This window comes from Neoarius graeffei, chromosome 26, assembly GCF_027579695.1.
Source record: "Neoarius graeffei isolate fNeoGra1 chromosome 26, fNeoGra1.pri, whole genome shotgun sequence".
NCBI classification, from domain to species: Eukaryota; Metazoa; Chordata; class Actinopteri; order Siluriformes; family Ariidae; genus Neoarius; species Neoarius graeffei.
Window position 1 is genome coordinate 6,634,533 of NC_083594.1, and position 144,179 is coordinate 6,778,711.

Genomic DNA, 144,179 nt, shown 5'->3' on the forward strand with positions numbered 1-144,179 from the left:
AGAAAATTATTGAAATGTTTAAAAACAATGTTCCTCAAAGAAACATAGGAAGAAATTTGGATATTTCACCCTCTGCGGTGCATAATATCATTAAATGATTCAAGGAATTTGAAGGAATTTAGGTGCATAAAGGGAAAGGGCTCAAGCCTAATCTGAACACCTGTGATCTTCAATCCCTCAGATGGCACTACATCAAGAACCATCATTCATTTATAGCTAAGATGACCACATGGACTCGGAATTACTTTGGAAAACCTTTGTCAATCTCTACAATATGGAGTTATCTTCAGAAATGCCAGTTAAAACTTTACTGTGCAGAAAGGAAGCCTTGTGTTAACTGTGTCCAGAAACACCGTCGACTTCTCTGGGCTCAGAGATACAGTGGAAATGAGTCCTGTGTTCAGACAAATCAGTATTCCAGGTCGTTTTTGGAAAAAAAACTAAAAGATATATTCACGGACCCTCTCTGATTTATTAAAAACAACAGCAACAACATAAACCAACACCCCAAATATTAGGCACATTTATTAGCATCACTGAGTTTTTTTTTTTTTACCCCTCCTAGAACTGCCACCTTATTGTGGTGGAGGGGTTTGTGTGCTTGAATGATCCTAGGAGCTATGTTGTCGGGGGCATTATGCCCCTGTTAGGGTTTCCCAAGGCAGACAGGTCCTAGGTGACAGGCCAGACCAAGAGCAGTTCACCAAAAAACCCCTATGGAGAAAAAATCCAGGACCGTGACGTCGCCCGGTAGGACGCAGCCGGGGCCCCACCCTGGAGCCAGGCCCGGGGTTGGGGCTCGTATGCGAGCGCTTGGTGGCCGGGCCTTTGCCCATGGGGCCCGGCCGGGCTCAGCCCGAAGAGGTGACGTGGGCCCGACCTCCTGTGGGTTCACCACCCACAGAGGTAGCAGTAGGGGTTTGGTGCAGTGTGGATTGGGTGGCAGTCGAAGGCAGGGGCCTCGACGACCTGATCCCCGGACACAGCGGCTGGCTGTTGGGACATGGAATGTCACTTCGCTGGGGGGGAAGGAGCCTGAGCTTGTGCGGGAGGTTGAGAGGTACCGGCTAGAGATAGTCGGACTCACCTCCACGCACAGCTTGGGCTCTGGAACCCAGCTCCTCGAGAGGGGCTGGACTTTCCACTTCTCTGGAGTCGCCCGTGGTGAGCGGCGGCGGGCTGGTGTGGGCTTCCTTATAGCTCCCCAGCTCAGCCGCCATGTGTTGGAGTTTACCCCAGTGAACGAGAGGGTCGCCTCTCTGCGCCTTCGGATTGGGGAGAGGGCTCTTGCTGTTGTTTGTGCCTACGGGCCAAATAGCAGTATAGAGTATCCGGCCTTCTTGGAGTCCCTGGGAGAGGTACTGAGGGGTGCTCAGACTGGGGACTCCATTGTGCTACTGGGGGACTTCAATGCTCATGTGGGCGATGACAGTGACACCTGGAGGGGCGTGGTTGGGAGGAACGGCCTCCCCGATCTGAACCCGAGTGGTGTTTTGTTATTGGACTTCTGTGCTAGTCACAGTTTGTCCATAACGAACACCATGTTTGAGCATAGGGGTGTCCATAAGTGCACGTGGCACCAGGACACCTTAGGTCGGAGGTCGATGATCGACTTTGTAGTCGTGTCATCTGATCTCCGACCCTATGTCTTGGACACTCGGGTGAAGAGAGGGGCTGAGTTGTCAACTGATCACCACCTGGTGGTGAGTTGGATCCGCTGGCGGAGGAGGAAGCTGGACAGACCTGGCAGGCCCAAACGTATGGTGAGGGTCTGCTGGGAACGTCTGGCCGAGCACTCTGTTGGGGAGGTCTTTAACTCCCACCTCCGGGAAAGCTTTTCCCAGCTTCCGAGGGAGGCGGGGGACATTGAGTCTGAGTGGACCATGTTCTCTACCTCCATTGTGGACGCAGCTGTTCGGAGCTGTGGCCGCAAGGTCTCCGGTGCCTGTCGTGGCGGCAATCCCCGAACCCGGTGGTGGACACCGGAAGTAAGGGATGCCGTCAAGCTGAAGAAGGAGTCCTATCGGGCCATGTTGACCTCCGGGACTCCTGAGGCAGCCGACGGGTATCGGCAGGCCAGGCGTGCTGCAGCTCGGGCAGTTGCGGAGGCAAAAACTCGGAACTGGGAGGAGTTCGGGGAGGCCATGGAGAAGGACTATCGGTCGGCCTCGAAGAAATTCTGGCAAACCGTCCGGCGCCTCAGGAGGGGGAAGCAGTACTCTGCCAACACTGTTTACAGTTGCACTGTTGACCTCGACTGGGGACATTGTCGGGCGGTGGAAGGAATACTTTGAGGATCTCCTCAATCCCACCGTCATGTCTTCCACTGAGGAGACTGAGGCTGATGACTCAGAGGTGGACTCGTCCATTACCCAAGCCGAAGTCACTGAGGTGGTTTGCAAGCTCCTCGGTGGCAAGGCACCGGGGGTGGATGAGATCCGCCCTGAGTATCTCAAGTCTCTGGATGTTGTGGGGCTGTCTTGGTTGACATGCCTCTGCAACATCGCGTGGCGGTCGGGGACAGTGCCTCTGGAGTGGCAGACTGGGGTGGTGGTCCCTCTTTTTAAGAAAGGGGACCAGAGAGTGTGCTCCAATTATAGGGGAATCACACTTCTCAGCCTCCCAGGGAAAGTTTACTCCAGGGTACTGGAGAGGAGAATTCGACCAATAGTCGAACCTCGGATCCAGGAGGAACAATGCGGTTTTCGTCCTGGTCGCGGAACACTGGACCAGCTCTATACCCTTCATAGGGTGCTCGAGGGTTCATGGGAGTTTGCCCAACCAGTTCACATGTGCTTTGTGGATCTGGAGAAGGCATTCGACCGTGTCCCCCGTGGTATTCTGTGGGGGGTGCTTCGGGAGTATGGGGTTCGGGGCTCTTTGCTAAGGGCTGTCCGGTCCCTGTATGAACGGAGCAGGAGTCTGGTTCGCATTGCCGGCAGTAAGTCAGACCTGTTCCCAGTGCATGTTGGACTCCGTCAGGGCTGCCCTTTGTCACCGGTTCTGTTCATAATTTTTATGGACAGAATTTCTAGGCGCAGCCAGGGGCCGGAAGGAATCCTGTTTGGGAACCACAGGATTTCATCTCTGCTTTTTGCAGATGATGTTGTCCTGTTGGCTTCTTCAAACCAGGACCTTCAGCATGCACTGGGGCGGTTTGCAGTCGAGTGTGAAGCGGCTGGGATGAGAATCAGCACCTCCAAGTCCGAGGCCATGGTTCTCGACCGGAAAAGGGTGGCTTGCCCTCTCCAGGTTGGTGGAGAAGTCCTGCCTCAAGTGGAGGAGTTTAAGTATCTCGGGATCTTGTTCACGAGTGAGGGAAGGATGGAGCATGAGATCGACAGGCGGATCGGTGCAGCCTCCGCAGTGATGCGGTCGCTTTACCGGTCCGTCGTGGTGAAGAGGGAGCTGAGCCAAAAGGCGAAGCTCTCAATTTACCGGTCGATCTACGTTCCGACTCTCACCTATGGTCATGAGCTTTGGGTAATGACAGAAAGAACAAGATCGCGGATACAAGCGGCTGAAATGAGTTTCCTTCGCAGGGTGGCTGGGCGCTCCCTTAGAGATAGGGTGAGAAGCACAGTCACTCGGGAGGAGCTCGGAGTAGAGCCGCTGCTCCTCCACATCGAGAGGAACCAGCTGAGGTGGCTCGGGCATCTTTTTCGGATGCCTCCTGGACGCCTCCCTGGGGAGGTGTTCCAGGCATGTCCCCCCGGGAGGAGGCCCCGGGAAAGACCCAGGACACGCTGGAGGGACTATGTCTCTCGGCTGGCCTGGGAACGCCTCGGTGTTCTTCCCGAGGAGCTGGCCAAGGTGTCTGGGGAAAGGGAAGTTTGGGCTTCCATGCTTAGACTGCTGCCTCCGCGACCCGGTCCTGGATAAGCGGAAGAAGACGAGACGAGACGAGTTTTTAATCCTGAGTTGTCCATTACAGAACTTTTTTGTAAACTAAACATTTTAATCAGGTTGAAATTATCGATATACGATTTGTTTTTGAGTTACTGAGTTTTGGACCCATTCAGTTCAAGTGAGCAGAGAAACTTGAATTAATAACTTTCATAATGGTGGGTTGTGATTTCAACCTCTCTAACTAACTAAAAACAATCATGGACCTGCTAACTATGGTTCAAGAACTGTGGTCCTGGGGAACCTGAGGATTTCCGTAGACTAGAACTCTACAACATGGTGTTTTTCTCTTTGAAGCAGTCCCAAGTAGAAGCCTTTTTTTTTTTTAAATAAGTGTATAACCCTTAAAGAACCATTGAGGAAAATTTTTCTTTTTGAGAATGTATGTATTACTTGAAGTTGTAAAAATGAAGGTGCTATGTGGAACATTATACATGTAGATGTACAGTTGTGGTCAGAAGTTTACATACAGTGACATGAATGTCATCTTGGATATGAATGTCATGGCAATATTTGGGCTTTCAGTAATTTCTTTGAACTGTTCTTTTTCTGTGGCAGAATGTACAGCATACAGCTTTAATAATTAAAAAAAACACTAGAATTTGGTGCACAAGTTTTAATTTTCTTTGGGTTTTCTGAAATCAACACAGGGTCAAAATTATACATACAGGGTCAAAAATATACACACAGCACACCTAATATTTGGGTAAAATGTCTCTTCGCAAGATTCACCTTGACCAAACATTTTTGTTTACCATCAACAAGCTTCTGGAAGAATTCTGGTTGGATATTTCACAACTCTTCATGGTAGAATTGGTAGAGTTCAATTAAATTTGTTTTTTGTTTTTTTCTTGGCATGGACTCGACTTATAAGCACGGTTCATATATTTTCAATAGGGTTGAACTCAGGACTTGTTTTAAGCTTAATGTTAGGCTGCTTTATCCTCCACAAACAGCTCTGATGTGTGTTTGGGTTCATTGTCCTGTTGTAACTCCCAAGTCCTAAGTCGTGTTCAATTTTCTGATGTTTCTGAATTCTTTATGCTGAAGAATTCTGAGGTAGCCCTCCTTCTTCATTATTCCATCCACTTTGTGCAATGAACCAGTTCCACTGGAAGTAAAACAGCCCCAGAGCATGATGATCCTACCACCACCACCAGCTGGTACAGTGTCCCTCTGTACATGGTGGTCATTGTGGCCAAACAACTCAATCTTTGTCTCATCTGACCATACAGCTATCCTCCAGAAGGCTTTTTCTTTGTCCATGTGGTCAGCTTCAAACTTTAGTTAAGCTTGAAGGTGTCAATTTTGGAGCAGGGGGTTATTTCTTGGATAGTCCATGGTGATCTGAACTGTGGACAGTGATCCATCAGCTTCCAGTTCATGGCAGGGCTGTGCCATGGTGGTTCCCAGGTTGTTCCTGACCATCCAAACCAATTTCCTTTCAGCTGAGGGTGACAGTTTGGGTTTTCTTGAAGCAAAGTGGCTTGGCAAAGTGACTACACCTCACAATAACTTACATACAATTGTTTGAACTGATCTTGGAATTTGCAGTTGTTTAGAAATGGCTCCAAGAGACATTCCAGAGTTGTGTATATCTGCGATCCTCTTTCTCAGATCTGCACTGAGCTCCTTGGACTTTCCCATTTTACTGTGTGTTGGTCAATCCGATGAGTGCTGTAAACAAACCCTTTTTATGAAAGCACAAAGAAGCTCCCAGCTGTAGTCAATCATGATCACTAACAGGAAGTTAAGAGACCTCGGCCTTGGCGAGATAAAAGACATTTTGGAAGTTTCAGCACCTCTGAATTAATAATCTAAGTGAGCATATGTTAATTTTTGACCCTGTATGTATAATTTTGACCCTCTGTTGATTTCAAAAAACTCAAAGAAAATTAAAACTTGTGCATCAAATTCTAGTGTTTTTTTTTATTAAAGATGTATGCTGTACGATCATTCTGCCACAGAAAAAGAACAGTTCAAAGAAATCATCGAAAGCCCAAATATTGCCCTGATATTCATATCCAAGATGACATTCATGTCACTGTATGTAAACTTCTGACCACAACTGTACCTTTTTTGGAGAGAGTATACTGATCAGGCTTAAGTGAATGGTGCATGACATCTTAGTCAGAGAAAATATCTTAAATATAGTGAGAATTATCTTCCAATAGAATAAGTGCCAAGCTGGAAATGAGTATTTGGATTATCACGATCATATAATGAGAACTACTAGGGGGACAAAATGAATCATATTCATGATATTTCCACTTGCAAAGATTTTTTTTTGTAGTGAACTGACAGCCAGGTTGGAAAATTGGACAATTTAACACTGAGATTGACTCAATGTCCAAAGATTAAAGTACCAAACTAAGAAATAAGTAAGGAATTAAACACTCTGGGTCAATCAGTTATAAGAAGATAATCAACAACAGGGTGGCATGATGAAGCAGAGACCACCTCTGCACGGGTGATTGCTCTAAGACAACGAGGGAGGCTCAGCCTCCTCTAAAAATGACGAACATCGTGTAGGATGAATTGCGCTAGGCTTATGTTATAGCCGACCTTATAACATTGCTATTTCAGATCCAGAATCATAGAAATATATGTGCTCAACCCACTACAGTGTGAAATCATTCCGTTATAACTTTCCCCAGTTCGCCTAATGTGCGCGTGAGTTTTTCCCCCTCGTGACAGCGCGATGCAGCCCAGCCTCAGTGGACTTCAATGGCATTTGGGAGCTATGCGCTTTTTAATCTCAAAATGCAAGACGATTATTGGACAAATACTGCGAAAACGCCCGCCCACCGGACTCCCAGCCTCAGTGGACTTCAATGGCATTTGGGAGCTATGCGCTTTTCAATCTCAAAATGCAAGACGGTTATTGGACAAATACTGCGAAAACGCCCGCCCACGGACTCCCAGCCTCACAGTGGGAGGGACATGGCAAAGCTTTCCGCAAGGAGACTGGTGATTGGTGAAAGCGGCCGGATATTTTCTTTGATTGACAGCTCGTTTCAAATATAGATAGGCAGCAGTGAATTTCAGTTCAGTCCCATGCGGATTCGCAAGTGCTGTGGTGTATTGGAAGAGATCAGCTTACATTTTGATTTCATTCATTACATACGGTTTCTACCAGCTTTTTTAGTTTGCATATATTTTCATTGTAAATAAAGTGTAAATACAGTGTTGTCAAGTTTGCTATCTTAGTTCCAGAAATTTCGTTCATTTGAGTGACTGAACTTGAACTTGAGTTGAGGGGGCTAGTCAGCTAGCAAGAAAGCTGCGCACGGATGCCGAGCATTGTTGATTTAATTTTGGCGAAGCCATTTGCCAGTCTTCCTTTTGAGGAAAAAATTAAAATTAAAGAGCAGGGTAGACCAACGCCTCAAATTGATGAAAAAGGTAGGGAATAATACTCATTCCTTTCAGCTCTCCTGGTACGAGAAAGTGAATTGGCTAACAGCAAGTGACCCACATCAACAACAGTAAATAGGCTACTTTAGTAATATGTCATGGATGGACCAAAAATATAGAATCTATTTAAAATGTTTATGCTGAGTATATTATATTGGAATATATATTTTTCTGGATATGAATTAAACACAGCTACAATTTGGAAAACATTTTTAAACAAAAACACAGCCGAGAACATTTCACACTACAGACCTGGATTAAAAGTGAAGGGTTATCAAAATTGTCAATAAAACATTTCTCAGTCAAAATAAGTAAAATATAGGGAAAGTGTGTTTGAATGAAATGTGTGGCACCCAGCTCTATGTTTGGCTCCCCAAGGTCAGTGCTTGTGCCTATTCCAGAACACTCTGCTGTTACTGCTGAGGTTCCTGACAAAGAGCTGCTTTCAATAATGATCAATTTTTAAACAACATGCCACAATTTTAAAATATAAAATGTTAAAATATACCCCCCCCCAACAATACCATCATGTATATTGGACAGTAGGCTAATGGGCCAAAAGAACCTGTTATTTCACAGTTTGTGACCCTGCCAACAATCAGCCAGATCAGAGGCAAGAGTATGGGCAAAATTGATGTGTTTTTTCTTTTTTCTTTTAAAATCTGGAAATATCGTAACCGACCAGCCTCCCCTGTTTGAAAGACTACCAGCCGCCACTGCACCTCTGACATTGATTACTTTCCAATAACAACACTAGTGAAAGTAATCCTTAATATACGTACATGTAATAGTGGTGTGGAACATCTCCAAAAACAAGTTTGTTCCTGTTATTACTTACATTCCTAGCAATTAAAACACTGCTTGTTGCTTGTTGAAGTTAAATGGAGCTTGTTGTGTTACCAAGAAATCCTGAAGCATAAACTCCTCTGTCCTAAAGACTTTCTCATATTTTCTTTCTTTCTTTTTAAAGATTAAATCACAAACATGTTCAGGCGTGGCCTTAGAAAACTGCTTCTGGTTCCAGTAGCCATTAAAAAAAAAAAAAAAGGAACCACAAGCTGCTAATTTGGAGAGATAAGCAGATTTAGGTAAAACTTTAGCATTTTTTTAAAAGCTTGTCTTCAAATAGACAAAATCAAGATTTTATACATACACTACTGTTCAAAAGTTTGGGGTGACTTTGAAATGTCCTTATTTTTGAAAGAAAAGCACTGTTCTTTTCAATGAAGATCACTTTAAACTAATCAGAAATCCACTCTATGCATTGCTAATGTGGTAAATGACTATTCTAGCTGCAAATGTCTGGTTTTTGGTGCAATATCTCCATAGGTGTATAGAGGCCCATTTCCAGCAACTATCACTCCAGTGTTCTAATGGTACAATGTGTTTGCTCATTGCCTCAGAAGGCTAATGGATGATTAGAAAACCCTTGTACAATCATGCTAGCACAGCTGAAAACAGTTGAGCTCTTTAGAGAAGCTATAAAACTGACCTTCCTTTGAGCAGATTGAGTTTCTGGAGCATCACATTTGTGGGGTCGATTAAATGCTCAAAATGGCCAGAAAAATGTCTCGACTATATTTTCTATTCATTTTACAACTTATGGTGGTAAATAAAAGTGTGACTTTTCATGGAAAACACAAAATTGTCTGGGTGACCCAAACTTTTGAACGGTAGCGTATATATAATCATAACTTTCAGGTTTCACTGGTGATCCACACAAACAAACCTGGTATATTACACTTCAAATGCCTTAATACAAATAAAATAAAATAATTAGATAAAATAATATTTTTTAAAAGCCATGTCAGCACCAAAGGCTATTTCATGAAAGAGCATGTCTAAAAGCTATTATAATTTCTTCAAAAATAAGTAATTAAAACAAATGATGTTACATAAATAATAAATAAGATAAACGCGTTTGATAAAAATGCTCAAACTTTTTGTCGTGTCACCTTGTTAAAGTACTTTGAGTATAAAATCGATCCTTTTAGGATTAAAACAGGGACAACAAAGTAAAATATGCTCGATTGTCAGAGATCCTACAGAAACAGCCTGATGGTGATTCTTCACTTTTTAATTTTTTAGGGCAGCACGGTGGCCTCACAGCAAGAAGGTTCCAGGTTTGAACTCCAGGGCCGATGGAGGTCTTTCTGTGTGGAGTTTGCATGTTCTCCCTGTGTCTGTGTGGGTTTCCTCCACAGTTCAAAGACACGCAGATTAGGTAAAATACCCAGTCACTGGGGTTGCACAGGGCAGTGTGTACTTAGCGTGGGTCTCAAGCCCAGATAGATAGAAGACCCAGTGTACGATTAGCATGAGCTAAACTGGTTATTAACCTGAAAATAAAGTCTCATCCATAAAAAAAAAAACATGGGTGAATGACCAATCAGGGCAGTATGGTGGTGTAGTGGTTAGCACTGTCGCCTCACAGCAAGAAGGTTCTGGGTTCGAACCCAGTGGCCGACAGGGGCCTTTCTCTGTTGAGTTTGCATGTTCTCCTCGTGTCTGTATGGGTTTCCTCCAAAGACATGAAGGTTTGGTTAACTGGTGGCTCTAAATTGACTGAATGTGAGTGTGAATGGTTGAGAGGAGAAAACCTCTATAATAATCCAGTAGAAGGCAACGGGAAACCACTACTGTAACGTTCCCTAAAGACTTTGATGGCTGAAGCTGTCAGAATGGCCACATCACTGTAGTGATATGCCAAAATGAATGGATGGAACGACCAATCCGACGCCTGGGATATGCCACTTTATGATGTCCGGTTTGAAATGAGAATAAAAGTGTCTTATTGACGGCAGGGTTGATTTCATATGATTTGTCCTCCAGACATTTGTCCCAGTCAGTCTGCCACTTCTTTGAAATATCAGATGCCAGCACAGGTCTAAGGTCAGGATTTTACATTCAGTGACAAAATACTAAAACAAAAACTTATACACTCACCAGTCACTTTAACAGGAACTTGTTCTTTTTTTTTTGTGATCAACTTTTTTATTGTTTTTTCTTGGGGGGGGGGGGGGGGGGCAGACAGTTACACAGTACATTCATTAAAAAGAAACCTTCTGGTACACATGGATAGATGCATACAGTCCATATACCAGGGTATGGCCCACAAGGGCATTACAAGGAAAGAGAAAAACAGATAAGTAAAAACATAAGAAGAAAAAAGCACTCAGCCAAAAACAAAACACAATAATGGTAGTAATACAAATTAAAATTATGTAGACATACTGTAGGTACACTCACTGAAGAGGGGATTTACTTAAATCTTGAATTCTACCTAGGAATGATTGCCATTTCTGTAAAGTGGAAGGCATGGCCTTGTTTAGTCTAGCTGTGTGATATTCTAAATTAACGATATTGTCCAAGTAGTTAATCCAAAGTTTACGAGGTGGAACCTGGGGGTTAATCCATAATTGCAAAATTACTTTTTTGGCAGCTGTAAAGCCTGTCATCAACATTCTCTGTTGGATAAGGGCATAGTCTAGATCAGTGATGTCATTCAGAAGACAAATGTATGGTGTTTTTGGGATATTGATGCCCAGCAGTTTTAAGAGGTCCTTTATTACACTAGACCACAGATCTGCAATTATGGGACACTCCCAGAACATATGTAAAAACGTGCCAGGTAGAGCATTACAAATGTTACAGATAGGGCATGGGGCATGGTTCATCTGTAACTTCCTGTAAGGGGTTGCATACGCTCTATGGATAGTTTTGTAATGAATTAGCTGGTGAGCTAGATTCTTTGAACTTTGAGAGAGATTGAGCCATATTTCATCCCAATCCAGTTCTTGATTGTATGTGGAGAGTTCTCTGTCCCATATTTTCTCTCTGGCTAGTTCACCAGCAGACTTGTGTAGTAAATTGTTGTAAACCAGAGAGACTCTGCCTCTTAAGTTATCAGAGGGTTGAACTCATTTTAACAGTGGATGAATTATAGGTGGACGGTCCCATGGCACGCCATATGCTCTGAGAGCAGAACGTACAGTGGTGCTTGAAAGTTTGTGAACCCTTTAGAAATTTCTATATTTCTGCATAAATATGACCTAAAACTTCATCAGATTTTCACACAAGTCTTAAAAGTAGATAAAGAGAACCCAGTTAAACAAATGAGACAAAAATATTATACTTGATCATTTATTTATTGAGGAAAGTGATCCAATATTGCATATCTGTGAGTGGCAAAAGTATGTGAACCTCTAGGATTAGCAGTTAATTTGAAGGTGAAATTAGAGTCAGGTGTTTTCAATCAATGGGATGACAATCAGGTGTGAGTGGGCACCCTGTTTTATTTAAAGAACAGGGATCTATCAAAGTCTGATCTTCACAACACATGTTTGGAAGTATATCATGGCACGAACTAAGGAGATTTCTGAGGACCTCAGAAAAAGCGTTGTTGATGCTCATCAGGCTGGAAAAGGTTACAAAACCATCTCAAAAGAGTTTGGACTCCACCAATCCACAGTCAGACAGATTGTGTACAAATGGAGGAAATTCAAGACCATTGTTCCCCTCCCCAGGAGTGGTCGACCAACAAAGATCACTCCAAGAACAAGGCGTGAAACAGTCGGCGAGGTCACAAAGGACCCCAGGTGAACTTCTAAGCAACTGAAGGCCTCTCTCACATTGGCTAATGTTAATGTTCATGAGTCCACCATCAGGAGAACACTGAACAACAATGGTGTGCATGGCAGGGTTGCAAGGAGAAAGCCACTGCTCTCCAAAAAGAACATTGCTGCTCGTCTGCACTTTGCTCAAGATCACATGGACAAGCCAGAAGGCTATTGGAAAATGTTTTGTGGATGGATGAGACCAAAATAGAACTTTTTGGTTTAAATGAGAAGCGTTATGTTTGGAGAAAGGAAAACACTGCATTCCAGCATAAGAACCTTATCCCATCTGTGAAACATGGTGGTGGTAGGATCATGGTTTGGGCCTGTTTTGCTGCATCTGGGCCAGGACGGCTTACCATCATTGATGGAACAATGAATTCTGAATTATACCAGCGAATTCTAAAGGAAAATGTCAGGACATCTGTCCATGAACTGAATCTCAAGAGAAGGTGGGTCATGTACCAAGACAGCGACCCTAAGCACACAAGTCATTGTACCAAAGAATGGTTAAAGAAGAATAAAGTTAATGTTTTGGAATGGCCAAGTCAAAGTCCTGACCTTAATCCAATGGAAATGTTGTGGAAGGACCTGAAGCGAGCAGTTCATGTGAGGAAACCTACCAACATCCCAGAGTTGAAGCTGTTCTGTACGGAGGAATGGGCTAAAATTCCTCCAAGCCGGTGTGCAGGACTGATCAACAGTTACCGCAAACTTTTAGTTGCAGTTATTGCTGCACAAGGGGGTCACACCAGATACTGAAAGCAAAGGTTCACATACTTTTGCCACTCACAGATATGTAATATTGAATCATTTTCCTCAATAAATAAATCATTAAGCATAATATTTTTGTCTCATTTGTTTAACTGGGTTCTCTTTGTCTACTTTTAGGACTTGTGTGAAAATCTGATGATGTTTTTGGTCATATTTATGCAGAAATATAGAAAATTCTAAAGGGTTCACAAACTTTCAAGCACCACTGTAGCTGGAGGTAGACAAAGTATGATGAAGCAGGTAGATTAAATGTGATTTTAAGATTCTGAAAACAGGAACTTGTTCTTGATTCTAAGATCCCTGTTCTTGGCTGCAGGAGTGGAACCCAATGTGGTGGTCTTTCTGCTGTCACATGCTGAGATGCTTTTCTGCTCACCACGGTTGTAAAGAGTGATTATATGAGTTACGATATCCTTCCTGGCAAAAAAGCTCAAACCAACCTCGCCCTTTTCCTCTGACCTTTCTTATCAACGAAGCATTTGTTTCCACCCACAGAACTGTCACTCACTGTTTTTTATTTTTTGCGCCATTCTGTGTCAACTCTCGAGACGGTCGTGTGTGTGAAAATTTCAGGAGAGCAGCAGTTTGTGAAATACACAAACCAGTCCATCTGGCTCAAACCAACACCCATGCCACAGTGAAAGAAAGTCACACTTTGAGATCACAATTTTTCCCATTCTGATGTTTGAAGTGAACATTAATTAGCTGAAGCTCTTGATTTGTATTTGCATGATTTGATGCATCGTGCTGCTGACTGATTAGAGAACTGCATAAAACAGTAAGCAGGTGGATGGGTGCTCCTAATAAAGTGGCCAGTGAGTGTATATAAAGCTTATCATATTGGGGGTTGTTGTGTAGCCTGGACTTTTCAGAATGCAGACCAGTAATTAATTTTTATTCAATTTAAAAAAATTTGCAGACTGATCAAAACGCATGACATTTGGGGGGGGGGGGGGGGACAAAAAACAAACAAAAAACCCCACACATGGTCAACAATAAATAAACAAAAACATTCTTTAATGGCACCTGATTAGAAAATGATGCATGATAATCACTTCTGAGAAACAAGTCAAAAGCCAACAAATGAACCCAAGAATATCGAAATAAACAAACAATGTTCCATCATCGCTCCATGAAATCCACACGAAGTTAATTTGAGACGCTTTGCAGCAGCGTGATGTTGTCTCCTTTCAGCATGATCCTCCCTGTTTGAGCAAAAATGGACACAAAATGAAATAAGTAATAAAACTACAAAATAAAACAAAACAACCCCCCCAAAAAAAAGGAAAAAAGAAAAACAAAAACCCCCAACACCTGTTTTTACCTAAAGGCTTCCTGTTTTTGGTCTTCATGTGCACTTCCTCTGCATCATCCAGAACCAAGTTCATGTACTCATCAAAGCCCTATAATAAAAAAAAACAGCTAAATAAACGAATAAATAAATTATTTTCTTTAAAAGGACACAAGGCGTTTGCTCTAATCCCATAGAACAATTTATGCTTTCAATGAGAAGAGCTTTCAAATGAAGCCCTTTCTCTTAAACCTGTAAAATGGGCTTCAGTCGTTGCCTTTTTTGTTTTAACGTTTCTGAAAATGTCGTTTCAAATTCTGTACAAGAAATAACCCATGGGAAATCATTTATTTCATGTCGTAATGATATAGAATCCATTAAAAACAAGAAGCACAGGAATCTCTACACCTTTACTTAGGAAAGTAATGACATATCATCCAATGAAACTGTAATACAAATTTATGACATTTTGATAAAATAAAAAATGAATCATGATAATTCTATCCACATTCACTGGATACGAGCAATCACATGCTCTGATGGGCTACTCTACTCCTAGGATATCAGCTCATGTACTATGAGTAGAGAAAAACAAAATCCAAAAAAATTACAAAAAAAAGCAACAAAACATGTAATAAAAATATGATGGTGAGAACATCTTGGTTTATTTTTCCAAGAATTATTATTACAGCAGTTTTCACAAATTGCTCCCGTCACTTCGCCATTTTGTTTATATTCTAAGCAGAAATGATTGTCAGACGTTTTGTATAAAGTTTTTATTTATCGAATTTGCGAAAAATAAAAATGCTCCATTTCTTAAAATCCAGTGAATGTGGATAGAATAAAACAGTTATTCCACTCAATCTCACCATACATGGCCGATAGACCCCTTTCACATGACGTCACCGCGCCGCGAGATTTTGTTAGGCGCCATATTGGAAGACCAAGTACATGCACTCACAATATAAAACAAAGTACGAGCGAGAGTAAAGTGACACGATGGATGATAATTCTGGTTATGTGAGTACATTACCAGCTGCAGAAAGGGCACGGTATGTGGAGAAACTGGCTGTGATTGATGGGTTTGACCCATATAAGACAAGACTCGGGGCAAGGGAGAATGGAAACATAAGGAGGACCCGACACCAATTCTGCCATCTGTTTGCTACCCAGACATTGTAAACTATTTGTTGTTTACACCCAGTGCCTACACTCAGTGTTCGAACTATGCCGATATTTTCGGGGGGTCCCTTTTTTTTCCCTTGGGGGTGTTTGTGCTTGCACTTGTCTCGGAGCGCGGATCTCCAAACACATGAGAAGCCTATCTTACGCACATATCACGCGGACTCCACACCTCCACACACGCATCGCGTCTGAAGTCATAACTCATCAGGGGAAATCGTGTCCGCATTGGCATGTTCAAAAAACAACCTCGCGTCAACAATGATACCACACGCAAGGAAAAAAAAACAAAAAACAGTCAGGCTACTCAACAACCAACCTGGCAGCAGCGAGCAAGCCCCAAACCATCCTAAATTATTATTATTAAATTGTAGAAGTCTGGGAGGCTTGCTCCTCATACAGTTATCAACTTGGGGCCAATTTAGCATGCTTTAAATCTGAATTTCTTGCGTTTGCTTACCTCAAAGTGTCCACAGATCATGCACAGACTTATCCATTATATCCACAGTTTTTTGCCAAGTCTCACACAGGTTTCTTTCAAGTCTACTGTTGGGCCAATAAATCATAAATAAAACAGCTCAGATTTGTTTGTTTAAGTCGTTTGCCACTCCACTTTATTCTCGTGGGTTCACATACCGCTGCCGTTATTATCCCCTTATCACGAGTTTGTTGGTCTTCCAAAATGGCACAGGGTCTGTTTACTTCCGGTTTCGGGTGACGTGCCATGTGCCTCGTCGGCTATCAGCTCATATACAATTCAACCTCGTGGAATAATTTAAATATCAGATTGTCTCATCTTTTTCCTAGCTGTAATTACATTGTTTAGACAGCAGAGGATGCAATAATAACCAATTATTGGACGAGGTTGAACAAACCATCATGATCCGTTAATGGAGAGCAAGCAACTAATTATTTGCCGATGCAGAAGGCAGACGATATTTTGTGAAAACTGAGTGCAATAATTGTTTTATCATTCAAATTTTTTTAAAAAGAATGATTACAAAGTTTGAGCGACAACTCAAACGATAAAGAAATTGAACCATGTTGACAAAAGTGCAAAGTAACTGCGCATGAGCAAACCATTATTTGTCAACAGTTACTTGCAGTTTGCTCAGCCAATCAAAACAGTGTAAAAAGATCATTTGAATGATAACATACAATAGTGTGGATGCACATGACTTCATAAGTAAGTCACACAGTTCTAATCCCATGGGGGAAAAAAGCTCTAAAAATGCAAGAGCTGCTGTGTGATTGTGTACAAATAGATTTAAAAAAAAAAAAAAACCAGAACTCTCTTTTTACAGACTGCTGAAAGAAAGAGAAGCAAAGGGAAAGTACAAAAGTTTATTAAGAGAAGGCCTATGTTATTAACTTTATTTTTAATAAAAGGAATATTGTAGTTAATAGGCCATTATATTTTACTCCAACCTTTACAAATGTGGGGGAATTATTGTTGGCTAATAATTTTTTTTAATTTAACAAAAGGAATATTTAAATTGATGAATAGGAAAATAAATATTGCTTTTTTTTTGGTAATAATTTTCTTCATTTAATACTTTTTCAAAAATACTGTGGCAAAATCAAATCCTGAACCCAATATTGTGTTGAATCAAATCATGAATTGAGTGAATCGTTTCATGTCTGTCTACCTTTAGCCTCATTAAAAATTCCAGGAACTCAACTTCGTCTCTCTCAGTTATTATTCACCGATATTCACTTCACCTTTGGCGAATAACTGTTAAATAGTAACAGCTCATACACAGAGACTTGTACAAATGACACTTACATAATCCAAGACTAATAATAAACCAATTAAAACATGTTCTTTAGCAAAGTAAAATGTATTAAAAAAAAAAAAAGTGTTGATATGGAGACCTTTAATTCAATGTTTTACGGACGGCGTCTCGAGCGTCAGTGCTTTGTAAAGTTTCCCAGCATTGGAAAGTCTTCAGTACAGATGGAGTTTACGCTTTCCAGTTCCTCTGTAAAATGACAAGCTGCCATAATGTACGCAAGTGACAACAGGAACCAATTTGTCTTTTTGGCTGTTCCACAACATTAAATCTAACTATAAACTGTTAAAATGTGCACCGTGTTACTTGGTAACACATTAAAAATCTTAATCGTTGGCAAATTGCTGTTCGAATCAAATTCAATGCAAACTCTACAGCAGACAATTCAGGATTAGGTCCACTTGCAAATCAGCACATGCGAATTCCACATGAACACACAGTGAGTGCTCAAGTGACGGCAGAAATCAAATCACATCAACAGTAACAAATCAGAATCAAACACCACAGCAATGAACCTTCCAGAAATGCAGATGCAATCCTTATAATGAACTTGATTGATGTGTGATAGAACGATGTTTGTTTGCTCACAATAATGCAGCCTTCTATCCGCATGTTGATCTGCTCATAAAGCCACACCTGGATACGGGATCGCTGAGAGGAAGGAAATGAGAACCATGTCATCTAACGCCAAAAATGATTCTTTTTACACCTTTATAAAAGGATAACCCCCATCAAAATAACAATCCTGCTTTTGGGAAGAGATTAATAATCTGCACAAGAGCAAAAATATTATACAGACATATCTTGACAGGATTCAAAATCGTCTTGTACAAACATTACATGCAAAAAAAAAAGAGCAATGTGAATCAGTAAATAAAAATGTAACACTTACATTCTGTAGATACCTGAAAATAAGGTTCTGGGATGATAAAGTTAAGGCCAAGCAACAAGAACTAGCTGAATATATGAGGGGAAAAAAAGACGTACTTAAAAACTATGTGCAAATACATCTTTGGTCTCAACTAGTGATGGGGAGTTTGACTCGATTCAATGAGTCGGATCATTCAGTTTGGCTCACCGATAAGACTCGCCTCTTATTCAGGTTAATCATGACTTTTTTTCTAAACCAAACAGGTTGAGGAAAATTGGGAAATGAGCAAGTACAGTTTACTTTACATGAAACACATTCATGAAATCCTTAAAAACAAACTGCTCAAATATATGCGAGTCAGTCAACGTTCATCTAAAAGAGCCGAATCAAAGAATCAAATCATTTGAGAAGAATCGAATCACACATCACTTTACTAGTTTCAACAAATGGGCCACAAACATGAGCAAGTAAGATTTAAACTCGAGATTACATACAAATTGCACAAAGGAAATTTATTTAAAATCGCGCTAAGTTAAATATTATGAATAATCATTGTTATTATTACGAAGATGTGAAAAATGCAAGAATGACAGCAACTCTCTCTCTCTCTCACACACACACACACACCAAAAGCAGCTTTGATAAGCATGCACCACATAAACGTGTAACAAAGCACGCAAATAAAGACCAAAACTCGTATTTTCGTGCTACGTCTATTAGCTAACAACACAAACGGCTAAATTAGCGAGCTGCTAAGCTAAATGAATGAGTTTGGGTGCTATGCTAACAGGCTAACAACAGGAAAGGATACAATGGGCTGCACCATAACCTTCTGGACTTTCTGTCCTTGTCCTCTGTACGCCATTATTTACAAATTATTTAGAAATAAATTCTATAGGTTCTTCTTCAAACGTTAACAACCCGAAAGAAATGTAAACTTTCGGCGCGTTAAACGAACTCTTCACGTTGGCCAAGGCAACAATGGCGGCGCACCGGAAGTAGAATTACGTTTATAGATAATCACGTGTTCTAAAATGGCGCAGCGCCGCGTGCGTCCGGGAGGCGCTCATAAGGCTGCATAACACCTACATAAGCCCTTATAACAACCAGCAGTAGCGTGGATCAGTACGGGGTGGTGGGTTATACCATGGTCTCATTGCCTCTACACTGTAAAAAAAGAATAGTTGAGAATACTTGAAATTTCAAGGCAACAGTCTGCATTAAGAATTTTATGTTTTGCCAATGATGTGCCCATGATAATCCAAACTATAATAAAACTGTTATCTTTATTAAGAATTCTTAATTAAGTCAATTTTCAATTCCTCATTCTGCCAACATAGATTTCTCTTTTTGCTGAACAGTGGCATTCACAGTAGTACAAAAAGGCAATTGAGGTTATCAGACTTTTTTGGGGGGCTTTTTTCACCTTTATTTGGATAGGACAGTGTAGAGACAGGAAATGAGCGGGAGAGAGGGGGAGGGATCGGGAAATGACCTCGGGTCGGAATCAAACCCGGGTCCCCGGATTTATGGTATGGTGCCTTATCCACCTGAGCCACACCCACGATGTAGGTTTTAAAAACTTTATTTCAATATTGAAGTTTTGTAATTGTGTAGAACAATGAAAAAAGGCATGTATAGTTTAATGATAAATTGTGATAACCTTGGGGGCGTCGTGGCTCAGGTGGATAAGGTGCCATACCATAAATCCGGGGACCCGGGTTCGGTTCCGACCCGAGGTCATTTCCTGATCCGTCTCTCTCTCCCGCTCATTTCCTGTCTCTATGCTGTCCTATCCAAATAGAGGTGAAAAAAGCCCCCCCCAAAAAATTGTGATAACCTCAATTGCCTTTTTGCACTACTGTGAATGCCACTGTTCAGCAAAAAGAGAAATCTATGTTGGCAGAATGAGGAATTGAAAATTGACTTAATTAAGAATTCTTAATAAAGATAACAGTTTTATCATAGTTTGGATTATCATGGGCACATCGTTGGCAAAACATAAAATTCTTAATGCAGACTGTTGCCTTGAAATTTCAAGTATTCTCAACTATTTTTTTTTACAGTGTACTGACTTAATCCTACTTCAATAATAATGATCGCCTGACCTGACCATCATTAAAGACAAAAATATCGTGTTGTCTGATTGGGATAAAATGTTTGTAGATGTTTGTAAGTGATGAGTAAATGTTAATTTGTTGTTTGTTACTTGTTATACTTACATAAAGCAACTTTGAGTTTGAGAAAGTCTCATTCTCATCTCATTATCTCTAGCCGCTTTATCCTGTTCTCCAGGGTCGCAGGCAAGCTGGAGCCTATCCCAGCTGACTACGGGCGAAAGGCGGGGTACACCCTGGACAAGTCGCCAGGTCATCACAGGGCTGACACATAGACACAGACAACCATTCACACTCACATTCACACCTACCGTCACCAGTTAACCTAACCTGCATGTCTTTGGACTGTGGGGGAAACCGGAGCACCCGGAGGAAACCCACGCGGACACGGGGAGAACATGCAAACTCCGCACAGAAAGGCCCTCGCCGGCCACGGGGCTCGAACCCGGACCTTCTTGCTGTGAGGCGACAGTGCTAACCACTACACCACCGTGCTGCCAGTTTGAGAAAGTGTCACTATAAATTAAACCGCTTATTATTATTATTAAGTTTGTATAGCATTATTAAAAAAATAATGTCCAAGAGTTTGTACGTCCTTTTTATATGCTTTTTTCAGATATAAGAAAGGTATATTCTTTAAAAACTGATATTTGTAATTAGACTAACTCAATAAATAAATAAATTTCAGTTGCTGGAGGTGTTAATGCAACATTGTGTGTGTGTGTGTGTGTGTGTGTGTGTGTGTGTGTGTGTGTGTGTGTGTGTGTGTGTGTGTGTGTGTGTGTGAGTGAGAGAGAGAGAGAGAGAGAGAGACTACATACATGTGTTTTGCAAATAAAAGTATATGTCTAGCTCTATCAGATTACCAACATCATACCACATTTGCAGGTTTGCATTTTTAAAGATAAATGATAATGCATACTTGAGTGTTACTAGAACCCTCATGCATGTTATCAAAACAATTTTATGCAAGTAGGAAATTTGGGGGTTTGTTATAATCCAAATCAACCCAATGCCCCATTTTTACTGACTTGATTTATTTTTTTTAATGAAACATCAATTTTCAAAGAGATAACAAATTACTAATAGTAGGGGGTAATAACTCATTTATAACTACATGATGTATGAACTGAATGAATGAATGAATGAATGAATTTATTTTTGTTTCGAACATGCATAAAAAATGTATGTAACTATTTGCACATACAAAAGAAAGAAAACGAGAAATTAAAAAAAATAAATAAAATAACAAAGAGCTAAGACAGGGGTTCTCAACCTTTTGCAACCTGGGCCCCACCAAAGCTGGTTCATTGCAGTTGGGGGCCCCTCTTCTCGCCCCGCCCCCATCCCCCCCAACACACTCACCCGCAGTGACGCCACCCGACCTACAGCACCTTATATTGACAGATAGATAGATAGATAGATAGATAGATAGATAGATAGATAGATAGATAGATAGACAGACCTGGGCTAGATTATTATTATTATTATTATTATTATCATTATTTTTATTATTATTATTAGTAGTAGTAGTAGTAGCAGTAGCAGCAGTAGTAGCATTATCCATTCCATAGAAATACATAGGCCTATTATCATTATTAGGCTATTGTTATAATTGGCAGTAGCACCACATTTCTAATCTGCTTTCGGGCATTATTATTATTATTATTATTATTATTATTATTATTATTATTGCCTATTATCATTACTAAGCTGTTGGCAGTAGTACAAGACTTATGTTCTTTCAGGCATTATTATTATTATTAGGCCTATTATTATTATTATTTATTATTATTATTATTATTATTATTATTATTATTATTGCTGTTGTTGGTTGTTGATATTATTATTATTATTATTATTATTATTATTATTAGTGTTTTTATTAGGTATTTTATTAGGCTTATCATTAGCTGGCTATTGATATCATTGGGAATTGGGACCAGGCGTGAATTTAGGTTTTACTTTTTACTGTGCCTTTGTGATCTGCATTTGCGTTAATGCGAGACCTGAGCCTGCTTTGCCTTACAAAGATCCTCGATTCTTGGCGAAATGTTTGACAAGCACAGTCTCAAGTCATCCTCAATTTGCGCACGATTGCGATATTTCGTTTTGAGCGCAGTCATTTTTGAAAATCCTGCCTCACACAAGTAGGTCGATGCGAATGGGATGAGCAGTTTCAAGGCTACGTCACACAGTTGCGGGTACTCCTGCATCAATGCTGCCCAGAATGTCGAAAGAGGGCATGAGGTGAAGACTGCCTTAAGTCTACTGTCACTCTTCAGCTCAATAAGCTGTTCCTGCATGTCAACTGGAAGTTCGTCAGCAGTACACACAAATGGATCTCGAACCCACGCAAAAGAGCGATAATCCTCTGTGAAGTATGCCGCAAACTGTTTTCTCATTACCGACAGGTGCTCTGACGCTGCTTGAAAGACAGATGAGAAATCGTGGGAAGTGCCTGCATTACTGATAAAGTCTGCAAGGCTTGGGAACATATCACAGTTCCCCCGACTGATGCGGCCACACACACAAGATTTTATGATAGATTGATGATAGATTTTATAATAGTATTGATTTGTATGTAATAGTCCAATGTCCTGCATTTTGACATGGGTAAATGTGTTGCATCTGCTTAGCTACTATAGCCTGTTAGCCCCAGATTTTTTTTTTCCTCCATACATGAAGCCTACTCGCGACCCCCCTGGAGTACCTCCGCGCCCCACCAGGGGGGCGCGCCCCCCCGGTTGAGAACCACTGAGCTAAGACATTACAAAACACCGCACATTGTTCGAAAAAGGAGTGGGAAGAAGTACAATACTTTTTTAATTTCCCACCCCTTTTTAACTACCCCGAAATCCAAACTACATTAATACACCTATAAAAATATATACCATATATACACTTCATGAATATCTATATAAATATTTAATTACAAAAAATATATATACTACATACCATATATACACTTCATAAATATCTATATAAATATATAATTACAAAAATATATATATACTATATACCATATATACACTTCATAAATATCTATATAAATATATAATTACAAAAATAAATATCTACTACATACCTATCCCTGTAAATATGAATATATAAACTATCCCCATAAATAAATATATACCATATATACCATATACTAAGTTAGTTCTAATATAACAATCAACCCTATTCTATTTATAGATTTATCCCTCATCATCCTCCGTTAACATACTTCCTCTTCTATATATTTGTTTAAAAATATTTTTTGTACCTTTTTTTTAAACAGATTTATATTTGCACTTTGTTTTATTTCTGTCTCCAGTCTGTTCCATAAAGTCACCCCACAGCTCGATACGCACATGCTTTTCATATTTGTTCGAACCTTTGGTTTTTTAAAATTTAGGTCTCCCCTTAGATTATATCCCCCCTCTCTCTCACTAAACATTCCTTGTATATTTTTTAGCAATAGATTATTTCTCACTTTGTACATTATTTGTGCTGTTCTGAATTTGACCAGATCCATAAATTTCAACATGTGTGATTTTATGAATAGTGAGTTTGTGTGATCTCTGTATCCTGTTTTGTTTATTGTCCTTATTGCTCTTTTCTGTATTGTACATATTGGCTGCAGAGTGGTTTTGTAGGTGTTTCCCCAGATTTCGACACAGTAAGTCAGATATGGCAAAAATAACAAGTAATATAGAGTATGCAAAGATTTGCAATCAAGAATATGTTTTGTTTTCCACAGAATTGCCAAGCACTTTGCCAGTTTTGCTCGTATGTATCCTACATGAGGTTTCCAGCAGACTTTATGATCCAAAATCACACCAAGAAATTTAATTTCCTGTACCATCTTAGTATTGTCTATTATCAGTTCTACATTACAATCTATTTTGTGTCTCCCAAACAACATGACCTTTGAATAAAAGAATGTATAAAAGAAAAACTTCATATAGATTATCAAGATTATCTAATATAATATAACGAACACTTTACATTATATTAGGTTTTTCAGAGTATTCACCAATCTAATGCTTATTAATGAGGCATTAGGTAAAGGTATTTAAAGGTTGACTATAAAGATCAAATTTGGGTATCACTGTGAAAAATATGTACTTGGATGTGTAATATATTAATTTAATCCTAATTTTAAATGTATATATTATATTTAAACATATATAATATAACTAATAATGTATTAGAACTTTAGTTACCAATTTAAAAGTGATGCAAATTCTCTTCGTAAATTTGGGTGGCGTTATGACATATTTACAACTGTATATAATATTTACTTAAATTAAATGATAATTCACAATGTATTCAGTATATTATATCGAATAACATCGAGAATTAAACAAAATAGGGAAAATCTAACCAACTTGTGAAGTTGCTAACAAAGAGGTACGCACATGTTGGTGACGTAGTACGTAAACACTGATGACGAAATACGCACGTTGCTGGCTGGTCAGTGTGTCAGTTCTGTTATAGACGCTCTGAGGTGAGTACAATGGGATATTTAAAATAAATACAGCGTTGAAATAAAAATAATTATATAGAAATAGATGTGGTGCGCTTCTGATATTAGTGCACAACAAAACGAAACTGGAGAAAAATAAAACAATTGACAAAAACAAATCTGCTAAGCTACTTTAGCCAGCTAGCTAATGCTAATGAGCGAGTTTTAGCTAGTTGAGTCATGGTGGTTAGCATAAGCCGGTTAAACACATTAAACATATTTAACCAACTAAAAATTGCGTGTATTTATTTCGGGTTTTATTTGTTATTTTTATTTTTTAAAGTCTGTATAGCTTAACACTGTGTAATATTTATTATGATTAGATAGCTGTGCTAAAATGGCTAATATAACCGGCTGTAGTTCATTCTCTCCATTCAGTGATGTGGAAAAAACAAACTAGTGCTCCCATTAATTCCGCCAGTAATTACAGAAATAAACTTTATTCTGATTTACATTATAATGTCTCTGTCTTATTATTTCCAGCATGTTAAATTTATTTTAAAAAAGTGCTGCATCAGTCAGTGTCTGTAGTGAACAATGACAGCAGATGCTTTTGTTCCATGAGACTCTGTGAGTTTACTCCTGTACTGATTAATTCAGTTATTTGGGTAAAAGAAAGTTAGTTTATAATCAAAACCATGAATGCCATCAAACTAGTGTTAATTCTGATTGTTATATAGGTATATCTATCGATTAGGGGTTCGATAAATAAAGAAAAAAATCACAAAACTCCATGATACAGATATTCAGCTCATTATTTACAAGTGTACAGTGATATATTTTTAATTTATTCAAGCCATGGAACTTTATATTACATCGACATGAGTGTTTTACTGGGAAATACACCACTCCTATTTTTATTTTTAAAACAAGTTACACCCAGGACATGGAGAACCAAAACCGTGACATAAATCTCTATATGTATCTTTTTATAATAAAAATAAAATCACACGTTGGCTTGAAGATATGGAGTTTAACATCTCATGCTGAAAAACTCGTTTTTCATTTTTACGAAATACATCACGGATCTGGGACGGCATGGTGGTGTAGTGGTTAGCACTGTCGCCTCACAGCAAGAAGGTCCAGGTTCGAGCCCCGTGGCCGGCGAGGGCCTTTCTGTGCGGAGTTTGCATGTTCTCCCCGTGTCCGCGTGGGTTTCCTCCGGGTGCTCCGGTTTCCCCCACAGTCCAAAGACATGCAGGTTAGGTTAACTGGAGGCTCTAAATTGAGCGTAGGTGTGAATGTGAGTGTGAATGGTTGTCTGTGTCTATGTGTCAGCCCTGTGATGACCTGGCGACTTGTCCAGGGTGTACCCCGCCTTTCGCCCGTAGTCAGCTGGGATAGGCTCCAGCTTGCCTGCGACCCTGTAGAACAGGATAAAGCGGCTACAGATAATGAGATGAGATGAGACATCACGGATCTGAGTGACATATTTAAATAATAATATTGGCTGTTTTTTTTTTCATGGTATATCAGATATATTCCATTCAGCTAGCATGATACTGAATGAGTCAAAGGCGAGTAGCTGAATGGAATATAGACCACGAAATAAAGACAGCCAATATTATTATTATTATCATACGCTTCTTTCGGATGTTCAACGCATCTTTCTCTTTCAAAATTCTCTCAGAATCTTCCGTATTTATTTCATGAAGGCCATGTTCGTTTACAAATCGTCACAGTCGTTCACTTGCTAGCGCGGAAGTTTTACGTCTCCGACGTGTGACGTTGTCTTGACAACCATGCAATATCGTAAACCATATTCAACGCTCATTGAGTAGAGTGACGTAATACACATAGGATAAGCGATATGCTGATAATATTGCATGCTATCAAACCAAATGAATGAAACCCGCTAGAAGGGAATAGAACACGTTTTTATTCCATTGAAAAAGTGTCCTGCATGGATAATAATCACCGATATTTCACTTCGATGATGTCACTCCCATGTCCCAACAGCTAGCCGCTGTGTCCGGGGATCATGACCTATGGTCATGAGCTTTGGGTAATGACCGAAAGAACAAGATCGCGGATACAAGCGGCCGAAATGAGTTTCCTTCGCAGGGTGGCTGGGCGCTCCCTTAGAGATAGGGTGAGAAGCACAGTCACTCGGGAGGAGCTCGGAGTAGAGCCACTGCTCCTCCACATCGAGAGGAATCAGCTGAGGTGGCTCGGGCATCTTTTTTGGATGCCTCCTGGACGCCTCCTTGGGGAGGTGTTCCAGGCATGTCCCCCCGGAGGAGGCCCCGGGGAAGATCCAGGACACGCTGGAGGGACTATGTCTCTTGGCTGGCCTGGGAATGCCTCGGTGTTCTTCCCGAGGAGCTGGCCGAGGTGTCTGGGGGAAAGGGAAGTTTGGGCTTCCATGCTGACTGCTGCCTCCGCGACCCGGTCCCGGATAAAGTAGAAGAAGACAATGTCACTCCCAGTATTTTCCCACTGACTTGTCAAAGTGGCAAACCGGTTCAAAATTAAAGTTCTTTTGATTAACTTGCTTTTTTTTGTCGATGTGTCCATATAATATAACGAACGCTACATGGTGGTGCAAAGATATGAAGTTTATCTTCTGTACATCTTCAGTACACAAAGGATGAGATGGGAATACATCCTGGATCGGATTTTGCATATACACGTTGACACCTAGGGACAATTTAATACGGCTAATCCACCTACCGTGATGTTTTTGAGAGGTGGGAGGAAACCCACGTGGATATTGGAGAACGTGAGATTTCATAGAGATAGTAACTTGAGCTCTGGATCAAACCTGGAAACACCAAGGAGGCAATACTAATGACTAATAACAATAGGAACACATTCATAAATATAATCCTTTGTGATGATGTTGGGTTGTGATTTTCATCACTGTAAGAAATTTAAAAAAATAAAAAAAATCACCCCCCTCTCTGACTTTCCATTTTGTGGCCCAAGTATAGTATAACCTGAGCTGCGGGTGTTGAACATGTTGAAGCTTTTCACTGGTGTTGTATTTCTTTTTCTCATCAGGGACTCAGGATGCTGCGATTACGGTGCAAGGCCAAGAATGGGACTCATCTCATGCAAGGCCTGACGCACCAATCCTGTGTTCAGGAGCTGAAAGACAAGGTGGAAGAGCTGACAGGAATCCCGTGCGACGTGCAAAAGATTATGGTGGGCTACCCACCATCGAGCTTGGATCTCCGTGACGGAGACGCCCATCTGAAAGATTACCCTATAAAATCAGGTGAGGGGGAAAAAAATCCCCACATACATAGCCTGTTTCTAATCAGGCTCATCAAATGAAATGAGAATATTGTGTTCAGGATTAAAATAGTTTTGTGAACCTTAATTGAAAAAAGAAGAGCTAGTCTCTGGTTTTCCACTAGAGGGCAGTATAGGAATGTAATATTCAGTATGAACTGTATGTATATTCTGTGTTTGCAATAGACATCACTTCCGGAAGTGATCCGCCTCATTGTGTATTCACGTTTCCAGCTGACGGGCAGGCATCGTATTTGTTTACAGTTGTTGTTTCGCCTCCAGATATGCCCGATTATTGCTCTGTATTTGGATGTTCAAATTGATCAAATCGAAAAAAAAAAAGACAAGAGGTATTATAGGATACTAAAAGAAATCGTGCACAAGGGTGAAAGAGCGAAAACATCTTAAAGACGTCGTGAAAAATGGCTCGCAAACCTTTCACTGTGTCCGAAAGGAATCGAGAGGCCACGTTGGCAGCGATCGTTTTGTTAAAGTTAAAGGCACGGCAGACACATCAACTTTACGTTAACTTAAAAGGATCTCATCTCATCTCATTATCTCTAGCCGCTTTATCCTTCTACAGGGTCGCAGGCAAGCTGGAGCCTATCCCAGCTGACTACGGGCGAAAGGCGGGGTACACCCTGGACAAGTCGCCAGGTCATCACAGGGCTGACACATAGACACAGACAACCATTCACACTCACATTCACACCTACGCTCAATTTAGAGTCACCAGTCAACCTAACCTGCATGTCTTTGGACTGTGGGGGAAACCGGAGCACCCGGAGGAAACCCACGCGGACACGGGGAGAACATGCAAACTCCACACAGAAAGGCCCTCGCCGGCCCCGGGGCTCGAACCCAGGACCTTCTTGCTGTGAGGCGACAGCGCTAACCACTACACCACCGTGCCGCCAACTTAAAAGGATAGTTCGGGATTTTTGACATGAATCTGTATGGCATCCCCATCAATAGTGTCGTGCAAACACACTGACTTACCCCTGACAGCATCCTGGGAGTCCAGTTTTGGTCCAGACGAAAGTAGTCCGGCAAGTTTGTTGGGGTCACGAAAGTAAAACGTTTTTCGTCTCAAAACAGTATGTGTTCAAAAGAGTGATATATTTGCATCACAAAACCGTTGCCAAATAAAAAGTCAGACCTCGAAATCGCTTGGCACTATTTTCTCTCCCTTCTTATCACTGCGCGCTGCCGCCAGGTGACAGCCACGGCTGTTTCATTCATTGTTTTAGTGATGGGAATTTCGGCTCTTTTTCGGGAGCCGGCTCTTTTGGCTCTTCTTACTATAAGGAGCCGGCTCTTTCGGCTCCCAAACGGCTCCTGAGATTTTATTTTTGATTTAAAGGAATACGCCACCCCCAGATGAAATTGAGTCAGTCCCTGCAGTCCCTAGAGTTGGATGAGTGAGCCAAAGCGTTTTGTAGCCGACCCAGCCATTGTCCTGATCTATAAACGCCCAGGTTAGCTTAGCTTAGCGTAGTCGCTGTAATCCGGCGTGTCCAGCTAGCATTGTCGTTGCAAAAGTGAATTAAATAACTCAAGATTTTTTATAATTATTTCTCATGACTTGTACATTCACATCGAGTACACATATCAATGCAAATTAACACGAAGGGATTTACTAGACCAATTTATATCTGGAACTATTTTCAGCCACAGCACAGGCAAAGCACCGCTGCAGGCGCAAAGACACCGCGCAGCGCCTGAAAACCCGTTTTCAGGCGCTGCGCGGTGTCTTTGCGCCTTCCTTTTCCTACCTATTCCTTTAATTGCTGCAATTAACTAGTTAATTCTGATTCTATTTCTCCTCTCAGTTATAATCTGTCCTGCTTTTGAAAAGATCCTCTCTGAGGGGACAGATGCTGCCACTATACACATCCTCCGTGCCATCACGTGTGTAAGCCGTGGATAGAGTGCAGCCTTGGTCTCCCACCAGCTTAGTGGGTCTGTGTTTCGCTGTCACCTGGCGGCAGCGCGCAGTAATAAGAAGGGAGAGAAAATAGTGCCAAGCGATTTCGAGGTCTGACTCTTTATTTGCCAACGGTTTTGTGATGCAAATATATCACTCTTTTGAACACATACTGTTTTGAGACGAAAAACGTTTTACTTTCGTGACCCCAACAAACTTGCCGGACTACTTTCGTCTGGACCAAAACTGGACAAGAACTGGACTCGCAGGATGCTGTCAAGGGTAAGTCAGTGTGTTTGCACGACACTATTGATGGGGATGCCATACAGATTCATGTCAAAAATCCCGAACTATCCCTTTAACGTTAAATGAGTTTTATTACGTTTCGGATGTCGTAAAATCAAACAAACTGTTGATGAAACTAGTTTGTAGGTCGGCCTCGATTGAAACTCGATCGTTGACGTATTTTTTCAGGTTGTCCAATGATGTCGATTGCAAAAATGCCTACAGCAGCTCCGACTTGAATCACGTCCTACACTTCGGCTTACGTTACTCACCCTCGCAAAAATAAGGCGATTATTGTCCTTTAGAAGTCTTATTCCAGCGCCGTGAACCCAACCACAAACGGAAAAAGTTATCAGTTTTCAGACATTTGAAAGCTTTCATTTGATTCTTCGTGTAAAAACGATGTTTGGGAAGTTGTTGAAATCGCTTGAAAAGTCCGTCTTTTTTAAGCCGTAGGGGTCCAGTGCATCGCATCAATATATTTTTTCTTGATAATCTCAATTTTGCTTTTGGTTCTAGTCCGTTAACAGTCAGATGGAGAATGTTTTCCACAAGATGACGATGGATGCGTGCTTGGCTTCGACGCCGTCTTTGATTGTTGCCCGTCACTTGGAAACCAGAAGTGAACCAAGAGGCAAAAAGTCACGTGATTGCAAACAAAGAATTGATTTGACTGATCATCTGTAGAAGCGTAACACTGCAGAGATCGCATCCCCGGGAGGTACAGATGCACATCAGTCGTGTCTTTCGTGTCCTTTTCCTGTCTGTGTTCTCACGGTTCCTGAATTCTCTTCCAGGAGACACGCTGATTGTAGAGGAGGAAAAAAACAAGCCGAAAGTCACAACCCCGAAAACCCTGCTCCTGGACTGTACTCCTGTCCTGGAGCGTCGCACGGTTCCCGCCGACAACTCGTGTCTGTTCACCAGTGTTAATTACGTGGTCGAAGGAGGTGTGTATAACGCGGCCTGCGCACCCGACATGCGCCAGCTCATCGCCCACATCGTAGCCAGCGACCCCGCTGCGTACTCCGAGGCCGTGCTGGGGAAAAGCAACGAGGACTACTGTGCTTGGATCCGCCGCAGCGACACGTGGGGCGGCGCCATCGAGCTCTCCATCCTGTCCAAGTTCTACCAGTGCGAGATCTGCGTGGTCGACACGCAGACGGTTCGCGTGGACCGCTTCGGAGAGGACGCCGGCTACGGCAAGCGCGTACTACTCATCTACGACGGCATCCACTACGACCCGCTGCAGATGCTCGTGCCTGGGACGGACTGCCCGCCTCAGACCATCTTCTCTACTTCTGACGATGTCATCCTGGCGCAGGCGCTCGAGCTGGCCGACGAGGCGCGCCGCAAACGCCAGTACACGGACGTGAACCGATTCACGCTGCGCTGCATGACGTGTCAGACTGGTCTGGTGGGACAAAAAGAAGCAAGGGAACACGCCAAGGAGACGGGCCACACCAATTTCGGCGAGGTTTAAAACCTCACAAATGTGTCTGTTACCATGACGTTACATGTTCTCACAGCTGTGTCTCAGTGCCGTTCTCTACCTCATGTTGTTCTGATCCCCCTCCCTTTCAGTATTGCAGCTATGGGTATGGATATACTTTGGGTATTGACGTTCTTAAGTTTGAAGCGTTAATTTGGTGCGTGTGTGTGTTCACAGTATTCTAATAACATTTCAAAAAAATTCTTAGTAGCAGTTGAGTCTAATGAATCGACTGAGCCTCGATCCAAACCAAAACTTAAGGGTGCTTTCACACACGCAGTCCGTTTGAATCGAACCCTGGTGTGATTTCCTCTTTGGTGCAGTTCGTTTGCGCAGGCGAGGACCAGAACAACGGTCCGAGGGCGTCTGAGTGAGGTGGACTCGCCGTGGTTCCGGTCAAACTCTAGCGGGATTCGATCCTGAAACAGGCTGTGCGTTTTGACATAGAGATGACATTTTTTCTGCCTGCGAGCGGCGAAAATGAACCGAGAGGAGCAAACTGAGCCAAAGGACAGCGCTGTGGTGCTGCAGAAAATGTGATGTGTTCTGGAGACGGATTGAAAGCGCCTCGGTGTTCTCTGTGCTCGGGAGATTATTTATATATATATATATTTTTTACGCAGACTTAGCAAAGGGCTTGCTTAATTTATTCCATTACACATGACGTTTTAGCCCTAAAACCTCCCTCCGCCAATTCCCAGGTATCCATTTCACTCTGATTCGGACTCGGACCAGATGACCGCCAGCGATCCCATCACTCTCGTCATCTCGTAAACGTCCGACTAGTCAAGCCAAGTCTCTGCTCTAAGAACAGTTCAGTCTGCATTGTATTCTGGGATTTTTGCACCAACAAATTACCACCAGAATCACGAAACTCTTCCCAAGTATGTCACGTTTGCTGTGTTTCAGGGTGAAACGGTGCAGACGGTGTTTAATATGATGCTCTCAAGCCACAGCGTTTTTAAGAAACTCAGCTCCGAGCACTTCAGTCCAGTTTTGATTTCAGATCAGTACTTCCCGAACATTTTCAGAACAATCGATGGCACTACATGGGTCTTAAATATTATGCTGAATATCAATATTAATATTCACTGTTACTTGAATCGCTTGTTGCAGAGGTGTACGGCGGCGAACACAGTTCTGTATTTGCTCTTATCTGAGCTTCTCATCTGAAGTATTTCTTAAACTTCAGTTGTAACGAGAGTTCAGGTCTTCATGCTTGTTTGTAGAGATAACGGTGCTGATGGTGAACACGTTAAATTGCGTAGTGGTGTGCATTTCTGTTCACGGCGTACGCAAAACACTTTGCAAAATAACTAAGAAGTGCATGTTTTGTTTTTAAGCGAATGCAGTGGCAAGAGTTTGTGTGTGTGTGTGTGTGTGTGTGTGTGTGTGTGTGTGTGTGTGGTTTTTTTTTTTTTTTCTTCTTCAGTGGAGACTTTTATCATATCAGATTTTACTGAAACACTGGGACAAACATCACTCGATAACTTACCCGAGTCGTACACTAAGTAGTACGAGTTGATAAACTGTATATGGAATGTATTCCAGTTATTAAAAACTCAGTAAGTACACTTACAGTCAGGTACTGTCCACACACTACAAAGCTTTAAGTTATTTTACAGTTTTAATTTTACAAAAATTTGTTCCACTGTGAGGCCAAAGGAAATCTGTTTCTCATTAAACTTTGCGTTTTCATTTCTTTCTTTCTTTTTTTGCCAGATTGGGGGAAATAATATGATCCAAGTAATGTTTGTGTTATTAATGTGAGATTAAAACGTCATTACTAAGTAAGATGTGATGTGAGTGGGCAAGAAACTGCATGATTAAAAAGGTGAAACCAGAAATAAAGGTTACATTAAGGCATTACATTGTTCGATTGAAGACGCAAGAAAATTTCCGTGACATTTATTACTTCTGGTGGTGTGTTGTTGTTGTTTCCTCCCTCTCATGCACTAACACATTTCTGCTTTAACAGCTGTTCACAATTCAAAAGAATTCAGGTGATTTTTATTTGTACAGCACTGAAATTTTGATTCTGATTAGTCGGAAGGTGTTGAGTCTTCATTTTCTATACCAGCTGTAAATCTCAGGTTTATGTGAACGCACTCGTTCTAATACGTTATCGTTAAGAAATGGGTGGAGTTGTTGATATGGTGGAAGTTTTTATTTAACGTTAATGGAAGGAGTCTCCAGCGTCAGTGTTTTGTAACAGTTAGTACGTTTTCCACTGAGGGAAGTTTATGGTTTGCGATTTCTTGGTAATATGTCACGCTGAGTTTTCTTCGAGAGAGAAAGAAGACAGGCTGGTGAGGAAACGAAATGAAACGACTGTTTGTCTGTCGCTGCTGTAATGTACAGTGGATATAAAAAGTGTACACACCCCGTTAAAATGATCGGTTTTTCTGATGTAAAAAAATTGAGACCACGATAAATAATTTCAAAACTTTTCCCACGTTTAATGTGACCTGTACAATTCAATTGAAAAACAAACAAATCTGTTAAGGGGGGGGAGAATAAAAAAATGTACAATAAGCTGGTTGCATAAGTGTGCACACCCTTAAACTAATACTTTGTTGAAGTACCTTTTGATTTAATTACAGCGTTCAGCCTTTTTGGGTCGGAGTCGATCAGCCTGCCACATCTAGACTTGGCAATATTTGCCCACTCTTCCTTGCAAAAGCGTTCCAAATCTGTCAGATTGTGAGGGCATCTCTTGTGCACAGCCCTCTTCAGGCCACCACAGATTTTCAATTGGATTTAGGTCTGGGCTCTGGCTGGGCCGTTCCAAAATGTTTTTGGGGTCACTGTCATGCTGAAATTCCTGCTGAAGAAAAACAACCCCAAAACATGATGCTGCCGCCACCACCATGCTTCACCGTGGGTATAGTGTTTTTTTGGTGATGCACAGTGTTGTTTTTGCACCAAACATACTTTTTGGAATTGTGGCCAAAAAGTTCAACCTTGGTTTCATCAGACCATAACACATTTTCCTACATGCTTTTGGGAGAGTTGATTTTTTTTTTTTTTTCAAAATTTAGCCGGGCCTGGATGTTTTCCTTTGACCCTACCTCATAGTCCAGACATATGGAGAATACGGGAGATTGTCATATGTAGTGCACAACCAGTACTTGCCAGAAATTCCTGCAGCTCCTTCAGTGTTGCTGTAGGCCTCTCAGCAGCCTCCCTTACCAGTTTTCATCTTGTCTTTTCATCAGTTTTGGAGGGACGTCCAGTTCTCAGTAAAGTCACTGTTGTTCCATATTTTCTCCACTTCTTGATGACGGTCTTCACTGTGCTCCATGGTATATCTAACGCCGTGGAAATGTTTTTGTACCCTTCTCCTGACTTATACCTTTCAACAATGAGATCCCTTTGATGCTTTGTAAGCTCTCAGTGAACCCTGGCTTTTGCTGGAGGATGCGAGGAAATGTCTGAACTTTATGTGGGGTTAATCAGAGTCATTTTAATTGATGGTAGGTGTGAACCCCAAAAAACTGAATACTGTAATTAAATCAAAAGGTGCTGTGCACACTTATGCAACCAGCTTATTGTATGCTTATTTTTTTTTAAATGTTTTTCTACCCTAACAGATTTGTTTGTTTTTCAATTGAATTGTACAGGTTATAGGGCACATTAAAGGTAGGAAAAGTTTTGAAATTATTTATCATGGTCTCATTTTTTTTAAATCAGAAAAAAACCTATAATTTTATCGAGGTGTGTACACTTTTTAATATCCACTGTAAGTGATAACTGGGGCTAACTTCATTCACAGATATTCCACAACATGAAATGTAACTATAAAGAGAATAATAATAATAAAAACTATTAGTGTTGGCACATTGGTGTAGTATAAGAGGAATAAACCATTTCCGGATGTGGTGTTGTAGGAAAGTAATCCACCTTGTTTCTGTCTCCAACACTCCATCCTTGTTGCTGATTATTTTCGAATAACAGCACAACCATTAAAGTTTTATTACTTATCACAAAGCAGCTATGCAAACAGTCCAGGTCTATTATCTTTGTACCGAATGAGCCAGAGGCAACACTGAAAAGGAAAAACTTCCCTCGAGGGCATGAAGAGGAATCGATTCAAAAAGGAATCGACTCAACAGGGAATCGAACCTCTTCTGCTTAAAAACATGCTGGATTCCTAAAACTCTCCATGCCTATTAACCATCAGACCTTATATGGAACTTATTCTAAAAAAGAGAGAGAGAGAGATGTTTACAAAAAAGTTTCAGTTTCAAGAAGTAAAAAGTGAGGAATAACACATAATGGCGCTGATTCGTTCACGAACAATTCAACTCCTTTGATTCGGCTCTTAGAGGAGGGTATTTTAACATGAACACTGGGAGTCGACACGCATTTCTAAAGATAAGTTTTTATTCTGTAATTGATATATTAGCCTACAGGTTGTTAAGTAGTTGCACGCTTACTAAAACGTATTATTTTTGAAAAATGGCAGGGCTGGAGAAAGAGTCGTTTGGGAGACTAAAGAGTCGACTCCGTACTTCCCTCAATAAAATGAGTAGTGATTCGATTCATTAGTAGTGATTTGTTTCATTCGTAGTGGACTCGAGGGCGCTGTTTCCTAAACGCTGATTGGTTGTTGTTACCTGGGGGCTGCATTTTGATTGGTTACCGGAACTCCCACCTGTTGCAGGGCGATTTATGTTGGTTTATGGGTTGACATAGAGTTAGTGGCTGAGACAGAATTACCTGTGGTGTTCTTCAGGACAGGTAAATTACTTACACACACACACACATACCTAAATCTCTCTCTCTCTCTAAAAAAAAAAAAAGCATGATCGTAAAATGGCAAAGTATGTTTTATTAGTTCTATTTTCTATATGCGTTTGCGAACGAATTGATTCTTTGATTCGACTCTTTTCAATTAAACTCGGGAGTCGATTCGCAATATACCTGAATAGCAGTTGTCCCCTTATAAATTAAAAATGTTAGCATACAAACCACCATATAGCCTAACTACACTTTCACGCCTTACACATTAATCATTCATTAAAAAAACCCGTATTTAATCTTAAATTGGCAGTGCTGGAGAAAGAGCCATTTAGGAGCCGAGTCTTCTTGTTGAGTTAAACAGGTGAATTTGACTCACTGAAAGGAGTCACTAATAAGTATTTAGCTCATTATAATAAAACAGACCTTACACTGTAATAGTTATTATAGCCTAACTATTGTAAATGTAAATATTATTTCAAAACAAACAAATTATAATATTAATTTAGCAAAATAAGTGATCTTTACCAATATTCAGTGTAGAAATAGCCGAGGGTACAGAGGACAGTTTTAGTTTCATCATGAGTCTTATTTAAAAAAAAAAAAAAAAGGTCACATGTTAAGTTATTCATCTGAAGATTTGGTAGACTTGCAGTTTAGGAAAGCAAGTAGAAAAAAGGATGTATCTCATTGAAAATAATAATAATGATGAAATAGTTATTTGGTAAATCAGAATAGATTGGATTAGATCAGCTCCCTGGTGTAACCCAATACACTGGTGTGGCTTGTTTAATGATTGGACTTTTTTATAGAGTCATAAATGTTTCACTGGAATGACTGTAAAGCCCTCGCCACACACACACATTGTGTTTGGACTATTTGTGTATTGAACTCAATTGCAAAATCAACACAAGTCTTTATAATGTGTGATGTTGCATCAAAAAGCTATACGTTCTCCTTTACACGTGATGCCGTGAATATTTTTTCCATCCGTGGACAGAACATCCTTTGAGCATCCCGCAATCACACTGATGGCTAAATTTGGCATCAGATCAATGAATTGTGTGAAAGTGAATAGAAATGCAAGCATTTTTATTTATTTATTTTAAACATGGATATGATCTATTATTTGGTCTTCTCATACCAGAGAGCACAAACTCTCAGCCATGATTTAAATTTGCATGACACCAAATTGTGAAAATATCTTCAAGCATGTCACATTCAAATAGAAGGAAATGGAGTTTCACTTGCAGATCACATGGATGTGCAAATGCATGAAAGGCAGGAGGATTTATTTATTTATTTATTTATTTATTTGGGGGGGGGGGGGAGTGAGTGAGTGAGTAAATAAATATATATATATATATATATATATATATATACACACACACACACACACGTATATACATATATATTTCTAACACACACATATACATACATATATATATCTATATACACACACACACGTATATACATATATATTTATACACACACACACACGTATATACATATATATTTATACACACACACACACGTATATACATATATATTTATACACACACACACACATATATATATATATATATATATATATATATATATATATATATATATATATACACACACACACACACGTACATATATACATCATACACACACACACTATATATATATATATATATATATATATATATATATATATATATATATATATATACACACACATACACACTACATATATATACATACACACATTTTATATATATATATATATATATATATATATATATATATATATATATATATATACACACTAGTGCATCTCACAAAATTAGAATACCATGAAAAAGTTCCTTTTTATCATAACTTAATTCAAAAAGGTAAACTTTCATATATTCTATGTTCATTACATGTAAAGTGAAATATTTAAAGCCTTTTTTGTTTTAATTTTGATGATTATGGCTTATAGCTCATGAAAATCAGAAATCCAGTATCTCAAATTATTAGAATATTCCCTAAGATCAATCAAAAAAAGGATTTACAATACAGAAATGTCCAACTTCTGAAAAGTATATTCATTTATACACTCAATACTTGGTTGGGGCGCCTTTACCATGAATTACTGTATCAATGCGGTGTGGCATGGAGGTGATCAGTCTGTGGCACTGCTGAGGTGTTATTGAAGCCCAGGTTGCTTTGATAGTGGCCTTCAGCGTATCTGTATTTTTGGGTCGGGTGTTTCTCATCTTCCTCTTGACAATACCCCATAGATTCTCTATGGAGTTCAGGTCAGGCAAGTTGGCTGGCCAATCAAACACAGTAATATCATGGTCAGCAAACCATTAGGTAGTAGTTTTGGCACTGTGGGTAGGTGCTAAGTCCTGCTGGAAAAGGAAATCAGCATCTCCAAAAAGCTTGTCAGCAGATGGAAGCATGCGCTCTAAAATCTCCTGGTAGATGGCTGTGTTGACTTTGGACTTGATAAAATACAGTGGACCAACACCAGCAGATGACATGGCACCCCAAATCATCACAGACTGTGGAAACTTCACACTGGGCTTCAAACACCTTGGATTCTGTGCCTCTCCACTCTTCCTCCAGACTCTAGAACCATGATTTCCAAATTAAATGCAAAATGTACTTTCATCTGAAAAGAGGACTTTGGACCACTGAGCAACAGTCCATTTCTTTCTCTCCTTAGCCCAGATAAGACACTTCTGACATTGTCTCTGGCTCAGGAGTAGCTTGATATTAGGAATGCGAAAGTTGTATCCCCTTTCTTGAAGATGTCTGTTCGTGATGGGTCTTGATACACTGACACCAGCCTCAGTCCACTCCTTGTGAAGCTCTCCCAAGTTCTTGAATCAACTTTTCTTGACAATCCTCTCAAGACTGCGGCCATCCCTGTTGCTTGTGCACCTTTTCCAGCCACCCTTTTCAGCAATGACCTTTTGTGGCTTACCCTCCTTGTGGAGGGCATCAGTGATCATCTTCTGGACAACAGTCAAGTCAGCAGTCTTCCCCATGATTGTGGTTGTGTGTACTGAACTAGACCGAGAGATACACTGTGTTCATACTGTTTTACTCAAACTCGAAATGAAATATTCTAATATTTTGAGATGGGTTTTTTTATGTTTTTGTACTGTATGCCATACTGATTAAAATTAAAATAGAAAAATGCTTGAAACATTTTAGTTTATGTGTAATGAGTCTATAATATATAACATTTTCACTTTCTTAAATAACTGATGGAAAATATAGAACTTTTTCACAATATTCTAATTTTTTTTAGATGCACTAGTATTCTAACCCTGCTGAAAACTAATCCACTCACATGAGCACCACACACACACACACACTACCATTTCAGTGTCATGGTGCTCCTATAGTGAACAAACTCACATATGATCCATTTCCTCTACCATTTATACCCAACATGGTCCCACATGCTGCTTTACTATATGTTAAGATGTGATTTAATAATTAAAAAAATTCCAATTCATATTTTATATACACTATACAGTGCATGTGATGCAAGTCTACATATCTGAAGAACAATCTGACATTGTAATAGTTTCTGCTTCTGTATTTATAATTATAAGGTATACGGTTCAACAATCGGCACAACTTCATGATAAGGCCAAAACAGTATTTACGCCGCTGTACCAAACGGCAACATGAAGAGACGGGTGGAAGGATACACAGACAGCACCAACAGCTGTGACAGAATCATCAACTTCAACTCTCAAGCTGTGAGTCCAGCTTCTCTTCCTGAATTCAATTCAGTCCAATTTCATTTGAGTTGATTTTGCACGAATGTATTTTATTTTAGCCAGAATTGATGATTAAATATTGCAAGTGTGTGTGTTTGTACACACTCCATACATGTCAACCTATACGGAATGTCCGTATTTTATACGGATTTGATTCAATAAACGTAGTATACGGGCGTATAAATAAAGTTATACGGATTCTTTAAAAAAACGTCAATATTTATTTAGAGCTATAATCAATTCCCACGATGATAAACGTATTGTACAGCACAGACAGCCAGTAAAGAGTCTTATGAAATCGCGCGTCATCTTGTGGTAGCGAGGCTTCGTTCCACTTTTGATCATGCGCACACCGCATTGCGAGAATCCCGCCAACCGTGAAGTCATAGACATATAAACATAGACGCCGCCTTCTGCGTAGAATCATACGTCATCCATATTGGATGTGGCAAAGTGGAGATTCTTCAACCGTCTCTGGTATAGCGTCTAGACAGTAGCCGAGAATAAAGATGCCTCATTCATGTGCTGCGTTTAACTGTACCAACAGGTTTACCGTCCAAACGAGATCACATGGGATTACCTTTCACAGGTGAGACTGGAAAGATACTTTGTATTCATTCTGAAGGTTTATTGTTATTAATATTGAATAAAAAGTAACTGGGATATATCATTGTAACCAGTTCGAACGTGTGGGTGGAGCACAGAGGACGGCAGGACAGAGATCAGGTGTAACACAAAGCTTTATTGCCACACTTTTCAGTCTAACAATATTTCGGCACATACAGAGAGACACACACACACTAGCGTCTCGTCCAGGGAAGCTCCCCTCTGCTCTCGCTCTCCCTCCTTAAATAGGACACAAACACAGGTTAATTGCCGTCAGGTGTAGTGATTCTGCCACTTACCTTCCCTGACTCCACCCTCCTGTCACAGACCGGCGCTTGACCACGCCCCCGCTGCCACAATCTCATCTCATCTCATTATCTCTAGCCGCTTTATCCTTCTACAGGGTCGCAGGCAAGCTGGAGCCTATCCCAGCTGACTACGGGTGAAAGGCGGGGTACACCCTGGACAAGTCACCAGGTCATCACAGGGCTGACACATAGACACAGACAACCATTCACACTCACATTCACACCTACGGTCAATTTAGAGTCACCAGTTAACCTAACCTGCATGTCTTTGGACTGTGGGGGAAACTGGAGCACCCGGAGGAAACCCACGCGGACACGGGGAGAACATGCAAACTCCACACAGAAAGGCCCTCGCCGGCCCCAGGGCTCGAACCCAGGACCTTCTTGCTGTGAGGCGACAGCGCTAACCACTACACCACCGTGCTGCCGGTGCCACAATCATTGTTAATTATCATTCAAATTTTAGGTAAATTATTTTAATTTGCATCTTATACGGATTTTATAAGGGAAATACGGATTTTGGAGGTTGGTTATACAGGTTTGATTGACCAAAGGTTGACATGTATGACACACTCTCATACACACACACACACACACACACACACACTGATGATAAAATGATAGTGATATACAAGTGTAATTTCTGCGATCTCTGAACCTCCCATGACAGCAATAAATCCCCAGTTCCTGTTGCACTTTAAAGCCATAAACTGACCTGTAAATAAAAGACGAGCAAAGTGCGTTGTTAATGATTCCTAAAAATATCACATGATAATCATATGGACAAAATTTGTGTTACAAGTCAGGGCAAAAATTTACGAAATCCAAACTTGGACTACAGCTGCAGAATCATCATCATTCAAGAGACTTCTCAAAAGCTACTGTAGAAAAAAATGATAAATAAAGCAAAATAATAAATAATATATAATAAAGTAATAATAAATAACAAAAATCCTTCTCATTACACCTTTTTTTTTTAATTTATTTAAAGTATTTTAAAAAATATAGCCACCCCTGAAGTACTGTCCATACAGTGGTGCTTGAAAGTTTGTGAACCCTTTCGAATTTTCTATATTTCTGCATAAATATGACCTAAAACATCATCAGATTTTCACACAAGTCCTAAAAGTAGATAAAACAAATGAGACAAAAATATTATACTTGGTCATTTATTTATCGAGGAAAATGATCCAATGTTACATATCTGTGAGTGGCAAAAGTATGTGAACCTCTAGGATTAGCAGTTAATTTGAAGGTGAAATTAGAGTCGGGTGTTTTCAATCAATGGGATGACAATCAGGTGTGAGTGGGCACCCTGTTTTATTTACAGAACAGGGATCTATCAAAGTCTGATCTTCACAGCACATGTTTGTGGAAGTGTATCATGGCACAAACAAAGGAGATTTCTGAGGACCTCAGAAAAAGCGTTGTTGATGCTCATCAGGCTGGAAAAGGTTACAAAACCATCTCTAAAGAGTTTGGACTCCACCAATCCACAGTCAGACAGATTGTGTACAAATGGAGGAAATTCAAGACCATTGTTACCCTCCACAGGAGTGGTCAACCAACAAAGATCACTCCAAGAGCAAGGTGTGCAATAGTCGGCGAAGTCACAAAGGACCCCAGGGTAACTTCTAAGCAACTGAAGGCCTCTCTCACATTGGCTAATGTTAATGTTCATGAGTCCACCATCAGGAGAACACTGAACAACAATGGTGTGCATGGCAGGGTTGCAAGGAGAAAGCCACTGCTCTCCAAAAAGAACATTGCTGCTCGTCTGCAGTTTGCTAAAGATCACGTGGACAAGCCAGAAGGCTATTGGAAAAATGTTTTGTGGATGGATGAGACCAAAATAGAACTTTTTGGTTTAAATGAGAAGCATTATGTTTGGAGAAAGGAAAACACTGCATTACAGCATAAGAACCTTATCCCATCTGTGAAACATGGTGGTGGTAGTATCATGGTTTGGGCCTGTTTTGCTGCATCTGGGCCAGGACGGCTTGCCATCGTTGATGGAACAATGAATTCTGAATTATACCAGCAAATTCTAAAGGAAAATGTCAGGACATCTGTCTTTAAACTGAATCTCAAGAGAAGGTGAGTCATGCAGCAAGACACCGACCCTAAGCACACAAGTCGTTCTACCAAAGAATGGTTAAAGAAGAATAAAGTGAATGTTTTGGAATGGCCAAGTCAAAGTTCTGACCTTAATCCAATCGAAATGTTGTGGAAGGACCTGAAGCGAGCAGTTCATGTGAGGAAACCCACCAACATCCCAGAGTTGAAGCTGCTCTGTATGGAGGAATGGGCTAAAATTCCTCCAAGCCGGTGTGCAGGACTGATCAACAGTTACCGCAAATGTTTAGTTGCAGTTATTGCTGCACAAGGGGGTCACACCAGATACTGAAAGCAAAGGTTCACATACTTTTGCCACTCACAGATATGAATATTGGATCAGTTTCCTCAATAAATAAATGACCAAGTATAATATTTTTGTCTCATTTGTTTAACTGGGTTCTCTTTATCTACTTTTAGGACTTGTGTGAAAATCTGATAATGTTTTTGATCATATTTACAACCCCGATTCCAAAAAAGTTGGGACAAAGTACAAATTGTAAATAAAAACGGAATGCAATGATGTGGAAGTTTCAAAATTCCATATTTTATTCAGAATAGAACATAGATGACATATCAAATGTTTAAACTGAGAAAATGTATCATTTAAAGAGAAAAATTAGGTGATTTTAAATTTCATGACAACACATCTCAAAAAAAGTTGGTACAAGGCCATGTTTCCCACTGTGAGACATCCCCTTTTCTCTTTACAACAGTCTGTAAACGTCTGGGGACTGAGGAGACAAGTTGCTCAAGTTTAGGGATAGGAATGTTAACCCATTCTTGTCTAATGTAGGATTCTAGTTGCTCAACTGTCTTAGGTCTTTTTTGTCGTATCTTCCGTTTTATGATGCGCCAAATGTTTCCTATGGGTGAAAGATCTGGACTGCAGGCTGGCCAGTTCAGTACCCGGACCCTTCTTCTACGCAGCCATGATGCTGTAATTGATGCAGTATGTGGTTTGGCATTGTCATGTTGGAAAATGCAAGGTCTTCCCTGAAAGAGACGTCGTCTGGATGGGAGCATATGTTGCTCTAGAACCTGGATATACCTTTCAGCATTGATGGTGTCTTTCCAGATGTGTAAGCTGCCCATGCCACACGCACTAATGCAACCCCATACCATCAGAGATGCAGGCTTCTGAACTGAGCGCTGATAACAACTTGGGTCGTCCTTCTCCTCTTTACTCCGAATGACACGGCGTCCCTGATTTCCATAAAGAACTTCAAATTTTGATTCGTCTGACCACAGAACAGTTTTCCACTTTGCCACAGTCCATTTTAAATGAGCCTTGGCCCAGAGAAGACGTCTGCGCTTCTGGATCACGTTTAGATACGGCTTCTTCTTTGAACTATAGAGTTTTAGCTGGCAACGGCGGATGGCACGGTGAATTGTGTTCACAGATAATGTTCTCTGGAAATATTCCTGAGCCCATTTTGTGATTTCCAATACAGAAGCATGCCTGTATGTGATGCAGTGCCGTCTAAGGGCCTGAAGATCACGGGCACCCAGTATGGTTTTCCGGCCTTGACCCTTACGCACAGAGATTCTTCCAGATTCTCTGAATCTTTTGATGATATTATGCACTGTAGATGATGATATGTTCAAACTCTTTGCAATTTTACACTGTCGAACTCCTTTCTGATATTGCTCCACTATTTGTCGGCGCAGAATTAGGGGGATTGGTGATCCTCTTCCCATCTTTACTTCTGAGAGCCGCTGCCACTCCAAGATGCTCTTTTTATACCCAGTCATGTTAATGACCTATTGCCAATTGACCTAATGAGTTGCAATTTGGTCCTCCAGCTGTTCCTTTTTTGTACCTTTAACTTTTCAGCCTCTTATTGCCCCCGTCCCAACTTTTTTGAGATGTGTTGCTGTCATGAAATTTCAAATGAGCCAATATTTGGCATGAAATTTCAAAATGTCTCACTTTCGACATTTGATATGTTGTCTATGTTCTATTGTGAATACAATATCAGTTTTTGAGATTTGTAAATTATTGCATTCCATTTTTATTTACAATTTGTACTTTGTCCCAACTTTTTTTGGAATCGGGGTTGTATGCAGAAATATAGAAAATTCACAAGGATTCACAAACTTTCAAGCTCCACTGTAACTGGCCATTATCAAACATTAATTGTGCAAGGTGCCAATAATTTTGAAGCCAGGGTTTTAAAAAATGCACTTAAAAACCCCTTTATTGTCTGAACATGTATTACAAACAAAGATGTATACCATTCCTGTACATGATTAATCATTTTCTTAAAGCGTCTAAACCACACTTTTTTCCTTGCACAAAGCAACAATCATTATGTTGATTGATCATGTGTTTTCGAACCATAGCTGATTCAAAAGGCCATAAATTAACAGAAAATCAATCAAATCTGAACCGGAAGATCCCGAAGGGGTGCATGACGTCACACGTGTAACAATCCAGGTATCAATTTCGGTTATGTGCGCAGCAGTCTCAATATGGAATCATGTTCTGGAGAGTATTCTAATAGTGATTGGGATTCTTATATGTTGGATGAAGGGGCAGATGATTATCAAGGATATTCCGGAGTAAATGATTATCTTTTCGAGCCGCTAAGACGAGAACCTGCCAGTTCACGACAGTCTTCCTCTATAGCACGTGTGAGATGGAGAGATAGAGAGAGATGTGCAGAACGCAATTCATCATGTTTTCTTGAACAAAACTAAACACAAATCGAGTCTTGCAACATAGCAGTCTGAGAGCATTTAACACGTTTCAGTTAATAACGAATGATGATTGCACGCACGCATTTTTCTTCCTGTTAAAGTGCATCAGATATGATAAGATCGGATGTCACAAGCATGTAAATGTTGCTCAAAATACTGTGTGTGTGAGATGATAGTGGAATCGACGAACTGTTCAAATGTCTCATCTCATCTCATTATCTCTAGCCGCTTTATCCTTCTACAGGGTCGCAGGCAGGCTGGAGCCTATCCCAGCTGACTACGGGCGAAAGGCGGGGTACACCCTGGACAAGTCGCCAGGTCATCACAGGGCTGACACATAGACACAGACAACCATTCACACTCACATTCACACCTACGGTCAATTTAGAGTCACCAGTTAACCTAACCTGCATGTCTTTGGACTGTGGGGGAAACCGGAGCACCCGGAGGAAACCCACACGGACACGGGGAGAACATGCAAACTCCACACAGAAAGGCCCTCGCCGGCCACGGGGCTCGAACCCGGACCTTCTTGCTGTGAGGCAACAGCGCTAACCACTACACCACCGTGCCGCCCTGTCCAAATGTCATTTATTAAATAATTGGGTTTCTTTTTGCTCCAATAATTCCCATGTGGTCGTTCTGGTGGTGGTGATGAGCACTTGATAAATCAGATTTATTATTAGAAGGCGACACAAAATCTGCCCCACTTCGTTTGCACAAACTTCATCCACTGTCGCTTTAGATTTGCATTTTTTTTTTTCTTGGAAATTCGTGAACCGAATGTCCTGTTTTATCAGAATTTGAACATCCAAACACAACTCGGCACTTTCGCGTTGTTATTTTTGTAAGATTCCAACAACGTCATCCAGTTTCAGAGAGTAAACAAGGACAGAGTCAGATGACCCAGATAACCGGGGTTCCACATGTGACGTCATGCGAGATTTGCCCTATTTTTCAGGATCCGGAAGCCACGATTTATCGATTAGTTTTGTGCTTGATGATAAAATAACAAATAATTTTATATTATTTTCCCCCCTTGCTTTATTAATTCATTTTAAAGCATTACATCCACTTTAAGGGTGCCAATATTTTTGGAGTAGGACTTTATTGTCTTGTACCTCACTGAGTTTGCATTTTGTCTCCTGTCTTGTACTGTGCTCATATATTATTTTGTGGAGAAATTAATCTCACCAACACGATATGCGTGTATCTGAAAAGGACGATAATAAAAGTATGCCCCTTGCCCTGTGCCTCAGCTGTGGTGCTCATCTTTCACTGTGTGTGGTTTTTTTTTTGCAGAGTGATGTTAGCTTACAGCATCTCTCTGCAGAAGAGAAGGCTTTAATGTTTTTGGAGGAGACCATCAAGTCCATAGTTACAGAGGATGACATTCAATCTTCTGGAAACACGATTAGCAAAAGCCATCACGTCACACGTGGCGTTCATCAGGACAGGTACGCTTCTGTTAGGGTTTACTGCGCGTTCAGTCACTAGTACTAGCAAAGCTGTACCGTAAGTTGTGAGCAGTTACTGCTTCAAGACGTCTAAGGTAAGAAGTAAATCGCTTTTTCGTTTTAAGGTGACGGATGATACACGGGGCGACCTTTTGGGCAGTGTTGCCGGGCAATTGCACTTCGACACTTTCCCATTGAGATCGGCCAACGTAATTTCTATCTGAACGATTTTGGACGACTTTTTAAGATCATCCAATCAGAATGCTAGCAGCGAATCACATGACCACCTGAGAGCTTGTGAAATTTTCAACAAAGATGGTTGCGTCTCCAGCAGTGGAGTGGAAAAAAAACAGAGACGACGTGTATCTTTTTATGCTGTGTGTGTCAACCAAAGTGGTGAATTTACTTCATCAAATGTTTAGAAAACCAACAGACATCTATTTTTATGTTCTCAGGTTGTAATTAAGACATCAATTAATTTTTTTTAAATAAAACTAAGCATAAACTGCCGTTAGCTAACCACCGCTCCATAGAGACTGAATGGGATTTTGGTAACTAGCGGTGGTTTTTGCTAACATGGTGCTAGCTACGTAGGGATAACGTTAGCTCCCTTGCGTCAAATTAAGTGATGGGCAGCTCATGATTTTTGTGAGTTGCTCTTATCTGATTGGTTGTTGCCAATTGTCTGTTGCCCTATGTCTCACCTGGTTGCCCGTTGCTGGCAACATTACCCAAAAATTTGCCCCGTGTATCATCACCTGAAGGAAATCATCTTTGATTCCACAAGGTTATGAGATTCCCTCTAATGGAATCACACTTTCAAAATCCTCTGTAAATTTTTGCCAGATTCGAGTCAGGAGATTGGCTCGGCCATGCAAGGCCTTCTCGAGTTATCTTGGCTGTACCGTATGTTTGGGGTTGTTGTCTTGTTGAAACCTCCATTTTCCCTCTAGATTAATTTCTTCATCGATAAGATTAAATTCTCCTTTCATACTATATCCTGTAATGGTACATCTCTCCATTCACGCTTCTTTCGATGATGCTCCCACCACCATTCTTAACTGTCAGTATAGTGATCTCGGGATCATATGAATGAACAACGCTTCTTTCTCCAAATGTTTTTGCCGAAGAGTAAAAAGACCAGACTATATTGTTCCAAAGGATTGGTGATTTGATTGTAGATATAGTTCATCACTTATTGTCTGCATAATTGTTGTTCCTGCTGCTTTCAGGTCTTCCTGCAACTCTTTTCCAGTGCCTGGTAGCTTGGACAATCTCTCTGCAGAAGAGAAAGCTTGTCTCAAGTTTTTAGATGAAACTATCGATTCCATAGAAGATGGTGGTCTGTCCACTGATGACACTGAAAGTCTTCCGGAGTCAAGGAACACTATTGTCCAAAAACATAACATTCATCAAAAGAAGTACCTGGTTCCTACACCTTTTGTCCAGGCAACCGGTAATGGCAATGTCCCTCTTAAACAAGGAATGGCATCTCCAAAGGTAAAACCACCACCTAATAAGGACAATAGCCCTGAGAATGATCAACCATCATCTGACCATGCATCCTACTTGCAGTCTTTGTCCTCTGACCATCTGGTGGAGCTATGCAAGAACATCTCCATGATAAAAACCTCAACTGAGAATCAACCTTCTACACAGATACAGTTCAATCAACCCCAGAACATTCCAGAAAGCGGTTGCAGAAAGCCCAGTCCTCCAGCCATAGCCCCCAAGCCCAAGATCCCTTCCCATATAGCCATTGACGCAACTAAAGAAACCACCACCATCCCCAATCCATCTGCAGATCTGCAATGGTTACCTCCTGAAAATTGTGGTGGTTTGATTCCACCAGACAAGGCCAAGCTGGAGGCTTTATCTAAACTCGGTCTACTAAAGGAGGATGGAATACCAGAAAACAAACAAGGTTTGGATGCTCCATTGTCAAGCTCATTTCCAGCCTGGTCTCAGAAGAACCAAGAGAAATCTGGATTGAATTTGGAGAGCAGTTTGTCCAACGATGAGCAACTAGCACTCCAAAAGCTATCACAGGCCATCAGCTTAAGCCTACCGATGGCTGCTGATGTAGGTGAGGACCGCCGATGGGCTCTAAGAAAACTAGGATTGCTTAAAGACTAAATTCTGACCAAAAGACCAAAGAGTCAGAATTATTGGCACCCTTTGTAGATGATACAAGATATTTAACACAGACAATTAGACATATGTAGATGCTGTATAGCTTTGTTTTAATAATGATTTGCAACCCACAATTGACTTCAGGTCATCCCGCAACTCTTTTCCAGTGCCTGGTAGCTTGGACGATCTTTCTGCAGAAGAGGAAGCTTGTGTCAAGTTTTTAGAGGAAGCTACCGATTCCAAAGAAGATGGTGATCTGTTCACTGATGACACTGAAAGTCTTCCAGAGTCAAGGAACACTATTATCCAAAAACATCACATTCATCAAATAAAGAAATACTTGGTTCCTACAACTTTTGTACAGGCAATGGTAATGCCCCTCTTAAACAAGGAATGGCATCTCCCAATGAGAACCCCCTCCCCCCACACCTAATAAGGACAATAGCCCTGAGAATGATCAACCATCATCTGACTCCAATTGACTTTTGGTGGTGCCTTTTGCCAAGAGACACTTGAAGAGCTTGGACACTTGTTGAGGATCTTGGAGCCTTGTAGAACACCGTAGATATCCCTTCAATTCAGACCACAGGTTTTCCACATGGTTCGAGTCTAGAGACTAAGATGGTTATTACAAAACTGATTTTATGCTCATGCAACCCATTCTGTGTTGACTTACTGTCTAGGATCAATCTTATTAGAAGGTCAATAGAAGATCTATCTATCTATCTATCTATCTATCTATCTGTCTGTCTGTCTGTCTGTCTGTCTGTCTGTCTGTCTGTCGGTCTGTCTGTCGGTCTGTCTGTCGGTCTGTCTGTCTGTCTATGGACAAGGCTTAACCTCCTGGAAAAGGCAACCATAGTTTGGACTAAACCATCTTGGTACTTACAATATATAATGCCCTCATTCTGTACGAGTCCCTGAAATAAAACTGATACACCACCATTTTGAGATGTTGGCTGTTTTTGCATGAATGCACAATGGAGCTACATGCTTCATCAAACATTTATGCCGTGAAGTTCGATGTTAATGTCATGTGACCTCAATGATTCCAGTTGTAGCTTCAATGGGTCTGAGAAAGGGCTTCTTCTGTCCAACCTTTCCAAACAGCTTGGTGTATGATCTACTCTTGATCGACAATACCAAGAATCAAACCATCTGATAGTAGTATTTTGGGAAAATTTGTGTATTTCGTACAATCTTTTGAAAGGTACCAATAATTCTAGTGCTGACTTTATGGATTTGAGAGACCAACAGGTGGTGAAAATATATTAATTATATTGTAATGTCAACCGTTTGCCTTTGATACAATAACAACGACTTCTTCAACAACATATTTTTCTCTTGAGGTCCAGAATCAAGGCTCAGATTTGTTAGTATTTTCCCACAGGAACAAATCTATTCTTCATGTGCTTTGGGAGAAAGAAAAAAAAAAAAAAAAGATGGCCTTCTTTCGAACTGAATACTGGGAAAGTGTTATATAACGATGAGTTTGTAACCTACATTTTAAACTGCACTTTCCCCAGTTTGTACTTTTAATAATACATTTGATTTTGATATGATAAATATATTCACTTGTTTATGGATAACAAAATACATGAAAATCAGTAGCTCATATTAGAAACTAATATCTAACTTTTCGCATATATGAAAATGACAATTTCATCAAAGTAGACAAGAGGACTGAGATCACAGTCTATAACAACAGCCGGCAAAAATACGTTAGTTTTTTTAAAAATTCTCAAATCTGATTTGCCAGAAGGTGATTCATTTTCTATAAACGCATGGCTATGAATTACTTTTAAGCCAAATCACAAGTTTATACTATATCAGTACAAATACAGAGGTAATTATGGGAAATCACGTGCGCTGATTGATCGAGAAATTTGGATTATTTCTCGATAATCACCTCGAGCGACTCGGCAAAAGAACGGCCAATCGCTTCATCAGCGTAAGTGAAGAAGAATTACAAATGATGGAAGAAAATGCTGTTCCTAAAAGCACTAAAGATGCTACGAAGTTTGGTCTAAAACTATTCAAAGGTAAAGTGGAATTGTGATTTATTTTATCGATTTCAAAACAAAGGATTTTATGTGACTCGGCGTAGATAAGTGACAAGTCTGTGCCGCACCATTATTACATTTACAAGCCAATCGTATTTTTAAATATGATTTTTAAAAATAATCACCTGTGTATTTATACTAAAGCAATTATCCACCTCAGCTTCATCTCAGTTATTATTCACTGAATATTCACTTCACCTTTTGGTGAATAATTATGAGCTCATCCGGCCGACAGGTGATGAGTTTACGCCATCGTGTGTTGTCCGTCCGGCGTCGTCCACATTTCACGAAAATCACTTCTCTCTCAATTCTTCACTGATTTTTATTATTTTTGGCAGGAAGGTCGGTCTGCCTGGGGTGCATATAGCTTCTACCCAAATTTGCCCAGTTGCAAATAATAATGAAGATATGGAGTAATTAATCAATCCCTAATGAGCAGTTTCCACACAAATCGCTTCTTCTCCCTCAATTCTTCACTGATTTTGACTCTTTCTGGCACAAAGGTAGGGGTACCTAGGGTGCATATAACTTTGACCCTAATTTGCTTCATTACAATTATTAATGAAATTATGGACTAATTAAGCCTTAATGTCTCGCAGTTCAACAAAAATCGCTTCTTCTCGGTCAATTCCTCGCCATTTTGGATCCTTTCTGGCAAATAGGTCGGTATTCCTAGGGTGGATATCGCTTGTATATAGCTTGCAACATTTATTGTACAAGGAAGGTGGCCCACTTTAGATCGTTCTTTCTGGACTAGACGGGGCCGGAGTGAGCTATGCCGTCATCGATGGTCTCATTAATTAATGCTCTCAATCTAATATTCTTTTTGTTTCTATAGAAAGTGCTTACACAGGGAGTTCTATGGCCTGCATTATTCAAGTCCAAAAATAACTTATGATTATTATTAAAAATTGAAAAATGTTCTGGTGAAGTTTTCTGAAATGAGACGTTAATTTAACATTTATGGAAGAGTCTTCAGTATCAGCTCTTTGTAACAGTCAGAGGTAAAGCTGTAACTTTAAGCTTCCCACCATGGGAAAGTGTTCAGGATAGATGAGTTTTACCCTTTGTGCTTTCCTAGGTAACATGACAAGCTGCATATTTTTGTTTTATTAGCTTCAGGAGCGAGAGAAACAAAAGAAAGGTGTGCGATGAAACTACTGCTGTAATGTAAGTGATAACAGGAATTATTCTCTCCACATTCACTGGATATGAGTGTGGCAGCGGGGGCGTGGTCAAGTGGCGGTCTGTGACCGGAGGGCGGAGTCAGGGAAGGTAAGTGGTAGAATCACTGCACCTGATGTCAGTTAACTTGTGTTTGTGTGTCTTCCCCAGTGACCGCGCCCTATATAAGGAGAGAGAGAGCAGAGGAAGGGAGCTCTCTCCCCAACCAGACGACTGATGTGTGTGCACGTGTCTGTGTGGCTGGGAGTGTGTGATAGCACTGAAAAGTGTAAAAATAAAGAGTTTTGGAAACTGAGTTCTGACCTGCCGTACTTCTGTGCTCCACCCACCCGCTCGAGGTTTTACAATGAGCAATCGCATGCTCTGATTGGCTACTCTACTACTAGGATATCAGGTCATATACCGTGAGGACAGATAAAACAGAAAAAGTACTCATGTAATTGTTGACATGGTAAAGTTTTCACTGAGATGTTTGTTTAACGTTTTAGGAAGGAGTCTCCAGCGTCAGCGCTCTGGCACTATTGAGCTTTATTCCTTATTTATTTAATTATAAAAAATTATTACTACAGTACTCACTCAGATGACTGGATAACACTTTTTATTCTATCCATATTCACTGGATATGAGCAACTGCAGGCTCTGATTGGCTACTCTACTACAAGGCTATCAGCTCATATACCGGAGTAGAGAAAAACAAAATGGCGGAGCGTGTTGCTGAACCAACCGAGGACGAAATAAAGACTCTACTTGAAAACAAAACCCCAAAAATCGTTCTCAGGTATTTAAAAGAAACAGAAATAGCTGAAAGAATATAACCCCCCTCCCCAATATCTCCTATTCCACACTCCAGCCCAGTCGGTGGCGGTAATGCACCTTTAAGTTGGTTTGATAACCGCCAAAAAAACCCTAAAGAAGGACCCCCCCCCCCCCAAAAAAAAAAAAAAACCCCAAAAACAAACTAGATAGAACTCGACGCCAACGGCGTCGATGGGGATGCCTCCGCCCGGTAGACTACACGCCTTATTAAGTTGTGATTTGGGGATGGACATTTGACCTCACAGTAATCTTGACCTGGTGAAATTACTTGTATTAGCCCTGGAGATATTGTGTTCACAAGGTTTTCGGACAGACATTTGACCTCACAGTGACTTTGACCTTAGACCTTTTGATCTCAAAATCTATCTAATCAGTTTATCTTTGTCCCAAAGTGCACAAATGGTGAAAGTTTGGTGAAATTCCTTTCATTCGCCTTGGAGATATTGTGTTCACAAGGTTTGCGGACAGACATTTGACCTCACAGCGACCTTGACCTTAGACCTTTTGATCTCAAAATCTAATCAGTTCATGTTTGTCCCAAAGCGCACGAATGGTGAAAGTTTGGTGAAATTCCTTTCATTAGCCTTTGAGATATCGCGTTCACAAGGTTTTGGGACGGACGCACGGACGGACAACCCGAAAACATAATGCCTCCTGCACCTTAGGCAGAGGCATAATAAAACAGTTATTCCACTCAATCTCGTTGTGCATGGCTTATAGACAATTCGGTGCTACGCGCCTCGTCAGCTATCCGCTTGTGTACGACTCGATTTCGTGGAATAACTGTTAAATAACTTATTTCGTGGACATTTAATATAGAGGAAAAAAAAATCTAAAATGTAACATTGAAATGTAGAAATTGCAAATTGCTGTGAGATAAGAAGAGTAACACATTTTTATGCCTCCGCCACCGTAAGGTGCAGGAGGCATTATGTTTTCCGGTTGTCCGTCTGTCCATACATCCATCTGTGCGTCCCGAAACCTTGTGAACGCGATATCTCAAAGACTAATGAAAGGAATTTCACCAAACTTTCACCATTTGTGCACTTTGGGACAAACATGAACTGATTAGATTTTGAGATCAAAAGGTCTAAGGTCAAGGTCACTGTGAGGTCAAATGTCTGTCCGAAAACCTTGTGAACACAATATCTCCAAGGCTAATACAAGTAATTTCACCAGGTCAAGATTACTGTGAGGTCAAATGTCCATCCCCAAATCACAACTTACTAAGGCGTGTAGTCTACCGGGCGGAGGCATCCCCATCGACGCCGTTGGCGTCGAGTTCTATCTAGTTGGATATTGTTATTGGAAAATAATCAACTTCACACCACAATGTCACTGTTATTTCCCCATAACAGTGTTTTATTCCTTATTTAACAAGTAATCAAGTGACCTTCATACATCATTAGTGATATTAACAAATGATTATTGCTTGTATTAATTGATGTATTTTTGAACGATGAATTAATAAACGCACAATGAACACCTGCGTTAATATTTTTTCTATCCACTCGATAATGACCAACAGGACTTGATGTCCTAATTAATACCTGTGACGGTTAATTGGCAAAAACGATAAAGGAAACCTCTAACATTCTCACACACATTGACCTGAGATCAATTATGCTATAATAAATTACTTTAGGCATTAAATGGACTTAGTCATGGATGGAATAACCATTAATTAGCAAAGGCATATTTTTACATATAAATGTACATTAATATTCATATGCAGTAAATAAATGTTAATAAAGAGAGCAGTAATGTAACCTTATGTTACTTTGATCCAGTAACATTAAACTTACAGCACAAAAGCAGCGAGCTGCACAAGTAAGTCATATTGTTCACTCCTGAAGACAGGAAAATGGAGAATCAGGTGCCATCACAGGACACAGACATCTTGCTCTTCTTCCTTTTGGCTTTGCTGTTGGTGGGCACGATACCCAGAGACTCCAGGCGAAACGGGCGAGGAAGGAGGGCCTCTCCAGAGGAGTTTGATCCGCAGGAGTTTAGATGCGACGGGCTGTTTCCTGGAACGGCAGAGTGACTGGCTGTACAAGCAGATGTGTAATGTTAGAGCTTGAAATTATATATACAGCTTTCCATTTCATCATGAGGTCTGTACGTGTATTAAATACAGCTCCAAGTTTTGAAATCTTCCTTCAATAGTTCCATTTCAGAGCTAAGAAATCGAAATGTTACTATTTAACAATTATTCACTGAAGGCGAAGTGAATATCGGTGATTGTTAAACATACAGGACACTTTTTCGATGGAATAAAAACATGCTCTATTCCCTTCTAGCGGGTTTCATTCATTTGATTTGATAGCATGCAATATTGTTAGCATATCGCTTATCCTACGTGTATTACGTCACTCTACCCAGTGGAGAATGAGCGTTGGATATGATTTACAACAATATTGCACGGTTGTCAAGACAACATGACGTCACACGTCGGAGCTGATGTGAATATCCAAATGAGAACGTTTCCTGCTGCGCGTGCACACAAGCATTTCTTTGTTTGCCAGGAAAGAGAAAAACCCATTGAACACCCGAAAGGCTCCCAAAACTTCAATAGGTTTTCTTCATGCATATTTACAAGCAGTTGCGAACTGTTACTATTAGAACTGGGACTTGAGCTCAGCCAAACCTTAGCCAGACAGCAAAAAAAACAACAGGGCAAAGGATTTTGCAAGGGATTAGCGGCAGGCTGCCAGGTCGCTCCGTTGTGTGTAGCTGTTGATGTTGATTTTAAAAGTAACTCAGTAAATTACACAGGGAAATGAACACTTAAGTCTGAGTGAAAAATACTGTAACGAGTGTGCAGCGTAGAAGAAGAGTCTGGAGACAGAAATCTTAGGCCCTGTCCACACGGCAACGGATTCAGGTGAATCTGATAAAATAGTTTATCGTTTCGGCCTGGCGTCCACACGGCACCGGCGTTTTGGGTGCCCCAAAACGAAATCTTTTGAGAACGGGTTCCAGAGTGGAAAAATCTGTCAACGGCGCTGTTGCGAAGTCGTCTGGATGAGCAGAACGGATTTGTTTACGATGACGTCACAACCACATGACAATCCCGCCAGCAAAAATAGGGAAAAAAAAGGAGCGATCTCACCTCTTCAGATGTTGGTTTAAGTCTGACAATACATTCCTCAAAAAGGGCGTAGAAGAACAAAGTAATCCATCAACGTGTAGCATTCAATTTATTCCAGACCATTAAAGAATTCTGGAGGATCTCAGAATGTTGGCGTACCGGCTACCCGCGTTCATTCCTCTCTCTCTCCATCTATCCCTGTTCATTCCTCTTTCTGCGTCTCCATTCAAAAAATGAGCACGTGATTTAAAGGGACTATAGCCATAGGACAGAGAGTGAGAAGGTGTGCGTGTGTGACAGTGACAGGGAAGAACCTAGGCTCATGCTCGCCCTGAATTTCTCTTAAAGTGAAGGCAGAAGAACGTTCAGCGCCTGGCCAGGCTTTCTATGTATTAATTTACATAGACGTTTTAATATGAAATATAAATAAGTGTCTTAGACACTAGATACTATTTTACGCTACTGACTAATCAAAACTTTATGTGGCTAATGCTACAGAAGAAGGGGTTTATGTGCATGCGTCTACTTCTATTGTTCTGGTGTCTCCGATGGGACCGTCTTACAGCGCACGTAGAGGTGTGGCATGTGTATTGCATCGTTTTCAGCAAGCATTGCGTTGCCATATGAACCTGATATTTTACTGATCCGTTGCCCATGTGGACGCGATATTTAAAAAAAAAAAATCTCGTTGCCGTTGTCGTGTGGATGTAGCCTTAGTTTTGCAGTTGTTAGCCTGTGCTACTTGCTCTCGATAGCACTGGCTTGACTGCTTTATTAACATTCGCTAACACTACTGATGAAAGCTACACTGGCTGGAAGGTGACTTCACTGCTGCGCTGACTGCGCCGATTCATGGGTAAGCTAGCGTTGGCTTAGCTTCGACTTGTCTTCAACTCATTCAATATCATGCTAGCTGCCTGGAACATACAGTGCCTTGAAAAAGTATTCATACCCCTTGAACTTTTTCACATTTTTCCACCTTACAACCACGAACTTAAAAGTTTTTTATTGAGATTTTATGTGATAGACCGACACAGAGTAGCACATAATTGTGAAGTGAAACAAATGATAAATGGTGTTCAAAATTTTAAACAAATAAAAATCTGAAAAATGTGGTGTGCATTAGTATTCAGCCCCCCTGCGTCAATACTTTGTAGAGCCACCTTTTGCTGCAATTACAGCTGCAAGTCTTTTGTGGTATGTTTCTACCAGCTTTGCACATCTAGACACTGAAATATTTGCCCATTCTTCTTTGCAAAATAGCTCAAGCTCAGCCAGATTGGATGGAGAGCGTCTGTGAACAGCAATTTTCAAGTCCAGATTGGATGGAGAGCGTCTGTGAACAGCAATTTTCAAGTCTTGCCACAGATGCTCAATGGGATTCAGGTCTGGACTTTGACTGGGCCATTCTAACACATGAATATTCTTTGATCTAAACCATTCCATTGTAGCTCTGGCTGTATGTTTAGGGTCATTGTCTTGCTGGAAGGTGAATCTCCTTCCCAGTCTCAAGTCTTTTGCAGCCTCCAACAGGTTTTCTTCCAGGATTGCCCTGTATTTAGCTCCATCCATCTTCCCATCAACTCTGACCAGCTTCCCTGTCCCTGCTGAAGAAAAGCATCCCCATAGCATGATGCTGCCACCACCATGTTTCACAGTGGGGATGGTGTGTGCAGGGTGATGAGCAGTGTTAGTTTTCGGCTACACATACACATAGCGCTTTGCATTTAGACCAAAAAGTTCAACTTTGGTCTCATCTGACCAAAGCACCTTCTTCCACATGTTTGCTGTGTCCCCTACATGGCTTCTTATGCCTGTCTTTCAACAATGGCTTTCTTCTTGCCACTCTTCCAAAAAGGCCAGATTTGTGGAGTGTATGACTTACAGTTGTCCTGTGCACAGATTCTCCCACCTGAGCTGTGGATTTCTGCAGCTCCTCCAGAATGATCATGGGCCTCTTGGCTGCTTCTCTGACCAGTGCTCTCCTTGCTCGCTCTGTCAGTTTAGGTGGACGGCCATGTCTTGGTAGGTTTGCAGTTGTGCCATACTTTTTCCATTTTTGAATGATGGATTGAACAGTGCTTCTTGAGATGTTCAGAGCTTGGGATATTTGTTTATAACCTAACCCTGCTTTAAACTTCTCCAGAACTTTATCCCTGACCTGTCTGGTGAGTTCTTTGGTCTTCATGATGCTGTTTGTTCTTCAGTGCTCTCTAACAAACCACTGAGGCCGTCACAGAACAAGCGTATTTATGCTGAGAGTAAATTACACACAGTAGGACTCTCTTAACTAATTAGATGACTTCTGAAGGCAACTGATTGCACTGGATTGTATTTAGAGGTATCAGAGGACAGGGGGCTGAATACTAATGCACACCATATTTTTCAGATTTTTATTTGTTTCAAATTTTGAAGACCATTTATCATTTTCATTTCACTTCACAATTATGTGCTACTCTGTGTTGGTCTATCACATAAAATCTCAATTAAAAAACTTTTAAGTTCATGGTTGTAAGGTGGAAAAATGTGAAAAAGTTCAAGAGGTATGAATACTTTTTCAAGGCAATATATCTGATTTACCACTCAATGCCAGCCAATATTATTTAAATAATAACCGAGATGAAGTCGAGGTTATTAATCACCGATATTCAGTGAGCCTGGATAATTATTTTAGTATAAATACTGTACGCAGGTGACTATATGAAAAAAATTTATTTCAAACTTCAAAAGCAGCATGCAAATGTAATAAAGGCGCGGTGCAGACTTGTGTCACTTATCTATGCCGAATCGCATAAAATCCTTTATTTTGAAATCAATAAAATAAAAAATCACAATCCCACCTTACCTTTGAATAGTTTTAGACCAAACTTTGTAGCATCTTTAGTGCTTTTAGGAACAGCATTTTCTTTCATAATTTGTAATTCTTCCTCACTTACAGTGACGAAGCGATCGGCTACCATTTTGCCGAGTCGCTCGAGATGATGATTGAGAAATAGTCTGAATTTCTTGACCAATCAGCATACGAGATTTTCTATAATCATCTGCGTATTTATACTAATTAACAGTTATTCCACGAAATCGAGTCGTATATAAGCTGATAGCCGATGAGGCGCGTAGCACCGAATTGTCTATAAGCCATGTACGACTCAATTTCATGGAATAACTCTTTTATTCTATCCACATTCACTGGATTTTGAGAAACAGAGCATTTTCATTTTTTGCAAATTCGATAAATAAAAACTTTATACAAAACGTCAGACAAAATCATTTCCGCTTAGACTGTAAACCAGACCTGGGCATTTTACGGCCCGCGGGCCGCATCCGGCCCTTTGGTTCATTCTGACCGGCCCGCGTAAGGTTAATGAGAAATTATAAAATAAACGTATTCTCTAATTTTACCTCATGCATGGGCTGAATGCGCATTGCTTTTATTTTGAAGTTGTGTTCAACAAAAACGCAACGCGCGCGACATGAACATGACATGAAATCCCACGAAACCTAATCCCGCGATAACTACTTCTGTAATTTGTCCAGACCAACCACAAACTTGTACGTCATCCTTCAAACGGTCCAGCCAATCACATAGTGTGACGTCACCAGCAGGCGCCCGAGCCGATCTCCGGCGAAAAGCACCAAATGAGGTGATTAAACTACAAATGTGGGCATCATTATTATAATATGATGTATCTTGCTTGATATTTGGAGTAGAAAGACAATATTGTGATGTCTTTATTGTGTTTTGGGGTGAATGTGACTGAAAAAAAAAATGGTACAAACGTTCACATTTTGTTAACCATTGTTTTGGGAAATTTGATTGAATAAATGACATTTTTTGTAAGGCAACCTCGTTTTTTCCATACTCTTACCAGTCTTAGCAGCTTGTAAAAACAATGTTATTTACTGCTTTATATAAAGAAATACAATTAATATTATGCAGAATTTAGTTCAGCCTTTTGGTCCGGCCCTCCACAAAATTTTCTGTTTCTCATGTGGCCCCATGGAAAAAATAATTGCCCACCCCTGCTGTAAACAAACCGGCGAAATGACAGGAGCAATTTGAGAAAAATGTGATAATAATAATTCTTGGAAAAAAAAGATACATTCTTATTATCATATACTTTCATTCCATATTTTGTTGCTTTTTTAAAATATTTTTTTGGGTTTTGTTTTCGAGTGGAGTTTTTATTTCGTCCTCGGTTGGTTCAGCAACACGTTCCGCCATTTTGTTCTCTACTCATAGTATATGAGCTGATATCCTAGTAGTAGAGTAGCCAATCAGAGCGCGCGATTGCTCATATCCAGTGAATGTGGAAAGAATAATAATGTTTATACGCTTAGCTGAGTGGATTTGATATTTACTCCCCAGTGAAACAGGAAGTCATGGACTATTTGCAGTGGTGCTTGAAAGTTTGTGAACCTTTTAGAATTTTCTATATTTCTGCATAAATATGACCTAAAACATCATCAGATTTTTACACAAGTCATAAAAGTAGATAAAGAGAACCCAGTTAAACAAATGAGACAAAAAATATTATACTTGGTCATTTATTTATTGAGGAAAAGGATCCAATATTACATATCTGTGAGTGGCAAAAGTATGTGAACCTCTAGGATTAGCAGTTAATTTTAAGGTGAAATTAGAGTCAGGTGTTTTCAATCAATGGTATGACAAGCAGGTGTGAGTGGGCACCCTGTTTTATTTAAAGAACAGGGATCTATCAAAGTCTGATCTTCACAACACATGTTTGTGGAAGTGTATCATGGCACGAACAAAGGAGATTTCTGAGGACCTCAGAAAAAGCGTCACTGATGCTCATCAGGCTGGAAAAGGTTAGAAAACCATCTCTAAAGAGTTTGGACTCCACCAATCCACAGTCAGACAGATTGTGTACAAATGGAGGAAATTCAAGACCATTGTTACCTTACCCAGGAGTGGTCGACCAACAAAGATCACTCCAAGAGCAAGGCGTGTAATAGTCGGCAAGGTCACAAAGGTCCCCAGGGTAACTTCTAAGCAACTGAAGGCCTCTCTCACATTAGCTAATGTTAATGTTTATGAGTCCACCATCAGGAGAACACTGAACAACAATGGTGTGCTTGGCAGGTTTGCAAGGAGAAAGCCACTGCGCTCCAAAAAGAACATTGTTGCTCGTTTGCAGTTTGCTAAAGATCACGTGGACAAGCCAGAAGGCTATTGGAAAAATGTTTTGTGGACGGATGAGACCAAAATAGAACTTTTTGGTTTAAATGAGAAGTGTTATGTTTGGAGAAAGGAAAACACTGTATTCCAGCATAAGAACCTTATCCCATCTGTGAAACATAGTGGTGGTAGTATCATGGTTTGGGCCTGTTTTGCTGCATCTGGGCCAGGACAGTTTGCCATCATTGATGGAACAATGAATTCTGAATTATACCAGCGAATTCTAAAGGAAAATGTCAGGACATCTGTCCATGAACTGAATCTCAAGAGAAGGTGGGTCATGCAGCAAGACAACGACCCGAAGCACACAAGTCATTCTACCAAAGAATGGTTAAAGAAGAATAAAGTTAATGTTTTGGAATGGCCAAGTCAAAGTCCTGACCTTAATCCAATCGAAATGTTGTGGAAGGACCTGAAGCGAGCAGTTCATGTGAGGAAACCCACCAACATCCCAGAGTTGAAGCTGTTCTGTACGGAGGAACGGGCTAAAATTCCTCCAAGCCGGTGTGCAGGACTGATCAACAGTTACCGCAAACATTTAGTTGCAGTTATTGCTGCACAAGGGGGTCACACCAGATACTGAAAGCAAAGGTTCACATACTTTTGCCACTCACAGATATGTAATATTGGATCATTTTCCTCAATAAATAAATGACCAAGTATAATATTTTTGTCTCATTTGTTTAACTGGGTTCTCTTTATCTACTTTTAAGACTTGTGTGAAAATCTGATGATGTTTTAGGTCGTATTTATGCAGAAATATAGAAAATTCTAAAGGGTTCACAAACTTTCAAGCACCACTGTAAGAGTTCCTAAACACTCAGGTAAACCTAAAAAACGTAAATGTCGAATATAAATGGAAACATGCATCATCTCCATTAGGTTACATTTAGACTGGAATATCTAATTATCGAATAAACCACAGACATTTTTTCCATAGCTTTTTTGCTCAACTTGACCAAGCGTGCCAATAATTCCGAAGCATTATATACCTTAAAAATTTATTCCTCAATTACTTTTTAGAACTTTTTTTTACAATTACTTATCATGGTCCTTATCCGTAGACTTATTTACACGACTCGAACCACTTGTATGCAAATGATGTCACTGAAATCTCACACACTGTATATTCATGAACAAAAGGACATCACAGATTAGAGGAGCGCTCGAGGAAGCTTGTGTTCTTACCAACGTTCTTCATGGACTCTCCTGATAAAATCTGATTGGCCCTCTTCATCTTGAAGTAGTTACTTGCGATGTTTTCACTGTCACTGCGGTTTAGCATCTCCTTATAACGGTCCTCCTCCTCCTACAGAAACATCACAGCCATCGTATATTATAGTATCTCCTACGGGTTTGGCCTTTCAGCTCAACAGTTACAACATGTTCAGCTCATTAAAGGTGCAGTCTGTAATTTTAAAAAAGTGTTTACAAACAGGTAATGATCATATAATTTCAGAAAGCCCATAGAAAAATCTGTGGTTCGTAATGTTGTCATGCAAGGGAGGTGTATCCAGTGGGTTTGACCATCAAGCTCAACATTTATAATATGTACAGGGAATTAAAGGTGCAGTCTGTATTTTTATAATAGTGTTTTGACACATGCAATAATTAAAAGCTTTCAAATAATAATAATAATAATAACAGTGCTCAGCGTAAATGAGTACACCCCCTTTGAAAAGTAACATTTTAAACAATATCTCAATGAACACAATTTCCAAAATGTTGAAAAGACAAAGAGGCTGTCCACACGGCAACGGATTCAGGTGAATCTGATAAAATTGTTTATCGTTTCGGCCTGGCGTCCACACGGCACCGGCGTTTTGGGTGCCTCAGAATGATATTTTTTGAGAACGGGTTCCGGAGTGGAAAAATCTGGCAACGGCGCCGTTGCGAAGTCGTCTGGATGAGTAGAACGGATTTGTTTACGATGATGTCACAACCACATGACTAGAACAAGCAGCACTCTCGCTGTTTTGTATGAACCACTGCATTGCATTCACTTTTGTATACAGCTTTTCTTTTAAATAAACAAGTAACTGAACCATTTCTTGAATTTCTTTTTTATTGGATCAGACTGCTTTTCAAAATGTTCACACACAATATCTCATCTCATTATCTCTACCCGCTTTATCCTTCTACAGGGTCGCAGGCAAGCTGGAGCCTATCCCAGCTGACTACGGGTGAAAGGCGGGGTACACCCTGGACAAGTCTCCAGGTCATCACAGGGCTGACACATAGACACAGACAACCATTCACACTCACATTCACACCTACGGTCAATTTAGAGTCACCAGTTAACCTAACCTGCATGTCTTTGGACTGTGGGGGAAACCGGAGCACCCGGAGGAAACCCACGCGGACACGGGGAGAACATGCAAACTCCACACAGAAAGGCCCTCGCCGGCCCCGGGGCTCGAACCCAGGACCTTCTTGCTGTGAGGCGACAGCGCTAACCACTACACCACCGTGCCGCCCCACACACAATATAAAAAGTTATATAAATTATATAAAAATGCTTTTCAAAATGTTCACACACAATAAGAAAATTAATTTATATAAAACTATGCACACTAATAAAACTAATTTGTACACACAGAAGGCACGATTTCCTCGCGTAGTCGCAGCCATCTTCTTCTTGTTGTTGTGTGTTCCTGTGAGTGCTTCACGCCGGGTAGAGGAAGGGGTTTATGCGCATGCGTCCTACTTCTTCTATTGTTCTGGTGTCTCCGATGGGACCGTCTTACAGCGCACGTAGAGGTGTGGCATGTGTATTGCATCGTTTTCAGCAAGCGTTGTGTTGCCATATGGACCTGATATTTTACTGATCCGTTGCCCATGTGGACGCAATATTTTTTTTAATAAAGTCTCGTTGCCGTTGTCGTGTGGATGTAGCCAAAGTTTAGTATAACATCTGTTTGACTTATAACGTGAAAGTAAGGTTAATAATATAACTTAGATTACACATTTTTCAGTTTTACTCAAATTAGGGTGGTGCAAAAATGAGTGCACCCCACAACAACAACTACTACATCTAGTATTTTGTATGGCCTCCATGATTTTTAATGACAGCACCAAGTCTTCTAGGCATGGAATGAACAAGTTGGCGACATTTTGCAACATCAATCTTTTTCCATTCTTCAACAACGACCTCTTTTAGTGACTGGATGCTGGATGGAGAGTGATGCTCAACTGGTCTCTTCAGAATTCCCCAAAGAAAATAATTTCTTTCCACCACAAAGGTGAAGGCTACAAGAAGATCAGCAAAGCTTTACTTATCAGTCAGAATACTGTAGCAAAAGTGGTACAAAAATTTAAGAAACATGGAACTGCAACCATCTCACAGAGACGTCCAGGTCGTCCAGGGAAGTTAACACCTCGACAGGAGCGTCTTCTGATGAGAAGGGTTGAAGAAAATCGGCATGCAAGTTCACTGCAGTTATCTAAAGAAGTAGAAAGCCAAACTGGGGTGACTATTTCCTGTGACGCAATACGGCGTACACTGCAGAGGAATGGCATGCATGGATGCCGTCCACGAAAGAAGCCTCTCCTAAAGCCCAGGCACAAAAAAGCCCGCCTAGTGTTTGCCAGGGCCCATGCTGACAAAGATGAAGACTACTGGGACTCTATACTCTGGAGTGATGAGACCAAGATAAATGTTTTTGGAACTGATGGCTTCAAAACTGTATGGCGTCGCAAAGGTGAGGAATACAAAGAAAAATGCCTGGTGCCTACAGTGAAACATGATGGTGGCAGTGTCCTTATGTGGGGCTGCATGAGCGCTGCTGGTGTCGGGGAGCTGCATTTCATTGATGGCATCATGAATTCACAGATGTATTGCTCTATACTGAAAGAGAAGATGCTACCATCACTCCGTGCCCTTGGTCGTCGTGCACTTTTCCAACATGACAATGATCCTAAACACACATCTAAGGCCACTGTTGGATTTCTGAAGAAGAACAGGGTGAAAGTGATTCAGTGGCCAAGTACGTCTCCTGATCTGAACCCAATCGAACACCTATGGGGAATTCTGAAGAGACAAGTTGAGCATCACTCTCCATCCAGCATCCAGTCACTAAAAGAGGTCGTTGTTGAAGAATGGAAAAAGATTGATGTTGCAAAATGTCGCCAACTTGTTCATTCCATGCCTAGAAGACTTGGTGCTGTCATTAAAAATCATGGAGGCCATACAAAGTACTAGATGTAGTAGTTTTTGTTGTGGGGTGTACTCATTTTTGCACCACCCTAATTTGAGTAAAACTGAAAAAATGTGTAATCTAAGTTATATTATTAACCTTACTTTCATGTTCTAAGTTAAACAGATGTTATATTAAACTTTGTCTTGTCAACATTTTGGAAATTGTGTTCATTGAAATATTGTTTAAAAAATTTTACTTTTCAAAGGGGGTGCACTCATTTACGCTCAGCACTGTAGTAATAATAATAATAATAATAATAATAATAAAACCCTATGATTTGTGATATAATCTTACAGTGGTACCTCCAGTGGGCTTGGCTTTGTTGCTCAATATTTGCAATATTACAGCACATTCAAGGTGCAGTCTGTAATTTTTAAAAAAGTGTTTCCATTTCAGAGAGACCATAGAAAAATCTGTGGTTCATGTTGTCATGCAAGAGTGTGTCTCCAATGGGTTTGACCATGAAGCTCAAAGTTTATAATATGTACAGGGAATTAAAGGTGCAGTCTGTATTTTTAAAATAGTGTTTCTACACACATAATAATTAAAGACTTTCAAATAATAATTAAAAAAAAAAACCTGTGATTTGTGATATAGTCTTACAGTGGTACCTCCAGTGGGTTTGGCCTTTTAGCTCAACAGTTACAACATGTTCAACTCATTAAAGGTGCAGTCTGCAATTTTAGAAAAAGTGTTTCTAAACAGGTAACGATCACACAATTTCAGAGAGACCACAGAAAAATCTGTGGTTCATAATGTCATGCAAGGGAGGTGTATCCAGTGGGTTTGATCATCAAGCTCAACATTTATGATATGTAGAGGGAATTAAAGGTGCAGTCTGTATTTTTAAAATGGTGTTTCTACACATGTAATAATTAAAGACTTTCAAATAATAATAATAATAGTAATAATAATAATAATAATAATAATAATAATTTTTTAAAAACCTACAACCCCGATTCCAAAAAAGTTGGGACAAAGTGCAAATTGTAAATAAAAACGGAATGCAATAATTTACAAATCTCAAAAACTGATATTGTATTCACAATAGAACATAGACAACATATCAAATGTCGAAAGTGAGACATTTTGAAATTTCATGCCAAATATTGGCTCATTTGAAATTTCATGACAGCAACACATCTCAAAAAAGTTGGGACAGGGGCAATAAGAGGCTGGAAAAGTTAAAGGTACAAAAAAGGAACAGCTGGAGGACCAAATTGCAACTCATTAGGTCAATTGGCAATAGGTCATTAACATGACTGGGTATAAAAAGAGCATCTTGGAGTGGCAGCGGCTCTTAGAAGTAAAGATGGGAAGAGGATCACCAATCCCCCTAATTCTGCGTCGACAAATAGTGGAGCAATATCAGAAAGGAGTTCGACAGTGTAAAATTGCAAAGAGTTTGAACATATCATCATCTACAGTGCATAATATCATCAAAAGATTCAGAGAATCTGGAAGAATCTCTGTGCGTAAGGGTCAAGGCCGGAAAACCATACTGGGTGCCCGTGATCTTCGGGCCCTTAGACGGCACTGCATCACATACAGGCATGCTTCTGTATTGGAAATCACAAAATGGGCTCAGGAATATTTCCAGAGAACATTACCTGTGAACACAATTCACCGTGCCATCCGCCGCTGCCAGCTAAAACTCTATAGTTCAAAGAAGAAGCCGCATCTAAACATGATCCAGAAGCGCAGACGTCTTCTCTGGGCCAAGGCTCATTTAAAATGGACTGTGGCAAAGTGGAAAACTGTTCTGTGGTCAGACGAATCAAAATTTGAAGTTCTTTATGGAAATCAGGGACGCCGTGTCATTCGGACTAAAGAGGAGAAGGACGACCCAAGTTGTTTTAGCGCTCAGTTCAGAAGCCTGCATCTCTGATGGTATGGGGTTGCATTAGTGCGTGTGGCATGGGCAGCTTACACATCTGGAAAGACACCATCAATGCTGAAAGGTATATCCAGGTTCTAGAGCAACATATGCTCCCATCCAGACGACGTCTCTTTCAGGGAAGACCTTGCATTTTCCAACATGACAATGCCAAACCACATACTGCATCAATTACAGCATCATGGCTGCGTAGAAGAAGGGTCCGGGTACTGAACTGGCCAGCCTGCAGTCCAGATCTTTCACCCATAGAAAACATTTGGCGCATCATTAAATGGAAGATACGACAAAAAAGACCTAAGACAGTTGAGCAACTAGAATCCTACATTAGACAAGAATGGGTTAACATTCCTATCCCTAAACTTGAGCAACTTGTCTCCTCAGTCCCCAGACGTTTACAGACTGTTGTAAAGAGAAAAGGGGATGTCTCACAGTGGGAAACATGGCCTTGTCCCAACTTTTTTGAGATGTGTTGTTGTCATGAAATTTAAAATCGCCTAATTTTTCTCTTTAAATGATACATTTTCTCAGTTTAAACATTTGATATGTCATCTATGTTCTATTCTGAATAAAATATGGAATTTTGAAACTTCCACATCATTGCATTCCGTTTTTATTTACAATTTGTACTTTGTCCCAACTTTTTTGGAATCGGGGTTGTATGATTTGTGATATAATCTTGCAGTGGTACCTCCAGTGGGTTTGGCTTTGTAGCTCAATATTTACAATATTAGAGCACATTAAAGATACAGTATGTAATATTAAAAAGTGTTTCCAAACCCACAATTATCAGACAGTTTTAAAGATACCATAGAAAAGCTGTGATTTGTGATATTGTCTTGCAGTTGTGCCTTCAGTGTTTTTGGCTTGCAGGTCAATATTTACAATATATACAGCCCATTAACGGTGCGCTCTGTTATTCAGAAAAGTGTTTCCATACCCGTAATAATTAAAGATACCACAGTATTATGGAATCAGTTTTGTGCCAAAATGTTCATACAATACTTTTGAAATATCAAACAAAAACGACAAATCAAAATACAAAAAAAAAAAGGCAATTTTTTTACGTAGTGGATGTTCATTATGTCTAACTCTTACCGATATTTTAAGTTCGTTTCTTAGACAAGGATATTTTTTAAGCTTGTTACCTCGTTAACAGTTTCGGCGTGAATCTCCCGCCATCACATAATGAATTGGGAAGAGGCCAGAGTCATTCGCGCTGAAGAAAATAGATTCCAGCGTTGGATTTTGGAGGCAGTGGAGATACGTAAGCGGGCGCAGAGGACGATGAACCGGGATGAGGGAGCGTACGCGCTGTCGCACACCTGGAGTGCCGTCCTGGAGGAGCGACCTGACAGCAGGAGGCGTGAACTACCTGTCAAATTGGGCGGGACGTTCACGCCTCCGTAACGCAACATCAGCTGATAAGGCACGTCACCACTCGACATCTGGTGACTGTTTCTGAAGAAGGCGGGAGATTCACGCCGAAACTGTTAACGAGGTAACAAGCTTAAAAAATATCCTTGTCTAAGAAACGAACTTAAAATATCGGCAATTTTTTTAGACTGGCAAACAAATTATTCGTGTAATCGTGCAAAATATCAGTCTATTACTCTTCAGAAACCTTTTATTTTTGTTCCGCGTCTTTCCAGGTAACTTGTGTTTGACTGACAGCTACGCTCAGCGATTGCCCCAGAGGCTATTGCGGCCATTTCCTACTCGGATTTTGGCGGACTGTTTGACGAGTGACTGATCCATTGACGGTAAACAAGGATCGAGTGGACTTCAGTGGCGACTATGATATTGAATTAATTCAACAAAGTGTAAGTGCGGGACAAATATGTTGTATGTGTTGCAGTAGTGCACATTATGCAGGTGTGTTTAACGTTAGCAAGACAGCTATTATACTGGGTAGTGGAGCTAAGTCTAACATTTGACTTGCCACGAAACACCTGCATAATGTGTACTACTGCAACACATACAACACATTTGTCCCGTACTTACACTTTGTTGAATTAATTCAATATCATAGTCGCCACTGAAGTCCACTCGATCCTTGTTTACCGTCAATGGATCGGTCACTCGTCAAACAGTCCGCCAGAATCCGAGTAGGAAATGGCCGCAACAGCCTCCGGGGAATCGCTGAGCGTAGCTGTCAGTCAAACACAAGTTAGCCAATGGGAATGCATTCCTGGACAGCCCACCCACATGTGAAGTTTGTGCCAAAACTGCAAGCAAAAAGTCAGGGAGCGCAAACAAGAAAGCTGGAATCGCAACCAAAATAAATTACGTCAAACAAAACTGAGAAAGACGCGGAACAAAAATAAAAGGTTTCTGAAGAGTAATAGACTGATATTTTGCACGATTACACGAATAATTTGTTTGCCAGTCTAAAAAAATTGCCTTTTTTTTTGTATTTTGATTTGTCGTTTTTGTTTGATATTTCAAAAGTATTGTATGAACATTTTGGCACAAAATTGATTCCGTACAGTATAGACAGTTTCAAAGATACCACAGACAAACTGCGATTTGTAATATTGTGGTAATACTAATTACATTTTTTCTGACCCAGAAATGGCAGACATTCCTCTTGCAGACAAATTACATTTCAGGCTTACAGTATCTGAGTAACTGAGTACCAGGAAAGTCTCTGCTGCTGGGTCCGAGGCCGAGTTCCTGCGTCCTGGGAGTCTGGAAGAGCTGCTGGCTGCTGATGAAGGCACTGCTGAAAGTCAGACACATCCTGTCCATCAGTGACTAGCATCATCTCAGAGCTAATAATCCCCAGCCCATCACTAACAAACGTATCACACATATGCCTCGGTCTTGCAGCAGCACCGAATTCACCTGCAGGTAGCGCTGTTTTCTGCACCAGCACCTCGGGCAGCCTCCACACGCCGCTCTCTTCATCCCACACTGCCTCCTTCCTCAGGCGCTCCAGGTTGCTGTAGTTGCAGTCCCTGCGCACCAGCGTCACCGTGCGCTCCAGGAGGCCCTGCAGAAGCTGCGTTTCACGTTCCAGACGTCTGATGGAGGCCAGGTAGTCATCACGCTCAGCCGCAAACTCCACCTGTAGATCTCGGATCTCCAACTTGGCAGCTTTTAACTTGGGAAGAAAAGAAATGACGAGTTGGAGGCTGACATTAATGCACTCGTTCAATACGTTATCGTTTCCGGAGTAACAGCTTACACAAGGATTTATACAAAGTAAACAGAAAACAGAAAACGTACTCGTGTAATTGTTGACATGGTGAAGTTTTCACTGAGGAGATGTTTAACATTTTAGGAAGGAGTCTCCAGTGTCAGTGCTCTGTCACAACTGAGTTTTATTCCTTATTTATTTAATTATAAAAAAATAATTAAAGGAGAACTAAAGTCATTTTTAAACTTGCTTTATTTCTTAATTAACGTGTTATTCAATTACGTTTTTGGTTTTAGTAAACTTATATCGTGACTCGTATTGGCAACTAATTGCAATTAAATATTATACGTATCGGCCTGTTCGGTTTTTAGCCGTGTTGAACTTAGTTTGTTTGGTCCACGGTAGGCGTCGCTTCTCCGCGCGATCTTCACAAGACTTGTGCGAGACTTCGAAAAGTCAAGTGTCAGCCAGGTGTCTGCGCCGCCATTTTGAAAACTATTTTCCAAATGAAATATTGCACGAGTTTAAATGATGATTACTGCCGACTTTTTTCAAACTTTCCTGATTGCTATCAAAACAAACAAACAAAACTTCCGGCTTGATTACGTCAGCATTCGAAAGAGGGCGTGTGCATCTTTTGACAGCGTTGGCAGATGTTGGTCACTTTGATTTCCGCTGTACGTTTTACTTCCGTCCTACGATGTCTCGCACAGGTCTCAACGAATCTCGTTTACGGCCATTGCTTTGACATATGGACTGATATTACAGAACATATTTCTCACACTCATAACTTGCTATAGCAGCGACAAAATAGCAATCAACAATGCATTCCTGTATTTAATAAAATGAGATAAACAGAATTTTGATAATAAAAAAAATTTGCCTTCAGTTCTCCTTTAATACAGTACTCACTCAGATGACTAGATAATACTTTTTATTCTATCCACATTCACTGGATATGAGCAATCATGCGCTCTGATTGGCTACTCTACTACGAGGATATCAGCTCATATACCATGAGTAGAGAAAAACAAAATGGTGGAGCGTGTTGCTGAAGCATCCGAGGATGAAATAAAAACTACTCAAAAACAAAACCCCAAAAAATACAAAAAAAAAATATGGACTGAAAATATTTGATGGTAAGAATGCATCTTTTTTTATTTTTCAAGAATTATTACTATCGCATTTTTCAAAAATTACTCCTGTCATTTCGTCGCTTTGTTTACATTCCAAGCGGAAATGATTTTGTCGGATGTTTTGTATAAAGTTTTGCAAAAAAATAAAAATAAAAATGCTCCGTTTCTCAAAATCCAGTGAATGTGGATAGAATAAAACAGTTATTGCACTCAATCTCGTCGTACACGGCTTATAGCTGATTTGGTGTTACGTGCCTCGTGTACGTAGCTCATGTATGACTCGATTTCGGGGAATAACTGTTAAAGGGCTGACGTCACGAACATGACTCTATGCAATTTCTTAAATAAACTATACAAGATGGCAAACATGTTAGATTTCTGTTATAATTACGTGAAAAAAAGCTGTTGTTACGCAAATATCCAACTTTTAATTGCACAGCGCAAGAAAACTGGGTCCGTGGCTCGCGGCCATGTTGTGACGTCAGCGGGAGAACACGCTGCGGTTCACTGGCTGTTCTACTCTGGTTCTACTCAATGGAAATGGCGCATGAAAACGCCGGTGAACTCTCTAGTGCTAGCTCTTCCTCTTCTGGGAGCCTAGAATTGTGTTGATCTCTTCCGAATAGAATCTATGATAGCCTACCCTCTTTACCCTTTGCCTCTTGTTGCTAGGCGGCAGTTACATGAAAGCCGCAAGCTTTCACAAGCAAATACATGACTGATATCACGCCGACTTTATGATTACATTTATGATTATCATGTAGAATCTATAGCTCTACGTACCTTTATCTTATGTCGTTTCACAACACATGCTCTGACAGGAGGACTGTCTTTGGATCCGGCATAGCTACTAGTAGACCCCCTCCGGAATACTGGCACTGTTGCCAGATTGGGATTTTTCCCGCCCAGTTGAGCGGTTTCAAGTGCATTTTGGTGGGTTTTGAACATATTTTGGGCCGGAAAACGTCAGCAGTATCTGGCAACAGATACTGCTGACGTTTTCCGGCCCAAAATATGTTCAAAACCCACCAAAATGCACTTGAAACCGCTCAACTGGGCAGGAAAAATCCCAATCTGGCAACACTGTGTAGGCACTGCTGATGGTAGTAACACACGTTTGTGCTGAACTGAACACCCAAGAGATTCTTTTAAGCTGGGAAGGGTGTCAAAACAATCCAAATCGAAGTGTTCAGAGCACAGGACGGATGTTGGTGAGGGCTCCCACTTGTCACGAGTGCGCCTGACTTGCTTCACCCACTTCGCATGCAGCTCGGGATCTCTGGGAAACTTGAATAAACTTACCCCATCCTTTATGATTACATTTATGTAAGTACAACGCGAAGGCATAATAACTAATATATATATATATATATATATATATATATATATATATATATATATATATATATATAATAATGTATAATAATAATACTAATAATGACAAACTGAACACCTGTCGCATCAACAATAAACTGGTAAGTTAGGAGGAAGGTTCTTTCGCTGACGTCATATAGCTCCTCCTCCTCCTCCGTCTCCTGGGTGCTGCAGCCCTGTCAAATTTGCCCAAATAGCCGCGTTTTTTAATCATAACTTGTAAAATAGGCGCATTCGTGAATTAATATATGGATCATCGGGAATGACTTTTTATGTTATAAAACATCGCCAAAGATGTCAAAAACGTGTCATCAGCACTTTAAATATTCCATTATACAGAAGTAATTTTGTAAATGTAGCATTTTTTTAAAGTAAACTTTTATTTTCGGCTGAACTGTGGCTACGCTGATCTAGATTATCGATTTTAAAAATGCTTCTCCATGAATATTTTATCCTTAAATTCAAATATTAATTAATTAATTCTTATCTTTTTTTTAAGAATATAGGATATGATCACTTTAGAGGCATCCTCAGTGCCTTAACCATCAGTAAGCAAATTGAGGATGATGATAATGAATAAAATCTTTATATTTATCTCAGATATCAGATTATACTTGAATTACACACACAGAGTAGCCCTGAAATCCCACCTTGCTCTGCGTGTTCTCCAGCAGTCTGTTCTTGGCGTGTACCTCCTCCTGGATGGAGTCGTAGACATTCAGCAGCACGATGTCGCTGTCCTCGCTGTACTGACTCAGAGCCTCGATCAGCTGCTTCTTCCTCTGGTTAGCCAGACTCTTCCTCTGCCTCCTCCTCTGCCTCAGCTCCTCGTTTTTCGCCTGCTCGCCCCCGACAAACTCCTGCTCTAGCTGATGAAGCCTGAAGGTCAAAAAACAGCCTGTCGTCTGCATACTCACACTCTTCATCATCATCATCATCGTCACTCACAAATACAGCAATAAAGCAATTTTAGCCAAAAAAAAAACCACACCATAAAATTCCATTATACAGAATTAACTAATATTCAATATATGAATAAAATTTTTGCTTAATCTACAGAGTTGGAAAAAAAAAACCCACAGAATCATTTCCAGTTCATAAAACCTTTGATATAGCCTTCACCTTAAGTTGATGTGTTCATGTTTGTACTTTTTTCTGTCTCTTGGGTCACTGTTGTGATCTTTATACCTGCTATAACATGAGCGATAACAGGAACTAACATGTTCAAGTAGCTAGAAATGGATAAGAAGTACATATGGTGTTCTTTAAGAAATAATAGACTATATAACACCATATAACACACACGTTTTTGAGAAACAAGGCCCAGATTTGTGTTCGGATTTCCAATGTGACCTTGCCTTATTTACGTTATTGTTGTGAAAAAAAAATTCCCTCGCCGAATCACCTTTCCAAAACATGTTTCCGATCCAGTGGGCCTGGCGTAGCAACAACTGCTGAGTCTGGAACTCCGGGCTCTCCCCCCGGACCTGCCGTAATACCTCCCTTGTTTGGTTCACTCTCCTGTGAGAAACGTGCGTGTGTGTGTGATTCTGTAACACTGAGGAATTTTCCTGAAATGTCCTCATATGAATAATTTGACAAATTAAATGGATAAATCAGAAATAAAATGGAAAGACGCTGACCGGTAACATGTCCTGGGACGTTTCTGAGGGCTCTGGGGTGGCTCCGTTGACAGGACTGACCTCTGTGGTGGAGTCACCTGCGACAGAAAAGACCAGAGCTCATGTGCTGCTGCTGCTGAGGGGAAAAGTTCGTATCCCTCATGACTTTTGGGTAAGAATGGCGAACGTAACCTTATATTATAATTTATCTACGAAAAAATGGAAACAAGACAACAATTCAAACCATAGAAAGCAAAAATCATGTTTTGCCATGACGCTCTCAGTCTTAAGACAGAATTTGAGGGCAGAATAATATTAATTATTCTATCCACATTCACAGGATATGAGCAATCGTGCATGCTGATTGGCTACTCTACTACTAGGATATCAGCTCATATACCATGAGTAGAGAAAAACAAAATGGCAGAGCGTGTTGCTGAACCGAGGATGAAATAAAAACTCTCCTCGAAAACAAAACCCCAAGAATTATCATCAAGTATTTAAAAGAAACAGAAATAGCTAAAAGAATATGTCCTTCCCCCCCAAAAAAAAATTTCTCCCGTTCCACACTCCAGCCCAGTTGGAGGTGGTAATGCACCTTTATGTTGGTTTGCCAACCACCAAAAAACCCTAAAGAAGAAAACCACAAAAAATACAAAAAAAGAGCAACAAAATATGGAATAAAAGTATTTGATGGTAAGAACATATCTTTTTTATTTTTCAAGAATTATCATCATCGCATTTTTCACAAATTGCTCCTGTCATTTCGCCGGTTTGTTTACATTCTAAGCGGAAATTATTTTGTCGGACGTTTTGTATGACGTCTTTATTTATCTCATCTCATCTCATCATCTGTAGCCGCTTTATCCTGTTCTACAGGGTCGCAGGCAAGCTGGAGCCTATCCCAGCTGACTACGGGTGAAAGGCAGGGTACACCCTGGACAAGTCGCCAGGTCATCACAGGGCTGACACATAGACACAGACAACCATTCACACTCACATTCACACCTACGCTCAATTTAGGTGGTGTTTACATTAGACCGTATCCGTATCGTTTTCGTTGCAGATGCACTGTCCGTGCACATTAAAATGCCGGAAAACGACTCCACAGGTGAAACAGTTTGAATCCGCCAGGGCCCACGTATTCAACCCAGTACGTATCTGATCCGGTGCTGTGTAAACATTGAGGAACGAGGAAACGCAGTGCTGAGCTCTAGCTGACGTCGTCATTGGACAACGTCACTGTGACATCCACCTTCCTGATTCGCTGGCATTGGTCATGCCACGTTGGTCATGTGAATGACAGGGATGTGATTTGGGGCTGGTGAAATTATCTGAAAATTTTAGCTGGGGGTCTGGGGGCCACAGGCCCCCAGCTGGTCCAGGGCAGCGGCCTGGTGGGGGGACAAGGGGGGAAGCCCCCCGAAGCTCCTGGGTTCTGGGGTTTTCTGACTTAAAAATTGTACTAAAATGGCAAGCAAACACACAAGAAAAAACTTGTCATGATTAACAAATTCAAGCCAATTTAATGGTCAACATGCAACTCTCACACACACACACACACACACACACACACACACACACACACACACACACACACACACTCTCGCTCACACACTCTCACTCACTCTCTCACACACACACACACACTCTCTCTCTCACCCCCCCCCCCCCCAAAGAACCAGCGCGAGCAGGGCCCGCTAGCCCTGCGCCTTGTGACGTAATTCGCCCCGAGGCGAGCCGCAGTTTTTCTCCAACCATTCCCAGCGGAACTTTTTTTTCACTATTCTGTCAGTTTCTTTAACTCGATTTGCATCTTTACGCCTCGATCACGGAGGCTGCCATCTTTCAACTCTTTGTTTGAAGCGAGCTTACGTACAGCTATCTAACAAGCGCGTTCATTGGTTGTTACAGAGCGATGAGCCAATCACGTACCTCGTTTCATCTCATTGACGTAATTACGTCATTTACGCAATTACGTCAATGAGATGACGTCATTTACGCAATTACGTCAATGAGATGAAACGAGGTACGTGATTGGCTCATCGCTCTGTAACAACCAATGAACGCGCTTGTTAGATAGCTGTACGTAAGCTTGCTTCAAACAAAGAGTTGAAAGATGGCAGCCTCCATGATCGAGGCGTAAAGATGCAAATCCGAGGCTGCCATCTTTCAAACAAAGTCGGAACGAATAGGATACGAATGTGGATGAGGGAAAAATCGGAAAAAAATTTTTCTTCAAGTTTTGAGGTGAAAAAAGCGGAATTCCGCGAATTCGCGGAAAAATCACATTCCTGGAATGAGCAATACAGGAAGTGTGTTGAGGAAGTCATTAAGTGAATGAGCAATACAGGAAGTGTGTTGGTTACCGTAGCACTAAATAGTCTTGTTGTAATCGCAAAAAACGGCTGTTCTGCGAGGTGAAGAGTGTACCGAACACTGTTAGATCCTTCTAGCATAAACACAAAGGCCATACACGGTGTAAAAAAGGCGTCATTGTAGTACCAGTACCGCCGATAACAGACTGGCATACTTCATTTTTTACAACGACATCCTTCCACTTGCAAGTGGTGAGTGACTTGCGCATGCCCGATATGCACTGGGATCATGTGACGTGCCGTCTAATTAGTCATGTGATTAGCGTATCCGTGTATTGGCGTTGCTGTGTGCACGGGGAACGGTTTTGTTGCGGGCACAGAAATTTTGTGTGTGTACGCGAATCATTTTAAAAACGTTAATCTGATGATCCGCTGATTCGAAATAATGTAAACAGGGCCTTAGAGTCACCAGTTAACCTAACCTGCATGTCTTTGGACTGTGGGGGAAACCGGAGCACCCAGAGGAAACCCACGCCGACACGGGGAGAACATGCAAACTCCGCACAGAAAGGCCCTCGCCGGCCACGGGGCTCGAACCCGGACCTTCTTGCTGTGAGGCGACAGCGCGAACCACTACACCACCGTGCCGCCCGTCTTTATTTATCGAATTTGCAAAAAAATTAAAATGCTCCGTTTCTCAAAATCCAGTGAATGTGGATAGAATAAAAGTTATTCCACTCAATCTCGTCGTACATGGCTTACAGCCGACTTGGTGTGATTCGATTTTGTGGAATAACTGTTAATGATCTTATACATACAGCACACAGCTTACTGTAGTGATTTTCACTATTAAAGGAAAACTCCACCCTGAAACACAGGAAATATTTTTAGAATTAAAAAATTTTGTGATGTTGGTGTTGTATTTACGTTTTTTCCATAGGAAGCCAGCTGATGTCTAGTGTAGCTAGAAGCCATGGCCTAATGGTTAGAGAAGCAACTTTGGGACCAAAAGGTTGCTGGTTCGATTCGCTAGACCTGTAAGAATGGCTGAAATGCCCTTGAGCAAGGCACCTAACCCCCAACTGCTCCCCAGGCTGCTCTGGGTATGTTGTACGTCACTCTGGATAAAAGTGTCTGCTAAATGCCTGTAATGTAATATAATACTGTACAGTGTGGTTTAATACGAGAAACTGACTCAACAACATAGAGATATTGGTTAGGTTTCACTTTTAGCTCCAAAAAGTGCTTCTTTTCTCACACACCATTTCTGCAGTGATGTTCCAAACTAGTAGCCTGGGCCCGCCCATCCTAAGTGTGACGCAACACGGGGGCCTGTTGCGAACTTAGTCTGGCAAAGCAAGCTATCTCCAGCTCTTCCAAGCTCCCGAAAAATCGAGAGCCAATCAACTTTGAGCATCTCCAACGGCCCTGGGTAGAGGCGTGTTCAAGGCAGTGATGTAGTAGAACTGCGACCGGAAGCCATAGATTGTTTACAGAATCTATGCCGGAAGCGCTTCATTCACTAGAAACATTACGAACATGGAGCAGCGGCAAGCCTTTGACACAGCAGTAGATGCTGTATTGAAAGCATTCAACGGGAAGTTCTCATTGAAAACGGAGCAAAGAGCAGCCCTGGAGGTATTTATCTTCTTCCTGTTACTCAAGCAGTTTCCATCGCGTCACATACGTCAGAGGAAAGAGTGATGTGATTGGTTTGAGCTTCGTCACAGCCTTTTCTGGCTTTGACCAGTAGCAAACTGAGGCATTTCAGGGAGGCGGGTCAACCACGCGCTTTGGGAAACGGTTGGGCTTAATATCTTTGCCAGACCAATGCTCGCAGAGCTTTGAAGTTGCGTTAGCCAGACTACCAAACTAGAGCCCTGCACTCCCGCGGGAGTCCCGCGGGACCCGACGCAAAGCAGTGCGGCGCGGGACAAATTTTGAAAGCTCATTGCGGGCGCGGGCGGGAGGGGGAGTGCACAATGCGGGCGTGGGCGGGAGAGGTGATAAGCTGCAGTCCCGCTAACTAAAAACGTGTTTAAAATAAAATGTATAAATTATCATATATAATTTGTGCTGGATATTTTATTTGGCATCAATAAAAACATTTTAAGATGCCTAAATTTGCGGATGTGGTCTAATCTCGCGTACGTTTCCGATTCCTTTCCGCTCTTCCGTGTTTGAGATCTCCGATCATGGCAGAAGAGCAGAGCTCCTCTAGTGAAGCTCACAGTGCTTCAGAAGTAAGTGATGCTTTAAAAAGAGGTACATTTACCGTTAAAAAGTCAACAGTCCTGAAATCAGACATTTGGAAGTCGTTCTCACTCGTGTACGACGCACCCCTGAACGTGAGCTGTAGATATTTATGCTCAAATCCACTCAAAGTAGGGGGCGGGGCACCATCACACTGTGCCTTTAAATTATATTAATTTCTTATAGGCCTACTTGTATTTCCTAGAATGTAAATGTGAGGAGTGACATATAAGCTATGTGCAATGTACAATATTCTTAATATCCACTGTAGATTTTGGTAGGTGTGTTGGGAACCTCTATAAAGCCTCAGCTGTGCATGCCGCCTGGCAATGCGCACCCTCGCTACGTGCGCTAGGTGAAGGATCGGTCAGTGGAGAGCTCAGCTAAGCTCAGCATGTTTAATTCCCCAAGCCAATGACAAGAACTTTCATGAGAAATAACGCGAACGTCTGCATCATGCGGGATTTGCGGGCGGGAGCGGGACAAAATATGGCAGGCGCGGGCGGGAGCAGGACTGAAAATCATAATTCTTTGCGGGAGCGGGAGGGAGCGGGACTGCACAATGCGGGAGCGGGACTGAAAATTCTGTCCCGCGCAGACCTCTATTCCAAACCATATGAGAAATCAAGTGTAGAATTAGAGATAATGTGGAGCAAACACTGGACCCAAAGCTCCACAATGCAATGCAGCATGACGTGAAAGACTTGGCTTGGCTAGTTAATGGTCTACAAGATGAGTGTGACGGCACTGATGGTGGTTTTAGCATCAAATATGAAGCTTTGGAAGCTGATCTGTGAGCACAGTGTCCAGATGAGGTGGTGTGAGAGCTGGACGGATTAAAGTACTAAAGCGCCGCTGCATTATTTTATTTATTTATGAAGCAAGGAAGGATGAACCAAAGTGGAAGACTGATAACCGAAGTGAAAATAGAGCAATGAATGAAGTTTAAACTAACGACTCTGCCTTGGCTGCCATTATAGATTAAATTGGATTTCTCCTCTAATATCCTGTCATAGACTCTCTGAACATCTTTGGTGCGTAATCATTTTGTGTCTTAGTGCTCTTCATTTTGTCCGAAGCGCACAGAAACTATTTCTGTATGATCTTACATGCTTGGGGAGCTTTTGCTCTCTCCAGGTTAGACAGCTTGGTCTCATAAGACATTCTCAAGGCTGCGATGTCCTCCTGGAGCTTAGCTTTGGATTCCTGTTCCGCATTGTAGTCCGCCTGCAGTCTGGCAAGCTTCTCCTCATAATCCTGAATTCACACACACACAATCACTTTGCAAATTTTTACATTCATAGCATCTGTAACATGAATGTCTCTGTAGAGACTGTAGTGATAAACTATTTAGAACTCAACAGAAAAACCACCGCATTAGTGAAATGGTGAAGAAGGCTTAAGCTCCGCCTACTTGCCATATATCACATTGCTGGGTTTCAAGTGACGTCACATCCGCCTCATTAGTTATTCAAAACTTTAGCTGGTGGTCTACCAAAGCTCAGTTGACAAAGTGTTTGTACGGAGAAGGTGCATTACTCGCATGAAAAATGCCTTACACTTGCATTGTTTTAGGTTGTTCGAATCGATCAAACCGTGAAACTGATAAAAGTTTCTTCAGGGTTCCTTGTGAACTAATAAAAAAGGGTGAACGAACACAGGATTTCACAAAAAGACGTGGAGAACGGTGGCTTTTGAACCTCTCAGTGGACGAGTTTGCAGTGATCACTTGGTGAAAGGTTTGTATTTCCCTCTCAACTCTGGCCTTAGTGTTTTCCAAGTACTTTTCTTGCTATGTGTCGTTATTTTACGGTACTTTTTTTAGTCACGAAGCGCTAAAGTCCCCAGCTGTTTCTTTGTTTACTCCTCACAAAGTCCATATGCATGAAGGTCGCGACAAAATTCATCCCCAGCCGTACAGTTACAATGCGCCGTGATCACTTCTCCGTCTTGTTTAACTAAGATCCAGGTCTTTAAAGGGGTTTCTGATGATCTTTGTGAATGATTTAGCTGAGAGATAAGAGCCAATACAAGTGAGAATCAAGCCAACTGTTGTTTGTTTACACTTCAACTTTCAGCGCTTCATTGTAAAGACGCGAACAAAAAACTTAAAAAATAAAACCATACTTACACGGGCAAAAACAATACAGGATTCGTTCAGCAGCAACTTGATAGCGAGGTCCATTACCCAGCCACATACAACCCCGATTCCAAAAAAGTTGGGACAAAGTACAAATTGTAAATAAAAACGGAATGCAATAATTTACAAATCTCAAAAACTGATATTGTATTCACAATAGAACATAGACAACATATCAAATGTCGAAAGTGAGACATTTTGAAATTTCATGCCAAATATTGGCTCATTTGAAATTTCATGACAGCAACACATCTCAAAAAAGTTGGGACAGGGGCAATAAGAGGCTGGAAAAGTTAAAGGTACAAAAAAGGAACAGCTGGAGGACCAAATTGCAACTCATTAGGTCAATTGGCAATAGGTCATTAACATGACTGGGTATAAAAAGAGCATCTTGGAGTGGCAGCGGCTCTCAGAAGTAAAGATGGGAAGAGGATCACCAATCCCCCTAATTCTGCGCCGACAAATAGTGGAGCAATATCAGAAAGGAGTTCGACAGTGTAAAATTGCAAAGAGTTTGAACATATCATCATCTACAGGGCATAACATCATCAAAAGATTCAGAGAATCTGGAAGAATCTCTGTGCGTAAGGGTCAAGGCCGGAAAACTGTACCGGGTGCCCGTGATCTTCGGGCCCTTAGACGGCACTGCATCACATACAGGCATGCTTCTGTATTGGAAATCACAAAATGGGCTCAGGAATATTTCCAGAGAACATTATCTGTGAACACAATTCACCGTGCCATCCGCCGTTGCCAGCTAAAACTCTATAGTTCAAAGAAGAAGCCGTATCTAAACATGATCCAAAAGCGCAGACGTCTTCTCTGGGCCAAGGCTCATTTAAAATGGACTGTGGCAAAGTGGAAAACTGTTCTGTGGTCAGACGAATCAAAATTTGAAGTTCTTTATGGAAATCAGGGACGCCGTGTCATTCGGACTAAAGAGGAGAAGGACGACCCAAGTTGTTATCAGCACTCAGTTCAGAATCCTGCATCTCTGATGGTATGGGGTTGCATTAGTGCGTGTGGCATGGGCAGCTTACATATCTGGAAAGACACCATCAATGCTGAAAGGTATATCCAGGTTCTAGAGCAACATATGCTCCCATCCAGACGACGTCTCTTTCAGGGAAGACCTTGCATTGTCCAACATGACAATGCCAAACCACATACTGCATCAATTACAGCATCATGGCTGTGTAGAAGAAGGGTCCGGGTACTGAACTGGCCAGCCTGCAGTCCAGATCTTTCACCCATTTGGCGCATCATAAAACGGAAGATACGACAAAAAAGACCTAAGACAGTTGAACAACTAGAATCCTACATTAGACAAGAATGGGTTAACATTCCTATCCCTAAACTTGAGCAACTTGTCTCCTCAGTCCCCAGACGTTTACAGACTGTTGTAAAGAGAAAAGGGGATGTCTCACAGTGGTAAACATGGCCTTGTCCCAACTTTTTTGAGATGTGTTGTTGTCATGAAATTTAAAATCACCTAATTTTTATCTTTAAATGATACATTTTCTCAGTTTAAACATTTGATATGTCATCTACAGTGGTGCTTGAAAGTTTGTGAACCCTTTAGAATTTTCTATATTTCTGCATAAATATGATCAAAAACATCATCAGATTTTCACACAAGTCCTAAAAGTAGATAAAGAGAACCCAGTTAAACAAATGAGACAAAAATATTATACTTGGTCATTTATTTATTGAGAAAAATGATCCAATATTACATATCTGTGAGTGGCAAAAGTATGTGAACCTTTGCTTTCAGTGTCTGGTGTGACCCCCTTGTGCAGCAATAACTGCAACTCAACGTTTGCGGTAACTGTCGATCAGTCCTGCACACAGGCTTGGAGGAATTTTAGCCCGTTCCTCCGTACAGAACAGCTTCAACTCTGGGATGTTGGTGGGTTTCCTCACATGAACTGCTCGCTTCAGGTCCTTCCACAACATTTCAATTGGATTAAGGTCAGGACTTTGACTTGGCCATTCCAAAACATTAACTTTATTCTTCTTTAATCATTCTTTGGTAGAATGACTTGTGTGTTTAGGGTCGGTGTCTTGCTGCATGACCCACCTTCTCTTGAGATTCAGTTCATGGACAGATGTCCTGACATTTTCCTTTAGAATTCCCTGGTATAATTCAGAATTCATTGTTCCATCAATGATGGCAAGCCATCCTGGCCCAGATGCAGCAAAACAGGCCCAAACCATGATACTACCACCACCATGTTTCACAGATGGGATAAGGTTCTTATGCTGGAATGCAGTGTTTTCCTTTCTCCAAATATAATGCTTCTCATTTAAACCAAAAATTTCTATTTTGATCTCATCCATCCACAAAACATTTTTCTAATAGCCTTCTGGCTTGTCCACATGATCTTTAGCAAACTGCAGATGAGCAGCAATGTTCTTTTGGAGAGCAGTGGCTTTCTCCTTGCAACCCTGCCATGCACACCATTGTTGTTCAGTGTTCTCCTGATGATGGACTCATGAACATTAACATTAGCCAATGTGGGAGAGGCCTTCAGTTTCTTAGAAGTTACCCTGGGGTCCTTTGTGACCTCGCCGACTATTACACACCTTGTTCTTGGAGTGATCTTTGTTGGTTGACCACTCCTGGGGAGGGTAACAGTGGTCTTTAATCTCCTCCATTTGTACACAATCTGTCTGACTGTGGATTGGTGGAGTCCAAACTCTTTAGAGATGGTTTTGTAACCTTTTCCAGCCTGATGAGCATCAACAACGCTTTTTCTGAGGTCCTCAGAAATCTCCTTTGTTCATGCCATGATACACTTCCACAAACGTGTTGTGAAGATCAGACTTTGATAGATCCCTGTTCTTTAAATAAAACAGGGTGCCCACTCACACCTGATTGTCATCCCATTGATTGAAAACACCGGACTCTAATTTCACCTTCAAATTAACTGCTAATCCTAGAGGTTCACATACTTTTGCCACTCACATATGTAATATTGGATCCTTTTCCTCAATAAATAAATGACCAAGTATAATATTTTTGTCTCATTTGTTTAACTGGGTTCTCTTTATCTACTTTTAGGACTTGTGTGAAAATCTGATGATGTTTTGGGTCATATTTATGCAGAAATATAGAAAATTCTAAAGGGTTCACAAACTTTCAAGCACCACTGTATGTTCTATTCTGAATAAAATTTTGAAACTTCCACATCATTGCATTCTGTTTTTATTTATAATTTGTACTTTGTCCCAACTTTTTTGGAATCAGGGTTGTACAAAAAAGTTGTAAGCCTCCACACTCTTCCACGCTTTCATCTGTTTTGCGGTGTAGAAGGACGTCTGCAACACCAGATAGTTCCAGATGTCTGAAGGGTAGTTTTTGAGATCGTATGACAAATCCTTCTTTGCCAGACTGTAGGGGTCGATTCCATTGCACGTAGCAATCTTCTGAACATATCTAAAGCCAGCAGTGGTTTCTAGATCACGAGCGTACTCTGATAAGTTATCGCGAGTTGTTTGCGCTACGGCAGCCATTTAGACCACCAGCTATTTCATTTCCTGTAAAACCACTAAGAAAAGTCACATGACTGAAACCCAGCAATATTGTTTTCTGATATCCACATCAGTCTTTAAAACAAACAAAAACCTTCATTCAGAACAAAAAAAATAACACTTTCTAGATGGCGTCCATTCATATAAAATGCCATTCGTATCTTCAATTACATGAATCCTATATTACAGAGGAATTTCACCAAATGTTCATTATTATTTGGAATTACGTTTGATTTTATCCTGAACAACTGACGTAAAATTATTTTGGTATTTATATGGATAAAAATACACAGGATTTTCTTGATTACACAAATAAAAAAATGATTTTTCAACAAACTGTTCTGTAAAAGTCTTCATCTTGAGAGCATCTTCAGCGTGAAAGAAACATTTTAATTCTAATAGCGTAAAAAGACAAGACTCCATGCTTTGGCTTTCTTCTTCTTCTTCATCCCATTGCTGGCAAGGGCTGTAAGGGCACCACTGATGACATTTTAACAGTCCATCACTGGTGTGTCTCGGGCATTTTAAACTTGGCAGAGCCCATCCCTCTCCAAGCCTGATCAATGGACAATTTAGAGCCACCAATTAACTTAATCTGCATGTCTTTGGACTGTGGGGAAAACTGGAGGAAACCCACACAGACATGGGGAGAACATGCAAACTCCACACAGAAAGGCCCCCGTCAGCCACTGGGTTCAAACCCAGAACCTTCTTGCTGTGAGGTGACAGTGCTAACCACTACACCACCGTGCCGCCTTTTGGCGTTTTTCAGTATGCATATTTAATGAGACAAAACCTAAAAAAATGAACCTTAATCTTTGGCTGTGAATATTCCAACACCCACCTGTTTTATATTCTCCTTCTCGCTGCTCTGTGGTCTGGACTGGATGCCTGCGCACCCCTGTGACCTCTGACCTGCTAGCAAAGCTGACAGTGAACAAAGGAGACACAGTATATTGCATGTAAAACTTATAATCTTCTACAATACCAGAAGTATTTTTAAAAGAGTTCTTATTCAGAAAGGAAAGTCTAGGAGGTGCTAATCTAAAATCTGATTTCAAGACTATAACTTTTTCGCTTTTTCACAAAAATTATAGATAACTGAAAGGGCGCAGAAACCCGTGAACACTTTTATCATCCTCAATAGGGTGCATCAGTTGCCCCCTAAAAATGAAAAGTTCCTCCGATCATGATGCATTTTTGTTTTTATGTTCCTTTTGGTAAGAAAACACACTGGGTAAAATATTTTGACAAAATTCAAAAGTTTAATGGTGGCACCAGGAGCTCGAAGTTATGGAAAAAGCTGCTATTTTATGACTCTTATGACACAATTTCGATCGCTTTTCATGAAACATTATGGCACCTTATAGAGTATACCAAATATCTTAGATCCACATTTTTAGTACATATTCTAAATATATTATCAAGCACAGTTTGAGTTTTAGCTGTTCATTGAATCATTGTTCAACTACTTTTAACAATACAAATGTATTATGAATCACATTAATGCTTCTCAATCCCTTGCAAAGGTTCTTAACATGATCTCTGGGTCACAAGAAACCAATAAATGGAGTCCAACATTGTGATTCAAACCTTACGCGAAAACATAAGCGGTTTTTTTGGCAAAAAATGAACCTCATGGTGCCACCATTAGACTTTTGAATATGGTCAAAACATTTTACAGGATGTCTTTATTGGTGAAAAGGAACACCCAAACAAAAATGCATCAGATTTTATGAAAGTGAGGGCAACTGATGCACCCTAATCCTCAAGAAATATAGATTCTATCAGAATAAACCTGTCAACCAGCTCTGCATTCGGTTTTGAGCTTCTAAAAGCCTGTAGCAAAACCATTGCAAAGGCAGGCTCTTAAAGGAGAACTGAAGGCAAATTTTTAATGATCAAAATTCTATTTCTCTCATTTTATTAAATACAGGAATGCATTTTTGATCGCTATTTTGTCGCTGCTATAGCAAGTTATGCGTGTGTGAAACATGCTCTGTAATATATCAGTCCATATGTCAAAGCAATGGCTGTAAACGAGATTCGCTGAGACCTGTGCGAGACATCGTAGGACGGAAGTAAAACGTACAGCAGAAATCAAAGTGACCGACATCTGCCAACGTTGCCAAAAGACGCGCGCGCCCTCTTTCGAATGCTGATGTAATCAATCCGGAAGTTTTGTTTGTTTTGATAGCAATCAGGAAAGTTTGAAAAAAGTAGGCAGTAATCGTCATTTAAACTCGTTTTTGTGCGATATTTCATTTGGAAAATAGTTTTCAAAATGGCGGCACTGACACCTGGCTGACACTTCACATTTCGAAGTCTCGCACAAGTCTCGTGAAGATCGTGTGGAGAAGCGACGCCTGCCGTGGACCAAACGAACTAAATTCAACACGGCTAAAACCCGAATAGGCCGATAAGTATAATATTTAATTGCAATTAGTTGCCAATACGAGTCACGATATAAGGTTACTAAAACCGAAAACGTAATTGAATAACATGCTAATTAAGAAATAAAGCAAGTTTAACAATGACTTCAGTTCCCCTTTAAACTGGAAGTCATGGTAGCTTCCGTATCTCCACATACTTATCATAAGACAAGGTCCGAGTCTGTGAAGTGAAAGTAATAGAAGTGATAGAAGAGAGGCTAATGAAGAAAACTCTGAAATAATATGCTAATCTGCTGGCTAATATGCACTGTCTGCAGTTTGAGGTTTCCCCAGGGGGCGCCACAACACTTAACAAAGCAGGCCTTAGACTTAGGTGGGGTTTACATTAGACCGTATCAGCGGATCATCAGATTAACGTTTTTAAAACGATTAGTGTGCACACAGCAACACCAATACACGATTCGCGTGCACATAGCAACGCCAATACACGGATACGCTCGGCTCCGCAGGCATCCTGCGCTCCAAATCACTCCGCCCTGAACAGCGAGTGCCCTCTGGAGGGTGCGCACTCCGGCCCTGCGCAGCTCACAGAGCGCGCGAGTGAAGCGCACGAGCAGTGATTCGGGACTGAGCCGCTGTGTGTGTGATCTCAGTGCATGTCGGGCATGCGCGTCACTTACCACTTGCAAGTGGAAGGATGGCAAGCCTAAAGACAATCATAACTACACAATGGGCAGTATTTGCATCAGTATTTGCAGTATTTTCATACTTTTATACTCTTTAATGAAAGGTGATACAAGGCGGAAGTCCGCGCCGTTTTTCAGCAGTCGCGTCACATGAACAACGCCAGCGAATCAGGAAGGTGGATGTCACAGTGACGTTGTCCAATGACGACGCCAGCTAGAGCTCAGCACAGCGTATCCGCGTATTCTCAATGTTTACACAGCACCGGACCAGACACGATCTAGATTGAATACGTGGACCCCGGCGGATTCCCATTTCCCGGCGTTTCCAGGTGTTTTAATGTAAACGGACAGTGCATCCGTGAAGAAAACGAGACAGATACGGTCTAATGTAAACTTGGCCTTAAAAGGTTTAAAGTGCATATCACAGGTAAATTCAGGAGCAAGATCAATGTAATTCTCCTATTTTATATTAAACTTTGGTCAAATATCTGTAACATTCTGCATTTTGTGCAATAGCATGGATTAAAGCAAAAAAAAAAGATTTGACTGAAAATTTACGGGGGGGGTGTTATGGGTGGATTTCGATGAAATTCTACGGGGGGGGGTTATGGGTGGATTTCGATGAAATTCTGAGAATGGTTAACTTAGAACTGATAACTTTATTATCAATTAATTAATGGATTAATATATTCAATTTATTGCACTTTCTTTCCATTGCTTCCGTATATTATTTTTTTGTGGCAAACCACACAAATGCAAGCGCCTGGAATGTTTAGTTTTTTGCACCATGAACTAAATGGCTTTCCGTTTTCACCTATTTCGTACAGCCAAGCCCACCTCCACTTGTTTTTTACACCTTTATCGATGGCAGACACATCAGTGCCTTCTTTCATGTAAAGCGCATCCATGCTGCCGAAACCAAAAGCAGAATGACATGCTCCTCTGTGCTCGACGTCAATATAGAAAAAAGTTTGGATCTTTGCTTAAATTAAAATTAAAATTATAATTTGACCTTACTTTGTGTTGAATACGACTTCAAAAACAATTCAAGATTTTATTAAGAGAAATATTGTGGCCAACACGAGTGTTAAGTTACCTAAAAGATCGCGTGAAGTTGGCTGCTATCTACTTTGCGTTCGTTCTCATTTTCCTCCATCATTTCATAGGCCAGAAACAGATGCTTTGACGTAATTTAACTTAGTAGGCTATGATTATTATTTAACCGTAGTCTTCTAGACATTTTGACTGTTTGGGGCATTGAACGCTGGTGTATGATTTTCAGGGAATAAAGTTTAGCGCATGTCGGAACATCATTGTGTTCGCAGCCTCCAACTCCTCAAACGTCCTTTAAATTGTGATATAACGTAGGCTATAAGGCACGGTTCTAACATACCTTACACATTGGCCTAACGAAAATAATAATTGTTGGGGCGTCTGCTGATTTGTTAGTTATAAATTTAGGTCTAATTACTTCTAACAGTCTGCAAGCATTGCACTGTCAGGTCTTCAAGTCTGGCTGAAGCAGAGGAGCGGGCTTTCCGGGGTTTATTTTTTCGTTTTTTTTTTTTTAACATGCTCTATTTCTATATGTCCAAGTTTGAACTAAGTCATTTTGGCAAGATTTAATTTAATACAAAACAGAAATGGTCAGACACAAGCACGCCAAGCACATGGGAATGTATTTTGCCAATTTTGACAGTGCATGTTTTTTTAATGCCGCACCGTAGACAGCGAACGTTTAAACATGATCAAACGTAGGAAATGAACGACACAAAGCATGGCTCAAAAACAAAAAAGTTAAATAAACCCTGCTGATAGTTGATGGTGTTGCAACACATCAGTGTTATAACCCAATCTCTACCCAACCACCCGTCATTTTAATTCTCCTCGGATCAGCACTGACCTCACATTTGGCCTTGGGAGAGTTCTGTTGACGGAAATCCATCACACGACGGAAAACTTTAATCCATGCAATTGTTTTACCTTGCGCAATACCAGAAAAATTCAGTTGAAATCGAGCCATTTGAGGCGAATTGGTCCGCCTCTGAAAAAACTTGCCATTTGGATTTCCCGGGAAGCATTGATTTTTGTGACATCGTGTGCGGGACGCCTCCTTCTGAATCCTACGTCAGCGCTGGTTTGTTTATGAGAAAACGACCTGGTGGTTTTCTGCAAATTTCTTCACCGTTATCGCATAATTATTAAAATGGTTAACAGCTGTATCGTCGGAGGGTGTAGCAACACCAATCATGATGGGATTAGTACTCATCGTTTCCCAAAAGACCGGACAATGAGAGAGAAATGGGAGCGCTTGGTCTACACAGGCTGTGCACTGAAACCGTGCAAAGCTCGCGCAGCCTGCTGGCACTTCCGCACGTGACGTCACGAATCTGGCTCCAGACTCCTTTTGGGATTTTTCCAGACACGTTTTGTTATTTTATTTTTTTCTGCTGTAGACAGATGGCCTTGTGCAAAATTACCCTTCTGGATGAGTGTGTAAAGGGACATACTTTCATATAAAAAAAAAAACAAAACACAAAATTGGTCCAGAATATGCACTTTAAAAGGTTTAAGTGATGAAAAATGGTGGGCAATGTTGCCAGGGTCATGGTTTTCATGATAACATAAGCTTCCATCAAAGTGTACAGCCACCAATATCTTGTTTTAAAGCAAACAAGTGGAATGAAATCTAATCAGGTTTTGCAAAGACTGGTGATAGCAAACAAAGGGAAAGTGAGTACAATACAGTTTCAGTTGTAGTATACTATATTGTAAAGATTGAGAGACGGAAAGAGGGATTATGGTGTGGATTATGTCTGTAATGGAAAAAATATATATTACGTGCGCACCACAGTGATTTTATTTCCCATGCAAAGATGGAAAATTTTGTCTGAGCTACTTTATATGCAATTTTTTGAGATGTAGTTGAGCGAGAAATTTCGCTGAGACCTGGCAACCCCGATTGTGGGTATTATAGTACTGTATTATCTGACAGATTTTGACTGATGTTAAGTAAATCACTGAGAAAATGACAATGCAGCTGGAGAGTTACATCCCAAAATCCCACTTTTAACAACCTGAAACAAATGTGAGCTAATTTACTAACAGCTGTTTCAGAGACACCTAGCCTTAATGCGGAGTTTACTTCCGGTGAATGAAATGGTAGTCAGGTAAACCAATCTTATTGCCGTTACGCAAAGACCTAGTGAAACTGTCTCGACTGTTTTCGCAGTCTAGAGTCCAATGTATGGTCAAGATACCTTCAGAAACTTGCTCTTTGCGATGGGATAGATCCTTACCATAGGTGATAAAGAAGGCAACTGGACTTGCTTGTTTGGAATCCTTGAAGATGTTTCACCTCTCATCCGAAAGGTTTCTTCAGTTCTGTCTGACTAGTGGGGCGTTCCAGGCATTTATCCTCTAGTGGACCAAAAGCAAACCTAAAGGGAATCGTTGAGGTCACATGGGTCATTGACAATCTCAGTCATCCTGGAGGTGTTAGGGTCACTGGATGCCGGGTATGAACGGTGTTAGCAGCCTAGAGGGTCGTTAGGGTGATCTGTGGGTTGCTGGCTCTCTCTCTCTCTGCCATCATGTGAGGCCCTGTCTACACGGCAACGGATTCAGGTGAATCTGATAAAATTTTTTATCGTTTCGGCCTGGTGTCCACACGGCACCAGCGTTTTGGGTGCCCCAAAACGAAATCCTTTGAGAACGGGTTCCAGAGTGGAAAAATCTGGCAACGGAGCCGTTGCGAAGTCGTCTGGATGAGTAGAACGGATATGTTTACAATGACGTCACAACCACATGTGCTTCACGCCGGGTAGAAGTGTAACGAACTCGATGCGAGTTGTCAACAAATCCTATAACTTGGTTCATGAAACGCACTTACAAAATATTTTCACTGTGAATATTTATTGTGTAATGGTGCAAAGTGAGAGAGAGAGAGAGAATAGCCCTTAGGGCAGAGTCAATCCCGCCAGCAAAAATAGGGAAAAAAAAGGAGCGATCTCACCTCTTCAGATGTTGGTTTAAGTCCGACAATACATTGCTCAAAAAGGGCGTAGAAGAATAAAGTAATCCATCAGCATGTATCATTCAATTTATTCCGGACCATTAAAGAATTCTGGAGGATATCAGAATGTTGGCGTACCGGCTTCCATCTACCCCCATTCATTCCTCTTTCCGCGTCTCCATTCAAAAAACGAGCACGTGATTTAAAGGGACTATATCCATAGGATACGGAGTGAGAAAGTGTGTGCGTGCGACAGTGACAGGGATAGTCACTGTGCGCATGCGCAATTATGCGCATGCGTCTACTTCTATTGTTCTGGTGTCTCCGATGGGACCGTCTTACAGCGCACCTAGAGGTGTGGCATGTGTATTGCATCGTTTTCAGCAAGCGTTGCGTTGCCATATGGACCTGAAATTTAACTGATCCGTTGCCCATGTGGACGCGATATTAAAAAAAAAAAACTCGTTGCCGTTGTCGTGTGGATGTAGCCTGAGTCATTGGAGTCAGCCGAGTCTTGGTGTGGATGTGTATTCAGTTTTCTGAATATACTGAATATATTCAACTGAATATACATGAAAAAGATGAAACATCTTCAAGAATTTCAAGCAAGTCCAGTTGCCTTCTTTAGCACCTACAGTTTACAATGACCTGGACGACTGAGAATCTTCACACACGATATATCCTTACATGCTAGCAAAGAAGGATTTTTTCCTATGAGGAGGAAAATTATCCATCCATTAAGTTCCCTGACACCTCAAACTACCTGGTGCTGCAGACATCGTTCTACACGGACAAACAGATGAAAACCTGGAAGAGCATGGAGGCGTACAACTTTTTATATGTGGCTGGGTTAAAGATCCGGAGCCCAAGACACTACAAGATAAATCCTCTATCCTGGCTTTTTTTAAACGTGTCTTTGCGATGATTGCTAGGATGCTACAAGTTTTTGTATCAGGTGTAAACAAACTACAGCTTCTCCATTCTCAATCCTCCCTGCTCTTCTCTTCTGGGTAAATCATTCACAAAGATCTACAGAGACCCCTTTAAAGACCTGGGGATTGGTGAAACAAGATGGAGAAGTTATCACAGCTCACTGTAACTGCATGGCCGGGGAACTGTTTTGTGCTGTTAACTCATGCTTTTGTGTTTACGTGGATCGTCTCGATTATCTTATCTCTCTAGTTCAGTGTAGGAGCCCAATCTACATCATCATCATCATCGTCCTTGCAAAGATTGCTAGGACATCCTGATAAATCAATGAAAACATATGCGTTAGTTTACAATATGGCGACCACGATCAAACAGTAAACAAAAACACATCTGAGGACTTAAGCGTCTCCTGAACTTCCTTCAAAACACCACGAAATAATGGAAAATGGCGAGAAAAGTAAATGATTTGTGAATCGAAACGAAAAATCAGAGGAATTTACAAACCTTTCACGAAGCGATCACTGCAAACTCGAGCGTTCTTCCATCGCAGCGAAAGGTTGAAGAGCCACCTTTATTGTCGTCTTTTGGTAAAATCCTTTGCTCTTTCACCCTTTATCACTTCACGGGGAACCCGGAAGAAACTTGTATCAGTTTCATGGTTTGTTTGATTCGAACAGTGCAAAACAACGCAAGCATAAAGCATTTTAAGGACTAGCAAAGGTGCCCTGTGATAGTAATACTTTGTGAACAGTGAGCTCAGCTGACCACCACTTCATGTCTTGCATATCTAATGAGGCGGATGTGACGTCGGATGCAACCCACCTATAAGCCTACGTGGGACAGCAGGAGGACAGAGAGGCATTTGAAAATTGGACATCAATGTTCATTTTTATTCCTGTAGTTTGTCATTTGACGGAGCTAAAAGGTGTAAAGATGTTTGGAGATTTTGACGTAATATACTTTTCTACATTAACTATTGGAACAGTGGAATGTTCAGGACACATGAAGTAAAGGTTGATGGTGAGATTACTGAGAAGATCAAGAACTACGGGGATCTTACAGTTGAGGTTTGCAGTCCCGAGCTGACCGGAGACAAGCGCCTTCAGCTGTTTGATCTCCTCCTGGTACTGGCGCAGTAGTGCATCCTTGGGGTCCTCGTTGATGCGTGGACGGTTCTGGATGCTCTTGGCACGGTTGGCGTAGCGCAGTGTGCTCAGGCTCTCTTCATAGTTGTTGTCAGCGGGGCTGAGGCAGGCTACCATAAGGGTGCGTGTGTTGCCACCTAACGAGTCCTGAAGGAGGCGAGTAAGCTTGGAGTCACGGTAAGGAATGTGCTTGGAGCGTCCATCCACCAGTGCTGAGATGACATTGCCCAGTGCTGACAGGGACAGGTTGATCTTGGTGGCTTCCTGAAGACGGTCTCCTGTAGCACCGGTCTTGGATTGGCGTTCACTGCCAGCCAGGTCCACCAAGTTGAGCTTTCCAGCACGTAAGTGGTCTTCACCAGCAGCATCTTAGATTATATGAGGAAGATGTGAAATAATTTATTTCGTATTGATAGCTTAATGGCAAGATAAATGCAAATGATTTGAATAATATAAAATCAATAATATTCTGGAGCTTATCCTGGGAACACTGAGTGAGAGGCAGGAATATGCTCTGGATGGAACGCCAGTCAATCATAGGGCACCATACACATATACACACCTGGGGCAATTTAGAGTCACCAATTCACCTACTGCCATGTTTTTGGGAGATGGAAGAAAACTGGAGAACCCAGAAAAGACCCACACCGACACAAGGAGAACAAAAGAAACTCCAGATAGAAAGGAGGATCACTTCAGGGACCCTGCAGCTGTGAAGCATCAACGCTACATGCTGCCCCACCATGCCACTTAATACGATCATGTTTAAATGTCCACATCAAGGTGATTTAGATGTCTAGTAACAGAAATTTAAAACAACTTAAACACTTAATCAGAAGAAACATTTGTCAAACATCTGAAGAACATTAGAAGAACCTTCTAGATTGTTATATGGTCATGTGTGTGTATATGTGAGACCCCGCACCTGTGTTGCAGATCTCCAGGTGGATGGTGAATATGGAATGTGAGCGGGAAGAGTCTTTGTTCATGAGTGTGTACCCCACTGAGCGATTTTTCCAGCCCAGGTCCATGATCCGCTCACACTCCCCCACACTGTGCACCGTGTGCATGGAGAGGTCTCGCACATATACTCCTTGCTCTGGATGCTCCTTCAGCTGCTCAACACACCCACAAACACAATATACATCTCAACCTGCAAAGGCAAATTTATATCTTACATATCCTGTAAATAAAAGAGTGACACACCTCCAGCTTCTGTTTAGTGTCTTTTCCCAGAAGGTCCCTGATTTCCTCTTTGTAGATCTCAAGGTAGGAGGCTCGCACAAGGAACTTTGTGTTTTCTGCACACTTTAACATACATTACGGTATTTCAACGTCCACACCATAATTATTGGCACTCCTAAGTAATATTACTCACTGCATTCGAGTTATTTAGTGTCAATCATTTTCATGAAGGGTGCCAATAATTAAGTTTACTGTACATCCAGCTGGAGATAGGGACTGGACAGTACATGGACTGGACAAAGAATCTTAAATACAATTTAGCTAATTTTGTCTCTATGAACAGTCACCTCCACAATTATTGGCACCCTTTTAGCCAAAAGTCAAATAAAAACACATGCAATGTGCAATGTTATGTATGCATGCCATTGGATATTTTCTGTATATACAGATAGCAGGATGAAACTTTAAGAAACCTACTGTACATCTGATTTGTTTATAGAGATAATCAGCTCCATAAATATTGCCCCCCCACCAAAAAAAATGGGTGCAAAAACAATAAACGTGCAATGAGTGATGTTACTTGGGGTGCCAATAATTATAATAACTATTATAATTGACTGTAGACAGATAGTGGGATGCATCCTTCTTCATCCATCCATAGCTTCTGTACCAAATGGCAGGATAATGCTATCTCTATGCAAGTAGTCATCTCCATAATTATTGGCACCCTTCATTTTTAAGAACTGGTCAAACACGAAAAGGAACACTACATGCAGTGAGTGATACTGTTCAGGGGTGCCAATTATTTTGCCACATACATCTTTCAGAGAAAATACTATGATTAAAAAAAAAGCCTTGACTTTTTTTTTTTTAAGTACTGTTAAAGAAAATATATATATATTTCTCCAATTGTTTGAGTGGAAAATGCAAATCATTGTGCGTGATCTTTATTTAATACAAGATTCTCTTTAAAGGCGCCAATATTTCTTCATATGACTGTAAGGGGAAAAAAAACCCCAGGTAGGTTATCAAACCTGGATGGTCTCAAAGATGTGCTCGAAAGCTCTTGGTATGACCCCTCTCTGAGCTGGGGGGTCTGACACACCCTGCATGGTGAAGGATTTTCCACTTCCTGTTTGTCCGTAAGCGAAAATGGTGCCGTTGTATCCTTCAGTGACACCCTGTCACGAAAACAGATCAGAATTAAAGATTAAACTGTCACCATGCTTACTTGTGCGCTATGGAGTCCTTCAGGACCTGTTCATTTTCAGGGGTCATCTTTTGTGTCATTGTGTCATTTGATCTTGACTGCAGTAGACCGAGGCTGTTATCCGATTTACTATCTGTGACACTGTATTCTGTTTCGTGCATGGTGGAAAAGGACTCAAATAAATTTACACCTTATTGTTAACTTTTTCATGTACGGTGCCCAAACTCATAAACCGTTTAATTTAAGTCACTTTTTAGAACTGGATCAGATGGAAATCACCTTCAAATCACTCCAATGTTGTATACACCATGAATATATCCACATTCACTGGATATGAGCAATTGTGCGCTCTGATTGGCTACTCTGCTATTCGGATATCAGCTCATATACCGTGAGTATAGAAAAACAAAATCGCGGCGCGTGTTGCTGAACCAACCAAGGACAAAATAAAAACTCTACGTGAAAACAAAACCCCAAAAAGACAAAAAAAGCAACAAAATATGGAATGAAAGTATTTCACAGTAAAAACGTATCTTTTTTTCAAGAATTATCGCATTTTTCACAAATTGCTCCTGACATTTCGATGGTATGCTTACTTTCTTCATCTTTAAGCATTAAAATTTGTTGAATTTTTTTTAGACTGGTTCAAAAGCTCAAAGAAGTTTGAAAATTACAGAACTAAAATGTCCAAGGAAGAATTAAATAAATGTCTAAAGCTATTCTATAGAGGATTTCGACGTGACGTCACAGGTGACGTGACGCCCCGGTGTCCGCCATTTTGAAGGTCAAGCTAGCTAATGTCAACAACAGTAGCTAGTATGTTACTGTAGCAATGTTTACATTCAGTCATTTGGATGACTGTTAAAACCTTTCAGTCTCAAGTTTTTCCTTTACTGTATTTACTAGTTTACTGAGCTAGCGCGCTCGGGCAGGCTGGGAGCTAGCGCGCTCGCTCCCAGCCTGCCCGAGCGTGCTAGCTCAGTAAACTAGTAAATACAGTAAAGGAAAAACTTATAACGGGCCATGTCTCAACAGACTAAGAAGTTATTTCAGTGACATTTAATAACATTTTGTTTATCCTGAGGACCGAAAGTAAATGAAAATGTGAACAAACCTTAGCTGTCAGTGAACAATTCTGGTGGAAGCAGGTAAACGTCGTTCTCTAAACCTGCTAACCTCAATTTTTGCAAATACCTCTCCCTCTGCTCGCCCTGTAAATGCCCTACGTCGCTGGATAGTGAAGGTGTTTTCTGCATCTCGCTCCTTTTTCTTTTGTTTTTTCCCTGGTATTTCCCACACGCCTGACTGCAGGTCAGGAAGATCACCCGCGCTGCAAAGCCAGAAAAAGATAGCCTGGTAACGTGTACGGATCACGTACACCAGCATCATTGATTTTCTGGTGATATCGCTTCTTACTCGCGTCATCTAGGCCGGATAAAATACTCGACAATGAGACTTCGTCATGATCAACAATGTATCGCTACCGGTAGTCGCCATATTTGTGACCGTCAAAATGGCGCCGGCTACTTGTTGACATGGCAACGGTCACATGGGTCGAAAATCTCTATACCTTGGCACGACAGCAAGACAGCACTTTCTACAAAAAACAAACAAACAAACAAACACTAAAGTCAATTTGTGCAGCCATTGACAGGTTTTTAAGAAGTCTGCCAAAGAGGAAATGATTTTGTCAGACGTTTTGTATAAAGTTTTTATTTATCGAATTTGCAAAAAATAAAAATGCTCTGTTTCTCAAAATCCAGTGAATGTGGATAGAATAAAAGAGTTATTCCACTCAATCTCGTCATACAATAGCTTATAGCCAACTCGGTGCTATGTGCCTCGTCGGCTATCAGCTCATGTACGACTCGATTTCGTGGCATACAGTGGTATGCAAAAGTTTGGGCACCCCTGGTCCAAATTGCTGTTCCTGTGAACAGTTAAGCAAGTTGAAGATGAAATGATCTCCAAAAGGCATAAAGTTAAAGACGACTCATTCCCTTTATATTTTAAGCAAAAACAATTTTTTTTATTTTCATCTTTTACATTTTCAAAATTACAAAAAAATGAAAAGGGCCCAAAGCAAAAGTTTTGGCACCCTGCATGGTTAGTACCTAATAACACCCCCTTTGGCAAGTATCACAGCTTGTAAACACTTTTTGTAGCCAGCTAATAATCTTTCAGTTCTTACCTGGGGGATTTTCACACATTCGTCCTTGCTAAAGGCTTCCAGTTCTACAAGTTTCTTGGGCTGTCTTGCATGCACTGCTTGTTTGAGATCTATCCACAGATTTTCACTGAAGTTTAGGTCAGGGGACTGTGAGGGCCCGGCAAAACCTTCAGCTTGTGCCTCTTGAGGTATTCCATTGTAGATTTTGAGGTGTGTTTTGGATCATCGTCTTATTGTAGGACCCGTCCTCTTTTTAACTCCAACTTTTTTACAGATGGTGTGATGTTTGCTTCCAGAATTTGCTGGTATTTATTCGAATCCATGCTTCCCTCAACCAATGAAATGTGCCCTGTGCCACTGGCTGCAACACAACCCCAAAGCATGATGGATCCACACCCATGCTTCAGAGTTGGAGAGGTGTTCTTTTCCTGGAATTTGGCACCCTTTTTTCTCCAAACATACCTTTGCACATTGTGGCCAAAAAGTTCTATTTTGATTTCATCAGTCCACAGGACTTGTTTCCAAAATGCATCAGGCTTATTTAGATGTTCATTTGCAAACTTCAGATGCTGAATTTTGTGGCTAGGACGCAGGAACGGTTTTCTTCTGATGACTCTTCCATGAAGGTCATATTTGTTCAGGTGTCGCTGCATAGTAGAACAGTGCACCACCACTCCAGGGTCTGCTAAATCTTTCTGAAGGTCTTTTGCAGTCAAACGGGTTTTTATTTGCCTTTCTAGCAATCCAACGAGCAGTTCTTTCAGAAAGTTTTCTTCATCTTCCAGACCTCACCTTGATCTCCACTGTTTCTGTTAACTGCCATTTCTTAATAACATTACGATCTGAGGAAACAGCTACCTGAAAACACTTTGCTATGTTCTTGTAGCCTTCTCCTGCTTTGTGAGCATCAGTTATTTTATTATTCAGAATGCGAGGGAGTTGCTTAGAGGAGCCCATGGCTGTTGATTTTAGGGACAAGTTTGAGGAGTCAGAGAATTTATACAGCTTTGAAATCTGCATCATCTGACCTTTCCTAATGAAAAATTTGAACAAGCCACAGCTCAATAAGCTAATTAAGGTCTGGAACCCTGGTATTAGGGAGCCCAAACTTTTGCATGGTGTTCCTTTTCTGTTTTCACTCTCCAATTGTACAAAACCAAAATAATACACAAATCTTGTAGAAAACGCTGAAAAGAAATGTGTCGTCTTTACCTTTATGCCTTTTGGTGATCAGTTCATCTTCTGCTCACTTAACTATTCACAGTAACAGACATTTTCAGTAAGGGTGCCCAAACTTTTGCATGCCACTGTAACTGTTAACTATCCTAGTGCGTGTTATGCCATTAAGTGTTGCGGTTTCCAATCCAACATGACTAATGGTGACACATGCAGCACGTCATGACCATTTATATCTAAACTTTCTAATCAAGCAAGTTTTCAGTCAAATTAAGTAAAAAACAAACTCCAACAAACATTAGGCTATAAACATGATCCCTTTGACCATGAATGAACCATAATTGGGGGGGGGGGGGTACCTCCACCAGAGGATATGCAATCTCGTTGTACATCTGCTCAGTGGTCTGATCGATGAAGTACGTCCCGTCAAACGTAAACTGCTTGGGCGGCTCCTCGGCGGCTCCGGGCTTCTCGATGAAACATTGGCAGCGGCTGCAATCAACAGACACAACCATCTTACAGTTGAGTGTCTTCTCTCGGTTGTTCAGAGGCCGGCATCGAACCACCACCTTCACCGACTCAGACGCCATCGTGGAGCGCAGGACAGATCAGCTCACACTATCTTTTTCTGTAACAACATAAAATAGATACCTTTAAATCCAAAGATTATATAATGTCTTGAAAGTAATAGACAGGGCTTCACCAATAAAGATTAAACTTCAATCTGGATTAGAGCAATTCCAGCGTTATGGACGTGACACTTGAACTCAAAATGGCAACAAATGACCCAGTGCATGTTTTATTGTCTCCCAGTATTTAAACAGGTGTTGCATATTTTAAGGCTGTACCATACTGGAGAAGTGATAGAACAAGAACAATTCCCATAGTACATCTAGGGCATGCCAGAAAACGCCAATAAAAGATGCGTTATGGACGTGACAGAAAAAGTATCACTTTTCTTGGGTGACTGTACATTTTTATCAAACTCTGTGAAATTGTAAACCTAATGTCGAAATGGAGATATCCATTTGATAGAGGGGTCCAAGGTGAATATTAAAAAATCTTTGTTTAAAATATTTTGTATTTCATGCAGAGTTTCGGAAGGAAAAGTCAGCGTTATGGATGTGACGAAATTCCGTTATGGATGTGACGCGTCTGAAATAGACATGGCATATGTTTAGAAAATCAGCAATTTAACCACCATAACCCTTTGAAAAACTCTCTAAATATCAGCTAAAACTATCAAAGTTCTTAAATAATATTTAGGATGGCTATTGTTTTGCTGTTTTGTGGATTTTTGCATACATTTCTGTGGCTTGTGGCAATAATATAGAATTGTACATGATCAAAGTTGATTTTAGCTTGGGTTTTACATTATAAGAAAGAAAGACTGACAGTGACATATTAGGTTGGTTACAAATTGGTTCAACTTATTCACATCTGTAAAATACAGGCCTAGGTGATATCTCTGGGAGTGGTTTTGATGTATTACATGTTGCTTTATTTTTGCATGGTGAGGTTGACATTTACATGGAATTGCCCATTAACAATTTAAAAACCAAACAAACCACTCAACGTCAATCTAAGTTTACGGTCAAACTAAAATCAGCATCAAAAACAACTCTGACTATTTCAAGTCTGCTGCAAATCAGTTAATATAAAAACCTTTTTTTAATCCAGAGATTAAACAAATGTCTTTAAAGTAACAAGCTTTGTTTCACCCAAAATTAGTCTTAAACCTGGATTAAAAAAAAAAACTGTTGATAGTGATCACTTTTCCAAACTTTACACTGTTAAATAATCAGACTATCAAATCTGATTTTAGTTTTACAGTGAACTTGAATCCTGCTGCTCCATTACTTTAAACACGTTTCAGGAATGGATTCATTTTCATCTCGCAACTGAGCTAGTTTCAATTTCCAAAATACTGTAACAGCAGAACAGAAAACTGGGTTTTTGTGCTCGTTTTTAGTCTAAAGTACAGTACAGGTCTAGAACTAATCCCGGGTTGAGATTATAATCAGAATGGTTCATTTGTTAAGCCATGGTTAAAACAAATTGGCCCTACATGACTTGAATGAATATAAAATATAAAAATATGTAACAAAACTAAAATGATAAGCTCCAAACTCATTAATAATTTTATTTATAAGCGCCTTTCAAGAACACCTTACAACACACAATAAAAATCAACCCAACAGTATTAACAACGCAACACGACATCAACAAGGTAAAAAAAACAAAACAATAAAATTGCAAAAATCATGAGCGCTGAAGTCAGACAGAACAGGCAAATCTGAAAAAGGTGTGTTTTAAGGTGGGATTTGAAGGTTGGAAAAGAGTCAGTATTATGAATGTCATAATAGAAGTGACAGGTGACGCGACTGAAGGTTCTGAACCCTGTGGTCATCAAACGAGCTGGAGGTGCAACAAGATTGATGGAAGAAGTTTAGAGTTACAGCCTAAATGAAGCCAAATTCATAAACATTACCACCAAAAGTAACCGAACATCATGTCGTAACAAATCCATAATCCTAAAAGGGATAAAATCCTCCCCCCACTTTATTTCTTCTTGAAATCAAGATGTCAGTAATTTTGGTCACCAATGTTGGAATGAAACATCTCATCTCTCATCTCATTATCTCTAGCCGCTTTATCCTTCTACAGGGTCGCAGGCAAGCTGGAGCCTATCCCAGCTGACTACGGGCGAAAGGCGGGGTACACCCTGGACAAGTCGCCAGGTCATCACAGGGCCGACACATAGACACAACCATTCACACTCACATTCACACCTACGCTCAATTTAGAGTCACCAGTTACCCTAACCTGCATGTCTTTGGACTGTGGGGGAAACCGGAGCACCCGGAGGAAACCCACGCGGACACGGGGAGAACATGCAAACTCCGCACAGAAAGGCCCTCGCCGGCCACGGGGCTCGAACCCGGACTTTCTTGCTGTGAGGCGACAGCGCTAACCACTACACCACCATGCCGCCGGAATGAAACATTTTGTAAAATTAATTTTTCTAGCTATATGTACATATTTCCTCCCTCCCCTTTTCATAAGGCAAAGTATAAATGATCTCTACAACCGTGCAAAAGTCTTGGCACCCCATTTTTTTCACCCCAAAGGGGATTCCCCCAGTAGATTATTCTCCCCCCTCCAGTACTAAATATTCATTAGTTATATTTATTTTACCATTTTTAAACCCTTTAACTTTTCTAGAAAATGAAATGGAGTCTGAATTGTTTACATTAAATATTAAATGGATAAATATGCATTTGATCTACATGTCAATTAAAAACAATGAGAATTAATGTGAAATAGTGAAAGGTATGAAGAGAATTAAGACATGAGCATTAAAAAAACCCACAGTATACAACTTTATTAGCATTATTTTCAGAAGGGACTTTAGCTGAAGGATCTAGCACTCTAAGAAAAGGCAGCTCGCTATTCTGCCTGCTCGAATGTTACTTAAGATAATAATTTAATAAATATTTACTTACACTACTCGTTGTCACCATTCCGGCGTTAAAAATAGAGTCAAACTCACAACGCGGTTATCAGCAACATCAGAGCTGTACGCCCTGCCATGGCGTGCTGCGTTGCCTAGCAACTTGAAACTCAGCTCGCGCAGGTTTTCCAGTTTTTTCACGACAGTATGCACGTAAATACGTCACCAGCACCGCCATTTTGGTTGGAGGAGTTTTGATTGAACACAAATCTGTTTTGTTAGCAGTTAGTGAAGCAGTGTGTAAAATGTCTCATGATAAATGTACAAGTTAATGAAAAAGAGTGAAAAATTCCTGTTTAAGACTAAAATTAATATTTTCACATAAAGAGATGTCTCTAAAAACGCTAACACACCCTCTAGCATAACTTGGAGACTATTAAACACCTCAACAACAAAACAAGGAATAGTTTGTTCTTCACAGTATACTAGTGCATCTCAAAAAATTAGAATACCATGAAAAAGTTCCTTTTTTCATAATTTAATTCAAAAAGGGGGGCGGCACGGTGGTGTAGTGGTTAGCGCTGTCGCCTCACAGCAAGAAGGTCCTGGGTTCGAGCCCCGGGGCCGGCGAGGGCCTTTCTGTGTGAAGTTTGCATGTTCTCCCCGTGTCCGTGTGGGTTTCCTCCGGGTGCTCCGGTTTCCCCCACAGTCCAAAGACATGCAGGTTAGGTTAACTGGTGACTCTAAATTGACCGTAGGTGTGAATGTGAGTGTGAATGGTTGTCTGTGTCTATGTGTCAGCCCTGTGATGACCTGGTGACTTGTCCAGGGTGTACCCCGCCTTTCGCCCGTAGTCAGCTGGGATAGGCTCCAGCTTGCCTGCGACCCTGTAGAAGGATAAAGCGGCTAGAGAGATAATGATAATTCAAAAAGGTCAACTTTCATATATTCTATATTCATTACATGTAAAGTGAAATATTTAAAGCCTTTTTTGTTTTAATTTTGATGATTATGGCTTAGGGGCGGCACGGTGGTGTAGTGGTTAGCGCTGTCGCCTCACAGCAAGAAGGTCCTGGGTTCGAGCCCCATGGCCGGCGAGGGCCTTTCTGTGCGGAGTTTGCATGTTCTCCCCGTGTCCGCGTGGGTTTCCTCCGGGTGCTCCGGTTTCCCCCACAGTCCAAAGACATGCAGGTTAGGTTAACTGGTGACTCTAAATTGACCGTAGGTGTGAATGGTTGTCTGTGTCTATGTGTCAGCCCTGTGATGACCTGGCGACTTGTCCAGGGTGTACCCCGCCTTTCGCCCGTAGTCAGCTGGGATAGGCTCCAGCTTGCCTGCGACCCTGTAGAAGGATAAAGCGGCTAGAGATAATGAGATGAGATGAGATTATGGCTTATAGCTCATGAAAATCAGAAATCCAGTATCTCAAATTATTAGAATATTCCCTAAGATCAATCAAAAAAAGGATTTACAATACAGAAATGTCCAACTTCTGAAAAGTATATTCATTTATACACTCAGTACTTGGTTGGGGCTCCTTTACCATGAATTACTGTATCAATGTGGTGTGGCATGGAGGTGATCAGTCTGTGGCACTGCTGAGGTGTTATTGAAGCCCAGGTTGCTTTGATAGTGGCCTTCAGCGTATCTGTATTTTTGGGTCGGGTGTTTCTCATCTTCCTCTTGACAATACACCATAGATTCTCTATGGGGTTCAGGTTAGGCAAGTTGGCTGGCCAATCAAACACAGTAATATCATGGTCAGCAAACCATTTGGTAGTACAACCCCTGGCAAAAAGTATGGAATCACCAGTCTTGAATGAGCACTCATTCACACGTTTTATTCTGTAGAACAAACTCAGATCGCAAACATGATACAATAATAAAGTAATTACAAAGTGCACCTTCTTGGCCTTCAGAAACACTAAAAGAAATGAAGAAAAAGCATTGTGGAAGTCAGTAAATGTTACTTTTATAGACCAAGCACAGGGGAAAAAATATGGAATCATTCAATTCTGAGGAAAAAAATATGGAATCATGAAAAACAGACAAACAAAAGAATATTCAAAACATCACTAGTACTTAGTTGCACCACCTCTGGCTTTTAGAATGGCTTGCAGTCTCTTAGGCATGGACTTGAGTGACAAACAGTATTCTTCATCAATCTGGTGCCAACTCTCTTTGATTGCAGTTGCCAGATCAGCTTTGCAGGCCGGAGACTTGTCGTGGACCATTTTTTTCAATTTCCACCACAAGTTTTCTATTGGGTTGAGATCTGGACTATTTGCAGGCCATGACATTGACTGGATGTGTCTTTCACCAAGGAATGCTTTCACAGTTTTTGCTCTATGGCATGATGCATTGTCATCTTGGAAAATTATTTCATCATCCCCAAACATCTTTTCAATTGAAGGGATAAGAAAACTGTCCAAAATGTCAGTGTAAACCTGTGCATTTATTGAAGAAGTAACCACAGCCATCTCCCCAGTGCCTTTGCCCGACATGTAGCCCCATATCATCAAGGATTGTGGAAATTTGGATGTTTTCTTCAGGCAGTCCTCTTCATAAATCTCACTGGAACGGCACCAAACAAAAGTTCCAGCATCATCACCTTGTCCAATGCAGATTCGTGATTCATCACTGAAGATAACTTTCATCCAGTCATCCACAGTCCATGATTGCTTCTCCTTTGCCCATTGTAGTCTTGTTCTTTTCTGTTTAGGTGTCAATGATGGTTTTCTTTTAGCTTTCCTATATGAAAATCCCATTTCCTTTAGGCGATTTCTCACGGTTCGGTCACATACATTGACTCCAGCTTCCTCCCATTTATGCTTCATTTGTTTTGTTGTACTTTTTTGGTTTTCAAGACATATGGCCTTAAGTTTTTTGTCTTGATGCTTTGATGTCTTCCTTGGTCTACCAGTACGCTTGGCTTTAAAAACCTTCCCATGCTGTTTGTACTTGGTCCGTATCTTAGATACAGCTGACTGTGAACAGCCCACATCTTTGGCAACCATGCGTGAAGAGTTACCTTCTTTAAGAAGTTTGACAATCCTCTCTTTTGTTTCAAGAGACATCTCTCTTGTTGGAGCCATGATTCTTGCCAATCCACTTGGTCCAGCAGCCCTCCAAGGTGTGATAACTGTGCTGTTTCTAACTGCAGACTAACGAGCAGATCTAATCTGAGGCAGGAGTCAATTTAGGGAAAGGAAATTGACTGGGTGAGTCCTTATTTTCTACCTGAAAATTGAGTTATTCCATATTTTTTCCCTGTGCTTTGTCTATAAAAGTAACATTTGCTGACTATCACAATGTATTTTCTTCATTTATTTTAGTGTTTCTGAAGGCCAAGAAGTTGCACTTTGGAATGACTATTATTGTATCATGTTTGTGATCTCAGTTTGTTCTACAGAATAAAACGTCTGAATGAGTGCTCATCCAAGACTGGTGATTCCATACTTTTTGCCAGGGGTTGTAGTTTTGGCACTGTGGGTAGGTGCCAAGTCCTGCTGGAAAAGGAAATCAGCATCTCCAAAAAGCTCGTCAGCAGATGGAAGCATGAAGTGCTCTAAAATCTCCTGGTAGATGGCTGTGTTGACTTTGGACTTGATAAAATACAGTGGACCAACACCAGCAGATGACGTGGCACCCCAAATCATCACAGACTGTAGAAACTTCACACTGGGCTTCAAACACCTTGGATTCTCTTCCTCCAGACTCTAGAACCGTGATTTCCAAATTAAATGCAAAATGTACTTTCATCTGAAAAGAGGACTTTGGACCACTGAGCAACAGTCCATTTCTTTCTCTCCTTAGCCCAGATAAGACACTTCTGACATTGTCTCTGGCTCAGGAGTAGCTTGATATTAGGAATGCAAAAGTTGTATCCCCTTTCTTGAAGATGTCTGTTCGTGATGGGTCTTGATACACTGACACCAGCCTCAGTCCACTCCTTGTGAAGCTCTCCCAAGTTCTTGAATCAACTTTTGACAATCCTCTCAAGACTGCAGCCATCCCTGTTGCTTGTGCACCTTTTCCAGCCACCCTTTTCAGCAATGACCTTTTGTGGCTTACCCTCCTTGTGGAGGGCATCAGTGATCATCTTCTGGACAACAGTCAAGTCAGCAGTCTTTCCCATGATTGTGGTTGTGTGTACTGAACTAGACCGAGAGATACACTGTGTTCATACTGTTTTACTCAAACTCGAAATGAAATATTCTAATATTTTGAGATGTTTTTTTTTAATGTTTTTGTACTGTATGCCATACTGATTAAAATAGAAAAATGCTTGAAACATTTTAGTTTATGTGTAATGAGTCTATAATATATAACATTTTCACTTTCTTAAATGACTGATGGAAAAATATTGAACTTTCACAATATTCTAATTTTTTGAGATGCACTAGTAATATTCAACGATTACAAAAACTCCCCACAAAAACTACTGTGCTTTAATTTTATGAAAGATTTTAAGTTATGGTTAGCAACTTGCAAAATACATTTCCAGTTTGGCTATAATTTGCCTCCAATTTATGACTGCTCCAAAAAGATCAAATTTGGCTAAAGGTTTATTCGATCAAATGAAAGGGTTTTTTTTTAAACAATGAAATGTATTATGATTAATATTAACCGTGCATATACTGTATTCACTTTGCAAAACCAAGATTAGAAATAAAACACTAGGGAGCATGCTGTTATTGGAAAATAACTAACAGAAGAATGGTGTCTTGTGACACAAGGTACATCAGAGCTACTATTCCCAACCTGTAGTCGACTTCCACCCACCAATAACACGTCCCAACGTGTTTTATTCCTCTTATACCATGAAAATTTGCCAGCTTTGAATAAAATCAACTATTCATAAGTACATTGTGTTGTAGAACCACCATGAAACACACACCTTATCATTCATGTTACAGCAGCTATAAACAGTAGTTTCTTCACAAAAAGTGTCTGTTCTGTAAACTCGACATAAAGCTGACTATCAAAATTGCGTTACATGAAAAGAATCTCAGAACTGACCCAAGACCAATGAGGGGAAAAATTTATAGCTATAAATAATGAAACCAGACAAGGAATTGCTGTTAAAAAATAATAAATTTATATATAAAATTCCAAGAGATACAAGATTTTTAGGAAAGTGCTTCACTAGTAAACCGGATACAAAAAAGCCTGATTAAAAAGTAGGTCAGGTTGTATTAGAAAAGAAAATGGAATTACTGGAAGTTCAGTGCCCTTATGTCAAGCTACAACTTTGACTAGAGCTGATTATATTTAAAAAAAAAAAAAAAGTTGCAAATACTAAATCAAGAAAACAGATGCTTGCACAGACTCCCACATCATTCACAAGATATTTAGCCAAAATTTCAACTCCTTAATTGTCCCACTATCTATAGTTTACTGCATAATACATTTTTAAAAATAGTTGAAAGACATTTACGACATGCATACAACACAAATTACAGGGCTGTTACAAGGGGGGAGTCAGCATTGTTAGGTGTCAAAAAAAAAGCCCCCATTCCTGAGAACAAAAAAAAAGAAATCTAAAACAAAAATCACCTCGTGTTTTGTGTATCAAGTGCAAAATGTTAGAAATTAAGTGTCATTAAGTGTCCAAGTTGAACAGCTTCCTGTTTAAGAGTCAAGAGTCTAAAGCCATATACATTTACACAGATTTAAAACCCAAACCCTGAACCAGACTTAAACCCAGGCCTGATTTTTGGTGTTTTTCCGTTGCGGTAAGCGTTTAACCTGGACTTTGCTCTCTTCCCATTCATAACAGTGGTTAACCCGAGTGCAACTCAGTGGCACCTCCAGCTCTTCTCTGGTCAAAGTGTAGTGTTCAATCAGTGCAGCGAGACCCTCGAACCGTACCCGACAATTCTATGAAAACAAAGGAGAGAAAGTCCTTAGTAAGCACACAGCAGACTGCAAAATGTAAATACTCCTCGGACCTGCTTGATCCATCCTGGTGCCCTGTGTCTGGTCGGAGTTTTATCGCACCGCTCCTGTGAAGGACGGCCCCATGAGGACAGTTGAGGGTTATACCTGTTAAAACTGTTAATATTATAGTCAGGCTGTCTGTTGTTGCCCAAATGAGGATGGGTTCCCTTTTGAGTCTGGTTCCTCTCGAGGTTTCTTCCTCATGTCGTCTGAGGGAGTTTTTCCTTGCCACCATCGCCACAGGCTTGCTCATTGGGGATAGATTAGGGATAAAATTAGCTCATGTTTTAAGTCGTTCAAATTCTGTAAAGCTGCTTTGCGACAATGTTTATTGTTAAAAGCGCTATACAAATAAACTTGATTTGATTTGATAAATACTGATATTTCACAAGCAGTTTTCCTGCAGGCAACTTCAAGCTAGAGCACATAACACTCAGTCATCACTCCAGATGAGGACCTGAACTGTTTGTTCAACTGGGCAAAGCTTTACTTCCTGCCCTGAGGCTGACTCACAGTTCTGCAATGTGTTTCATCTGAACTAGTGCTGGGAATTCCACCTCTCTCACAAATTTGACAATTAGAAACATCTCAAACAGCTTTTCGGCTTTGTTTATTTGGTCAAAAAATTGCAAAAAAGTTGGTGCTCTGTGCCTACACATTGCTTAAATTATGCATAATCTTACTCTAATTTGATTAAATAGATTTGCAAAGCATGTTATTTGTTAAATATAGTGTAAAAAAGTGCAAATTTGTACACATTTGCAGAGACTGTGTACTCCAGACAATATTACACTGCTGCATCGTTAAAAACAACTCTGAGGTCACTGATGTTCACCTCAATGCACTTTGGTCACTGTTGCACTGTGTGATTAACAGCATTCGAAAGAATAAGAACGCAAAAGCACTGACTTTAAACCAAAGCATATTGTGGCTTGAGTTCCACTGCAAGGCTCATTCACAAACATACATCACTGCTGTAATCCAGAATTAAACTGGAGTGGAAATCCACAGAAATATCTTCGATTTATAAGACAAGTGCAGCAGACACGGAATATAGAGAAAACCATGATTGACCACCTGTTCACGTCAACCTACGAGTTGGAATTAAGACTAGAAAATTTAGGGAAATTCTTAGTCTAGATTTCACTGAACAAACTCGAGCGAGGCAGCTGCTTGGATAAACATGCCACGTATCCAAGGAAATATAGACTTAAAATCAGAATCGTTCAATTTTAATTTCAGTAGCACGAAGAGAGACTGAAAAAGATGTTCACTTTTTTTTTTTTTTTATTATATACATCTCCATTTTGGGGCGGCACGGTGGTGTAGTGGTTAGCGCTGTCGCCTCACAGCAAGAAGGTCCGGGTTCGAGCCCCGTGGCCGGCGAGGGCCTTTCTGTGTGGAGTTTGCATGTTCTCCCCGTGTCCGCGTGGGTTTCCTCTGGGTGCTCCGGTTTCCCCCACAGTCCAAAGACATGCAGGTTAGGTTAACTGGTGACTCTAAATTGACCGTAGGTGTGAATGGTTGTCTGTGTCTATGTGTCAGCCCTGTGATGACCTGGCGACTTGTCCAGGGTGTACCCCGCCTTTCGCCCGTAGTCAGCTGGGATAGGCTCCAGCTTGCCTGCGACCTTGTAGAAGGATAAAGCGGCTAGAGATAATGAGATGAGACATGTCCATTTTTTAAAATAAAGGAAATCTAGAATTCCACTGTAGATCACAATTATAAATATTGATCTGAAAGTCATTCAGGGCGGAATTTCCTAAAGTTTTCCCTAAATTTAATTAGCACAGAAATATCAGGAACTTGTTTTAACCCCCATCTCCATGATACAGATAACTAAAGCTACGCTAACAGTCCTGTTGGTAGCCATGAAATAAGTAGCGCTCTGTCACAACCTTTTATAACGATTTTTCATTCTTGAGATCCATTAGTGTGGCTTTATGAGTATAATTAGACTTCAAGGTCAAAACCACACGCTCTCATCTTTACAACTTGCTACAGGAATTTCCAGTCTTCTCCACAAAGGGCAGGTGTGGCTACAGACGTGTTTCTCAATCATGCAGGAGCCATTTAATTTCATTCACTTTTTAGTTTGGCTCCTGCTCAGCTGGAATGAAATCCTGCAGCCACACCGGCTCTTTATGGCGGGGAAGATTGGACACGCCTGACTTCCTACTACGACATAAATCTAACACGTACACAAAGCATGGATTGTATTTATTTATTTAACTCTCACCTCAAGGTACAATCTTCCATTGCTGGAGGTCTTAATTGCCAAATTGACCAGACCTGAAGGGAAGCGTATGAGCAGAGATTGGACGCTGGGGTCTTTGGGGTGGGGACACAGCAAGTAGGAACCAAGGACATCTTCAGCAAGCAGAGATGAACTGTTGTCACTGGAAGACCAAAACACAATTCCTTACTTATTTGCTCATCTTAATAAAAGCTAAAACTTCTAGCCCAATGTCCGACATGATGGCTCCAGGGTTCTGTGGAGATCGTAAGGGTAGAACCGACATGAACCTTTGAATTTTCACCATTGGTCTTTACACGTTGCTTTGTCGTGGTTTTTAATAGAACATCACTTTCATTCAGTTTTTGTTGAGCTTTATTTTTTTCCTTAACTTTGAGATCCCTGGTATAAGTGGAAGCACTGTGAATAACATTTTCACAATTATACATCCTGATAGTCCTGCCTTGAGAATTATTTAAATTACAGCTAGAACAGGGCAAAAATAAATTAAAAACACACTTCACCTCGAGATGCCAGCCCAGCTCCATACAGCATGAGCCAGCGCTTCTTCGGTTTCGGCCAAGCTTGGAGCGCGCGCGCTGGATACCGGTCCACTGTCCTGTCCCTTGTCTGTCTCACACACACGTATGTCATGTTACAACTATACACAAATACACAAGCTCACAAAAACAGCACATGCACCACACACAGGTTAGTTTACCCATTTTAGCAACACTATACTCATCGATTGTGGCTGATTAAAAAGGAAAAAGCTATTTATCACAGCCAGAAACAGCCAAGTTGTGTGTTTAAGTGAAATTAAGTCATTGTAGACACCGGTGTGAGAAGATGCCCAGTGACACACCTCATCCTACCCCACCCAGTGAGGTCGAGCAGATATTAAAAAGGTCTGCATTACCTAAGGAACTCTTTCACTTTTGACAGTGTTTTCTGAACACTCGTCCCACCTTGTAGAGCGTTCAGGCGTTCCTGTAGGTGCCGCTGTTTTACAGGAGTGTAGGTGAAGGAACGGTAAGCCCCCGAGCGCAGCACTTTGTCCCTTATGGCCTGCTTACGTACAAGCGTAGGGGAAGTCACGATGGCATCCTCTGCACTGCTAGCAGACTCTTTTCTGGGCTTCAAGGAGACCTGATGACATCAAACAGGAATCAAGACAAGTGGAGGAAAAAAAATTAAATAAATAAAAAGCTGAAATGTTAGAGTGCATCTTTTGGTCATGAATAAAATATGTCTTCTTCCACCCCTCCATCTCACCTCAGATGTCTTGACCGGCAGCAGACCCTGAGTCGGCGCCCTGCGAAAGGACACCAGGGCGCTGACACTGAGCGGGAAGCCGTGGTTCAGCAGGGACGGGGTACGAGCTGGCTTCTTCCCAGATGATTTGTCAGCCTCAGCCTCATCTGGATGTTTCTCCAGATAACACAGCTGGAAGGAGCGGCACAGCAGCAGGTTCAGGAACTGGGCCTTAAACACAATCACACACAAAGTACCATGAGCTCATATGATAAACAGGAGAAGGTGTGGACATGGCAGCCTGGTCATGTGAAGACGTACAGCTCTGGCGTGTCTGGCCTTGAAAACGTGACAGTAGAGCTGTGTGTCAGAGCTGCCGGGATTGTGGGCGACGAAAGCAAACTGAGCGTCAGAGGGCCTGGCGATGGACAGCGAAACCCGCTGCAGAGCGTGGGCCATCAGAAGAGTCTGAGTGGATAAACGTGTTAACATTTTTGTCAGAAAAGTCCATTTCTATACGAAATCAACCAAGGCTAGATCTTACCGTCTCATCCTCGTTATAAACCTTCACTCCTTTAATAGAGAATTTCAGGGAGACGTAGCGCCGACGCTTGTAGCGCTATAGAGATGAATTCAACCACATGAGCGTACGATAAGTATAAGTATTGATATTTTTAAAAAATAAAATGAATACCTTGAGGGACTTCAGCTGCAAATACAGCTTTTGAACTTGTTCATCCAAACAGCAGTCATCAACAGGAAATGAGCCGATGTACTAAACAAAAAGGAAGAATTATGTGACAATGTATGCCAAATATTTTAGAGGAGACTAACAAAAACCACCCTCATCAAGTTTGAGAAATAGATGTGTATGAACTTGTCATTAGGACTGGGCAATATGACAAAATAAGATCAAGATCACAGTGTTTTTCTTGGATACAAGAAAGAAAAATTGGGATGGACGATATGACAAAAATACCACGATATTTATTAACATTTCTACGATACAGGACGCATCACGATGCAAACTGCCAGCAAAACAGTTAAAAAAAAAAAAAAGTACTGAAATACTGAACAGGAAGCGGGGGGGGGGGGGGGGGGGGGATTGTCAAGATTCAACCATTTTACAGATGAGCAAATTCTAATCAGCTGTTTCCCATGTAATAAATACTTACATTTAAATATATATTTAATAGATAAGCCTTTGTCACGGGGTGGCACGGTGGTGTAGTGGTTAGCGCTGTCGCCTCACAGCAAGAAGGTCCGGGTTCGAGCCCCGTGGCCGGCGAGGGCCTTTCTGTGCAGAGTTTGCATGTTCTCCCCGTGTCCGTGTGGGTTTCCTCCGGGTGCTCCGGTTTCCCCCACAGTCCAAAGACATGCAGGTTAGGTTAACTGGTGACTCTAAATTGACCGTAGGTGTGAATGTGAGTGTGAATGGTTGTCTGTGTCTATGTGTCAGCCCTGTGATGACCTGGCGACTTGTCCAGGGTGTACCCCGCCTTTCGCCCGTAGTCAGCTGGGATAGGCTCCAGCTTGCCTGCGACCCTGTAGAACAGGATAAAGCGGCTAGAGATAATGAGATGAGCCTTTGTCGCAGGTACACTCAGCACAGACTTGAGCACAGTGAAATTTAACCTCTGCATTTAACCCATCTGAAGCAGTGAACACACAAGTGAGCAACGAGCACACAGACGCACCCAGAGCAGTGGGCCACTATGCTACAGTGCCCGGGGAGCAGTTGGGAGTTAGGTGCCTTGCTCAAGGGCACTTCAGCCCAACCTCAAGCCATAGCTGCCCCATGTTACCCTAATCACATGCCTTTGGACTGTGGGGGAAACCCACGCAGGCACAGGGAGAACATGCAAACTCCACACAGAAAGGCCCCTAGCGGCCAGTGGGCTCAAACCCAGAACCTTCTTGCTGTGAGGTGACCGTGCTAACCACTACACCACCCTGTGCGGCAATTATTGTAACTGCTGACAAACTGATATAGTATAAAAGGAATGAACATCAAAATGAGCTGCTGCTGTAAAATAAACCACTTCAGGATGCCGACAGTAACTCTGCTGTGTGCCAAAACCACTTTTCCTGGCAAGTGTTTTCTACGAGCTCGGTTTCCAAATCGAATCATGAAATGAACCCTTGCTAAACTGTGTTCTGGGGAAACCAGAGTGAAATCAGCTAGACATTTCCTAAAAGATACAAGGAAGATAGAGAAAGCGCTATTTTTAAAGCATTAAGAACAAAGAATATGAACAAACACATGAACACAATATATTCACCAAAAAAAGTTCTATGCAAACAGAACATGAATAATAAGTGACAAATTAGTTTTTTTTTTTTTTGGAACTCGTTCCTCACCTCAGCAGACCTGGTCACGGTCCCGTTCGCACCGTCCACTGTCTCTCCCATGCTCTTAGAGGATGTGCTTTGCCTTTAAACCTGATGACTATGGATAAAAGAAATATAGAATGACTAAAAACGCTGAGATTGTGTTTTAGTTCTATAAAGACACTCGTTTCAACTTAAATCTTCTGGGGTCACTTCATAACTCAGATTTAAGAAGGAATGTTGACTGACTGCCTTTTCTGAGATCATCCATCCATCCATCCATTATCTGTAGCCGCTTATCCTGTTCTACAGGGTCGCAGGCAAGCTGACCCTGGACAAGTCGCCAGGTTATCGCAGGGCTGACACAGACAACCATTCACACTCACATTCACACCTACGGTCAATTTAGAGCCACCAATTAGCCTAACCTGCATGTCTTTGGACTGTGGGGGAAACCCACACAGACATGGGGAGAACATGCAAACTCCACACAGAAAGGCCCTCGCTGGCTGCTGGGCTCGAACCCAGGCTGTGAGGCAACAGTGCAACCACTACACCACTGTGCCGCCTTTCTGAGATCATTGAAAGGCTTAATAATTAAGCCAGGATGTCTCATCTTCATACTGTACAAACACAGGATCTACAGGAAGATTTCAAGTCAAGTCATTTATTTGTATAGCACATTTAAAACAGAAGTTGACCCAAAGTGCTTTCCAGAATGAGGCAGATGAAAAATTACCTTACAGGTGTACAGTGCTCAGCGTAAATGAGTACACCGCCTTTGAAAAGTAACATTTTAAACAATCTCAGTGAACACAATTTCCAAAATGTTGAAAAGACAAAGTTTAATATAACATCTGTTTAACTTATAACCCAATCGAACACCTATGAGGAATTCTGAAGAGACAAGTTGAGCATGACTCTCCATCCAGGCACTAAAAGAGGTCATTGTTGAAGAATGGAAAAAGATTGATGTTGCAAAATGTCACCAACTTGTTCATTCCATGCCTAGAAGACTTGGTGCTGTCATTAAAAATCATGGAGGCCATACAAAGTACTAGATGTAGTAGTTTTTGTTGTGGGGTGTACTCATTTTTGCACCACCCTAATTTGAGTAAAACTGAAAAATGTGTAATCCAAGTTATATTATTAACCTTACTTTCACATTATAAGTTAAACAGATGTTATATTAAACTTTGTCTTGTCAACATTTTGGAAATTGTTTGTGTTCATTGAGAGATTGTTTAAAAGGTTACTTTTCAAAGGGGGTGCACTCATTTATGCTCAGCACTGTATATGGATAAAGGAAAACAAGTTAAGCAGATCCCCGTGGGGAAAAACAAAAAATAAATAAATGAAATAAAATAAAGTAAAATAAATAAAATCCAATTAAACTCATCTCATTATCTCTAGCCGCTTTATCCTGTTCTACAGGGTCGCAGGCAAGCTGGAGCCTATCCCAGCTGACTACGGGCGAAAGGCGGGATACACCCTGGACAAGTCGCCAGGTCATCACAGGGCTGACACATAGACACAGACAACCATTCACACTCACATTCACACCTACGCTCAATTTAGAGTCACCAGTTAACCTAACCTGCATGTCTTTGGATTGTGGGGGAAACCGGAGCACCCGGAGGAAACCCACGCCGACACGGGGAGAACATGCAAACTCCGCACAGAAAGGCCCTCGCCGGCCCGGGGGCTCGAACCCGGACCTTCTTGCTGTGAGGCGACAGCGCTAACCACTACACCACCCTGCCACCTAGTAAAATCATGATTATTAAAAAAAAATAAATTAAGAGTGGACTTGACAAAAACCATGGGGCCAACCTCAAACTGAACTAAAAGCAAGAGAAAAAAAAATGTTTTTAAATGTGATTTAATAGGGTCAACGGTGGAACAGGACTTCATATGGGATGCTAATTAATAAATAAATAATGTTAAAGATGTATTATTTTGAACACACCATTAATAAAGAAAAAAAAAAGCACTTTAGTTTCAACTTGAGACATTTATTTAGACAAGCTTAGACAGGTCACATCATGAAATTCCTTTAAGCAGACATTTAGACCGCTCCTTTACAAATATTATTAAAAGATGTCTCATTCATATTACACAAGCAGGCAATACAATGCACACTCATTCTCACACTCATGGATTTGTCTAGACAGTATATGAAGCACCTCTAAAAGGCTCCACATGATCATTTTCTCCAAGTAAAGAAAGTTAAACATTTAAAAAAAAAAATCACTATTGCATCTGTATACTTTTTCAAACACCCAGTCACGTGACTGCTCTTATTACCCTGATTTAATTTGAGCTCCAGATGAAGAGTTCACCTCCACTGCCCAGGGTTCCTCAACTCACCATGCACAAGAAAACATTCCCAAATAAACCGAAAAACAGCTCCTAGTTACAGAATTACACAGTCGAAGGACCGAACTAGCTTCAAATCCACAAGTTCAAACCCGAACACCTTAAAAACCTGCCGCACCTGGAACACCTGAACATGTTCCTGAACCTCGCCCTCTCACTGCCACTCTGTTTCACTTTCAAGTGCACAATAATACAAATAAAGTGCTATAACTACGTCTTATTATCATTAAGCCATGAATACACAAACTTACACACAGCCCAAGGTTCCCAGCTGAGTCCACAGTCCACCGTTCCCAATCTGACTCACCTTATCGATTTGGCCCCGCCCATCACATTCCTTTGGCTGTAAGACACGCCTACTCTATATTATTCCCCCCTGTTCTTTCTGTTTAAACGGTTTATGATGCCTTCAAGTGCTCCCGGAATTGTTATAAAGACAGATTCACTACTATAAAAACACATTCTCCGAATGTCTTCCCCCCCCCCCCCGCCATTTGATTTTCATTACTGTAAGATAGTTATGAGCTTTCAGACAATACTTCTGATCAGAATATACAACCCCGATTCCAAAAAAGTTGGGACAAAGTACAAATTGTAAATAAAAACGGAATGCAATGATGTGGAAGTTTCAAAATTCCATAGTATTTTATTCAGAATAGAACATAGATGACATATCAAATGTTTAAACTGAGAAAATGTATCATTTAAAGAGAAAAATTAGGTGATTTTAAATTTCATGACAACACCACATCTCAAAAAAGTTGGGACAAGGCCATGTTTACCACTGTGAGACATCCCCTTTTCTCTTTACAACAGTCTGTAAACGTCTGGGGACTGAGGAGACAAGTCGCTCAAGTTTAGGGATAGGAATGTTAACCCATTCTTGTCTAATGTAGGATTCTAGTTGCTCAACTGTCTTAGGTCTTTTTTGTCGTATCTTCCATTTTATGATGCGCCAAATGTTTTCTATGGGTGAAAGATCTGGACTGCAGGCTGGCCAGTTCAGTACCCGGACCCTTCTTCTACGCAGCCATGATGCTGTAATTGATGCAGTATGTGGTTTGGCATTGTCATGTTGGAAAATGCAAGGTCTTCCCTGAAAGAGACGTCGTCTGGATGGGAGCATATGTTGCTCTAGAACCTGGATATACCTTTCAGCATTGATGGTGTCTTTCCAGATGTGTAAGCTGCCCATGCCACACGCACTAATTCAACCCCATACCATCAGAGATGCAGGATTCTGAACTGAGTGCTAATAACAACTTGGGTCATCCTTCTCCTCTTTAGTCCGAATGACACGGCGTCCCTGATTTCCATAAAGAACTTCAAATTTTGATTCGTCTGACCACAGAACAGTTTTCCACTTTGCCACTGTCCATTTTAAATGAGCCTTGGCCCAGAGAAGACGCCTGCACTTCTGGATCGTGTTTAGATACGGCTTCTTCTTTGAACTATAGAGTTTTAGCTGGCAACGGCGGATGACACGGTGAATTGTGTTCACAGATAATGTTCTCTGGAAATATTCCTGAGCCCATTATGTGATTTCCAATACAGAAGCATGCCTGTATGTGATGCAGTGCCGTCTAAGGGCCCGAAGATCACGGGCACCCAGTATGGTTTTCCGGCCTTGACCCTTACGCACAGAGATTCTTCCAGATTCTCTGAATCTTTCGATGATATTATGCACTGTAGATGGTGATATGTTCAAACTCTTTGCAATTTTACACTGTCGAACTCCTTTCTGATATGGCTCCACTATTTGTCGGCGCAGAATTAGGGGGATTGGTGATCCTCTTCCCCTCTTTACTTCTGAGAGCCGCTGCCACTCCAAGATGCTCTTTTTATACCCAGTCATGTTAATGACCTATTGCCAATTGACCTAATGAGTTGCAATTTGGTCCTCCAGCTGTTCCTTTTTTGTACCTTTAACTTTTCCAGCCTCTTATTGCCCCTGTCCCAACTTTTTTGAGATGTGTTGCTGTCATGAAATTTCAAATGAGCCAATATTTGGCATGAAATTTCAAAATGTCTCACTTTCGACATTTGATATGTTGTCTATGTTCAATTGTGAATACAATATCAGTTTTTGAGATTTGTAAATTATTGCATTCTGTTTTTATTGACAATTTGTACTTTGTCCCAACTTTTTTGGAATCGGAGTTGTACTTCTTATAAATTAGCCTGGAGTTTACTTTTAGTAATCACTCTGACTCACTGAAGGAAAGCACTAACAGGAAACACATCATGTATATTGACATTGAAATATTTCATGATTTTTTAATTTGGTGCTGTATTTTTGTTGCTCCTGTGAGAAGTTAGTGGCTGTGTGTGTGTTGATGACGTCATAGAGGGATATTTGTGATTGCCAGCACAATGCTATTGAACACACTTTTTGTTTATCACATAATTCCATGTGTTCTATATGTTGTTTTATTCTGCAGTGGAGAAAATGGTCAAAATACAGAAAAACCTATGAATGAGTAGGAGTGTACAAACTTTTGATTAGTATGTGTGTAAATTACTTAAGGATTCAATTTACATTTTAAAAATCGACCTCTTCCCTTTGTTCATGACACATCTTGTATTCACTGTCTGTGCACTTTTGTTTTGTTTTATTGTACAGCCTTTGTGTTGGTAGAATAAAAAAAATGAATAGGAGGAAAGAACAAACAAATTGGGGCGGCATGGTGGTGTAGTGGTGAGCGCTGTCGCCTCACAGCAAGAAGGTCCGGGTTCGAGCCCCGTGGCCGGCGAGGGCCTTTCTGTGTGGAGTTTGCATGTTCTCCCCATGTCCGCGTGGGTTTCCTCCGGGTGCTCCGGTTTCCCCCACAGTCCAAAGACATGCAGGTTAGGTTAACTGGTGACTCTAAATTGACCGTAGGTGTGAATGTGAGTGTGAATGGTTGTCTGTGTCTATGTGTCAGCCCTGTGATGACCTGGCGACTTGTCCAGGGTGTATCCCGCCTTTCGCCCTTAGTCAGCTGGGATAGGCTCCAGCTTGCCTGCGACCCTGTAGAACAGGATAAAGCAGCTAGAGATAATGAAATGAAAACAAACAAATCTTAAACAACCTCAAACATAAATGACAACAATCAGGTTTTGCTATTAGCTCCTAAAAGGTAAAAATTAATAATTAAATGTTCATGTTTTTAAGTCATTAGCATGCACATTAGTTAAGAAGAAGAAACCTTTGTTTGTCACATGCACACTTCAAGCACAGTGAAATTCATCCTCTGCATTTAACCCATCTGAAACCGTGAACACACAAACACACACACACACCCAGAGCAGTGGGCAGCAGTCAGGTACCTTGCTCAAGGGCACTTCAGCCCAAGGCCGCCCCACGTTAACCTAACTGCATGTCTTTGGACTGTGGGGGAAACCAGAGCACCTGGAGGAAACCCACGCAGACACAGGGAGAACATGCAAACTCCACACAGAAAGGCCCTCACCAGCCTCTGGGCTCAAACCCAGAACCTTCTTGCTGTGAGGCGACAGCGCTAACTACTACACCACCGTGCCGCCGAGTTAACCATGATAGTTTTATGTACTTGATCGTGGGTGGTAAAAGAGAGCAACTGGACTTGCTTGAAGATTCTTGAAGACGTTTCACCTCTCATCCGAAAGGCTTCTTCAGTTCTGTCTGACTAGTAGGGAGTATCAGGTATTTATCCTCTCATGGATGAAAAGCTCATCTACGGTGTTGTTAAGTCATCCTGTTGGTGTGGGTCACTGGGGGCTGGATGTGAACGGCCTCGAGAGTTGCTTTCAGGAGTTGCTCCCAGCCACTGGTTCAGATATATGGATGACACCTGGGTTAAAATCAAAACCCATGAAGTGGAAGCCTTCTCTAAGCACATCAATGCAGTGGATATCAACATCAATTTCACTCGGGAGGACGTCAGTGGGAATAATCTAGCCTTCTTGGATTGTGATGTACACATTAGACAAGACTTAGCATCGAAGTCTACCGGAAACCCACACACACAGACCAGTACCTACTCTTCGACTCTCACCACCCACTGGAACACAAATTGGGGGTCATTAGGACCTTGCAACACAGGGCTCAGAGCATCCCTACAACGGTAGAGGGAAAAGAGAAGGAGCAGAATCACATCAAGAAAGCACTTCAGAACTGCGGGTATCCTAACTGGTCTTTCTTCAAGAGCAGAAAAAGGAACATAACGAACAAGGAGGATAGCAAGAACAAATGCAAGAACATTGTCATTCCCTACATTTCTGGTCTATCTGAGAAACTCTGGAGGATCTTCTACAAACACAACATTCTGGTACATTTCAGACCCAGTAACACCCTGAAGCAGAAACTGGTCCACCCTAAGGACAGAATACCCAGACACAAACAGGACAACGTAGTGTATGCAATTCAGTGCAGTGAGGAATGCACGGACTCATATATTGGAGAAACCAAACAACCGCTCCACAGGCGTATGGCTCAACACAGGAGAGCCAGTTCCTCAGGCCAGGACTCTGCTCTCTACCTTCATCTTAACAACAAAGGACACTCATTTCAGGATTGCAACGTATGCATTTTAGTCAGAGAGGATCATTGGTATGAGCGAGGAGTTAAAGAAGCCATTTTTGTCAACCTGGAATGGCCATCACTGAACAGAGGTGGGGGTCTAAGACATCATTTATCAGCCACCTACAATGCAGTCCTTGGCACACTTCCCAGACAACTGAATGCACACCAAAACCCAGCTGTTTTCAGTGACTCACAGGAGGACAGAGAGAATCAGCAATCCATTGATCACCTTAACGGGCAATCCATTGATCACTCTAACGACTCTCGAGGCCGTTCACATCCAGCCCCCAGTGACCCACACCAACAGGATGACTTAACAACACCGTAGATGAGCTTTTCATCCATGAGAGGATAAATACCTGATACTCCCTACTAGTCAGACAGAACTGAAGAAGCCTTTCGGATGAGAGGTGAAACGTCTTCAAGAATCTTCAAGCAAGTCCAGTTGCTCTCTTTTACCACCCACAGTTACTATGACCTGGATGACTGAGAATCTTCACAGATATGTACTTGATCACTCTTTGCTGTCATTCAGAACAAAAATAGCAGGAAAGAAATGACATTGTTGTCTGAGATGGGTTAATATGTTTATGAGCGGTGAAATTTTTCTGAGCAGTTATGTTACAGGTGGATTGCACCAAAAAGATCAAATCATCAAGGTAATAATAGCTCATTAAAAAAAGAATGCTTGCATTTATCATTCAGTTATTGTTTTTAAAATCCAGTTTTACTATCACTCACTGCTAACCGTGGAAGCCCATTTACACCACCTGAGGGGAGGGGAGGGGGGGGATGGTGATATAGTAGGTCATAATTATGGCTTACACTCACTGGCCACTTTATTAGGAATACCCATCCACCTGCTGTTTGATGCCGTTCTCTAATCAGCAGCACAACGCATCAAATCATGCAGATACAAATCAAGACCTTCAGCTAATTAATGTTCACAATGTTCAAACATCAGAATGGGAAAAATTGTGATTTCAAAGTGTGACTTTCTTGGTGCCAGATGGAGTGGTTTGAGTATTTCAGAGCCTGCTCCTGATCTCCTGGGGTTTACACAGAATGGTGCAAAAAAACAAAAAACATCATGTGAGTGGGTGACAGTTCTTTGGGTGGAAAAAAACAAACGCCTTGCTGATAAGAGAGGTCAGAGGAATATGGCCAGACTGGTTCGAGCTTTTTTGCCAGGAAGGATATAGCAACTCGTATAATCACTCTTTACAACCGTGGTGAGCAGAAAAGCATCTCAGCATCAAAGCAACACTAGAAGACCACGTTGGGTTCCGCTCCTGCAGCCAAGAACAGGAATCTGAGAATCAAGAACAAGTTCCTGTTAAAGTGGCCACTCATTATGATGAGCGAGCAAGTCATGATCGTGAGAGCTTGAGTCATCCATCCATCCATTATCTGTAGCCAATTATCCTGTCCTACAGGGTCGCAGGCAAGCTGGAGCCTATCCCAGCTGACTACGGGCGAAAGGCGGGGTACACCCTGGACAAGTCACCAGGTCATCACAGGGCTGACACATAGACACAGACAACCATTCACACTCACATTCACACCTACGGTCAATTTAGAGTCACCAGTTAACCTAACCTGCATGTCTTTGGACTGTGGGGGAAACCGGAGCACCCGGAGGAAACCCACGCGGACACGGGGAGAACATGCAAACTCCGCACAGAAAGGCCCTCGCCGGCCACGGGGCTCGAACCCGGACCTTCTTGCTGTGAGGCGACAGTGCTAACCACTACACCACCGTTCCGCCCGTCATTATTATGAGATTATTGTGACAGAATCTCATTATTATGAGACAAGATCTCAGTAATGATTTATCTTGTATAAAATAGGAAATTATTTATGTAGCTTCATGTAATAATGAGAAACTTTATGTTGATTGCAATCCACATGAAAAGAAGCCAAATCCAGACACGTTCACAGCAATCATGAACCAGAAATATGTTTCAGACACTGTGGAGAACTGTATTGACTTTTTAGTTTGTTTTTAGGGTGGGAAAGGGGATGCTTTTAAAAAATTAAGTAAAATTATGCACTGCAAAAAATGTTTTAGCAAGTGCAAATACCTTAAAAATAGTTGAAACGATCTCGCATTTCCTGTTAGAAGAATACAAGACACTAATTCTGAGATTATTAAACCTACTTCTAGATTACTTTCAGATGTCTTATCAAGTAAAAATATCTGTCCATGCAGCAAGATAATTTCACTAGTATTAAGTCATTTTCTCCTCAAATTCTGTTTTAATTTTTTTGTAGTGACTAAAATATAGTCCCCCAACATGTTGAACCGGTTTAAAAATAAATAAATAAAATCAGCTCTAGATGTCATCAGAAGCCATGAAATGAACCCTTATATTTAAAAATTTTCCAGGGGGACATAACCCAGATGCCCCCAGTTTGCACACCACCTTGCATGCGTCGCTCTGCTCGTAGGCACCACTACGCTTTTCTTTTTTTCCTAGGGGAAACCCTGTATATGGGATTTGTACAATTGTACAATCTGTACGAGACGCAAACTTTAAAAAGTCATTTGGAGGAGTACAAATATAGTCACTTTATTAAGGACTACATAAAAGCATAATCAGTTACATGCATGCAGGCCATAATTAATGCTCAATTTAAACCAAATATTCTAAATCCGAATACCACTGGGTTAATTTACTGGGTGTATCATATAGTGTTTGACTTATTTTAACTCACGGAAGTGCTAACGTTTTTCCTTATTACACAGAAAAAAAAAATATAAATATTCACCTTTATATTACAGTTTTAAAAAAATCCCACATGGCCCCAATTGAGTGTCAACTGAAAACTAGGCACAAGTCGTGTGTAACTTTATCTCTTTAATTTAAACAAAAGGCTTGCTAATTCCCTACGTTACTGTAAATCCACAAAAACGACGACAAAAAGAGCCTTGTTTAAAAAGGGAGAGAAATGAATACTTCTGTGGAGGATTCTCAAACACTGCTGGAACGTGAACGAAAAGGTTACGATGAAACTGGGGATGAAATTAACTGCCCTACGTCAGGGCAAATGAGTTGAAAAATCACCTTTATGTGCACAGTCAAGACAACATGGCAGCACCTACATCAGATGTCACAGCAGTGTGAACAAACTCTGAACAACAACTCGTCATTTGAAAAAAAAAAAAAACAACCCAAAAACACAATAATAATAAACCAAATAAGAGAGAAACCGAACTGAAAAGCTTTTATGTAGCACTACGGTACATAGATTGCAGAAAGAAAAACAAAAGAAGAAGAAGAAGTCTTTCTAACAGGAGGCTTTGAAAACACTGAGGCTACTAAAATGATTTTTAAAAAGAAAGAATTAGCAGAAGCACTGCAGTGACAGGAGCTACAGATGACCGTGGGATCATGAGGAGATCATTTCCTGGCCCTGAGAGACTTTCGAGCAGCAGATTTCGACTCCGCTGCAGATGACGTTTCCTGCTTCTTGGCCGGCGTCTTCTTGGGCGCCGGTCGCTTGGACACTCGGCTCGTCATCTTCTTGGCGATGGGCGTTTTGGGCTTTCGGGCTGGAGCGGCTTTCTTGACCGGCGTGGCTTTAGCAGGTGGAGGTATCTTCTTGGAAGCCGCTTTGTTATCGGAGGATGAGGTTTTCTTGGCTGAAGCTGCAGGTCTCTTCGCGGGCGCAGGCTTTCTGCTGGTAGTCTTGGGTTTTTTTCTGGGCGGAGGCTGACGCTTTCTGGGCGCGGGCCTCTTCTGACTCCTGCGGAAAATGATTTATTTTCAGTTATTTCAAAAGACGTCGTACGCACACTTCGTTTTTGCCAAAATATAAACTCCTAGTGTAAAAAGTTCTACATGTGTCTCCACCTACTCCTACAATGAAACTTGGTTGATTTTCTAACCTCTTCCGAGGAGCTGGTTCCTCATCCTCCGACTCTTCCTCTTCTTCCTCCTCCTCCTCCTCGTCGTCTTCGTCTTCTTCTTCAGACTCCTCTTCTTCTCTCCTCCTCTTTTGCTGTTTGAGCTTCTCTTTCTCCTTCTGTTTGATTTTTTCCATCATTTCTGGAAACAGCATGTCTGGACTGCGAAGGGAATACATGTCACGCAGATCACAATACTACAGCAACCTGTCAACAAGTCATACTTTTTACACGTTTGTAGTTACAACTGATGCTTTGGAGCTTGTGTGTAACAGGTTAGTTCTTGTTATCATGTAAACTACAGCAGGTATAAACAATCACTGAAATCACAGCTTGTCATGTTACTGAGAAACTGTCCACAAAAAAACTCCTAACCACAAAAACTCCTGTCCACAAAAAAAAAAAAATTTAAATTACAGCTTTTACCAACACTGAAGACCCCTTCGGGAAACAAACATCTCCTTTACCACACCAACAATCACACACACAGCCTCACTTAGCAACCTTTTAGTGCAAATGTTTGCAAAAAACCAGCCAAACCAAAATTTCTGTTCACGACCTGTAAAGTGCATGCCAGACGGAGCTCATTTGCGTTTAGCGACGCCCACAAAACTCCATAAAAGGTGAAATGCTCACAGCTGGGAACACATAAACAAATCAGGGTAAAGGCTGAAAACCAGAAGTGGCGGTTATTTTGACTCACTTCTGTACCAATTAAATATACGTTATTTCCCAGCTGGGAGGTCCGTATGGTGAAATGCCGTGACCGAGGGCTTGAAAGTACTGAGCGAGGCCCTCTGGGCCGAGGTCAGTATTCAAGGCCGAGGTCACGGTATTTCACCATACGGACCGAGCTTAAGCTGGTAAATAATATATTTATTTTTTTCTTTACCAAATTCTAACAGAAAACGAGAGCGCCCGAAAGGGAAAACCGAGCCGAGCCGCCATTTTGAATCCTCATTCACGGCTGTAATGCAAATTGCTTCCTCCTCGGTATACAAGTGCACTTCCATGACAGGCAAAAAACTACATTTTGCCGCCTATGTAGTCCCCTATTTATACAAAATTGAGTCATTCAGGATTCAGCCATGTTTTTGCTCGGCGTTAGCAACAGTTAGAGGTTTTTAGCTTTCTCCTGAAATGTTTTCTTTTATTTCGTCTTCCTCAGGGTAGTAAAACTCGCTTTCGCTGTGAAGACTGTCGTTATAGCTATCCATGCTGTAAAATTAATGCTATTCTCCTGAGAAATGCTGGCAAAAATGTATAAAATTTTTGATAATCTTATAAATAAATCTTATTAAAAAAATGTTGACAAAAAATGCTACTATGTTTGTTGTTGTTGTGTCCGTAACCGGGGTCCGTATCGTAGGATACGGACCCGCTCGCCAGCCAATCAGAGCGCAGGATTTGATGGAAACCGGACTGCGAAAAAATAATTAACAGTTATTCCATGAAATCGAGTTGTACATGAGCTGATCGTCGGCTATAATCCATGTACGACGAGATTGAGTGAAATAACTGTTTTATTCCATCCATGTTCAATGGATTTTGAGAAACGGAGCATTTTTATGTTTTGCAAATCCGATAAATAAAAACTTCATTCAAAATGTCCGACAAAATCATTTCCGCTTAGAATGTAAACAAACTGGCGAAATGACAGGAGCAATTTGTGAAAAATGCGATAATTCTAGAAAAAGAGGAGAGATATGTTCTGACCATCAAATACTTTTATTCCATTTTTTTTGCTGTGGCTTTGTTTTCAAGTCGAGTTTTTATTTCATCCTCGGTTGGTTCGGCAGCACACGCTGGCATTTTGTTTTTCTCTACTCACGGTATATAAGCGGATATCCTTGTAGTAGAGTAGCCAATCGGTGTGTGACTGCTCATATCCAATGAATGCAGATAGAATAATTAATATTTAGTAGTGCTGTCAAAGTTAACGCGATAATAACGCGTTAACGCAATCTCAATTTAACGCGATTAAAAAAAAAAAAAAAAAATAGTGCCGTTAACGCAAATTCTAATTTGGCCCTGCGAGTCACCCGTACTTCCTGCTGAGGCTTGTCGCGCGCTGCGTTTAACTGTACCAACAGGTTTACCGTCCAAACGAGATCACATGGGATTACCTTTCACAGGTGAGACTGGAAAAATACTTTTCAATACTGTTCCTTCAGTCTTCAGTTTCCCAGCTCATCTCCACCGGGGGGGTGTAGAGTTATAAGCAGTGAGAATTAGATAATACAGTGCCACACTATGATGAACGTTTTTGAACGCATGATGAATGTTTTTATTTTTGTTATCTGTTTTTTTCTTTTATGGCAAAATACTTTTCTTCAAAAGAAACTAATGAAGAGTAAAATAAAACTTTTTTTATTTTCACAGTGATATGCACTTTATTTTTCCATCCCTTGGTTTTCTCATCTAATATGGAAGTTATGGATGTCAGTGGCTGTGACAAGACGTGTTATGCTCTGCAATAAAAAAAAAAAAAAAACACCTTGGTACAAAGCAAGCCCATTCACTTTTTTATGCTGATAAGAGAATTACAATGGTTTTTCATGTGACAAAAATGTGCGATTAAATTGCGATTAATCGCGAGTTAACTATGACAGTTGCGACATTAATCGCGATTAAATATTTTAATCGCTTGACAGCACTAATATTTAATATAAATACGGATGTGATTATAGGAAATCGCGTGCGTAGATTATCGAGAAACGGTCTGAATTTCTTGACCAATCACCTCGAGCGACTGGACAAAATGCCAGTCAATCACTTGGTCACCGTAAGTGAGGAAGAATTACAAACAATGAAAGAAAATGCTGTTCTTAAATGCACGAGGTAAGGGAAGGTGGAATTGTGATTTATTTTATCGATTTCAAAACAAAGTATTTTATGTGACTCGGTGTAGATTTACATGCTGCTTTTGAAGCTTGAAGTTGAAATAAATTATTTTTTAATATGATTTTTTGTACATAAATCACCTGTGTGTTTATACTAATACAGTTAGCCATCTCAGGCTCAGTGAATATCAGCGATTAATAACCTCAGCTTCGTCTCAGTTAATATTCACGTCACCTTCAGTGAATAATTGTTAATTCAAATTAAGGATTAGAAACTAAATTCTCACCTTAAATAATATTTCTGTGCATGCATATAAACACTTGAACAAAAAAAAAAAAAAAAAAAATCACATATATTAAAAAGTGACAGTAGCTGTAGGAGTGAGACTCGAGTGTACCTCGGGTAGAACGGGTAGCTGAGCTGGTATGACCCGCTGAGTCCGTGACCGGTGATCTGCTCCATCCAGCCCATCATCTTACACCTCTGCAATGTTCTTTTCAGGTTTGCCACTACAGAGAGTCAGCAAATAAAAAAACAAACAACTCGTAACACAACCAGAAATCTAACCAGGAGAGGCAAGAGTTTGAGCCGAGGTCGTTACCGATGAAATAAGCCGTCTTGTCTTGGTGGTTCTCGACCAGGAACTTGCGCAGCACGGTTATGCTGCAGCACTTGGGCTCGTTCATAGCGGTGATCGCAGCGACGATCGCATCTTCCAGGAGCCCCCCGCCCAGGAGGACCTTATTCCCAGATTTCTTCAGCTAGTAAAACCGACAGAACAGAGATTTTTCTTCAGAATCTTCAAAAATGCCTTGGAAATAATTCCACGGGATTGTTCGAATGCTGCATTTTCACTTGAAAAATTAAGCATGTTAGCAGAAGCGTTCGAACCTGGAAGGTCCCTGAAGCACCTTTCCCGGTGATCTGCTCCAAGTATCCCTTTTCCACGGACCTCTGCAGGCAGTTCTTCAGCACATCAGGCCTGAGAGACACACAAACAATCATCTGGCACATCAGGTTTCATGTATACGCATGATGAGCATGTATAGTACAGATAAAGGTTCGTCTTCTGGGTCACTATATTACACTGGGAGTATTTAGGTCCTGACCTGCTCTCGACGTTGAGCTGGGGGAAGTGTTGCTCCAGGTATTTCTTGATGAGGATGTACGAAGCCTCCTTGGGCTCGCAGAGCCGAGTCATGATCAGCGGCAGAGCCTCACCCAGCGTCCCGCCTTTTGCTCCTGAGAAGCCTGAGGTCGAGTGCTTCTAATGAACAACAAGAACCAAAATGTAGGAGATGACGTATCCCCCTGGCCCCCACTCCAAATTTTCCCAAGTTGAACTGGTTGCCATGGCAACACGGAAAAAAAAATTAAAAATGACAGAAATCTCAAAATGTCAAAAGGCACATTATATGCCGGGGGAATAAAAAGAAAGGTGTAGAACAAAAGCACTTCCATTTTTCAACACCTCAGTTTGTTCCTAGTGTTAGAACCCTCTACGCACCGAGTACAGCGTTTAAGATCATGGACTTTTCACCGTATCATACCTTCTTGGAGTTGGACTCGGTAGGGAGCTTCCCGATGGTGAAACTTCCTGAGAATCCTTTTCCTTTCAGCTGCAAAGAGAAATGAAAGAAAACTCTAATGATGCTTCTTGGATTTCTATAGCAGACTTTATTTAAAAAAAAAAAAAAACCTGCTCGACATCTCCACTTGCTGCTTTTCAAACAAATTTCCATCCAATCAGGAACAAGGCTCAAGATTTTCCCACTAGGTCCTGATTGACATTTAAGGCCAAAAAGAAAAAAAAAAAATCTGAATTCAAAAGTTTGTGAACCCTTTCTAATTTCTACATAGTTAATCAGTCAATTTTTCTATGCTTATTTTTTTAAGGGTCAAAAGTTACCCCCTACAGTACAAAATTTTTATTTAATATAATTATCTTGAGTACAACTCAAAAAAGTTACCACATTTTGATATGAATGTAATTCTGTTACTGAAGAACTGCCTGTAAGTAAAATGATGCTATTGAATGATGGTCTATTGCGAGATCATTAAAGCTAGACTCCCTTTCAGATTTTTCAAGTATACGTAATAAAAAGAAATTTTCCTCGACACCCAATTATGTTTGTCGAGTGGACCGAAAGCTACTGAATTCGAATCGCAGACTTCCAATTTTATTAGTTTTTTTTTTTTTTTAAATAGAACAATTAATGAATATAGGGCCACATGGCCTTAAATTCTCTGTTATTTTTTCCTGCTTCACCGTGACACAATACAAGATACTACATCATACATCACGTGGTGTGCTTTCCCAGTTCGCGCAAGGCATTGTGGGATACAAATTTGAAACTGGAGAGAAAAATGGAAGACGTGAGTGTGCGAATGAAACGTGAAAGAGCGACTACAGTAACGGAAAGCGAGAAGAAAAGACGTTATGTTCTATACGAAGGAAAGGAAACGCAGGACCAAACTAATAAATATCGAGGTGCTTGCTGAGCACCGGTGTGATCAGCTGTTCGTTTAGCGACAGAATGATGGAACTGTCAGCGCACGCTCAAAGGTAAACCTGCGCATGCGCACACACACGGACTTCCTCTGTCTGCTTGACTGCACGAAGCGAGCGATTTCATGCACATTATTTGCTTTAATCCCAGGGTTTTTTCTAGAAAAATTTAGTATGAGGGCGCTCACCATGGCGAGGGGGGTGCCGGTTGTCCCCCCCTGCCGTGCAAAGCCTTTGAAAAATGCTCCAATGGGACATTCTGAGGCTATCTGAGAGGGAAATTGTAACAAATTGTCTGTCAACATTGAAAAAGAAAGAAGGCCCAAAAAAAAAAAAAAAAAAAGTGTGTTTCCGGTAACATGAAATACTAAAATAAGGTCGGTAGGTAGGAAAGTTTTTTTTTTTTTTTTTTAAATTTTGTTCGAAAAAATTAACACAAGTAAACATCTTACAAAATAGTATTTTGGCACAGAATCCTTTATACCACACATCATAATAAAATAAGTGTTTTAAATCTTTAAATGAATAAAAAAAATATATCGCGAGAGTTCGAGTTATGATCTACGGAAGCGATATTTCATGATATTTTCATGTAATAATGTGAAAACACCTTATCAAGAAATAACGTGAAAATAACGTCCTAGGCTAGGCTACTTCCATTAAAAGCAGACGGCCTCGCCTAGCCTACTGTAGAACTTGGGTCGAGCAAAAACACGGCTGAATCCTGAATGACTCCTATTTGTATAAATAGGGGACTACATAGGTGGCAAAATGTAGTGTTTTTCCCTGCCATGGAAGTGCACTTGTATACTGAAAAGGAAGCAATTTGCATTACAGCCTTGAATGAGGATTCAAAATGGCGGCTCGGCTCAGTTTATGGAGGAGGGCTGATAGAAGTGGCGAAACATTTTACTTTTTATCGTTTCTTTCACAACTTGAATGCGTTGAAACAAAAAATTATGACAAACTAACGCCGCTTACACTAAAATATCGAGGGAAATTTGTAATAACTTTACGGTCGGCAATTTCGACACGGAAATTCTCGATCGGTCGGGTTACCGGAAACACACTATTTTTTTTTTTTTTAATTTGGCCTAATCTTCTTCTGCCCCGGACAGTCTTTGGCTTTCTTCCGCTTCGTGCCGCGGGATGACATCTTTAAATGCCCAAGTGTCAACAAAAACATCTCGCAAACTACTTCTGTCAAAAGCTCCCGCGCCGGTGGGTGAAAGGTCATTCAGTCTTGAGAAATCTCGCGCTACAAGTCAGCTGACCTTGTATGTAACCCATGTCAAATCTCGCGAGAGCAGCCGCGACAAGTAAACAACTAAACATGGCGCCTCAGTCTGGAAAACGCCAATTCGGATTGTTTTTGCACCGTCTGGCGGTGTATCTACTATGATTGGAATATTTTTGGAGCAATTATAACATATTTGATGATCAGACACATTGTCACGTAGTGTTGCTGGGATGTTTTCACGGAGTCGGTAAGGGGCTGCACGCCGAGTGTAAGAGGGCGCAGCGCCCCTGTTCCCCCGTTTAGACGAAAGCCTGAATCCCCTCAAATTAAATAACTTCCCAGCCACAGAATGGCCTGATACTTTGTGAAATATTACAGAAATAAACATATATCACAATGACCACACTTCAGAAGGAACTAAATTTCACCGGTTTTATGAAATTGAAAGGCCGTCCAATTTTAACATGCAAAATTAATTCAAGTCCTGAAAATGAAGTAATTCACATTCCAGTGCAACTTCGAAAAGGAATATAACAGCACTGACTTGTAACAGCAATTCATCGCTATACGACACAAAAATCTACGTGCGCGATTCTTCTCGGCTCACCTGCTTGACTGCTCCTTTTTCCACCAGCTTCTTCATCGCCCTCTTATACTGGCTTTTCGTCCGTTTGTCCATTTCCATGGAGGAATATTTCCTCGTTACGTATTTCATAATGGTGAAGATAGAAGCGCCGGATCGCTCCTTACAGTTCTGAAAAATAAACATTAAAACAAGTTTAATTTCTATAGCACTTTTCACCACAGCAAGGATGCTTTACAGAGTAATAGCAGAGCACTAAAAGCACTCCCCCCCATGATGAGTTACAAACTGCACAAAAGAGGAAATCCTTACAGGTTGGATTTTTCCTCATAATTCATACATAAGCGTTGGTTTATACTATTTGGTTATTATTGCGAATGGAAAGAGACCTGGATGGCATCAAGGAGGATTTCTTCCACTTTGGGCTGCGACACGGAGACACTTTTTGGGGCGCAGGCAAGTTTGCTGGCGGACATAGTGGCCCAAGCCGGGATTTTCCTTTTCACCTTTTTAGTCTTCTCATCGCCTCCTTCCTTCTCCCTGTGACCAGAAAGACATTAAGATACAACGTTAAATTAATAAATTATTCTAGTTACTTTCTTAGCTAACATTATACTACACTATAACAGTGCAATAATTGCAACGCATTAACGTTAGCACTTCATCACAAAGCTACGCGACAATAGTGTAGTGCATTAAGAAAACATTCGCGTGCACGTTTGGACTCCGTGACTCACTCGGCTTTTTTCGCACCATCCTTCTTTTTCTTCTTTTTCCCTTGCTCATCTGCGCCACTCTTCTCCGATTTCTCTCCCTCCGCAGTTTCTCCGTCCTCTCCTGTTTTTCCGTCCTCTGGAGCGTTTTCGGCGGACTTGTCTTCCGCGTCTCCGGTCTCCTCTCCCAGTGGAGCTGCTGCGGGTGCTTTCTGCTCCTCCTCCGCAGACGCAGACTCACCAGAGTTGGTTTTGGCCTCTGGAAGATGCAAGTTTCAGATAAATCATATGACGACACCTCTGGAATTTTGTAACATAATACAAAACAAAACAATGACGCTATTACTGCCATTTTGTACGTTTAAACCAGGGTGTTTATAATTTCATCCGTGTTCACTGCAGCAAACAAACATCGAAGCAACAGGCGTATGCAACATGGAGCTGCGACAAACAATAAACATTTGTTTGTGATTATATGCAAAGTGACTGTGTGGTAAAGCACGAAACGGAAACGACTCGAGGTGAACAGTGGCTTCATCGAATGTGTATATAAAGAAATAGGGTGGCACGGTGGTGTAGTGGTTAGCGCTGTCGCCTCACAGCAAGAAGGTCCGGGTTCGAGCCCTGTGGCCGGCGAGGGCCTTTCTGTGTGGAGTTTGCATGTTCTCCCCGTGTCCGCGTGGGTTTCCTCCGGGTGCTCCGGTTTCCCCCACAGTCCAAAGACATGCAGGTTAGGTTAACTGGTGACTCTAAATTGAGCGTAGGTGTGAATGGTTGTCTATGTGTCAGCCCTGTGATGACCTGGCGACTTGTCCAGGGTGTACCCCGCCTTTCGCCCGTAGTCAGCTGGGATAGGCTCCAGCTTGCCTGCGACCCTGTAGAACAGGATAAAGCGGCTAGAGATAATGAGATGAATGAGAGTGGCACGGTGGTGTAGTGGTTAGCGCTGTCACCTCACAGCAAGAAGGTCCAGGTTCGAACCCCGTGTCCGGCAAGGGCCTTTCTGTATGGAGTCTGCATGTTCTCCCTGTGGGTTTCCTCCGGTTTCCCCCACAGTCCAAAAACATGCAGGTTAGGTTAACTGATGACTCTAAATTGAGCGTAGGTGTGAATGTGAGTGTGAACGGTTGTCTGTGTCTATGCGTCAGCCCGTGATGACCTGGCGACTTGTCCAGGGTGTACCCCGCCTTTCACCCATAGTCAGCTGGAAAATGAACAGTCGTCTGTTGCTTACGAGTGAATGCAGTTTGTACCTGACTCAGGTGCTGGTGCCGGGGGCGTGTCCTCCTTGGGCGGGGCCGCAGCTGAACGGCGAATAGGCATGATGAAGCTGCAAAGGGAACTATGCATAAAGATTAATAATTTATAATTAAATGATGTAGTGTGTAAGTTCTTAATTGCACAACGTATTCAGGTAATAGACTCCACCCCTTGCAAAAAAAAAAAAATCCATGCATAATGATTGAGAAAATCCCAGACTTTCCCAATCTCAAGCATAAGATTTTTTTTTGCAGTGTGAAGAAGAAGTGAACAGTAATATGATCTAGTTCTTGTGCAAAAATAAAAAAAATTAAAAAATAGTGCAAGCTGAGTTTAAGGTGAACAGGATGGTGGTGCATGAGCCCGAGAGGAAGGAGAAGCAAGCTCGTGAAGACAACAGCATTTCGTGACAATGAGAAAGAGGGTCATGATTCAATCCGAGCTAATTATCAGCGTGTTGTAAACATAAAACAAGAAGGCAGTGGATCATTTCCTGGTGCAAAGCGCCGAAAAGCAACTTGCAGCTGCATGCATGGCGCAAACGCACGACGTGTGCAAGAGAACAGCGTGGACACAAATCACAAAATGGCCATTTTGTCCATTTTACCCTACACAGTAATGGCGCTTGCATTGCACTGATGGTAAATATATGGAGTTGAAACAGCAGTGTCGGAGTGCTAGAAAAGCAGAAGAAGAAGAAACCGAAAACGCGCGTGCATAGTTTGCATATTCGATGACGCAATAATTTTAAAAAATGTGAGTTTTATTTCGTACCTTAATGCACTCGATTAATCGCTTGGAGTAATTTCTGCTTCTTCTTTGTTCGGGATTCTCTCTGTTTACACGCCCCTCCCACTTTCTACGTCCACGTAGAGACGTAATGGACGCGCCTGGGCGTGGCCTAGATTAAAACTCGCTCGCGCCCAAAAAGAAAGAAGGCTCGACCAATCACAAACGGCCACGTCAAAGCGTCGCCCCTGTGCGACGTTTGAAACCGCACACTAACCGCTCTTACTAAATAATCTCGAGGAATAGTGAGAGCTGCGCCATGTTAGACTCCTGGAGGAGCCGTTAGGATTTCAGCGTACTATTTAGTACGGATAGTATAGTATAGTGTGCGATATTAACAAAAATACTGTAGTTCTCATTTTACAATTTTGAAAAAAAAAAGTCTAATAAAGTAATTTATTTGCTGTTTTTGCTTTAATAATAATAATACAGCAACATATTAATATATTATTTATACTATAAGTAATACTGTTATAAAATTTGTTTAAAAAAAAAAAAACCGCCACATTTCTTCAAGAAAATGCTGTTGTGATTGCTCCGCCCAGCACAGGTGTTGTGGTTGCTAAGGTGTTGCTGGGCGGTCCTAGGATTTTAGCATACTGTACAGTTAGTAATGAGCAATTTTAAAGTGCCATTCCACCATTGGATGTATTTTTTTGGCATAAAATACAATATATTTTATGACAACATGACTAGACAGAGAAATCTTTTAGCTTCAAAATGATATATCAAACATAATTTTTTGACAACGACAAGTATATTAATTTTGCGACCAAAGTCACCTACCCTTTTAATTTCCGTGCGGTAGTGAAACGTGATGTCATCGGCAGGTTCCCCTTCTTGTGTACCACGTGGCACAGATTATCAGCAATGGCGGATAGAACGCGATTGTCAGCTTCGGAAAAGAAGCGAAGGAAAATAGCAAGTGATGCCCAAAGGAGACGGTCGATGGTGAATATCGGCACAGCAATCGACAAGTGGAAATCGCGTTCTATCCGCCATTGCTGATAACCTGTGCACAAGAAGGGGAACCTGCCGATGACATCACGTTTCACTACCGCGCGGAAATTAAAAGGGTAGGTGACTTTGGTCGCAAAATTAATATACTTGTCGTTGTCAAAAAATTATGTTTGATATATCATTTTGAAGCTAAAAGATTTCTCTGTCTAGTCATGTTGTCATAAAATATATTGTATTTTATGCCAAAGAATACATCCAATGGTGGAATGGCACTTTAAATCTTAACTCGCCATCAAGACAAAAATTGCTCTCATTTTACAATTTGAAGAAAAAAACCCAACGACCACGAAAAATAGCAACATATTTAAGAAAAAGTTTTTCCCTTACAAAGCTTTTGTGCAAATCTGAGCTACAGATAAAAAAAAAAGTCTAACAAGTAACCCTGTTCAAAATTTGTATGAAAAAACTAATAACTAAAAAACTAGAGATGCATTTCCTCAAGAAAAGTGAATTGATTGTTCCGCAACACAAAAGTACAGTATTGTGGTGGCTAGGCTAGGCTAGGCTAGAGTGTTGCTAAAGCCCAGCGCACGCTGGCGACTTTTCGTCGCAAGCGTATTACGATTTTCAGACGCAAGTTTCCCCTCGTGTGCGTGTTATCTGCGACCAGTGGGCGATTTGGGGAGGGGAATGCAAGTCACGTGGAAATCATGTGACTACTTCGCGGGCAGGGATTGGCTTAGTCTTTGGCGGTATCACAAAGACACGCACACGTGGCGATATCTCTGCAACAAGTCAGCGACTGGAAATTTTTTGTCGCAGAATATCAAGCATGTTTGATACCTGCGATCTGTCACAAGCAAAAAAAATCGCTGTCGCAATTATCCGCACACTAAGCAATTTTTCACTTGCGTCAAAAAGTTGCACGACCAAACGATGGAAAATCGCCTGTGTGTGCCGGGCTGAAGGTGTTGTGAAGAGGTTGCTAGGTAGTTGATAGGGTATTGCTAGGAAGGCTAGACTAGAGTGTTGCTAAGGTGTTGTGAAGTGGTTGATAGGGTGTTACTAGGGTAGGCAGGACGAGAGTGTTGCTAAGGTGTTGTGAAGTGGTTGATAGGGTGTTGCTAGGCTAGACTAAAGTGTTGCTAAGGTGTTGTGAAGTGGTTGATAAGGTGTTGCTAAGCTAGGTTAGACTAGAGTGTTGCTAAGGTGTTGTGAAATGGTTGATAGGGTGTTGCTAGGCTAGACTAGAGTGTTGCTAAGGTGTTGTGAAGTGTTTGATTAGGTATTGCTAGGCTAGTGTTGCTAAGATGTTGTGAAGTGGTTGCTAGGTGGTTGCTAGGGTGTTGCTAGACTAGAGTGTTGCTAAGGTGTTGCTAGGTGGTTGATAGGGTGTTGCTAAGCTGCTGTTAAGTGATTGCTAGGTGGTTGCTAAGGTGTTGCTAAGCGTTTCTAATAAAGTGGTTGGTGAGTGCAGGCTACTGTAGTAACCCTAAGTATGTTAGCATACTATTTAATACGGTTAGTGTGCAATTTTAAACGTTAACTCAAAAATCATTCAAGACTACTCTGGCCGAATAAAGTACAACCCTGATTCCAAAAAAGTTGGGACAAAGTACAAATTGTAAATAAAAACGGAATGCAATGATGTTGTGGGTGGTAGAAATGGGCAACTGGACTTGCTTGAAAATTCTTGAAAACGTTTCACCTCTCGTCCAAAAGGCTTCCTCAGTTCTGTCTGACTAATAGGGAGTATCAGATATTTATCTTCTCCTGGATCAGAATCAGAATTCTGATGACCAGCTCATCTAAGGCCAAGTTTACATTAGACCGTATTTGTCTCGTTTTCTTCGCAGATGCACTGTCCGTTTACATTAAAACGCCTGGAAACGCCGGGAAACGGGAATCCGCCAGGGTCCACGTATTCAATCCAGATCGTGTCTGGTCCAGTGCTGTGTAAACATTGAGAATACGCGGATACGCTGTGCTGAGCTCTAGCTGGCGTCGTCATTGGACAACGTCACTGTGACATCCACCTTCCTGATTCGCTGGCGTTGGTCATGTGACGCGACTGCTGAAAAACGGCGCGGACTTCCGCCTTGTATCACCTTTCATTAAAGAGTATAAAAGTATGAAAATATGGCAAATACTGATGCAAATACTGCCCATTGTGTAGTTATGATTGTCTTTAGGCTTGCCATCCTTCCACTTGCAAGTGGTAAGTGACGCGCATGCCTGATATGCACTGGGATCACACACACAGTGGCTCAGTCCCGAATCACTGCTCGTGCGCTTCACTCGCACGCTCTGTGAACTGCGCAGGGCCGGAGTGCGCACCCTCCAGAGGGCACTCGCTGTTCAGGGCGGAGTGATTTGGAGCGCAGGATGCCTGCGGAGCCGAGCGTATCCGTGTATTGGCGTTGCTGTGTGCACGCGAATCGTGTATTGGCGTTGCTGTGTGCACACTAATCGTTTTAAAAACGTTAATCTGATGATCCGCTGATACGGTCTAATGTAAACCCCACCTAAGGTGTCATTGAGGCATCATGTTGGTGTGGGTCACTGGAGGCTGGGTGTGAACGGCGAGTCATTAGGGTGATCAAAGGATTGCCCGTTAGGGTGTTCAATGGCAATCTGACTCTCTCTGTCCTCCTGTGAGTCACCGAAAACAGCTGGGTCCTGGCATACACCCAGCCGTCTGGGAAGAGTGTCCAAGACCGCCTTGTAGATGTTTGACAAATGATGTCTTAGACCCCCACCTCTGTTCAGTGATGGCCGTTCCACGTTGACAAAAATGGCTTCTTTAACTCCTCGCTCATACCAACGATCCTCTCTGGCTAAAATGCGTACGTTACAATCCTGAAATGAGTGTCCTTTGTTGTTAAGATGAATGTAGAAAGCCGAGTCCTGGCCTGAGGAGCTGGCTCTCCTGTGTTGGGCCAAGCGCCTGTATAGACCCTTTTCACGTGACGTCACGACAAACGCGGCCGCCATTTTGGACATGTACTACCAGTAGTTTACCACAGCCAACATTGAGGAACGGCAGCAAAGAAAGTTTTTACTTTCAGCAAGACTTCCATCATGCCACTATATTGTTGTGCACCTGGATGTGGTAACCATCAACAAACAAGGCAAGGTTTATCATTTTATCGGATCCTGACAGAGAAGATGGATAGCGGCCATTAACAGGAAAGATTGGCAGCCCTCGGCATACCAACGCTTGTGTAGTGACCACTTTGTTGGAGGTAAGACGAATAAAATTAGCCAGAAAAGGCATTACATTGCTGTTAACATTCTGTGGCGGCGAGTGTGTAACCAAATAGGTTAAAATAACCCATTGTAACCTCTTTGTTCTTCTGTAGTAGCTATTGTTGACTAGCTAATGTCAACAACATAGTAGCTAGTATGTTACTGTAGCAATGTTTACGTTCAGTCATTTGGATGACTGTTAAAACCTTTCAGTCTCAAGTTTTTTCTTTACTGTATTTACTAGTTTACTGTAATTATGATCCGGCAGCTATTTACACCGGATCCAGTGTAAATAGCTGCCGGAGCCAACGTCCGAGGTTCCGGAGCGCGCTCCGGCTTGCTCCCCCTCAAATTAAGCCCTGTGAGGTTCCGGAGCGCGCTCCGGCTTGCTCCCCCTCAAATTAAGCCTGTACAGGGCTTAATTTGAGGGGGAGCAAGCCGGACCGCGCTCCGGAACCTCGGACGTTGGCTCCGGCAGCTATTTACCTGTACAGGGCTTAATTTGAGGGGGAGCAAGCCGGAGCGCACTCCGGAACCTCGGACGTTGGCTCCGGCAGCTATTTACCTGTACAGGGCTTAATTTGAGGGGGAGCAAGCCGGAGCGCGCTCCGGAACCTCGGACGTTGGCTCCGGCAGCTATTTACCTGTACAGGGCTTAATTTGAGGGGGAGCAAGCCGGAGCGCACTCCGGAACCTCGGACGTTGGCTCCGGCAGCTATTTACCTGTACAGGGCTTAATTTGAGGGGGAGCAAGCCGGAGCGCGCTCCGGAACCTTGGACGTTGGCTCCGGCAGCTATTTACACTGGATCCGGTGTAAATAGCTGCCGGATCATAATTACAGTAAACTAGTAAATACAGTAAAGGAAAAACTTGAGACTGAAAGGTTTTAACAGTCATCCAAATGACTGAACGTAAACATTGCTACAGTAACATACTAGCTACTATGTTGTTGACATTAGCTAGTGCTAACAGCTAGCTGCTAGTACACTGCTACAACACAGACACCGACCCTAATAATACAGTTCTTGGTCATTGCCTGGTAACAGCAAATTTATAACGGGCCATGTCTCAACAGACTAAGAAGTTATTTCAATGACATTTAATAACATTTTGTTTATCCTGAGGACCAAAAGTAAATGAAAATGTGAACAAACCTTAGCTGTAATAAGATGGCGACCACCGGCTCCAGGGACGACCCACTGATGTAGGCATGTTACCCAGCCTGACACAAAATATTTGTAGGCATCCAAACTCTTATACACTTTCAGATCAATACCTGTGTATGGCGATGGGTTTTTAACGACATAGGTATACAGATCATGTGGGCCGAAGTCAGGTAAAGACGAGGGCTTCATGTACTTCCGTACGTCAGTGAACAATCCTGGTGGAAGCAGGTAAACGTCGTTCTCGAAGCCTGCTAACCTCAATTTTTGCAAATATCTCTCTCTCTGCTCGCCCTGTAAATGCCCTATGTCGCTGGATAGTGAAGGTGTTTTCTGCATCTTGCTCCTTTTTCTTTTATGTTTTTCGTTTGTCGCTTTCCTCGCATTCAAACCGATTCGAGCCGAAGTCCACTACATGTCCAAAATGGCGGTCGCGTTTACGAAGGTCACGTGACTGAAAGGGTCTATAGCGGTTGTTTCGTCTTCCCAATATACGAATCCGTGCAATCATTACTGCACTGAATTGCATACACTATGTTGTCCTGTTTGTGTCTGGGTATTCTGTCCTTAGGGTGAACCAGTTTCTGCTTCAGGGTGTTACTGGGTCTGAAATGTACCGGAATGTTGTGTTTGTAGAAGATCCTCCTGAGTTTCTCGGATAGACCAGAAATGTAAGGAATGACAATGTTCTTGTCAGTTCAATATCCTTGTCAGTTATGTTCCTTTTTATGCTCTTTAGGAAAGCTCAGTTGGGATAACTGCAATTCTGAAGTGCTTTCTTGATATGATTCTGCTCCTTCTCTTTTCCCTCTAATGTTGTAGCAATGTTCTGAGCCCTGTGTTGCAAGGTCCTAATGACCCCCAATTTATGTTCCATTGGGTGGTGAGAGTCGAAAAGTAGGTACTGGTCTGTGTGTGTGGGTTTCCGGTAGACCTCGATACTAAGGCTTCTGTCTTGTCTAATGTGTACATCACAATCCAAGAAGGCTAGATTATTCCCACTGACATCCTCCCGAGTGAAATTGATGTTGCTATCCACTGCATTGATGTGTTTCAAGAAAGCTTCCACCTCATGGATTTTGATTTTAACCCAGGTATCATCCACGTATCTAAACCAATGGCTGGGAGCAACTCCTGCAAAAGTGGTCAAAGCTATGTGTTCCACTTCCTCCATGTATAAATTGGCCACAATAGGGGACACTGGTGATCCCATGGCGCATCCATGCTTCTGTCTGTAGAAACTTTCATTAAACTGGAAATAAGTGGTAGTCAGGCAGAGGTCAAGCAGGGTGCAAATCTGATCCGTGGTGAGTTTCGTTCTATCCAGAAAGGAGCTATCCTGAAGGAGTCGTTTTCTTACAGATCCGACTGCTTCTGTGGTGGGAATGCAGGTGAACAGAGAAGTGACATCGTAGGAAACCATGGTTTCATCTGAATCTAGTTTGAGGTCTGCAACTTTAGAAGCAAAATCTTGGGAATTTTTGACATGATATGGTGTATTCCCAACTAGAGGAGCCAAGATGGTGGCTAGGTGTTTAGCAATGTTATATGTGACCGAGTTTATACTGCTGATAATAGGTTAAAGAAGCCATTTTTGTCAACCTGGAACGGCCATCACTGAACAGAGGTGGGGGTCTAAGGCTACGTTTACACTAGACCGTATCTGTCTCGTTTTCTTCGCGGATGCACTGTCCGTTTACATTAACCCCCCTGGAAAAGCGGGGAAACGGGAATCCGCCAGCGTCCACGTATTCAATCTAGATCGTATCAGCTCCGGTGCTGTGTAAACATTGACAATACGCGAATACGCTGTGCTGAGCTCTAGCTGGCATCTCATTGGACAACGTCACTGTGACATCCACCTTCCTGATTCGCTGGCGTTGGTCATGTGACGCGACTGCTGAAAAACGGCGCAGACTTCCGCCTTGTATCACCTTTCATTAAAGAGTATAAAAGTATGAAAATACTGCAAATACTGATGCAAATACTGCCCATTGTGTAGTTATGATTGTCTTTAGGCTTGCCATCCTTCCACTTGCAAGTAATAAGTGATATGCGCTGGGATCACACACACAGCGGCTCAGTCCCGAATCGTGGCTTGTTCACTTCACTCGCGCGCTCTGTGAGCTGCGCAGGGCCGGAGTGCGCACCCTCCAGAGGGCACTCGCTGTTCAGGGCGGAGTGATTTGGAGCGCAGGATGCCTGCGGAGCCGAGCGTATCCGCGTATTGGTGTTGCTGTGTGCACGGCTAACGGTTTTAGTGTAAACGCGAATCGTTTTAAGAACGTTAATCTGATGATCCGCTGATTCGACGTAATGTAAACGTAGCCTAAGACATCATTTGTCAAACATCTACAAGGCGGTCTTGGACACCCTTCCCAGACGGCTGGGTGTACGCCAGGACCCAGCTGTTTTCGGTGACTCACAGGAGGACAAAGAGAGTCAGATTGCCATTAATCACCCTAACGGGCAATCCTTTGATCACCCTAATGACTCGCCGTTCACACCCAGCCTCCAGTGACCCACACCAACATGATACCTCAATGACACCTTAGATGAGCTGGTCATCAGAATTCTGATTCTGATCCAGGAGAAGATAAATATCTGATACTCCCTATTAGTCAGACAGAACTGAGGAAGCCTTTTGGACGAGAGGTGAAACGTTTTCAAGAATTTTCA

At 41.3% G+C, this 144,179-nt stretch overlaps 6 protein-coding genes across 10 annotated transcripts; 2 read left to right on the top strand and 4 right to left on the bottom strand.

The window, feature by feature from the left end:
• Positions 1-13,709: 13,709 nt before the first annotated feature.
• Positions 13,710-18,849, bottom strand: snrpe (small nuclear ribonucleoprotein polypeptide E). The gene is made up of 5 exons (XM_060909878.1): positions 18,662-18,849; positions 17,872-17,898; positions 17,568-17,630; positions 14,038-14,116; positions 13,710-13,918 (listed from the first exon to the last, which is right to left on the bottom strand). The coding sequence occupies exons 1-5, from the start codon at positions 18,713-18,715 to the stop codon at positions 13,863-13,865; spliced, it is 279 nt and encodes a 92-aa protein (XP_060765861.1). The 5' UTR covers positions 18,716-18,849; the 3' UTR covers positions 13,710-13,862.
• A 5,562-nt stretch (positions 18,850-24,411) lies between these two features.
• Positions 24,412-33,287, top strand: yod1 (YOD1 deubiquitinase). The gene is made up of 3 exons (XM_060909842.1): positions 24,412-24,462; positions 27,484-27,700; positions 30,727-33,287. The coding sequence occupies exons 2-3, from the start codon at positions 27,493-27,495 to the stop codon at positions 31,410-31,412; spliced, it is 894 nt and encodes a 297-aa protein (XP_060765825.1). The 5' UTR covers positions 24,412-24,462; positions 27,484-27,492; the 3' UTR covers positions 31,413-33,287.
• A 6,456-nt stretch (positions 33,288-39,743) lies between these two features.
• Positions 39,744-50,197, top strand: zgc:158258 (uncharacterized protein LOC791186 homolog). 2 transcript variants are annotated; one of them, XM_060910985.1, is made up of 4 exons: positions 39,744-39,916; positions 46,972-47,126; positions 48,359-48,626; positions 48,702-50,197. In XM_060910985.1, the coding sequence occupies exons 1-4, from the start codon at positions 39,842-39,844 to the stop codon at positions 49,260-49,262; spliced, it is 1,059 nt and encodes a 352-aa protein (XP_060766968.1). In that variant the 5' UTR covers positions 39,744-39,841; the 3' UTR covers positions 49,263-50,197. The 2 variants fall into 2 exon arrangements, with proteins under 2 accessions (XP_060766968.1, XP_060766967.1); XM_060910984.1 differs by having other exon boundaries at positions 48,359-50,197.
• A 4,998-nt stretch (positions 50,198-55,195) lies between these two features.
• kif17 (kinesin family member 17) lies at positions 55,196-103,731 on the bottom strand. The gene is made up of 15 exons (XM_060909756.1): positions 103,646-103,731; positions 100,499-100,767; positions 96,618-96,764; positions 95,605-95,706; positions 95,324-95,513; positions 94,314-94,766; positions 86,074-86,156; positions 80,665-80,812; positions 75,006-75,082; positions 74,768-74,883; positions 74,013-74,241; positions 70,558-70,816; positions 70,350-70,435; positions 62,806-62,926; positions 55,196-55,374 (listed from the first exon to the last, which is right to left on the bottom strand). Exons 2-15 carry the CDS (start codon positions 100,727-100,729, stop codon positions 55,196-55,198), a joined length of 2,421 nt encoding a protein of 806 aa, XP_060765739.1. The 5' UTR covers positions 100,730-100,767; positions 103,646-103,731.
• A 4,940-nt stretch (positions 103,732-108,671) lies between these two features.
• sh2d5 (SH2 domain containing 5) lies at positions 108,672-118,067 on the bottom strand. Of its 2 annotated transcripts, none has more exons than XM_060909800.1 (10): positions 117,988-118,067; positions 115,388-115,475; positions 113,721-113,801; positions 113,571-113,645; positions 113,348-113,494; positions 113,048-113,257; positions 112,741-112,921; positions 112,297-112,402; positions 111,776-111,935; positions 108,672-109,476 (listed from the first exon to the last, which is right to left on the bottom strand). In XM_060909800.1, exons 2-10 carry the CDS (start codon positions 115,436-115,438, stop codon positions 109,294-109,296), a joined length of 1,194 nt encoding a protein of 397 aa, XP_060765783.1. In that variant the 5' UTR covers positions 115,439-115,475; positions 117,988-118,067; the 3' UTR covers positions 108,672-109,293. The 2 variants fall into 2 exon arrangements, with proteins under 2 accessions (XP_060765783.1, XP_060765782.1); XM_060909799.1 differs by lacking the exon at positions 117,988-118,067 and adding an exon at positions 117,665-117,960.
• A 6,759-nt stretch (positions 118,068-124,826) lies between these two features.
• Positions 124,827-136,222, bottom strand: hp1bp3 (heterochromatin protein 1, binding protein 3). 3 transcript variants are annotated; one of them, XM_060910889.1, is made up of 12 exons: positions 136,113-136,222; positions 135,332-135,420; positions 134,103-134,337; positions 133,755-133,905; positions 133,390-133,536; positions 130,584-130,652; positions 130,143-130,297; positions 129,925-130,015; positions 129,635-129,794; positions 129,431-129,542; positions 126,172-126,351; positions 124,827-126,029 (listed from the first exon to the last, which is right to left on the bottom strand). In XM_060910889.1, the coding sequence occupies exons 2-12, from the start codon at positions 135,399-135,401 to the stop codon at positions 125,684-125,686; spliced, it is 1,716 nt and encodes a 571-aa protein (XP_060766872.1). In that variant the 5' UTR covers positions 135,402-135,420; positions 136,113-136,222; the 3' UTR covers positions 124,827-125,683. The 3 variants fall into 3 exon arrangements, with proteins under 3 accessions (XP_060766872.1, XP_060766870.1, XP_060766871.1); XM_060910887.1 differs by having other exon boundaries at positions 130,143-130,300; XM_060910888.1 differs by having other exon boundaries at positions 130,143-130,300; positions 135,332-135,408; positions 136,113-136,212.
• Between the last annotated feature and the right edge of the window lie 7,957 nt (positions 136,223-144,179).

Coding starts and splice junctions, on each gene's coding strand:
- snrpe (XM_060909878.1), bottom strand. CDS start 18,715: ATGGCGTACAGAGGACAAGGACAGAAAGTCCAGAAGGTTATGGTGCAG. Junction 17,631..17,871: donor TTTTCAGGTATCTACAGAAT/GTAAGTGTTACA, acceptor CCTTCCTCTCAG/CGATCCCGTATCCAGGTGTG. Junction 14,117..17,567: donor GGATAGAAGGCTGCATTATT/GTGAGCAAACAA, acceptor TTTTTATTATAG/GGCTTTGATGAGTACATGAA.
- yod1 (XM_060909842.1), top strand. CDS start 27,493: ATGCTGCGATTACGGTGCAAGGCCAAGAATGGGACTCATCTCATGCAA. Junction 27,701..30,726: donor AGATTACCCTATAAAATCAG/GTGAGGGGGAAA, acceptor ATTCTCTTCCAG/GAGACACGCTGATTGTAGAG.
- zgc:158258 (XM_060910984.1), top strand. CDS start 39,842: ATGAAGAGACGGGTGGAAGGATACACAGACAGCACCAACAGCTGTGAC. Junction 39,917..46,971: donor TCAACTTCAACTCTCAAGCT/GTGAGTCCAGCT, acceptor TTTTTTTTGCAG/AGTGATGTTAGCTTACAGCA. Junction 47,127..48,358: donor CGTGGCGTTCATCAGGACAG/GTACGCTTCTGT, acceptor TGCTGCTTTCAG/GTCTTCCTGCAACTCTTTTC.
- kif17 (XM_060909756.1), bottom strand. CDS start 100,729: ATGGCGTCTGAGTCGGTGAAGGTGGTGGTTCGATGCCGGCCTCTGAAC. Junction 95,707..96,617: donor ACATCTTTGAGACCATCCAG/GTTTGATAACCT, acceptor TGTATGTTAAAG/TGTGCAGAAAACACAAAGTT. Junction 74,242..74,767: donor CGGAAACATGTTTTGGAAAG/GTGATTCGGCGA, acceptor TTTGACCTTCAG/GCTTCATCAGCTAGAGCAGG.
- sh2d5 (XM_060909800.1), bottom strand. CDS start 115,438: ATGGGAGAGACAGTGGACGGTGCGAACGGGACCGTGACCAGGTCTGCT. Junction 113,802..115,387: donor CCGTGACCAGGTCTGCTGAG/GTGAGGAACGAG, acceptor CTTTTTGTTTAG/TACATCGGCTCATTTCCTGT. Junction 112,922..113,047: donor TGCCGGTCAAGACATCTGAG/GTGAGATGGAGG, acceptor TGATGTCATCAG/GTCTCCTTGAAGCCCAGAAA.
- hp1bp3 (XM_060910887.1), bottom strand. CDS start 135,401: ATGCCTATTCGCCGTTCAGCTGCGGCCCCGCCCAAGGAGGACACGCCC. Junction 133,537..133,754: donor TCCTCCTTGATGCCATCCAG/GTCTCTTTCCAT, acceptor TTTATTTTTCAG/AACTGTAAGGAGCGATCCGG. Junction 129,795..129,924: donor GTGCTTCAGGGACCTTCCAG/GTTCGAACGCTT, acceptor CGGTTTTACTAG/CTGAAGAAATCTGGGAATAA.